General features: G+C 54.1%; 3 protein-coding genes, 1 long non-coding RNA gene and 1 other non-coding gene across 19 annotated transcripts; 4 read left to right on the top strand and 1 right to left on the bottom strand.

Moving 5' to 3' along the window:
• Positions 1-9,677: 9,677 nt before the first annotated feature.
• On the top strand, positions 9,678-13,875 carry LGALS1 (galectin 1). The gene is given in 4 exon segments (NM_001132838.1): positions 9,678-9,754; positions 11,028-11,107; positions 12,540-12,711; positions 13,676-13,875. Coding segments are annotated over 4 exon segments (408 nt in total). The 5' UTR covers positions 9,678-9,745; the 3' UTR covers positions 13,823-13,875.
• Positions 13,876-19,746: 5,871 nt separating this feature from the next.
• Positions 19,747-27,571, top strand: NOL12 (nucleolar protein 12). Of its 2 annotated transcripts, XR_002912820.3 has the most exons (7): positions 19,747-20,567; positions 21,999-22,104; positions 22,401-22,449; positions 22,939-23,081; positions 24,779-24,876; positions 25,262-25,513; positions 27,429-27,568. XR_002912820.3 is itself a non-coding variant. In NM_001131659.1 (6 exon segments), coding segments are annotated over 6 exon segments (642 nt in total). In that variant the 5' UTR covers positions 20,438-20,484; the 3' UTR covers positions 25,425-27,571.
• A 3,487-nt stretch (positions 27,572-31,058) lies between these two features.
• On the top strand, positions 31,059-108,029 carry TRIOBP (TRIO and F-actin binding protein). Of its 14 annotated transcripts, none has more exons than XM_054543403.2 (24): positions 31,069-31,170; positions 31,688-31,796; positions 35,384-35,557; positions 45,096-45,235; positions 47,843-48,044; positions 50,396-50,564; positions 57,862-60,577; positions 67,373-67,487; positions 68,474-69,517; positions 72,726-72,803; positions 74,983-75,120; positions 85,808-85,864; positions 88,876-88,983; positions 89,100-89,189; positions 89,547-89,656; positions 91,615-92,140; positions 93,166-93,276; positions 99,637-99,784; positions 101,861-102,047; positions 102,890-103,049; positions 103,124-103,237; positions 105,191-105,277; positions 106,143-106,306; positions 107,310-108,029. In XM_054543403.2, the coding sequence occupies exons 3-23, from the start codon at positions 35,444-35,446 to the stop codon at positions 106,302-106,304; spliced, it is 6,576 nt and encodes a 2,191-aa protein (XP_054399378.2). In that variant the 5' UTR covers positions 31,069-31,170; positions 31,688-31,796; positions 35,384-35,443; the 3' UTR covers positions 106,305-106,306; positions 107,310-108,029. The 14 variants fall into 14 exon arrangements, with proteins under 14 accessions (XP_063579121.1, XP_054399387.2, XP_054399386.2 ...); XM_024239710.3 differs by having other exon boundaries at positions 101,945-102,047; XM_054543404.2 differs by having other exon boundaries at positions 88,915-88,983.
• Positions 70,684-80,079, bottom strand: LOC103888968 (uncharacterized). The gene is made up of 3 exons (XR_010139526.1): positions 79,689-80,079; positions 74,701-74,847; positions 70,684-73,790 (listed from the first exon to the last, which is right to left on the bottom strand). It is a non-coding gene; the product is annotated as an uncharacterized LOC103888968 (long non-coding RNA).
• Positions 108,030-119,047: 11,018 nt separating the features above from the next.
• LOC112130710 (small nucleolar RNA U13) lies at positions 119,048-119,155 on the top strand. The gene has a single exon (XR_002912940.1). It is a non-coding gene; the product is annotated as a small nucleolar RNA U13 (small nucleolar RNA).
• Positions 119,156-120,221: the final 1,066 nt, after the last annotated feature.

Consider the following 120,221-nt stretch of genomic DNA (forward strand, 5'->3'; position numbering starts at 1 on the left):
AAAAACAAAACAAACAAAAAACAGGCCAGGCACAGTGGCTCACGCCTGTAATCCCAACACTTCGGGAGCCCAAGGCAGGTGGATCACGAGTTCAGGAGTTCAAGACCAGCCTGGCCAACATGGTGAAACTCCATCTCTACTGAAAATACAAAAATTAGGCCAGGTGCAGTGGCTCACACCTGTAATCCCAACACTTTGGGAGGCCGAGGCGGGCGGATCACAAGATCAGGAGATTGAGACCATCCTGGCTAACACGGTGAAACCCCGTCTCTACTAAAAACACAAAAAAATTAGCCAAGCGTGGTGGTGGGCCTCTGTAGTCCCAGCTACTCGAGAGGCTGAGGCAGGAGAATGGCGTGAACCCGGGAAGCAGAGCTTGCAGTGAGCCGAGATCACGCCACTGCACTCCAGCCTGGGTGACAGAGTAAGACAATGTCTCGGGAAGAAAAAAAATCAGCCAGGCATGGTGCGGTGTGCCTATAGTCCCAGCTACTTGGGAGGCAGGAGAATCGCTTGAAGTTGCAGTGAGCTAAGATCATGCCACTGTACTCCATGCTGGGCAGCAAAGCAAGACTCCCTCTCAAAAAAAAAAAAAAAAAAAAAAACACACAGCTCAACGTGGCTAAGGCTTAGGAGGTTTTGGTCTGCTCCCTGAGGTGGTCTAGCACCCTCCAGGTGTATCCTTCTCAGTTCTGAATCCCCAACCAACATCCTAGGGCAGATTCTCATTGGCCTGGCTTGGGTCATAGCCCATCTGGATGGGACACAGCTATTGGGCCATGTGACCCTACCCCCCTTTCCCTTACCCTGCCACCAGTAAGGAAATGGTTGCCTCCACGCAGTCTTGCCTCAGCCTCCCAAAGTGCTGGGATTACAGGCGTGAGCCACCACACCCAGCCTAAGCACAGAATTTTTTTTTTTTTTAAGATAGTTTCTCCCTCCATCACCCAGGCTAGAGTGCAGTGGCGCGATCTTGGCTCACTGCAACCTTCACCTCCCAAGTTCAAGTGATTCTCCTGCCTCGGGCTCCCAAGTAGCTGGGATGACAGACGCCTGCCACCACGCATGTCTAATTTTTGTATTTTGAGTAGAGGTGGGGTTTCACCATGTTGGTCAGGCTGGTCTCGAATTCCTGACCTCAAGTGTTCCCCAACTTGGCCTCCCAAAGTGCTGGGATTACAGGCGTGAGCCATCTTGCCCCATCTCTAAGCACTGAGTCTTAATGAGTTTAAAGCTTGAGTGTAAACCAATCACAGTAATTTGATTCCTCCGGGTCAGTGATTGGCTAATCTTCTGACCAATGAAACATGAAGAGAGGTCTGGAATGTTTGCCTCACTTTTTTTTTTCTTTTCTTTTTTTTCTTCTTTTTTTTTTTTCTGTTTTGAGACGGAGTTTCTCTCTGTCACCCAGGCTGGAGTGCAGTGGTGCGATCTTGGCTCACTGCAGCCTCCGCCTCCTGGGTTCAAGTGATTCTCCTGTCTCAGCCTCCTGAGTAGCTGGGGCTACAGGCACACGCTGCCACGCCCAGCTAATTTTTTTGCATTTTAGTGGTTTCACCGTGTTGCCCAGGCTGGTCTCGAACTCCTGAGCTCAGGCAATCCACCGGCCTCGGCCTCCCAAAGTGCTGGGATTACAGGCGTGAGCCACCGCACCCGGCTGTTTGCCTCACTTTTAAAGGACATAGAGGAGGGAGTCACTTTTCCTGGCTTGGGTGTGGTGCTGGGAGCCGTTGCAGCCATTCTGTGATCAGGAGGTATGGCTGAGCATTTAACTCAGGTGGCCCTGCTGCAGGTAGCAGAGCAGAAAGATGGCAAGAACTTATTGGGTTTGTTTTTCCTCAACTTGTAATTTAGAAAAGTTTCAAATTAATAGAAAAGGTGCAAGGATAACACAATGAATACCACTACATCCTTCACCTAGATTTAGCAGTTGTTAATATTTGCCCAGTTTGCTTAACTACTCTTTATATATGTTTACTTTTTGTTACTGTTTTAGAGATGGTCTCACTCTGTTGCCGAGTCTAGACTGTAGTGGCGCAGTCACAGCTCATTGCAGCCTCTAACTGCTGGGTTCACGTGATCCTCCTGCCTCAGCCTCCTGAGTAGCTAGGAGCACAGGCATATGCCACCACACCCAGCTAATTTTTAAAAAAATTTTGGCCAGGCGCGGTGGCTCATGCCTGTAATCCCAGCACTTTGGGAGGCTGAGGTGGGTGGATCACGAGGTCAGGAGATCGACAGCATCCTGGCTAACACGGTGAAATCCCGTCTCTACTAAAAATACAAAAAAAAAAAATTAGCTGGGTGTGGTGGTGGGTGCCTGTAATCCCAGCTACTCGGGAGGCTGAGGCAGGAGAATGGCGTGTACCCGGGAGGCAGAGCTTGCAGTGAGCCGAGAACACGCCACTGCACTCCAGCCTGGGCAACAGAGTGAGACTCCGTCTCAAAAAAAAAAAAAGATTTGCAGAGACGGGGTTTCCCTTTTGTTTTGTTTTGTTTTGTTTTAGAGACAGGGTCTCACTATGTTGCCCAGGCTGGAGTGCAGTGGCTATTCACAGGCAGGATCCCACTGCTGATCATCGTGGGAGTTTTGACCTGCTCTGTTTCCGACCTGGACCAGTTCACTCCTCCTTAGGCAAACTTGTGGTTGCCTCTCCCAGGAGGTCACCATATTGATGCCAGCCTTAGCGGACTACAGCCCATGATTCCTGGGCTCAGGCGATCTTCCTGCATCAGCCTTCCAAAACGCTGAGATTACAGGCATGAACCACTGTGCCCAGCTTGTTTACATTTTTTAACTGAACCATTTGAGAGTATGTTACAGATGCTAACACAGTTCACTGAAAATTCTTCAGCTTGTATGACCTAAGAGCAAGGACAGCCTGCACAGCCACCATCCAGGATTACATGAGAACCTAGATATTTGATGATTTTATTGAGTCACTGAATTAATCTGCTATGGAAACTCCCAACTGCAGAATTTTTTTTTTTTTTTTTTTTTTTTTTTTTTTTTTTTTTTGAGGCAGAGTCTTGCTCTGTCGCCTAGGCTGGAGTGCAGTGGCACGATCTCGGCTCACTGCAAGCTCCACCTCCCGGGTTCACGCCATTCTCCTGCCTCAGCCTCCCGAGTAGCTGGGACTACAGGTGCCCACCACCACACCCAGCTAATTTTTTGTATTTTTTAGTAGAGACAGGGTTTCACCATGTTAGCCAGGATGGTCTCGATCTGGCCTCGTGATCCACCCGCCTCAGCCTCCCAAGGTGCTGGGATTACAGGCATTAGCCACCGTGCCCAGCCTTTTTGTTTCGTTTTTAAGACAGGGTCTTGCACTGTCGCCCAAGCTGGAGTGCAGTGGTGCGATCACAGCTCACTGCAACCTGTGCGTCCCAGGCTCAAGTGATCCTCCCACCTCAGCACCCAAGCAGCTGGGACTACAGGCATGCACCACGATGTCCAGCTGATTTTTGTATTTTTAGTAGAGATGGGGTTTCACCACATTGCCGAGGCTGGTCTCAAACTCCTGAGCTTAAGCAATCAGCCCACCTCAGCCTCCCAAAATTCTGGGATTACAGGCATGAGCTGCTGCGCCCAGCCTAGACTTCTTATGAAAAAGTTTTCTTTAATTTTAAAGTGATTTCCATGGACTTTTCTGTTACTTGCAGCCAAACACCTTCCTGATACACAGGCCTCAGGCACATCATTAGAAAACATTCAAATCCACTCATATCCCACATTCAATATATATTTTTTGAAGTATGTTTATACTTTTATTTGAGGGATTATTTGGAAACCAGGACCTAATTTAGGACAGACTAACCTCTAAATACTTGGAAATGTTTTTGAAGTAAGAAGACCCAAGCTACAAAGTTGTTTTCAAGTGTGATGACATTTTTCTTACTACCCAAGTTAATATAAAGTTTGAGCACAATAAACATTTATTAATTTCAGCTTTGCAGTTTTAGTATTTTGGAGCCAATACATTTTTTCCTTCAGATCTCAAATATTTTCTAAGCTTTTCATTTTTTTTTTGTTTTTGAGACAGAGTCTTACTCTGTCACCCAGGCTGGAGTGCAGTGGCACCATCTCAGCTCACTGCAACCTCCACCTCCCGGGTTCAAGCAATTCTCCCACCTCAGCCTCCTGAGTAGCTGGGATTACAGGCACGCCCACCACGCCCAGCTAATTTTTTTTGTATTTTTAGTAGAGATGGGGGTTTCACCATGATGACCAGGCTGGTCTCGAACTCCTGGCCTCAAGTGATCCACCTCGGCCTCCCAAAGTGCTGAGATTACAGGCGTGAGCCACCATGCCTGGCCAGATATTTTCTAAACTCTTTTTTTTTTTTTGAGACAGAGTCTCGCTCTGTCACCAGGCTGGAGTGCAGTGGCGCGACCTTGGCAACCTCCGCCTCCCTGGTTCAAGCAATTCTCCTGCCTCAGCCTCCCAAGTAGCTGGGACTACAGGCGCACGCCACCATGCCCAGCTAATTTTTGTATTTTTAGTAGAGACAGGGTTTCACCATGTTGGCCAGGATGGTCTCGATCTCTTGACCTCATGATCCACCCGTTTCAGCCTCCCAAAGTGCTGGGATTACAGGTGTAAGCCACCGCACCCGGCCTCTAAACTCTTAAAAAGCTTTTAGATTTCCTTTGTGTCTATAATTATTTTCAAAATCAAATGCTCACTGGACACAGTGGTTCACACCGGTAATCCCAGCACTTTGGGAAGCCAAGATGGGAGGATCGCTCAAGGCTAGGAGTTAGAGACCAGCCTGGGCAACATAACGAGATCCTGTGTCTCCAAAAATAAAAATAAATTAGCCAAGCGCAGTTGTGTGCACCTGTAGTCAGTCCAAGCTCCTCAGGAGGCTGAGTCAGGAGGATTGGTCGAGCCCAGGAGTTTGAGGTTACAGTGAGCTATAATCCACTCCAGCCTGGGTGACAGAGTGCGAGCCTGTCTCAAAAGTAAAATAATAAAATATAAAATAAAATAAGTATAAAATAAAATGCTAAAAGCATTGTAAAGCCTCAGGCCTGAGTCTGGGGAGGGCTGTGAATGAAAGGGTGTGGGCCCCCACCCAGACCTTACCTGAGAGGAGAGGCGGAGCCCTAACCAAGGGCTGAGGCCTGCAGTCCGAAGAGATACAGACAAGAAGCCGGAAGGCCAAAGGCAGGTGTGGAGGGGGCTGTCTGGACAAAGGCTGGGAGGTGAGAATGGATGAGCAGGGTTGGGGGGCGGGCTGCGGTGCCACCTGGCTGGAAAAGGGCCTAGGTTGCCAGGGGCATCCCCCACCTTCATAGAGTAGGAGGGAAAAGATAGCTTTTCAAGCCCAGGTATCTTTAGTTCAGCAGATGAAAGCGGGTCGGCCCTAGCTACCTGTGTGACCTTGGTTAAGTGGCCACCCTCTCTGGGTGATTTCCCCGACCTTAAACTGCATCATTAAATGGGGGAGCAGGTCAGGCATGGTGTCTCAGGGTTCCTCCCTGCTCTGACTTCTAGGACTCAGAAGCTGGCTCTGACCTCCCCTACCTTCTGCCTGGAGCAGCCAGGTTGGCTGTGGGTGTGGATGGCGCCACTGTGGGCCGCCCTCCTCAGCATCGCCAGCTGAAGGAGGTACAGCTTCCCTTTCCCCACCTCTGCCCCCTGTCCCTGGCAGGGCGGGAATGACCAAGCTGGCCTGGATGACTTGTCTAGACCAAGCTGAGCCCCATTTCTCACGGCAGCAGCCAAGATCCAGCCTAGGATGAAGGAATTCCAGAGAGCTCACTGCCTCTATTTCAGGACAGTTATAACGTGGGGAGGAGAATCCCTGGAGTGGTGGCCTTAGCCTGGGGGACGCAGGAGGGAGCACTAACATCAAGCCCCTCCTTAGACATCACTCCTATCATCCTCCAAGTAGCGACCTTATTCCCACCTTCCAGGCCTGGAAACGGGTTCAGAGAAGCCAAGGACCTCAGCTACAGCTGCAGCCACTCAGCCCCCAAACCAGAACTCACCTCTCGTCTCATCTCCTGATTCTTTTTTTTTTTTTTTTGCGATGGAGTCTTACTCTGTCACCCAGGCTGGAGTACAGTGGCACTATCTCAGCTCACTGCAACCTCCATCTCCTGTGTTCAAGCAATTCTCCCTGCCTCAGCCTCCTGAGTAGCTGGGGTTGCAGGCATCCGCCATCACACTCAGCTAATTTTTGTATTTTTAGTAGAGATGGGGTTTTGCCATGTTAGCCAGGCTGGTCTCGAACTCCTGTCCTCAGGTGATCCACCCACCTCAGCCTCCCAAAGTGCTGGGATTACAGGCATGAGCCACCGTGCCCGGCCTCTTCTCCTGATTCTAACTGCAGCTTCATTTCCCTGTGCAGAAATCCAACCAAGTTGGCAGACACAAAGTAGGGGCGAGGGGAAGATGAGAGGGGAGATAATGAAAGCAAGGCGCCGGGCACAGGGCCTGGCAAGATAAGTGGGCGCTGCCACTAGGAGGCCCTGAGGACTAGGGGGAGGAGGCCCATGATGCACCTGTGTCCCTGCCTTCCCTCCCCGCCGGGAAAACCGCAGCTCCTGTCACAGGGGACACTGGAATCTGGAGATACTTCTTGCCCCAACCTCGGCAAGAGCAGACTGTTGGGGACCGGTTGGGGATGACATGTAGACCTCCCAGAGGTGCTGCAAAGACCCGGGGAAGGTAACAGCCTGGGAAGAGACAAGAAGGAAGTGAAAACCTTCTGAGCCTCCATGAAAAAACGAATCATCTGTTTAGTACAACAGACCTCAGTTCCACCCTGTATTCACCTCGTGCAAGGAAAGCAGGATTTCATCTCCCCAGTTTACAGATAGGGAGACTGAGGCAAGTGGGAGAAGCAGCTTGCCAGGAGGCTCTGAGGGGACATAGCAAGCAGGGCCAGCACCTGCGTGTCTAGACTCCCAAATAGGCCTTTCTGGGGACCTCTTCACCATGCCACCCTGCCTCCCCGCCAGCCCCACTCATGCCAGATGCTGCAGAGGAGTAAACTGTCCCTCCATCCAACAGCAAACACTCCCTGGTGCTGGGCCCTTTTTCCAGGGTGGAGGAAGATGCAGGAGCAGCTCCTGAGGCCACAAGAACCCAACTACAGGGCTGGGCTGGGCTGGGAAAGTGGCCACACCCACCCGCCCTCAGCCCTGCGAGGACCACACCTGAAGCGTCTGACCCTCGGTCTAGGACTCCACCTGAGATGCCCCATTCCTTGATCTGGCAGAGAGGGGAGGCATGGGGGAGGGGCAGTGGAACTAGTCTGGGCCCCATCCAGCCCTTCCTATGGTTGAGGTTTTGGGGAGGCCCGGAGGAAAAAATGAAGCTGCTGTGGTTGGTTTCCAAGCAGCCACTTGGTCTGGAAGGAGGGGTAAGGCACTCACAGGGGTGCAACCCCATCCCCTCTCTGGGTCCGCCTTGCAGCCCTACACACTCCCCTCTCATCCTGTACCAGAGTGGGCTTTGGGCATCTGGAGGAAGGTGCCCCTGGGGGACAGGGTGGGTGTGTTGGCCTGGCCTCCAGATGTGAGTCACTCCTGGTCTGCCAGCAGTTTCAGAAGGGGGATGGCCAGGTGGAGAAGGAGGTCCCCATGACAACCCCCCAGCATGCCCCTCATTTCGCCCAGTGGTCCCCACGCCCCTTCCTCCACCAGGTTCCTGAGTGTAAGGTGAGCACCGCTCCCACCCATCCTCAATTCTCTGGCACAGTGATCTTCCCTACAACCCAAATCTGGCCTCAGTACTCACCCTCCCTCTAGCCCTGGCTCCCCAGCCTCCTCCCGTACAACAATGTCCAAGCCCTGTGCCCAGCCCATGAGGCCCTCGATGATCCAGGTCCTGTTGGCTTCCCAGCCTCATCCCCGTTTTTCCCCCACATGCCCGGAACACTGTTCCCCAGCCCTGGCCTTATTCTGGAGCTCCTGCCCATGCTGGAAAGCCAGGCACTTCTCCGCCTACCCTTCACGACCCACCTCCTTTACTCATGCAGCCGCCAGCCCACCATAGCACTTTCTCATGGCTTCCCTTAGAGCCATCATCATCTACTTTTTTTTTTTTTTTTTTTTTTTAATTGAGACTGAGTTTCGCTCTTGTTGCCCAGGCTGGAGTGCAATAGCCTGATCTCAGATCACTGCGACCTCTGCCTCCTGGGTTCAAGTGATTCTCCTGCCTCAGCCTCAGGAGTAGCAGAGATTACAGGCATATGCCACCATGCCCAGCTAATTTTGTATTTTTAGTAGAGATGGGGTTTCTCTGTGTTGGTCAGCCTGGTCTCGAACTCCCAACCTTAGGTGATCTGCCTGCCTTGGCCTCCCAAAGAGCTGGGATTACAAGTATGAGCCACTGTGCCCAGCCCATCACCTACTTCTTAACGTGGTTGTGGTCAGATTCCACCCCAACTATACGCTCCTTGAGAGTGGGGACTGGGAGGGGTTCAGCTTTGAATCCTCAGAGCCCAGGGCCAGGTACATAGTAGGTGCTCAGTAAAATACCTGCTGAACACTCAGGGAAAGGAGGGTTGTGCCGGGCCTCAGAGGAGATGTGAAGAGAGATGACAGGGTGGCCAGGCATGGTGACTCACACCTGTAATCCCAGAAATTTGGGAGGCCGAGGCGGGTGGATCAACTGAGGTCAGGAGTTCGAGACCAGCCTGGCCAACATGGTGACACCCCGTCTCTACTAAAAATACAAAAATTAGCTGGGTGTGGTGTTGGGGGCCTGTAGTCCCAGCTACTCGGGAGGCTGAGGCAGGAGAATCAGTTGAACCTGGGAGGCAGAGGTTGCAGTGAGCTGAGATCACACCACTGCACTCCAGCCTAGGCGACAGAGCGAGACTCCATCTCAAAAATAAATATATAAATAAATAAAAATAAAAAAAGAGAGAGGACAGGGTGCACAGAGCCAGGACCCCACCCCCTCCTGGCCTGGACCACCCTGGGCCATCTCCCAGGCTTGACACTCTCAGGCCTGAGGCTGTCAGGCCAGGGCGCTTTGACTATCCCCTGCCTGCCCCTGAAAGGGGCCAAGCCCAAGGCCTTAGCCAAGCCCTGCAGCCTCAGGCTTGGCGCCCGGCCCAGCCTTTCTTTAGCCTTCGCGAGGAGCGAGAGAGCTCTGCAGCAGCCGCAGTCCTTGCTTCCGGGGAAGGCCCGGGTGGGGCCAGGGCCTGTGGTTAAGTCAGTGGCCCTCTGCAGACGCGCACGCAGCAGGAGCCACGCCCTGGTCCCTGCCTGGGAGTGGCCTGGTCTCCCCCAGCTCTGATTCCCTGAAGGACCCTGCACCTCCTCAGCCATCTTCTCTGGGCACCCCCTGAGCCCAGCCTGCTGGCCACAGGCCCCTTCCCGCCAACTCGTGGGCCTAGCTCATCATCAAACTATTTTCCACTGGCTTCCCCCAATCTCTGCCACAGCACAATTTTGGTGGGGGGTGGGGGGAGGTGGAGAGGGATGAAGGAGAATAGGAGGTGGAGCTTGGACTCTGGCCGGGGGCGGGGGGGTGGGGGGCGGCAGCTCGCCCCTCTGATTGGTCACCTCTGCTCCAAAACTGGCTTCAAAATTCCACGGACTCCGCCCCCAGTGGCCCCCAGCCCTGTCCTGACTTGCAATTGGCTGAACTTTCAGGGGGCGGGGCTCACCCGGTCCGGTCCAGTTAAAAGGGTGGGAGCGTCCGGGGGCCCATCTCTCTCGGGTGGAGTCTTCTGACAGCTGGTGCGCCTGTCCCGGGAACATCCTCCTGGCCTCAATCATGGCTTGTGTGAGTGTGGGGACCCCACCCCAAGGTCCAGGGGATAGGGCAGGAGCTGATGGCCGGAGAAGAGCTGGGCAGATCGGGAGCAGGTTCTAGCCCCAGCTGTGTGGCCTGGAACCAGTGCCTTCTCTTTTCTGGACCTCAGTGGCCACATCTGTAAAATGGGGGTGGGCGCCATGGTCCCTCAAGGCCTTCTCTGCATTGATAATTGTCTGGATTCCTCCAGGGTCTGAAAGCACAGTTATTTCTGCCCAGGGTTGACATTCTGCAGCTCTCTGAGAAGTGAGCGTGGGAAGGGTGTGGCCAACTGGGGGACACCCAGGCCACTATCCCTTTCCCCCTCCTCCACCCCAAAGAGCCTCCTGTCCCCTCCCCCCTGCAGCTGTCCCAGTCACCAGGCCAGGGCAGAGTCACCCTCTGCTCCAGAGAACGCTGAAAAGTCGCCAGGACCCGAGACAGGCTGCCCAGGATGGGCCCTTCTAGGTCGGGGGTGGAGGGTGGTTGTGTCCAGGCTGGTGGCAGGGGGGCGGGAGAAATTCCCTTCCACCACCCCCAAGCTGGGAGGTTGGGGTGGCAGGGAGGTGAGAATCTTCCTCGGGCCCTAGGGAAAGGGTTCAAGTTTCTGGCAGAAGAAACCACTCAAACCAGTTAACTCTTGCCCACCCACTCGGGGTGCCAGGGAACAGCAGTGCCCAGCAGTTTGCTCAATCTTGTTAACCCTGAGCCAGCCCAGCCACAGCCCGACTGCAGGGCTATTCTCCCTAATGCAGAGAGGCCGTGTTCTTCAGGGTCTCCTCTCTAGCCCCTGGGCCTCTTTGCAGAGAGGGGCTTGAAGGAGAATAGTGGGGTCGACCGCCCCTAGCCACTTCCTCTCCAGCAGAGGGGCCGACCCCTCCATTCAGTGTGACGGTGGGCCAAGTGTCGGCCCCTCCCCAGCCTGATCCTCTCCATCTGCGATGGGACAGAGCACCCCATCTCCCAAGTCACTCTTGAGTCCAAAATTCCCAAGCCTATCTGCAAAATCTTCTAGAGCCTGTCTTCTAGAACCTTCACGTTACAGACTGAAGCCAACCCCGGTGGGAATAGGGACTTTCCCAGGACCACATAGAAAATCAGAGGCTGGAAATCACAGCTCAATCCTTTCCCCAGGCTTCCCCTTGGCTTGGTCAGAGGATGCCGGGCGGGAACAACCCCACTCCCACCCCCAGCCACCCCCGGACACTTCGGGCAGTGGAGGCCTTGTCCTCTAACCCGGCTGGGCCGGGGCTTGTCTGTGCAGGGTCTGGTCGCCAGCAACCTGAATCTCAAACCTGGAGAGTGCCTTCGAGTGCGAGGCGAGGTGACCCCTGACGCCAAGAGGTGAGAGGTGAAGTCGGGGTGGTGGCCGCAGGGACAGGGGCTTGGTCCAGCAGGGAGGGCGTGGCCGGCCAAGCCCACGTCTCCTCCCTGGCCGGGAGCGGGTTAACGGCCAGCCGCCGATGCTGCGTTTTCTGGGTGACTCACTTCCCCCGCAGGGTCTGGGCGCCCCCACCGTTGCCGCCCCCTCCCCCGCTCCCTCCCTGCTGTAGCCTCTTAAACTAAACCAGCTGCAGCCTCGTCATCTATAATACCTTGACTCCCCCGCCCCCACCCCTTTCCGGTCTGGGCGGGACCTGTCGCTGGGGAGGGCGGGGAGAGGAGTGAGGCGGGCGTCACCGCCGCCTTCCCCCTGAGTCCCTCCTTCCTGCGTCTGGTCATTCATTCACTGGCTCAGTCCGGTCCTTCTTCCTTCACTTCTTATTCACTCAGCCGGCTGCCTTATTTTCTCGGCAGTTAGGTGACCTTGGACCAGTCAACCAACCTCACCTAGCCTCAGTTTGTTAGAAAAACAAGGGGGGAGGTGGTTGTGTGGAGGAAGTGAGATGCGGATGGCGCAGTGACAATGAGGAGGATGAGGATCAGCTGATATTGTTAAGGGCGCATACTTCTCATGCACTAATTTCATTTCAACCAAACCCTCAGAGGCAGGTATTGCTATTATCACCACTCAACAAATGTATTTATTATTTTATTTATTTATTATTTTATTATTTTATTTATTTATTTTTTGAGACGCAGTCTCACCCTGTCGCCCAGGCTGGAGTGCAATGGCGTGATCTCGGCTCACCACAACCTCCGACTCCCGGGTTCAAACGATTCTCTGGCCTCAGCCTCCTGAGTAGCTGGGATTACAGGCGCCCACCACAACGCCCAGCTAATTTATGTACTTTTAGTAGAGACGGGGTGTCACCATGTTGGCCAGGCTGGTCTCGAACTCCTGACCTCATGATCCACCCGCTCGCCTCAGCCTCCCAAAGTGCTGGGGTTACAGGCGTGAGCCACCGTGCCCGGGAGTATTATTATTATTATTTGTTAATTTGCCCCATAATTACTAAGCATCTCCTTCTGGTGTACCCCACTTGTGCTGGGCACCGGGAATACAGAGATGTACGAGACAGGACGGGAGGTCACCATCTGGAGGGAGTCTCTGACCTTGACCAAAAGGGCTACGACGCTAAAGACTTCAAGAATCAAGCAAGCCCTCCTGTGCCGTCCCCATTGTACAGATGAGCAAATGGGGGAAGAGGAGCAGGGACTAACTCACGCTCACACAGTAAGCAGGTGGCAGGGCCAGAGCTATAATCCAGGTTTCTTGTCTCCGTTAGTGAGTTCTTCCAGCAAGGTGCGTTCATGGGATACTGAGTGACAGATTAGTCAGTCAGTGGGGCTGGAGCTGGCTGAGGTGGCCTCATGCCCACTCGTTACCCCCCAGCTTCGTGCTGAACCTGGGCAAAGACAGCAACAACCTGTGCCTGCACTTCAACCCTCGCTTCAACGCCCACGGCGACGCCAACACCATCGTGTGCAACAGCAAGGACGGCGGGGCCTGGGGGACCGAGCAGCGGGAGGCTGTCTTTCCCTTCCAGCCTGGAAGTGTCGCAGAGGTGGGCTGCAGACCGGAACCGGGGACCAGGGACAGGGGCTGGGTGGGCTGGGGCGGGGCTGGGTTAGTGACTAGAGACCTTGGCCCTGCCTGCTGTTTCCCCTCCCCTTCCCTCCCTTCCTGTGTAATGGCCAGTGTCTGCCCCTCTTTGAACCTCAGTGGTTGATTAGAATAAAACAAAGGGGAAAAAAAAAAAAGGCTGGGCTCGGTGGCTCATGCCTGTAATCCCAGCACTTTGGGAGGCCGAGGCAGGCAGATCACCTGAGGTCGGGAGTTCGAGACCAGCCTGACCAACATGGAGAAACCCCGTCTACTAAAAATACAAAAAATTAGCTAGGCGTGATGGCGCATGCCTGTAATCCCAGCTACTTGGGAGGCTGAGGCAGGAGAATTGGTTGAACCCTGGAGGTGGAGGTTGCAGTGAGCCAAGATTGCACCACTGCACTCCAGCCTGGCCAACAAGAGCAAAACTCTGTCTCAAAAAAAAAAAAAAAAAAAAAAAATTAGCCAGCGTGGTGGCTCATGCCTGTAATCCCAGCACTTTGGGAGGCCAAAGTGGGTGGATCACCTGAGGTCAGGAGTTCGAGACCAGCCTGACCAACATGGTGAAACCCCGTCTCTATACAAATACAAAAATTAACTGGGCGTAGTGGCACACAACTGTAGTCCCAGCTACTCAGGAGGCTGAGACAGGAGAATCGCTTGAACCTGGGAGGCGGAGGTTGCAGTGAGCCGAGATTACGCCACTGTACTCCAGCCTGGGCAACAGAGGAGACTCCATCTCACAAAAAAAAAAAAAAAAAAAATCTGTCATGGGATTAGAGTAAAAAGAAAGAAAAAAATATTATAAATGCACCTCCGCAGGCTCAGCCACAAACTGGGGCTGTGTTAGGGCCACATGAGGAACGGGTTCTGGAAGGGCCCATGGCCTGTGGGCCCAGCTCACTGCTTTCCTCTACCCCCAGGTGTGCATCACCTTCGACCAGACCAACCTGACCATCAAGCTGCCAGATGGATACGAATTCAAGTTCCCCAACCGCCTCAACCTGGAGGCCATCAACTACATGGCAGCTGACGGTGACTTCAAGATCAAGTGTGTGGCCTTTGACTGAAATTAGCCAGCCCATGGCCCCCAATAAAGGCAGCTGCCTCTGCTCCCTCTGAACCAGCCTCGTGTGTGTATGTGTGTGTGCATGTGTGAGAGGGGTCCCCACCTCCAGGCCTGTCCCCTTCCTTCACTTCCATTCGCTTTGTCCACGGGTAACTCCTCAGTTCCAATGACGTCTTCTGCTGGGTCCCCCACACAAAGCACAGAGAGTTTGGCACACAGTAGGAGGGTCAGTGACCACTGAATAAAAGTCAGTCCCTGCCCTGAAACTGCTTTTAGCCTAGTGGGCCCTAGCACACAGCAGATGCTCAAAGGATGTTGCATAAATGACATCAAGGGGGAAAGAGGCAAGGACAGACCAATTCGTGTGTGGTGACGGGGCAGAAGACAGGGAGGTGGAGGGAAGAATACGAGACCCCTCTCATTTGCCTTCATGAGCTAGAAAGAGATTTGGAGTCAGACAACAACGGGCTGCCAGCTAAGTGGCCTTGTGCATGTTAACTGACCTCTCTGAGCCTCAGCTTATTCCTTTATAACAAGGGGGATAACGCAAACAGCCTATCAAAGAGTTGTTCCACAGCCCAGTCGCTTCTTGGCCTTCTGGCTGAGATCAAGTGGAGATTAAATGAGGTGTCGCATGAAAGAAGCCAAGTTCAATACCTGGCATATGGTAAATGCTCAGTGGATAGTGGTTTCCCATACCTCGTGCACGGCTTTTTTTTTTTTTTTTTTTTTTTTTTTAAGAGATGGGGTTTTGCTATGTTGCCCAGGCTGGAGTGCAGTGGTTGTTCACAGGCATGATCATGGCATACTGCAGCCTCAAAGTCCTGAGCTCAGGCAATACTCCTGCCTCAGCCTTCTGAGTAGCTGGGACCACAGGTATGTGTCACTGCACCCAGATCCCTGCACCACTTTTGAGGTGCTATTACCCCAATTGAAGGGGAAGAAATGGGCTCTGATTGATGAAATGACTCCCGGATCTGTACCAGGCCCAGCTGAGCCTGTGGGGCTCCCCAGGGATCCTGGCTTTGTGGGCTCAGGCCATGCACCCCACTTTGCTAGATTGTATGGGCAACCAAAGGACTAGTCTGGAAGCTGCCGGCTCTCATTCCTGGGCAGATGCCCCCACCCCAACAGTGGGTTTGGGTGATTACCCTGGCCCCTGTTTCTGTGGTAGGAGGAGCTGGGGTTAGGGGCTACGTCAGCCCCTGCAGAGAACCAAGAGGTAAAAGCCAGCCGACATGAGGCCCAGCCTCCAGACTCCCGCAGCCTCCTCCTTGGGGTAGAGAGGAGGGGTGACTCACTCAACCGCAGCCTCCTCCTTGGGGTACAGAGTAGGGGTGACTCACTCAACCTGAGACAAGGTCTCCATGAGCCTGTTCTCTCCTGGTTTCCAAAGACGGTGTCTCCTCCAAGACCAGCCCAGGCCGTTACCCTGGAGGGTAATGCTTAACCCAACCCCATCAAACCTACCCACCACAACTGCTGGGGCCTGAGTGGACGGCTGGGGTGCCCTGTAGACTGACTACTTCCCTGCACCTTTTCCTTCCTGCTTGCTGTTGCAGTCAGATCTTCCCAGGGCCCCTACCGCCCCGGGAACCAGCTGCAGGAACTGAGCCAAAGTTCAGAAGGTTAGAATCAGAACATCATTAGGCTCCCCCATAACCCCAAGGCACAGTCTCCTGAGGCATGGTGCGTGGGTGGGGGGGTCTTGGCAAATCTCACTTTCTAGGGCAACTGGCACCAGCTGTGAGTAGGTCTCTTATACACCCAGCCTCAGTTTCCTCATCCATAAAATGAGACCCATTTTGGGTGGATGATTTCCATCTCAGTGGGTGCCCTGGGACCTGGGTGGGAGCGGGGGGCATGTATCTCTCTATGAAGTCAAAGAGGATGGAACACACATGCTGAGAACTCCCATGAGCCACACCCAATCTCCAGGCTCTCCTGGGGCTCCCAGGTGGCCACCCAGAAACAGCTTCAGAAGCCTGGCTGCAGATGGAGTGCCCTCTGCTGGACATTGGAGAACACGTCCCCCAGGCTGCCCTGCCTGGTCCTCAGTTCACCCACATTGATTCTCCCCTACGCTGGCTGACACTCACAAAACACTAGGACTGGGGCCACAACCGGGCAGAGGAAAGTCCTGGGGCAGGTAAGAGAGGCCACTGGGTGTGGAGGAAGGAAGCCCGGCTCAGCATCAGACAGACCTGTGTTTAAACCCCAGCTCTGTGGCTGTGTGCCCTTGGACCAGTTATTCAACGTCTCTGAACCTCAGTTTCCTCAACTGGCAAACTTTGTTAAGACTGCACTAGTTGGCCAGGCACACTGGCTCACGCCTGTAATCCCAGCACTTTGGGAGGCCGAGGTGGGTGGATGACCTAAGGTCAGGAGTTCGAGACCAGCCCGGGCAACATGGCGAAACTCCGTCTCTACTAAAAATACAAAAATGAGGCCGGGCATGGTGGCTCACGTCTGTAATCCCAGCACTTTGGGAGGCCAAGGCGGGTGGATCACCTGAGGTCGGGAGTTCGAGACCAGCCTGACTAACATGGAGAAACTCCGTCTCTACTAAAAATACAAAAAATTAGCCGGGCATGGTGGTGCACGCCTGTAATCCCAGCTACTTGGGAGGCTGAGGCAGGAGGCAGGAGAATCGCGTGAACCTGGGAGGCGGAGGCTGCAGTGATCATGCCATTGCACTTCAACCTGGGCAACAAGAGCAAAAATCCATTAAAAAAAAAAAATTAGCTGGGCGCAGTGGCGCGTGCCTGTAATCCCAGCTACTCGGGAGGCTGAGGCAGGAGAATCGCTTGAGCCCAGGAGGCAGAGGTTGCAGCGAGCCGATATTGCGCCATTGCACTCCAGCCTGGGTGACAGAGCGAGACTCCATCTCAAAAAAAAAAAAAAAAAAAAAAAAAAGACTGCACTAGTATTGGCTGGGTGATTACAGGTGGCTCACACCTGTAATCCCAGCACTTTGGGAGGCTGAGGCAGGAGGTTCATTTGAGGTCAGGAGTTTGACACCAGCCTGGCCAACAAGTGAAACCCTGTCTTTACTAAAAATACAAAAAGTACCCGGGCATGGTGGTGCATGCCTGTAGTCCCAGCTACTGGGGAGGCTGAGGCAGGAAAATCACTTTATCCTGGGAAGAGGAGGTTGCAGTGAACCGAGATCATGCCACTGCATTCCAGCCTGGGCGACACAGCAAGACTCGGCCTCAAAAAAAAAAAAAAAAAAATAGATCAGCTGAGGTGATGTATAGAAACGCATGGTGCCTGGCATGCAACAGGGGCTCGGTGAGTGTTGGTTCCCTTCACCCCTTTTAAGGCTTGGTGTGTCCCAAGGGCCTAGGAAACTAGGTCCAGATAAGTTAAGTCAATCTCTGTCCTTAGGCCACCTGCGCCCCACCCTCAGCACCTGTTCTTGCCTGTGTGACCTCAGACAAGTGACTGCACCTCTCTGAGCCTCAGTTTCCTCCTCAGTAAAATGTGGATTGTACCTCAAAAGAGATCATCATAAGCCAGGCACAGTGGTGGGCACCTGTGGTTCCAGCTACTCCTGAAGCTCAATGGGGAAGATGGCTTGATCCCAGGAGTTTGAGACCAGCTTGGGCAACATAGTGAGACCCTCATCTCTATAAATAAATAAATAATAAAATAAATAATCTAAAGAGAGTAAAGAGTTAAATAAATGTCAGCTGTTCTTGTTACTCTTTTTCCTCATTAAGTTTATCATCACTTCTTTTCTTATTGTTTTTGTTTTTTGTTTTGAGACAGAGTTTTGCTCTTTTGACCAGGCTAGAGTGAAGTGGCGGGATCTCGGCTCACTGCAACCTCTGTCTCCTCGGTTCAAGTGATTCTCCTGCCTCAGCCTCTCGAGTAGCTGGGATTACAAGCATGCACCACCACGACTGGCTAATTGTCATATTTTTAGTAGAGATGGGGTTTCGTTGTGTTGGTCAGGCTGGTCTGGAACTCCGAACCTCAATTGATCCACCCACCTCGGCCTCCCAAAATGCTAGGATTACAGGCATGAGCCACTGCACCTGGCCTGTTTTTTTTTTTTTTTTTTTCTTTTTTTCTTTTTTTTCTCAGAGATGGGGTCCTACTCTGTCACCCAGGCTGGAATGCAGTGGCATGATCACAGCTCAATGCAGCCTCAAATTTCTGGGCTTGAGTGATCCTCCCACCTCAGCCTCCCAAGTCGCTGGACTATAGGAGTATGTCACCACGCCTGGCTAATTTTTAATTTTTTGTAGAGACAGGGTCTTACTATGTTGCCCTACTGTCTGTCGCCAGGCTGGAGTGCAGCGGTGCAATCTCGGCTCACTGCAACCCTCCCGGGTTCAAGTGATTCTTCTGCCTCAGCCTCCCAAGTAGCTGGGACTACAGGCATGCGCCACCACGCCCAGCTAATTTTTGTATTTTTAGTAGACACGGGGTTTCACCATGTTGACCAGGATGGTCTCGATCTCTTGACCTCGTGATCCACCCGCCTCAGCCTTCCAAAGTGCTGGGATTACAGGCGTTAGTCACTGCGCCCGGCCTGAGTCTTCACTTTTCATCTCCAATCACTCCGGGTGGGAGTGGAGCCCTGGCAAACCAAGCAGGTCGAAGCCTGGGACTGGGAGGAGACAGACCAGCTGCAGAAGGTGACTCTCTGGGCACCTTCAGCCAGGGTGATGCCTCTACCCAGGAGGGTGTCAAGGGTGGCTTTAAGGCACTGCCACTAAGGGGCAGAAGCAGCTGGTCAGAGGTGCAGTCCAGCACCCTAAGGGAGCCCCCTGCGTTGCTCTGGGTCACAGAACTGAAAGGCCAGGCCTGCAGTTTAAGGGTAACTTCCAGCCGGGCGCGGTGGCTCACACCTGTAATCCCAGCACTTTGGGAGGCCGAGGTGGGCGGATCACCTGAGGTCAGGAGTTTGAGACCAGCCTGACCAACATGGAGAAACCCCGTCTCTACTAAAAATACAAAATTAGCCGGGCATGGTGGCACTTGCCTATAATCCCAGCTACTAGGGAGGCTGAGGTAGGAGAATCGCTTGAACCTGGGAGGCGGAGGTTGCAGTGAGCCGAGATCATGCCATTGCACTCCAGCCTGGGCAACAAGTGTGAAACTCCGTCTCAAAAAAAAAAAAAAAAGGTAACTTCCTCTCAGGATCCCACATAGATTTCCCAAGCAGAGGAGCTGTATGGAATGAATTCAGCATTCTGGAGTGCTGCACTTACTGCCTGCCTCCTTCCAAAACTCACAGTCAGGATACAAAGATTAGCTGGCCGTGGTGGCAGGTGCTAGTAATCCTAGCTACTCAGGAGGCTGAGGCAGGAGAATCGCTTGAACCTGGGAGGCGGAGACTGCAGTGAGCCGAGATCACAACACTGCACTCCAGCCTGGGTGACAAAAGCGAAACTCTGTCTCAGAAAAAAAAAAAAAAAAAAAAGCGGATGAAGGATTCTGGCATACAATCCAAGTGACTAAAAATTCCCTTCAGGCATTGTTTCACTGCAATCTTTCACAACCATGCCCTCATTCTCCGTCAAGGATGTTATTACACACTCATTCCACCTTTGGGCAAAGTGAGGCACAAAGAGGGAAGATGGCTTGTGCAGAAAACACGTGTATGCGTGCCTTATGTTATACAAACTTTACATAACTCACTTCCTCACAATCACAGCTGTCAAAGTTTAGTCCACGGACCAGCAGCATTAGCATCACCTGAGAACTTGCTAGAAACGGAAATCCACTCAGGAACCTCTACCGCATCAGAAACTCCTGGGTGGGGCCCAGCAATCCAGGTTTTAGCAAGCCCTCTAGGGGATTCTGATGTATGCCAAAGTTCGAGAACCAGTGTCTACAACAACCCTACGAAGCTACTATACTTTCCCTTATTTTATAAATAGGGTGAGGCACCGCGAAGACCGCTGGTCTTGGACCACACAGCTGTAGGTGGGGTGCCAGTATACAAATCCAGGCAGTTTGGCTCCCTCTTGGAGACTACCAACGAGTTGACATCATAATCTAAAGTAGGGGCCGGCACGGTGGCTCACGCCTGTAATCCCAGCACTCCGGGAGGCCGAGATGGGAGGACCACTTGCGGTCAGGAGTTCAAGCAGCCTGGTCAACATGGTGAAAACTTGTCTCTACTAAAAATGCAAAAAATTAGGCGGTATGGTGGCGCACACCTGTAATCCCAGTTACTCAGGAGGCTGAGGCGGAGGATTGCTTGAACCTGGGAGGCAGGGGTTGCAATGAACCGACATCCGCCACTGCACTCCAGCCTGGACGACAGAGCGAGACTCCATCTCAAAAGTAATAATAATAAATTAAAGAAAAAAAATCCAAAGTAGGGTTAGTACGGGAAATTTTGGCCATTCACGAGTGACTCCATATTGAATGTGTGCCAGGCACAGTCCTAGGCAATGGGGTCCAGGGGACCTCGCTCTCACTGAAGCGAGTCTGGGGAGGGGCTGGAGCTGGGAGTCACAGAGAGATCAGGGACTCGCGCGTCATGCATGGGAAGAGGGAAGAAAAGGAGCTGGAGGTCCCTTTAAAAGGCTGGGCCTGGTGGACGGAACTGCGTTGCGACGCTGAAGCGTGCGCCCGGGAGGATGAGTACGCTACACCCGGAAGCCTCTCCAGGGAGAGGAAGCCGGCGGCCTCACTGCTATGGGCCGCAACAAGAAGAAGCAGCGAGATGGCGACGACCGGCGGCCCAGGCTCGTTCTTAGCTTCGACGAGGAGAAGAGGCGGTGAGTGGCAAAGCCGGACCGGACTCCCCTCGAGCTGTTCTTCGCGGCCAAGGCCAGGTCTGGGGCCGAGCACGCGCCCGCTGAGGGCTCTTCCTGTCCCGCCCCTGGCGTGGCTAGAGAACCCCTCTCGGCCTCCCAGCCCGCGTTCCCGCTTCTCTCTTCTCGGCCTCCCCGCTTCTCCCTTCTTGGCCCCCCCACCTCGCCTAGTGTCTCTGCGCCGCCAGACAGCCGGAAGCTCGGGTCTCAGAGCAGTGGCTTCGACCACCCTAGCCCAGTCCAGTCCATCGGTCCGGCACACAGCAGGCGCCCAGCCGTGGTTGATGAATAATGAGCCAATGAAATGAGAGTGGCTTAAGTTCATTCATTCGCTCTCTATATATTTATTGGGCTCGTTTGGTGTGCCAGGTCCCGTATCAGGAAGCGGAACCTCTGAGCCTCAGCGTCCGGCCAGACAAATAAATGGCACATGGTAGCGGGTCAGCGAAAAGCCCAGTCCCGGACTGTGGGACAAAATGGGAACAGAGCAGCTGGCACTGTGGAGATGAGAAGGGGCTGAGATCAGACCGAGGGAGGGAGGGAGGGAAATGCTGGGCATCATCGGGAAACTCCTGGCGTGCATCAACAGGCCCTACAGGCGAGTTTAGGGTCAGGTGTCCTGGGGACATGGGTGTTGGTCCAGTGCAGGGTTTCCGAAGGTCTGGATGATGATGGCCCTGAAAACCCTGTTGAGAGAGTAATGAGGTTTGCAGGTGTGGAAGGGGTTACCTCATGTACTGTGTGTGTCCCCCCCACCCCCCGACCTGGCCCTGTTGCCTGAACCTGAGATCCCTGGAGAGTATTGAGTGGAAAGAAGCAGTATCTCCCTTATTTTCCTAAATGTGTCTTTTCTCTAATCTTGGGCAAGTAACCTAGACTCTGTGCCTCAACGTTCCCATCTGTAAAATGGAGATTGATTCCCACTACACAGGTTGTTGTGAGGGTTTTTTGTTTGTTTGTTTTTGAGACGGAGTCTGTGTCGTCCAGGCTGGAGTGCACTGGCGTGATCACGGCTCACTACAACCTCCGCCTCCCAGGTTCAAGCAATTCTCCCCGCTCAGCCTCCCAAGTAGCTGGGACTACAGGCATGCACCACCAAGCCCAGCTAATTTTTGTGTTTTTAGTAGACACGGAGTTTCACCATGTTTGCCAGGCTGGTCTTGAACTCCTGGCCTCATGTGATCTGCCCACCTCGACCTTCCAAAGTACTGGGATTACAGGCGTGAGTCACTATGCCTGGCCATTGTTGCGAAGTTTAAGTGAGCTAATACTTATACATTTTTTGGAATGGTGTCTAGCACATAGCAAGCGCGGCATTAGCCATTTTTCTCCTAGAGCAAGCCCTTCTCTCCTTGTATAATGACTCTCCTGTCTCTGCTGGCTTCTTTCCTGTAGGGAGTACCTGACAGGCTTCCACAAGCGGAAGGTTGAGCGAAAGAAGGCAGCCATTGAGGAGATTAAGCAGCGGCTGAAAGAGGAGCAGAGGAAGCTCCGGGAGGAGGTGAGCAGGGGGAAGATGGGAGGGAGGTCTTTGATTCTTAGGGCACTTGCAGCCTTGGATTTCCCTAATAGAGGCAGCTGCTGGCATGGGGCGGTATGTGTGTGGGCAGGACTGGGGAACAGTTTATACAGGTGGAGACTCCATGGGCCCGGGTCTGGGAGTGATGGAAGATGGAGTCTCCTCCTGATCTTGCAGTATGGATCATGGTCTCCCTCACCCTGGGGGTGATTAATACCCCAGCCTGAGGTTGGACTAAGAGGCCATACTCACTGCGGTCCCTGCCCGTGTGGTTTCAGCGCCACCAGGAATACTTGAAGATGCTGGCAGAGAGAGAAGAGGCGCTGGGTAAGTGGTATGCTTGGCCTGACCTGGAGAACAGCTGACGGGCCTGGTTTATACCCTTGGTGGGTGGAAGGGATAGAAGCTGACCTCCTTGGCCCTAGGGATCTTGGGGGGTACCCTGGGGCCAGGGGTGGTCCTAAGCATCTGTAAGTGCAAGTGGAACAGAGACCAGGAGAAGGAGGCCCAAACCCCACGGTTAACCAAGCCTGAGCAGAGAGCCCAGTTTTTAAGGATGGAAAGGACTAGGGGTGGAAGGGCGGGACAGCAGTAGCTGTCACAGAGGGTTTGTCTGACATGGGGACCAGCTAGAGCATGAAGGAAACGGGATCATTCACAACATTCATCCACAGACCAGGCTCTACAGCCAGTGACCTTGTGGATGCACTCCACATCCACAGAGTAGAGGGGGCATTGCACTCCAGGGCGGGAGGGAGGCTGGAGCCTGCTCACTCGTTCCCATGGCTGAGGCCAGGTCTGTGTCCACCCCCACAGAGGAGGCAGATGAGCTGGACCGGTTGGTGACAGCAAAGACGGAGTCGGTGCAGTATGACCACCCCAACCACACAGTCACCGTGACCACCATCAGTGACCTGGACCTCTCGGGGGCCCGGCTGCTTGGGCTGACCCCACCTGAGGTGGGTCCCAGTCTCAGCCCTGGGAGGAAGGGGCGTGGGGGCAGACTGGCTTGTCAGGGTTGCTCAGTGCTGGCCCATGTCATGGGTATCCCACTGCCAGCCCTTGGAAGAAGGGGCGTGGGGGCAGACTGGCTTGTCGGGGTTGCTCAGTGCTGGCCCATGTTGTGGGTACCCCATTGCTGGGGCTCCTTCCCTTTGGACCCTTCATTCCCTGCTTCCGGGGTGCTGCACAGGCCAGCCCCACTGCTGAGCGGCTGAGGAGCTTGGGCAGGCTCCTTCACCTTGCCTGCTTCCCTTTCTCCATCAGTGAACTGGGGGTTGCTGATGGTGGCACCTGCCTTGTGGGATTGGTATGAGGGTGAAAGTGGTTAATCCATGTGAGTCACTTGGCACAGTGCCCAGCCCTGTTGTAAGTGCTTCACAAAAGGTAGCCATTTGTTGTGATCGTTCCCTTTGTGCGATTCACAGCCCTGGCGCGTCTGTGTGCACTAAGTGGGTTTTCAACCTGTGGGTTGTGAATCATGAGTAGGTTGCAACCAGCATAAAAAATATATATATAATTGAAAATATCCGAAAGTGTCATGTTAAATATTGTTTCATGAGACAGCTGTTTCCATTGGAGTTGTATCTGGGTGTGCCTAAGAATTTATGGACATATATGCACACAGTTACGATATAAAACACATTTCCTTGTGTGGGTTACTGTGTTCTTAAATCCTGGAGCCACTCCCCTATCACATCCATACTGATCTCAGGGCCGGGCATGGTAGCTCACGCCTGTAATCCCGGCATTTTGGGAGGCCAAGGCGGGCATATCACCTGGGATCAGGAGTTTGAGACCAGCCTAGCCAACATGGTGAAACCCCGTCTCTACTAAAAGTACAAAAATTAGCCAGGGGGCCAGGCGCAGTGGCTCATGCCTGTAATCCCAGCACTTTGGGAGGCCGAGGCGGGCGGATCACCTGAGGTCGGGAGTTCGAGACCAGCCTGACCAACATGGAGAAACCCTGTCTCTACTAAAAATACAAAATTAGCTGGGTGTGGTGGCACATGCCTGTAATCCCAGCTACTCTGGAGGCTGAAGCAGGAGAATAGCTTGAACGCGGAGGTTGTGGTGAGCCGAGATGGTGCCATTGCACTCCAGCCTGGGCAAAAAGAGCAAAACTCCATCTCAAAAACTTAGCCAGGCGTGGTGGCATGCGCCTGTAATCCCAGCTACTCGGGAGGCTGAGGCAGGAGAATTGCTTGAACTCAGGAGGCGCAGGTTGCAGTGAGCCAAGATTGCACCACTGCACTCCAGCCTGGGTGACAGAGCGAGACTCCATCTCAAAAAACAAAACAAAACAAAACCATACTGATCTCACACCAGTCTTTCATTTTATGCTCATTATTCTGCAAGTTCTGATACAAAGACAAGTCTTGTCCCCATTTTGCTAGGATTTTCATTCCTGAATGTTTAAGTATGTACTGGAAGCTTCTAGGGGCAGGAAAGGGTTTGGAAACAGGCCTTCCCCTGTGTAATCCTTGCTTTAGGGCAGATAGACTGTTTTTCCATCTGAGGCCTTCTCTAGTCCCATCCCAGGCCTGTGATGCAGCAGGGCGCGCCACCACTTGCCAGAGCCATGATGGCTCGGGGTGCCCAGCCCAGGTCCCCCCAGCTACTGCTCCATGTAAGGCATTGTCTTGTGCCTCTTTAGGGAGGGGCTGGAGACGAGTCTGAGGGGGAGGCATCATCCACAGAGAAACCAACCAAAGCCTTGCCCAGGAAGTCCAGAGACCCCCTGCTCTCTCAGCGGTGAGTCTTGGCCTACTGCCTCCCTGGTCCCACCCCTCCTGGCTGGCAGTGGTGACCTGGCCCTTAGGGGTGGTGTGGAGCAGGTGTAGGGCCCGGAGCAGCCCTCTGCTTTGCCTGTCCAGTGATCCTCTGCCTCTCCTCATTGCCCCGTCCTGTCCCACCCACCCCTGATAGTGTCTGACCTCTGGTGCCTTTCGTGCCTGGGTGAAGGGCCTGTGTCTCTGAGCTGAGTTGCTGGCAGGCACTCTGGAGGTAGAGCAGGCCAACTCTGGCGTGAACTTGGTGGTCCTGGCATTTGCAACCTGTCCTGACATCCCCTCCATGAGCCAGGTGGTAAGTCACCCCACAACGCAATCTTAAACTGAGGCTTTCTGCCCTCCCCTAGGATCTCCTCCCTCACAGCATCACTGCATGCACACAGCCGCAAAAAGGTCAAGAGGAAACATCCCCGACAGGCCCAGGACTCCAAGAAGCCCCCAAGGGCCACTCGTACCAGCAAGGCCCAGCGCCGCCGTCTCACAGGCAAAGCGCAGCACAGCAGGGAGTGAGACCGAGAACCAAGCGGTGCCCCAACCTAGGCTGCGGGGGACCTGTCCTTGCTCAGCTTGGCTGTCCCTGTAGCCCAGCCTGCACCTAGGTAATGAGTGCACAGCTCAAGGTTGGGAAGCCAGGACCTCTCTGGCCTCGGGCCAGCTGCCTTTGCCTGGGGTTTGAATTCCAGAAGGAGCAGGCAGCTGAGAGCAGGCCTCCCCCAGGAAGAGCCTTCAGAGCCATGTTGGGGCATCTTCCCAGATGTACACGCCACCTGGCACTCATCAGATTTGTGGAACTCATCAGAGATTTGTGCGCTTGTGATTTGTTTGTCCTTGATACCACGCACAAGGGCAGGTTTCTGGGGTGGTGGAAATGGTCAGGGCCCATGGGTCTGTTGCCAGCAGTTTGCCTTGTGGCTACAATAAAGTACAGTTCTCCCTGTGTTAAGATCCTAACCAGGGTTAAGGATTAGTGTGTCCGTTGCTAGAATCCAGAGCCCACCTGCTGCTCTGAAAAGCAGGCTGCTGAGGCCAGTGAGGGAGCAGTGCCCCCCATGCCCTTCACCAAGGAGCCTCTGTGCCTGTCCCTTGTCCTGGGCCCCAGGAGTCTCCCCAGCTGACACTGAAGTGGTGGAAGCAGTTGAGTCCCAGGTCATCCCCCATCACCACACTGGGGCAGCGTCCCCAGGCTTCCAGCAGCTCCCAGGTGGGGCCCAACACGGAAGGATTAATTAATTCTTTCTAAAGCAATTGCAGCCGGGCTTGGTGGCTCACGCCTGTAATCCCAACACTTTGGGAGGCCGAGGCGGTCAGATCACTTACGGTCAGGAGTTCGAGACCAGCCTGGCCAACATGGTGAAACGCTGTCTCTACTAAAAATGCAAGAATTAGCCAGGCATGGTGGCGCATGCGTGTAATCCCAGCTACTTGGGAGGCTGAGGTGGAAGAATCACTTGAACCCTGGAGGCGGAGGCTGCAGTGAGCCAAGATCATACCATTGCACTCCAGCCTGGGCAACAGTGTGACCCTGTCTCAAAAAAAACTAAAAAATAAAGCAGCTGCATCTTGACTCGCACAAAAGCAGCCCCCCTAGAGTAGACCCTGCGGGTGCCAGCTAGAACTCCACAAGGGGCCATGTCTTCACACTCCTTCCAGATGGATGAGTTGATGGAAACCCTGTCCCTTCCTTGTCCCAGCTTGTCAGTCCTGGGCAGGAGTGAAAGAATTTCAGGTTGTGCCTTGGTTAGAGGAGCTGTGTTGGGTCCTAAACACTAGGACCACAAAGGGGAGTGAGCTGTGTTCCCAGGGCTCGCTGACGCCCATGGACTATGGAGTCAGGATGACAGGACAGTGCGGTGAGGGGCATCTGCGACAGGACTGCGGGCTCTACCCGCCCTGATATGGGAGCTGCTGGAGCGGGGTGAGCGGTGAGCCCGGGTCTGCAGGGCCGTCCTCTCTCCACAGCCAGCAGCCAGGCCTTGCAGTGGGGCAGGCTGAGTGACTGTGGCTCAGATATGCTGTACCTGGGAGTGAGTGGGCAGGCCCTCTCCCATGTCACCATCAAAACCCACTGATGAACGCTGGTGGGAGTCTGAGGGCTGCACCCGGGTATGGTGAGTGCACCTCAGGGATTGTGCTGAGTGCCTTGGCCTGGCCTCTCAGCTCCGCCGACCTGCTCTCCCTGCCACCTTTTCATTGTCCTCTCCGGGTGGCATGTGCCACTTGGCTGCCTTGTGCCTGGGCAGAGTGGTGCCTATTATGGGCCCTCCAGGTGACTCTAGTGTGCAGCCTGCTGTGAGCAGGAACAGCTGAGTCCCAGGGGTTCTTGCACACAGCAGGGCTCGGGTTTGAATCCAGGCTCTGCTGCTTGGTCGCTGCATGAGCTTCTGCTGTGCTGACCTCTCTGGTTTGTTTCCTCATGTGTAAGATGACACAAGATACCTACCTCTTAGGGCTGCCCCGAGACTAAAATAAGACCACGTGCATGAACCACTTCCCAAAGCGCCTGTTGCTCTCCAGGTGTGCCTACTGCATGTCGCTGCTGCTGTTTCTGCTGGGACGTCTGACTCCAGTTCCTTCTCCCCTCTCCAGTGACAAGGTCATTTACAACTTACATTTACAATTTATAGTGTTTACCAGTATTAAATTCTCAGCCACTCCTTTCCGTGTGTGCCTTCATTTTTCTTCCAGCAGACCAGGGAAGTTGAGTCAGTGATTTGACCAATTCTAGGATCGGGGTGGTGGATTCAGAACCCTCTGGAGAACTTGTCTTTTCTCCAGGAGCCCCTCACTATGCTGTGGAGGCAGCTGGGCTCCTTCTTCCTGTCGCTTTCCAGAGTTGGGCCTCTGAGAGATTTATGAAGAAGAGTTAGGTTTAGCTGCATATGCTCTAAAACAAAATTGAAAAACAACTGGCTTGTGTAAAAGAGTTCCCAGGTTAACAAAGATGGGAGGTTCCCAGCCTGGAGCTGGGAAGGTTGGAGGCTGGGATGCCAGGCTTCTAACTCTGCTGTGTTCTATGCTATGTGCCATTTTCAACACATGGCCTCTGCCTCACGGCACAAGGTGGCTGCTTGAGCTGCAGCCATTATGTCTGCATTTCAGCCAGCAGGAAAGAAAAGGGGATGAAGAAGAACATGCCCCTCCTTTCGAAAACATTTAGGGCCAGGTGTGGTGGCTCACGCCTGTAATCCCAGCACTTTGGGAGGCCGAGGCGGGCGGATCACCTGTCGGGAGTTCGAGACCAGCCTGACCAACATGGAGAAACCCCTGTCTCTACTAAAAATACAAAATTAGCTGGGTGTGGTGGCGCATGCCTGTAATCCCAGCTACTCGCGAGGCTGAGCCAGGAGAATTACTTGAACCTGGGAGGTGGAGGTTGCGGTGAGCCGAGATCGTGCCATTGCACTCCAGCCTTGGCAACAAGAGTGAAACTCCGTCTCAAAAAAAAAGAAAAAAAAAATTGGCACTTGGCATGTGCTGTTGGCCAGGCAGGAGGCAAAGCATGAGGCAGAGGCAAGGAGCTCCTAGCTGCAAGACAGGCTAGGACCTCTTCTATTTATTTATTTTTTGAGATGTAGTTTTGCTCATCGTCCAGGCTAGAGTGCAATGGTGCAATCTCGGCTCACTGCAACCTCTGCTCCCCAGATTCAAGCAATTCTCCTGCCTCAGCCTCCCCATTAGCTGGGACTACAGGCACCTGCCACCACACCTGACTAATTTTTGTGTTTTTAGTAGAGATGGGATTTTGCCATGTTGGTCAGGCTGGTCTCAAACTCTTGACCTCAGGTGATCCGCCCGCCGTGGCCTCCCAAAGTGCTGGGATTACAGGCATGAGCCACCCCGCCCGGCCAGGAACTCTTCTATTCTGGGAAACCAAGTGCCCAGATGAAAATTGGGGATTGTGGTAGAAAGGAGAGAATGGGGCCAGGCACAGTGGTTCATGCCTGTAATCCCAGCACTTTGGGAGGCTGAGGTGGGCCGATGACCTGAGATCAGGTGTTTGAGACCAGCCTGGCCAACATGGCGAAACCCGATCTCTACTAAAAATATAAGAATTAGCCGGGTGTGATGGCAGGTGCCTGTAATCCCAGCTACTTGGGAGGCTGAGACAAGAGAATCACTTGAACTCGAGGGGTGGAGGTTGCAGTGGGCCAAGATCGTGCCACTGCACTCTGGCCTGGGTGACAACAGCAAGACTCCATCTCAAAAATGAGAGAATGAGGCCAGGCGCAGTGGCTCACGCCTGTAATCCCAGCACTTCGAGAGGCCAAGGTGGGCAGATCACTAGGTCAGGAGATTGAGACCGTCCTGGCTAACACGGTGAAACCCCGTCTCTACTAAAAATACAAAAAATTAGCCGGGCGTGGTGGCGGGCGCCTGTAGTTCCAGCTACTTGGGAGGCTGAGGCAGGAGAATGGCATGAACCCGGGAGGCGGAGCTTGCAGTGAGCCGAGATCGCGCCATTGCACTCCAGCCTGGGCAACTGAGCGAGACTCCGTCTCAAAAAAAAAAAAAAAAAAGAGAGAATGGGTGTTGGTGTATAATCAGCAGATTATTTCACAGAAGCCAAATATATAAAGGGCTGTCATGAGGGGATCCATCTGTGTGGAGCTAAAGTCACAGCAGACATTTATCCATCCTTGGTTTTCATACCAAGGTCAGGCCCTGTGCTAGTACATGATGAGCTGTGGCCATAGTTACCTGAAGCTGGGCTCAGCCCATTAAAATAAAACTTCTTTTGGTAGGATCTGTTTTGGGGTGGCCTGAGCTCTCCCCAGGGAGGTAAGGTGAGGAACTGTGGGGGCAGATGTTCCGGGGTCATGTAAGCCTCAGCGTCCATCCTTTCCAAAGTCCCAGTGGCGCTGACAACCTTGATGCCCCCAGGTTTGAGCCATTGACCTTCCTTTGGCTTGCAGGTGGCTCTGGTGAGGGGCTTCGTTTCCTCCTGAGCTTGGAGAGTTCACTGCCTGCTCCCTTGTGAGGACTGCTAGAAATGCCCGCCTTGTTCTGAGCTAGCATCGGCCTCCCCCAGACACCTTCAGAGGTTTGCAGGCTGTTCTCAGCCTTTCTCGCTCTCCTCACCTTTGAGTCACCTCCAAGGAGAAGCCTTCTCTGCCTTCCTCCTTTCTCCACCTGGCCTCCCATGATAGTAGGTGTTTCTTTCTTTTAAACACTGAACACAGTGGATCTTGGTTTGTCCCTCAAACCAGACCAGAGCTTTCTGAGTGAGAAGTTGTATCTTAGTCATTTCTGTTTCTGCTCTGGGCACAAGCTTGTGTCAATGTAGGTTCTCGGCCAGTCCTGTCTGAATCCAACCCCCAGGTGATCCCCAACAACTCTCAAAATAATCTAAGATTTCCATGACCCTAGTGCCAAGCTCACCTGCCTGCAAGTGTCTGAATCTAGTCTACCTTCCCTGTCTCATCGCTGCACCCATCTCTCTTGGACTCCTGCTGCAACCTTCCTCCCTGTCCAGTGAATTTCGCCCTCCTCCTCCCATCCCAGTCGCCACAATTGGCAAATATCAACCAAAAGGAAAAAAGATAGGAAACAACTTTTTTTTTTTTTAGGGCGGAGTCTCACTCTGTTGCCCAGGCTGGAGTGCAGTGGTGTGATCTCGGCTCACTGCAACCTCTGCCTCCTGGGTTCAAGTGATGCTCCTGCCTCAGCCTTCTGAGTAGCTGAGACTACAGGCGCACACCACCACGCCCGGCTATTTTTTTTTTTTTTTTCTTTTTTAGACGAGTTTTGCTCTGTCGCCCAGGCTGGAGTGCAATGGCGCCATCTCGGCTCACTGCAACCTCAGCCTACCCGGTAAGAAAACTGTCATGACAGAGAGGTTAAGACTCTAGTCCAAAGTCTGTGCTAAAGCCAGCCCAGTGGACTGTCGCCAGAATGAACCAACGGGAAAGAGGTCAGGAGCCAGATCCGCCAGTGCCAGCCCTCTCCAGGGCTCCCTGGGGACCCCCAGCGGGCAAGGGCTGCAGGCGGCCCAGGCTAAACGTGCAGCGAGTCCCGCTCTCAGAGGTATCAGTGCCCGGCCTGCCTCCGCCCCGCCTCTTGTTCTGGCTTGTCCAGTCCCACAGAGTCCAACAGTCTTCATGTAAATGAGGCACCCAGAGAGAGCCTATGCGAGCGTGGCAGGGGCGGGGCCTTCCTTCCACCTCCCGAGCATCGCTCTGATTCATCGTTAAAATAAAGAGGCCATGACCCTGGCACTCCCACCCCGGCAGACCCTGTGCGTGGAAACCCAGCCAAGGTTAGCACTGGGCCTCAGAAAAGAGGAGCTGGTAGAGGGGGGCCTACGGGAGGGGTAGGGGTCGAGGGATCCGGGGAGGAACTGGCTGAATGCCTGGATGGAGAGGGTCCCGGGTCCATTCTCTGGGTGGGGCATGTGTAGCTGCTTAAGGTTTTGATTATTATATCCACATCTCAAGTGCATTTTAGAGAAGGATTCTGCCTATTGGTTGTGGGTAGGGGAGGAAACGGGAGCAGCGAGGGGCACGTGGAGTAGAGCCCCCTACCCGCCCCCAGGAAAATGAGCGGCGTTCTCCTGCTAGGAGACGCTCCTTTATGTGGCCAGACCAGGAGAGAAACGCCCAGGACGGGCGGGGCCGATGCGCCCCTCTTCCACCACCAGGAGTCGGGAGGACGACCGCCCGGGCCACGGAGACCCTGGGGCCACGGATCAGAGACCCTGGGGCCACGGAAGGATCAGTGGGTGGCCCTCTCCCCACCGTGTCTTGCTGTCGCCCCCACCCCATTCCCTTCTCCAGGTCTGATGATGGAGGAGCCTTGGCCCTGGCTGTCCCAGGGGAAGAGGTGAAATTCCTCAGCTCTCCACCAAGATTGGCCACAAAAGCCTGATCCCCTGGAACACAGCAGGTGAGGATGGATGTGGGCAGGTGACCTGGGGGCACCAAAAGCTGCAGGTGTTTTGGGATGTTGGGTTCCTCCCACCCCCCACCCTCCCCCTGGGGCTCTGTGTGGGTGGGAAGGGCATCTTTAAGTGACTCTCCTGACCCAGCTCCACTCCAGGCATGGATGTTGGTGGCCTTAGGGGCACCCAGAAAGGAGAACCTTGCACAAGTTAAGACACCAGGGCAGGCGGGCGCGGTGGCTCACGCCTGTAATCCCAGCACTTTGGGAGGTCGAGGTGGGTGGCTCACAAGGTCAGGAGTTCAAGACCAGCCTGGCCAATATGGTGAAACCTCGTCTCTACTAAAAATACAAAAAAAATTATCTGGGCATGGTGGCACATGCCTGTAATCCCAGCTACTTGGGAGGCTGAGGTAGGAGAATTGCTTGAATCCAGGAGGCAGAGGTTGCAGTGAGCCAAGATCTCACCACTGCACTCGAGCCTGGGTGATAGAGCGGGATTCCGTCTCAAAAAAAAAAAAAAAAAAAAAGAGATACCAGGGTTTCAGAAGGGTGTGATGCTTCACACCTGTAATCCCAGCACTTTGAGGGGCTGAAGGAGGAGGATTACTTGAGGTCAGGAGTTAGGAGTTCAAAACCAGCCTGGGTAACACAGCAAGAGGCTTTTTTTTTTTTTTTGAGACACACTGTTGCCCAGGCTGGAGTGCAGCGGGGCGATCTTAGCTCCACTGCAACCTCCACCTCCTGGGTTCAAGCAATTCTCTTGCCCCGGCCTCTCGAGTAGCTGGGATTACAGGCATGCGCCACCACGCCCAACTAATTTTTATAGTTTTAGTAGAGACAGGGTTTCATCATGTTGGCCAGGCTGGTCTTGAATTCCTGGCCTCAAGTGATCTGCCTGCCTCAGCCTCCCAAAGTGCTGGGATTATAGGCGTGAGCCACCACACCGGGCCAAGAGCCCATTTATACAAAAGAAAAAATTAAAAAATTAACTGGGCATGGTGGCATACACCTGTAGTCCCAGTTACTGGGGAGACTGAGGCAGGAGAATCATTTGAGCCCGGGAGTTTGAGGTTGCAAGGAGCTATGATCGAGCCACTGCACTCCAGCCTGGGTGACAGAGCAAGACCCTGCCCCCACCTCCCCAAAAAAGACATTAGGGGCCAGGTGCAGTGGCTCACACCTGTAATCCCAGCATTTTGGGAGGCCGAAGGGGGCGGATCACCTGAGGTCAGGAGTTCACCTGGCCAACATGGCGAAACCCCGTTGCTACTAAAAATACAAAAATTAGCCAGGCGTGATGGTGCATGCCTGTGATCCCAGATACTACTGGGGAGGCTGAGGTAGAATTGCTTGAACCCAGGAGGCGGAGGTTGCAGTGAGCCGAGTGAGCCAAGATCACATCACGGCACTCCAGCCTGGGCGACAGAGAGAGACTTCGTCTCAAAAAAACAAAACAAAACAAAACAAAAACACATTAGGATTTCTTTTTGGCTAAGCTCTGCCACAAACTTGCTGTGTGACTTTAGGCTGTTCACATTTGTCAAAGACGTCATCCTCAACTCTGAAAAGACCTGGTCAGCTTTTTGCCTCCCTCCCTGTGCTTCCCAAGGGACCTGTGCGAGTTGGCAGTATGATCCAGTGCTCCTCACTTCCACCTCCGGGAGAGCAGGGACACACACAGCCCTGGATTTGAATCAGCCACTGCGACCTTCAGTGACCGAAGGAACCTTTCTGAGCCTTAGTTGCCTGATCTAAAATTGGCATTAATTTGATCTACAATGCAGAGTAGCTATAAGACAAGGACACTCAAACTTTGAGGTGTACTAGAATCACCTGGGGAATCACTTTTTTTTTTTTTTTTTTTTTTTAAAGGCAGAGTCTCACTCTTGTCACCCAGGCTGGAGTACAGTGGCACAATCTCGGCTCACTGCAACCTCCGCCTCCTGGGTTCAAGCGATTCTCCTGCCCCAGCCTCCCGAGTAACTGGGACTACAGGTGCATACCACCATGCCTGGCTAATTTTGTATTTTTAGTAGAGACAGGGTTTGGCTATGTTGGCCAGGCTGGTCTCGAACTCCTGACCTCAGGTGATCTGCCCGCCTCGGCCTCCCAAAGTGCTGGGATTATAGGCGTAAGCCACAGCGCCTGGCCAGGAATCACTTCATTTTCATTTTTATTTATTTATTTATTTTAAGATGGAGTCTCGCTTTGTTCTCAGGCTGGAGTGAAGTGGCACGCTTTCCACTCACTGCTACCTCTGCCTCCCAGGTTCAAGCGATTCTTGTGCCTCAGCCTCCCAAGTAGCTGGGACTACAGGTGCGCGCTACCATGCCCAGCTAATTTTTGTATTTAGTAGAGGCGGGGTTTCACCATGTTGGCCAGGCTGGTCTTGAACTCCTGGCCTCAAGTGATCTGCCCGCCTCAGCCTCCCAAAGTGCTGGGATTACAGGCGTGAACCACCACCCCTGGCTGGAATCACTTCTTTAACACGCACAGCCCCAGACCTCAGTCTCTTGGAGATTCTAACTGGGTGAATTGGGAGAGAGAAAGGGGAATCTAGATTTTTTTTTGAGATGGGGTCTTGCTATGTTGCCTAGGCTGGAGTGCTGTAACTATTCACAGGTGCAATTATAGCACACTACCACCTCAAACTCCTGGGCTCAAGAGATTCTCCCACCTCTGCCTCCCGAGTAGCTTGGACTGCAGGTGCACACCATCTTACCCAGCTGAAATCTGCTTTTTTTTTTCCTTCAGTGCAGTGGCACGGTCACAGCTCACTGCAGCCTCGACCTCCCAGACTCAGCTGATCCTCCCAACTTCAGCCTCCTGAGTAGCAGGGACCACAGGCCTGCACCACCCGGCCCAGCTAATTTTTGTATTTTCTGTAGAGACGGGGTTTCGCCAGTTGCTTAGGCTGGTCTTGAACTCTTGGGCTCAAATGATCCGCCCACGATGGGCCCAGCTGCAATCTGCTTTTTTTTGTTTTTTGTTTTGAGATGAAGTCTCACTCTGTCGCCCAGGCTGGAGTGCAATGGCGCGATCTCGGCTCACTGCAGCCTCCGCCTCCTGGGTTCAAGCCATTCTCCTGCCTCAGGCTCCCAAGTAGCTGGGATTACAGGCATGCACCATCACACTGGCTGATTTTTGTATTTTTAGTAGTGATGGGGTTTCACCATATTGGCCAGGCTGGTCTTGAATTCCTGACCTCAAGTGATCGGCCCACCTTGGCCTCCCAAAGTGCTGGGATTACAGGCATCAGCCACTGTGCCCGGCCTGGTATCTGCATTTTTATGAACAGCGTAGGAGGGTGTAATGCAGAGTCCTTGGTGTGCACTTTCAGCAACACTGCAGTAAGGACTAGAAATCACACATCAAATGCTGGCAGGATGCCTGGTGCTTAGTAGGTACTTAGTGAGTGTTTGTTGAGTGAATAAATGAACAGGAATGGATGGAGAACAGGAACACCCAAAGGAATGGATGAGTAACCTTATTTCCTTGGTCCTTGTCTGGAAACTGGGGCAACTGGGGCTGGGGTTCAGGTGAGTGGCCAGCCAGTCATCTGGTCTTTGCCTCCCCCTCATTTTTGCCAGGCCTCACCTAGAGGGTCAGCCATTGGATCATAGGAACTGCCCTGGCTTGACTCACCCAATATGGAGGAGGTGCCTGGGGATGCCCCGTGTGAACACTTTGAGGCCAACATGCTTACCCAGAACCGCTGTCAAAACTGCTTCCACCCTGAAGAGGCCCATGGAGCAAGATACCAGGTGGGCCAGTTTTCCACGTGGTTGGGGTGGTTTGGGATGGGGGCATGGGTGAAGGACTGGGCCTGTGGTGTCTGCTGACTTGCAGTTGAACCCAGATGCTGGCCTTCCTCCCAGGCAGAGCCTCAGTTTTCCCACATTGCCATGAAGTGGTTGCACCATGTGAATGTTTCACAATCTTCAGTCACTTTCCTCCTGCTTATATGATACGATTGTTACCGTAGCCTCATCTAATCTGTTACCTACTTTGTTATTCTTTAAATCAACATCTTTTTCCCCTTCTACTGAAACAAAACTTCACATCATCAACACAAGTAGAAAACTAGAATTATTTCCTGTTAAGAAGAAGAAGTTAAGAAGAAAGGTAGAGGCTGGGCGCAGTAGCTCACGCCTGTAATCCCAGCACTTTGGGAGGCCGAGGCGGGTGGATCACCCAAGGTCGGGAGTTTGAAACCAGCCTGGCCAACATGGTGAAAATTAGCTGGGCATGGTGGTGCATGCCTGTAATCCCAGCTACTTGGGAGGCTGAGGCAGGAGAATCACTTGAACCTGGGAGGCGGAGGTTGTGGTGAGCCGAGATCGCGCCATTGCACTCCAGCCTGGGCAACAGAGTGAAACTGTCTCAAAAAACAAAACAAAACAAAAGAGAAGAAAGGTATAAAAAGGAAAAACAAAACAGAAATGTCATTACACCCTAACTCAAGACTGTTTTCTTTTTCTTTTTTTTTTTTTTGAGACAGAGTCTCACTCTGTCGCCCGGGCTAGAGTGCAATGGCAATGGTGTGATCTCAGCTCACTGCAACCTCTGCCTCCTGGGTTCAAGCGATCCTCCTGCCTCAGCCTCCCAAGTAGTTGGGATTACAGGTGCCTGCCACCATGCCCAGCTAATTTTTGTATTTTTAGTAGAAACGGGGTTTCGCCATATTGGCCAGGCTGGTCTTAAACTCCTGACCTCAGGTGATCCACCCACCTCAGCCTCCCAAAGTGTTGGGATTACAGGTGTGAGCCACCGCGCCCGGCCTCGAGAGTGTTTTCTATGGAAGCCTCTGAGCTTGCATCCTGCTGTCTCTTTGTCAAAAAGGGAGATTAGCAGATGTTAGAGAGATGTTAAGAATATACCAGCATCATCTAGAGATTTTCTTTCTCTCTTTTTTTTTTTTTTGGAGATAGGGTCTTGCTCTGTAGCCCGGGCTGGAGTGCAGTGGTCCAACCTACAGTACATGGCTTACTGTAGCCTCGACCTCCCAGGCTCAAATGATCTTCCCATCTTGGCCTCCTGAGTAGCAGGGACTACAGGCACATGCCACCATGGCCAGCTAATTTTCTTGTAAAGATGGGATCTTACTATGTTGCCAGGGCTGGTCTCAAATTCCTGGGCTCAAGTGATCCTCCCGCCTCAACCTCCGTAACTGCAGGGATTACAGGTGTGAGACACTGCACCTGGTCTGAAGATTCTCTTCTTCAAGTTATTGAAGGATTGAAGAAGAGTCATTTTTTTTTTCTTTCTTTTTTTTTCATTTGAGATGGAGTCTCTCTCTGTCGCCAGGCTGGAGTTCAGTGGCTCAATCTCGGTTCACTGCAACCTCCGTCTCCCAGGTTCAAGTGATACTCCTGCCTCAGCCTCCTAAGTACCTGGGATTACAGGTGCCCACCACCACGCCCAGCTAATTTTTGTGTCTTTAGTAGAGACAGGGTTTCACCATGTTGGTCAGGCTGGTCTCGAACTCCTGACCTCGTGATCTGCCTGCCTCGGCTTCCCAAAGTGCTGGGATTACAGGCGTGAGCCACTGCGCCTGGCCGAGATTTTCTTCTTCAAGTTATTGAAGGAGTGAAGAAGAGTCCTTTTCTGACTTTGTGATTGACGTAGTCTGCTGCCAAGCCTCCATGCATGTAAACACAGAGCACCTGATACACACGCAATGAGAAACCTGGGACCCATGAACCTCCGAGGGCCCTTCCAACCTTGACCCCCCATGGCTTCGTCATTCGCATTGGGGTCTGAAGGTCCTCTTTTTTTTTTTTTTTTTTTTTGAGACGGAGTCTCACTCTGTTGCCCAGGCTGGAGTGCAGTGGCGCGATCTGGGCTCACTGCAAGCTCCGCCTCCCAGGTTCATGCCATTTTCCTGCCTCAGCCTCCTGAAAGTAGCTGGGACTACAGGCACCTGCCACCATGCCCAGCTAATTTTTTGTCTTTTTAGTAGAGACAGGGTTTCACCGTGTTAGCCAGGATGGCCTCGATCTTCCTGACCTCGTTATTCGCCCACCTCGACCTCCCAAAGTGCTGGGATTACAGGCATGAGCCACCGCGCCCAGCTTCTACCAGTCTTGATACCTCCAATAATAGCTCTCCTGTGCTCACCTGCAAGTTCAGGTTCAGGAAACAGATGCCTGGGAGTCCATCTTTCATGCAAATGACCTTCTCCCAGTGGTTGGGAAGATGGCAAGCATGGAACAGGAGAGCCCTGGATTCAGGCTGGTCTGAGTTCTAGTCTCAATCCTACCATTTCCCACCTGAGACCTTGGGTCAGCTCACAAATTCATACATACTGAATAGGTGCTTAAAATGTGCCAGGCATTATGCTAGATGATGGGGAAATCATGATAAATCAGAAAGGCACAGCCGGGCGCAGTGACTCACTCCTGTAATCCCAGCACTTTGGGAGGCCAAGGTGGGTGGATCACTTGGAGTTTGAGACAATCCTGGCAACATGGCAAAACCCCATCTCTACAAAAAATTTAAAAAATTAGCTGGGCATAGTGGGATGCGGCTATAGTCTCAGTTACTCAGGAGGCTGAGGTGGGAGGATCACCTGAGACTGGGAGGAGGAGGCTGCAGTGAGCCGTGATCGCATTACCGTATTTCAGCCTGGGTGACAGAGTTGGACCCTGTCTCAGAACAGAACACAGCAGTACAGAAAACAGGGAGGGGGAGGGGGAGGGGAAGGGGGACGGGAAGGGGGAGGGAGGGGGGAGAGGGAGGAGGAAAGGAGGAGAAAGGGACACATCCCTGGCTTGTCTTCATGGGGCTTACAGTCTAGCAAGAGAAATGCACATGATTATTTAATCTTGGTTGTAATAAATGTATAAAGGAACAGTAAGTGGCAGGAGGGTAAAGGATAGGGCATTGGGGAAAGTTTCTCCAAAAACAATGACATTTCAGCTGCTTGGTAAAGGCTATGCAGGCATTAGCATTAGTTAGTGAAACTGCAGGAAGAGGAGAGGAAGGAAGGAGAATGTGTAAAGGCCAGCCTGGCACGGCAGCTCACGCCTGTAATCCCAGCACTTTGGGAGGCTGAGGCAGGAAGATCACTTGAACTCAGGAGTTTGAGACCAGCCTGGGCAGCACAGTGAGACCCCATTTCTAAAAAAAAAAAAAAAAAAAAAAAAAATTAGCCAGGCAGAATGGTCCACACCTGTAGTCCCAGCTACTCAGAAGGCTGATGTGGGAGGATTACTGGAGCCCAGGAGTTCAAGGTTGCAGTGAGCCATGAGCATGCCAGTGCACTCCAGCCTGGGCAACAGAATGAGACCTTGTCTCAAAAACAAAACAAACAAACAGGTCGGGTGCAGTGGTTCATGCCTGTAATCTCCACACTTTAGGAGGCTGAGACGGGTGGATCACCTGAGGTCAGGAGTTCAAGACCACCCTGGCCAACATGGTGAAACCCCATCTCTATTAAAAATACACAAATTAGCCACGTGTGGTGGCGGGTGCCTATAATCCCAGGTACTTAGGAGGCTGAGGCAGGAGAATCTCTTGAACCCAGGAGGCGGAGGTTGCAGTGAGCCAAGATTGCACCACTGTACTCCAGCCTGGGCAACAGAGCGAGAATCCTCTCAAAACAAAACAAACAAACAAAGACTATGCAAAGGCCCTGAGGCAGAAAGGAGGCTGCACATTGGGCTGGAGAGGACAGCAAGAGGGGGGCACAGAGGAGCTATAGGACAAGGATGGAGAATGTGAGGAGGCCTGGTCTCACTGGCCTTGTGCGGCTTTGTGGACAAAGATTCTGAGGTTTTTTTCTATTTTGTTTTTGTTTTTTTTTTTGAGATGGAGTCTCGCTCTGTCACCCAGGCTGGAGTGCAGAGGCGTGATCTCCGCTCACTGCAACCTCCGCCTCCCAGGTTCAAGCAATTCTCCTGCCTCAGCCTCCCAAGTAGCTGAGACTACAGGCATGCGCTACCACACCCAGTTAATTTTTGTATTTTTAGTAGAGATGGGGTTTCACCATGCCGCTCAGGCTGGTCTTGAACTCCTGGCCTCAAGCAATCTGCCCTCCTTGGCCTCCCAAAGTGCTGAGATTACAGGTGTGAGCCACCTCGCCCGGCTAAGCCACAGAAGATTTCAAATAAGGGAGTGACATGCTTTGATTTGCATTTTTCACAGTCACTCTGATTGCTGGGCAGAGAGAACGGAGGGCAGGGTGGTGAGAGTGAATCAGGTGACCCGCCAGGAAAAGGTGCACGTACTCATCGGTGCCAGAGATGATTGGGGCTTTGAGATGGAGGCAAATGGACACATTTCCGAACTAATTGAGCAGGCACATCTACAGGATTTGGGGGTGAGGGAGGGGAGAAACCCATGGCTGACTCCTATCATTTCTCCAGGCAGGGTACTTGGGTTGGGAGGTCTGTTTGGAGTTGTCTGGGGCATGGTGTGGGGTGTCAGCAGGACACAGTGGAGATGAGGGGGTGGTTAGTGAATTGGGGGAGCTGGAGCTCAGAGCCAGACCATCACGGGAGATGGAGGCCTGCGAGTCTTCAGGATCTGTCACTGACCAAAGTCTTGCTCACGGATGAGCCTGTCGTCTGCGGAGGAAAGTGTGGAATGAGATGAGAACAAGCCTGGGTGGAGGCCAGGGAATCAGCAGAGACAGCCAATAAGGCCAGAGGCTAGGAGGCAAACCCCACAGTGTGCTCCTCCTCCCCAGGAGCCAAGACCAGAGATGGTTTCAAGAGAGGGGGCCAGGCACAATGGCTCCCGCCTGTGATCACAGCACTTTAGGAGGCCGAGGCTGAAGGATGGCTTGAAACCAGGAGTTCAAGACCAGCCTAGGTAACAAAGTGAGATCCCATCTCTACAAAACAAAAAATGAACTGGGTGTAGTGGTGCATGCCTGCAGTCCCAGCTACTTGGGAGGCTGAGGCAGGAGGATCGTTTGAGCCCAGGAGATCGAGGCTGCAGTGCACTGTGATCATGCCACTGCCAGAGCAAGACTCTATCTGGAAAAAAAAAAAAAAAAAAGATCAGAGAGGGACACGACATCAAATACTCCACTTTCTTGAGCTTCCAGTTGCTCTGATGATGATCAAGAGATCATCATGATCTCTTGATCAAGATGATACAAACTCTCCTTTGGCAAATGCATGAGGGGTGACTGTTGTGTCTCCGAGTCAGGCCCTGGGACCCACCTCTGGGCAGGAAGCAGCTCCCTGTGTACCAGATGTGATAGTAAAAAACTGACATTGGGCTGGGCGTGGTGGCTCATGCCTGTAATCCCAGCACTTTGGGAGGCCGAGGCGGGTGGATCACCTGAGGTCAGGAGTTTGAGACTAGCCTGACTAGCATGGTGAAATCCTGACTGTACTAAAAATACAAAAATACAAAAATTAACAGGTGGCGGATGCCTGTAATCCCAGCTACTCAGGAGGCTGAGGCAGGAGAATTGCTTGAATCCAGGAGGCAGAGGTTGCAGTGAGCCGAGATCTGGCCACTGCACTCCAGCCTGGGCAACAAGAACGAAAAACTCCATCTCAAAAAACAAAAACAAAAACAAAAAAACAACAAAAAAAAACCTCCTGGGCCCCAGAAGATGGCAACTGCCTCTTCCAGCCTCTTCCACCTGCCTGCCCGTGCACTCCTCTGCCACTTTGGACCTATTCCATGGTGCCACGTGGTCAGGCATTGAAGGAATGGGTGGGTTTTTTTTCCCGTCACCCTCAGATGCTGCTGCTGGGGTTGGGGCGGGTCTCCCCTGGCTGACTGTGTCTGCCTCACCCACTCTCTCCCCATCTCTCTGTCACCACAGGTCTCCAGGGACCAAATTTAGCCCATTTTTCCTCCAAGGATTCTGGACCCTTGGCCATGTTTGCCTCTAGCTTTAGGTCAAGAGATTTCCAACATGGAGTCAAAAAATCTGTATGTTTAAAAAAAAAATTGGCTGGGCGTGGTGGCTCACGCCTGTAATCTCAGCATTTTGGGAGGCTGAGGCAGGTGGATCACCTGAGGTCAGGAGTTCGAGACCACCCTGGCCAACATGGTGAAACCCCATCTCTACTAAAAATACAAAAATTAGCTGGGTGTGGTGGCGGGCCCCTGAAATCCCAGCTACTCAGGAGGCTGAGGCAAGAGAATCTCTTGAACTCAGGAGGCGGAGGTTGCAGTGAGCTGAGATCGTGCCATTGCACTCCAGCCTAGGTGACAGAGTAAGACTCTGTCCCAAAAAAAAAAAAAGACAGGGCGCGGTGGCTCACACCTGTAATCCCAGCACTTTGGGAGGCCGAGGCGGGCGGATCACGAGGTCAGGAGATCGAGACCATCTGGCTAACACGGTGAAACCCTGTCTCTACTAAAAATACAAAAAATTAGCCGGGCGTGGTGGCAGGCGTCTGTAGTTCCAGCTACTCGGGAGGCTGAGGCAGGAGAATGGCGTGAACCCGGGAGGCGGAGCTTGCAGTGAGCCGAGATCATGCCACTGCACTCTAGCCTGGGCAACAGAGTGAGACTCTGTCTCACCCACACAAAAAAAATTGAGGCCAGGCACGGTGGCTCGTGCCTGTAATCCCAGTGCTTTGAGAGACTGAGGCAGGATGACCAACTTGAGCTCAGGAGTTTGAGACCAGCCTGGGCAATGCGGTGAAACCCCATCTCTACTAAACATACAAAAATTAGCTGGGCATGGTGGAGGGCACCTGTAGTCCCAGCTACTCAGGAGGCTGAGGCAGAATGGCATGAACCCTGGAGGCAGAGCTTGCAGTGAGCCGAGATGGCGCCACTGCACCCCAGCCTGGGCGACAGAGCGAGACTCTGTCTCAAAAATAAATAAATAAATAAATAAATAATATATATATATAAATTACCCAGGCATGGTGGTGTGCACCTATAGTCCCAGCTACTCAGGAGGCTGAGGCATGAGAATCGCTTGAACCTGGGAGGTGGAGGTTGCAGTGAGCCAAGATCGCACCACTGCACTCCAGCCTGGGCAACAAAGTAAGACTCTGTCTCAAAAAAAAAAAAAAAAAAAAAAAATTGGCTCGGTACAGTGGCTCACATCCATAATCCCAGCACTTTGGGCATCCAAGGTGGGAGGATTGATTGAGCCCAGGAGTTTGTGACTAGCCTGGGCAACATGGCAAAACCTTGTCTATTTAATAAAATTTTTTTAGGGGCTGGGCACAGTGGCTCACGCCTATAATCCCAGCACTTTGGCCAAGGCAGGCAGATCACCTGCCATCAGGAGTTCGAGACCAGCCTGGCCAACATGGCAAACCCCTGTCTCTACTAAAAATAGAAAAATTAGCCAGGCGTGGTGTCGGGCACCTGTAATCACAGCTACTGGGGTGGCTGAGGCAGAAGAATTGCTTGAACCCAGGAGGTGAAGGTTGCAGTGAGCCAAGACTGCGCCATTGCACTCTAACCTGGGCTACAAGAGCGAGACTCTGTCTCAAAAAAAAAAAAAGCCCTTTACAAATATTAACTCATTTAATTCTCAGAACACCCTAGGAGGTGGGTCCCGCTATCCTGCCGGTTTTGTAGATGAGATAACTGAGGCACAGAGAGGATAAGTCACGTGGCCCAGGTCTTGGTCGCTTCTCAGCCTCCATTTCCAAGAGGAGAAAACAATGCTCCGAAAGAGGAAGTCATCGGCCTGAGGTCACCAGCCGGGAAGTGGAGGAGCCAGGATGGGGCCCGAGGTCCATCTGAGGCCAGAGCCAGTGCTGACCCGCCAGACAGGAAATCAGAGCTGGGGACTGACCGTGGGGCCCAATCAAGTGGGTGGTGTGGGGTGGTGACGGGGGCTGGAGTGAAAGCCAGGATGAGGTGTCACATCAGGCTAGGGCTCCTGCTGGGCCTGGCGGGGCAGAGACCCCTGGCTGATGCCTGGCAAGTCTCTCATTTCTGCTGTGCCGTCCCCTGGGTGGCCAAGGCGCCAGGCCCGGCTGTGGATCTGACACCTCCTGCTGCCGAGCTCTGATCAGAATCTGGCTGCAGGGCAGGGGGCGAAACTGAATCCCACCGGGCCTCCCTGGCCTGGATGTCACGGCAGACATCCCAACCCAACTTCTTGGCACTGCCTGACCCCAGCAGTGGCCTTCTTGGAACCTGGAGAGCCTGTGCCCACCCTGTGGTGCCAACCAGGCTGCTGCCTTGGCCCTGGGCTGTGGGCTCCAGGGTCCCCAGGGATCCCAGGCCCAGGCTCCTGCCCCTCCCGGCTCTCAGGTGAGCTGCTGGGATCGGGTTCCTGCGGTTTCATGTCCTTCATTGTTCTTGGCTGGGGCCTGGCTTATGAAACAGTAATGAGGGGCCCCTGCTCCCGAAGCCGGCCCCTCTAAGGTTTCCACTGCCTCGGCTGCTGCTGCCACCACAGCCCGGAGTCGGGGCCTGGGAGGGCAGCAGCGTGGGGGCCTGAGCCGGAGCCCCCCGGGGACGAGGGTGCTGACAGCCGACAGCCGCCACCACCGCCAGAGCCCGCAGCCCAGGTAATCTGAGAGGAGGCGGGGCGCAGGGTGCCATGGCCGCTGTCTCCCACCACCAGGGGAGGGAACTGCCGCCCTCCAGAGGTAGGGAGGAATTGTGGGGGGGCTCTGGAGGTGAGCAGCCGTTCCCCCCTGTTGAGCCCAGCACCAGACCAGCCTTCACAGGTGTGGCCTTGCCAAGGGCAGAGGGAGAGAGGAGTGGGCAGCTGGCTCTAGCCCGCGCCCTTTTCCTGGGGCCTTGACCCTCCAGCCCTGGAGCCCCTGCCTCTCCTTTAGTGGGGCAAATCTCTTCTGTCCTCCCAGACCTTGTTTTCCCACCTCCTCTACCATCAAACTGCCCCTTCCTCCCTCAGACCTCTCCCTTCTCTCAGCCAGCCTAATCCTTCCTCCTCGCCCTTGTCTTTTGGCCGCAAAAGACCCTGGTGGATCCTTCTATCCACCTCGTTCTGGGGCGCACACACATACATGCATGTATACATGAACTTGCACTGATGCAAACATACAGATCGGTGTACCCGCGGGACCTGCGTAGACACGCATGCGCAAAAGCTCGCTCCACCTATGTGCACACATTTGCCCCCAATACCAGGCCTTTATCCACACACATACCTGCTCCAAGGCCCATATGTGTACACGCACGTGTGCAGGCACACACCAGGTACCTCAGCCAGCCCTCGGCTTGAGTCCCAAGGGGCGCTTCCAGCCTGATGGGCAGCTCCTTGAGAAGTGCAAGATCCCCGGAGGAGATGCCTGGAGACTCCCACGCCACCGGGAGGGGCTGTGCAGGGGGACGGGAGCCCCCACGTGGGCGCTGAGCTGTCTCCTCTCTCCAACCCTGGCCCAGGAGCTCAGGAGCCCTTCAGGTGCTGAGGTGCCCTACTGCGACCTGCCTCGATGCCCGCCTGCCCCTGAGGACCCACTCAGCGCCTCAACCTCCGGCTGCCAGTCTGTGGCGGACCCGGGCCTCAGGCCAGAGCCCAAGAGGTGGGTAGAGTCCCAGGGCCCGCGAAGGGCTTCATGGGGTGGAATGCCCTTGCCCTTCCCATTTGCACTCCTTCCCCAAGGCAGCGCCTGTCTCTAATGGCTGCTGGCATGGGTCATGTGGTCAGTCCTCCAAACCTAGGCACAGGTGGGTGGTGGGCATGCTCCTTGGGCCCACAGGAAGAACTCAGATCACACCACCCTGTTTGCACTTGGGTGGCTGAGCCTCCCCTCCCCAATCCTGGCTGTCTCTCCCAGGGGCCCTGCCCACCCCATAACCTCCTAAGACCGAGCTCAACTTTGCCCCAGGGGTGTGGCTGCTGTGCACCCACCTTGCTGTGGGCATGGCCACAGCCTACTCACATTTCCTCGTTCCCTTTGCACAGCTTTAAAAGATTAAATAGTCCCTGCACCCAGGGGCACCTGCTGTCACCCACCTACCTGGGTGTGCACTGCTCCAGGCTCTGGGGTTCCTTCCACCCTCAGGCCTGAGTGGCAGTCCCCCTTTAAGGTCATGGTACCTTGGGAGGCCATGGTCTGAGAGTCTAGAAACCTGGGTCCCAGCTTCAGATCCATCCCTGATGGGTATTGAGCAAGTTACTCTGTCTTTCTGTGTCTCAGTTTCCCTGTCTATAAAATAAGAGGGATTGAATCAAATCAGCATTGTGCTCGGATCATTCATGTGCTCCTCACAGGTAGGCATATTAAAACAAACAAACAAACAAAGAAACAAAAAAACAGGCTGGGTGCAGTGGCTCATGCCTGTAATCCCAGCACTTTGGGAGGCCAAGGTGGGCGGATCACTTGAGGTCAGGATGTCGAGACCAGCCTGACCAACATGGCGAAACTCTGTCTCTACTAAATATACAAAAATTAGCCAGGCATGGTGGCAGGTGCCTATAATCCCAGCTGCTCAGGAGGCTGAGGCAGGAGAACCACTTGAACCCGGGAGGCAGAGGTTGCAGTGAGTTGAGATCGTGCCATTACACTCCAGCCTGGGTGACACAGTGAGACTCCGTCTCAAAAAACGAAAAACAAACAAAAAAAAAACACACAAAAAAACGAAAAAAAACAAAGACAGCTTTGTTATCAAGTATGTTTCAGAAAGTCTGGGATAAATGAAGTTGAATAGCTTTCCTGCAGGACTTGTCAGAGCTTTTAGCTTGCCTGTGTGCATCGTGGCTTTTGGGTAAGGGAAGTAGGGAAGTATGTCATTTGACTACAGAGCTCTTTTTTATGGCCATCACTTATTATCATCGTGTAGGCCAGTCTGTGGGTCACTCTTTGGGGATACTGCCAGCACTAAGCCTTCTTGAGCCTGTGACTTCTTTTAAAGCAGAGCCTTCTCTGCAGCTCCCTCCCTCAGCATCTGGGCTGGTGAACCTGTCAATGCCTGTGGAGCCGTGCTGCCTCTCACATCCTCATTAGCCAAGCATGAGTCTGTCTTCTTAGACTTACTGAACTTGGGGTCAGTAGACTAAGACTAAGACTCAAAGTTGGGGCTGGGGCAATAGTTTTGGTTCATAACACAGCTCTGCCCTTTCCTATCTCGGTGACCTTGGCCAGTCTCTGGACCTCTCTGAGCCTCAGTGTCTTCCTCTGTGAAATGGGAATTATTATTATTATTATTATTTTGAGATGGAATCTTGCTCTATCACCCAGGCTGGAGTGCAATGGCACGATGTTGGCTCACTGCAACCTCAGCCTCCCGAGTAGCTGGGATTCCAGGCATACGCCACCACACCTGACTAAGTTTTGTATTTGTATTTATTTATTTTTGAGATAGAGTCTCGCACTGTCACCCAGGCCAGAGTGCAATGGCACGATCTTGGCTCACTGCAACCTCCGCCTCCTGGCTTCAAGCGATTATCTTGCCTCAGCCTCCTGAGTAGCTGGGATTACAGGCGTGTGCCACCACCATGCCCATCTAATTTTTGTATTTTTAGTAGAGACGGGGTTTCACCATGTTGGACAGGCTAGTCTCGGACTACTGACCTCAGGTGATCCGCCTGCCTTGACCTCCCAAAGTGCTAGGATTTCAGGTGTGAGCCACTGCGCCCGGCCTAAAATGGGAATTATTATACTTACTTTAAAGGGTGCTGTTGCTGGGCGCGGTGGCTCACGCCTGTAATCCCAGCACTTTGGGAGTCCAAGGCGGGCGGATCACGAGGTCAGGAAATTGAGACCATCCTGGCTAACATGGTGAAACCCCATCTCTACTAAAAAATACAAAAAATTAGCCGGGCGTGGTGGCGGGCGCCTGTAGTCCCACCTACTGGGGAGGCTGAGGCAGGAGAATGGCGTGAACCCGGGAGGCAGAGATTGCAGTGAGCCAAGATGGCGCCACTGCACTCCAGCCTGGGTGACAGAGCAAGACACTGTCTCAAAATAAATAAATAATAAGATTACAAAAAAAAAGGGATGCTGTTTTAGCTCAATGAGGCAACCCATATAAAAACCCTGACACAGAGGCAGCCCTCACCATTGGCTCCCTTTCCCACACCAGCATGTGGGCCCCAGGCTCCCTGTGTGAGTGAGTACGTATGCCTGGGTGGGGTGGGGGATACTCCTAACCACCCCCTTACTTTTTGGGTCTGTCTCCTCTCCCAGGGGCCCATCCCCCTCAGCAGGGCTCCCGGAAGAGGGTCCCACAGCTGCCCCCAGAAGCAGGAGCCGGGAGCTTGAGGCAGTGCCCTATCTGGAGGGCCTGACCACTTCCCTGTGTGGCAGCTGCAACAAGAACCCTGGCTCTGACCCCACCTCCAGCCCTGACTCCGCCACCCCTGATGATACCAGCAACTCGTCCTCTGTGGTGAGCCAGGAGTGGGAGATGGGGGGACAAGAGTGGCTCACACCTCCATCTGCAGCCCTGGGTCCTGCCTAAACCTCCTGGCCAGGGCTGAGCCTCACACCAGGGAATCCAGCGAGGTCCTCTGGACCATTAGCTGGCAGCTCGGGCCACCCTGGCGAACTCCTGGAGGGTGGGGATTTCTGCACAGGCTGGCCCAGGGCGGCTGGGGTCTGGCTGTGAAAAGACGGGGAAAGGAGTTTCAGCCGACAGGAGCTCTGGGTGAATCACCAGCAGGCTCGGGCTGCCACACACTCTCAGATCCCAGAGGGCTGGGGTGTTGGGTGTGGTGTCTAGAGCAAGAGTGGCACAGAGCCCCAGGGCCCTGCCCTCGCCACACAGTGCTGAGCCCCACGGCCAGCCCTGGAATAGATTTCCAAGAGACAGAGGAAAGGGAGCAGGCTGCAGGGGTCATTTAACCACGAAAAGAGAAGAGCCAGCAGTCTTTCCTTCAGCATTTGCATTTTGAGGGGCTGCCGCAGAGCAGGAGAGACAGGCTTGTGCCAGGAAACCCCCCAAAAGGAAAATGACGGGGGGGGGTGGTGATAAGACTCAGAATAAAACAACCCAGCCTCGCACACTTCATGGCCAGCTCCATGCTAAGGGCTTGGCGGGTGTGGGCTCAGGGGAGACTCACCACACCCTCGGAGGTGGAGATTTCAATCGCCCCATATGGGGCTGAGGCTCAGAGGGGGGAGCAACTTAGTGGAGGCCACACATCTGGGAAGTAGTGGGGCTAGGATTTGAACTCACTTCTCTCTGGCCCCTGGGGGTATCTCACACAGTCCCAGATGCGGCACTCTGGGACTCTGGGCAAAGCTCTTGGCTTCAATGGACATACATGCCTCCTAGGTCCATTGAAGATGAGCGACTTAGCACTTAGCACCTGATAGAGCCCAGCACAGTGCCAGGCAAACAGCACGTGCTTTTAATTTAATTGATTGATTGAAGACTGGGTGCGGTGGGTCACGCCTGTAATCCCAGCACTTTGGGAGGCCAAGGTGGGCGGATCACCTGAAATCAGGAGTTTGAGACCAGCCTGGCCAACATGGTGAAACTCGTCTCTACTAAAAATACAAAAATTAGCAGGGTGTGGTGGTGGACACCTGTAATCCCAGCTACTTGGGAGGCTGAGACAGGAGAATCGCTTGAACCTGGGAGGTTGCGGTGAGCTTAGATTGCACCATTGCACTCCAGCCTGGGCAACAAGAGCAAAACTCCGTCTTAAATAGAAAAAAAAAAAACTTGATTGATTGAGACAGGGTCTTGCTCCGTCGCCCAGACTGGAGTGCAATGACGAGAACATGGCTCACTACAGCCTTGACTTCCTGGGCTCAAGTGATCCCCCCACCTCAGCCTCCTGAGTAGCTGGGACTATAGGTATGCACAACCATGCCTAGTTATTATTATTATTTTTTTAAATTTTGTAGAGACAGGGTCTCACTGTGTTGCCCAGGCTGGAAGTGCTTTTTACTGAGTCCATGGAGCGCAGTCTACACCACAGAAGGTGTGGCACCACTCACTGTCACCTCTCAGGGACAGAACTTGACAGTTTAGGAAGTGCTTTTCATTTTTTATTTAATTTTATTTATTTTTGAGATGGAGTCTTGCTCTGTCACCTGGGCTGGAGTGCAGTGCCACGATCTCAGCTCACTGCAACCTGTCTCCCAGGTTCAAGCGATTCGCCTGCCTCAGCCTCTCAAGTATCTGGGATTACAGGCGCCCACCACCATGCCTGGCTAGTTTTTGTATTTTTAATAGAGATGGGATTTCACCATGTTGGCCAGGCTGGTTTCGAACTCCTGACCTCAGGTGATCCACCTGCCTCGGCCTCCCAAAGTGTTAGGATTACAGGCGTGAGCCACCGCGCCCGGCAGGGAAGTGCTTTGTTTTTGTTTTTGTTTTTGTTTTTTGAGATGGAGTCTCGCTCTGTCACCCAGGCTGGAGTGCAGTGGCATGATCTCCACTCACTGCAAGCTCCACCTCCCAGGTTCACACCATTCTCCTGCCTCAGCTTCCCAAGTAGCTGGGACTACAGGTGCCCGCCACCACACCCAGTTAATTTTTTGTATTTTTTAGTAGAGATGGGATTTCACCGTGTTTGCCAGGATGGTCTCCATCTCCTGACCTCATGATCCACCCGCCTCGGCCTCCCAAAGTGCTGGGATTGCAGGCGTGAGCCACTGCGCCCGGCCAGGGAAGTGCTTTTTAATGTTAATTCCCTTCCCTTCCTTCTCCCCTTCTCATTTGGGGAGTATATGTCCTGCAGCCTTTCTTCTCCCACAAACATACTTTGTCCTCCCCTTCTCTGGCAGGACTGGGACACTGTTGAGAGGCAGGAGGAGGCCCCCAGCTGGGACGAGCTCGCAGTGATGATCCTGAGGAGGCCTCGGGAGAGGCCAAGAGCTGACAGCTCCCAAAGGGCTCCGTCTCTCCTCACCAGGTCCCCTGTGGGAGGAGATGCTGCAGGCCAGAAAAAGGAGGGTGAGTCCTTCTGCCAGGTTGGTTCCCATGGTGATGGCCTGGGGCCCCCCAGATAGCCATCTCACTGGCCATTTTGGACTCTGGGCACGGCTTACTTTGGTGGCCTGAGTTGTTAATAATAGTAACAGTTTGCATGTCATGATGGAGCAGCCACAATGAGTCATGCTACCCACTTTATTATTATTATTATTATTTGGGATGGAGTCTTGCTCTGTTGCCCAGGCTAGAGTGCAGTGGCGTGATCCCGGCTCCCTGCAACCTTTGTCTCCTCAGTTCAAGTGGTTCTCCTGCCCCAGCCTCCCAAGTAGCTGAGATTACAGGCTCCTGCCACCATGCCCAGCTAATTTTTGTATTTTTAGTAGACATGGGGTTTCACCATGTTGGCCCAGCTGATCTCAAACTCCCAAACTTCAGTGATCTGCCCATCTCGCCCTCCTAAAGTGCTGGATTACAGGCGTGATTACAGGCACGCCTGACCTATTATTATTATTTTGAGATAGAGTCTCACACTGTTTCCCAGGCTGGAGGGCAGTGGTACCATCTTGGCTCACTGCAACCTCCACCTCCTGGGTTCAAGCGATTCTCCTGCCTCAGCCTCCCTAGTAGCTGGGATTACAGGCATGCAACACCACGCCTGGCTAATTTTTGTATTTTTAGTAGAGATGGGGTTTCACCATGTTGGCCGGGCTTGTCTCAAATTCCTGGCTGGGGATTACAGGAGTGAGCCACTATGCCTGACCTTAGCCAAGGAGTTTGGACTTTCTTCTCTAAATAGTAGGGAGCCACCGAAGGTTTTTGAGGAGGAAAGTCATGTAATTAAACCTGTGCCTCAGGAAGTTCCCTAGGTCAAAGGTGCAAAGATGAATTGGAGCAGGGAGGGGCTGAAGGATGAGAAACCGTTAAGAGACTGTTGCAGGCACTGCAGCAATAACTGGTTCTGGCATGAATCACTGGCGGATGCAAAATCCCTAGGGTGATAAGTTGTCAGGAAACAGGATAGTCATGGTCTCAAAGTATCGTGTCCGGAATTGGTGGGTTCTTGGTCTCACTGACTTCAAGAATGAAGCCGCGGACCCTCGCGGTGTTACAGTTCTTAAAGGCGGCATGTCTGGAGTTTGTTCCTTCTGAAGTTCGGATGTGTTTGGATGGAGTTTCTTCCTTCTGGTGGGTTCGTGATCTCGTTGGCTCAGGAGTGACGCTGCAGACCTTCGCAGTGATTGTTACAGCTCTTAAGGCAGTGCCTCTGGAGTTGCTCATTCCTCCCGGTGGGTTCATGGTCTCGACCGCTTGAGGAGTGAAGCTGCAGACCTTCGCCGTGAGTGTTAGAGCTCACAAAGGCAGTGTGGACCCAAAGAGTGAGCAGCAGCAAGATTTATTGCAAACAGCCAAAGAACAAAGCTTCCACAGTGTGGAAGGGGACCCCAGCGGGTTGCCACTGCTGGTTCGGGCAGCCTGCTTTTATTCTCTTATCTGGCCCCACCCACATCCTGCTGATTGGTCCATTTTACAGAGAGTGAGTGGTGTATTTTTACAGGGTGCTGATTGGTGCATTTACAATCCCTGAGCCAGACACAAAGGTTCTCCACGTCCCCACTAGATTAGCTAGATACAGAGTGTCCACACAAAGGTTCTCCAAGTCCCTACCAGAGTAGCTAGATACAGAGTGTCGGTTGGTGCATTCACAAACCCTGAGCTAGACACAGGGTGCTGATTGGCGTGTTTACAAACCTTGAGCTACAGACAGAGTGCTGATTGGTGTATTTACAATCCCTTAGCTAGACATAAATGTTCTCCAAGTTCCCACTAGACTCAGGAGCCCAGCTGGCTTCACCCAGTGGATCTCGCTCTGGGGCTGCAGGTGGAGCTGCCTGCCAGTCCCGCCCCGTGCGCCCACACTCCTCAGGCCTTGGGTAGTCGATGGGACTGGGCGCCGTGGAGCAGGGGCAGCGCTCGTCGGGGAGGCTCGGGCTGCACAGGAGCCCACGGAGGAGGGGGGAGGCTCAGGCATGGCGGGCTGCAGATCCTGAGCCCTGCCCCGCGGGAAGGCAGCTAAGGCCCGGCGAGAAATCCAGCGCAGCACCGGTGGGCCCGCCAAGCCCACGCCCACCCGGAACTCCAGCTGGCTCGCAAGCGCCGTGTGCAGCCCTGGTTCCCGCTCGCGCCTCTCCCTCCACACCTCCCCGCAAGCTGAGGGAGCCAGCTCCGGCCTCGGACAGCCCAGGAAGGGGCTCCCACAGTGCAGCGGCGGGCTGAAGGGCTCCTCAAGTGCCGCCAAAGTGGGAGCCCAGGCAGAGGAGGCACCGAGAGCGAGCGAGGGCTGTGAGGCCAGCACGCTGTCACCTCTCAGTATCACCCCTCAGATTCTGCATCGATTACTGAGAGATAAGGCACCCTTAGGCTGGGGAGAGCGGGAAGATACCACCTTCACCAAGTGGCTGCTCAGCATCCCCAGAGTGGGGCAAACCAACATCAGATGCCCCCTGATATGATGCATGGGGTCGGAGGAGGGGATGCTGGGGTGAGCACAGAATCCCTTCCCTTCTAAATCGTCCTGCTGAAAATGCATTGCCTACACCTAACCCCAGTGAAACATCAGACAAACCCGAACTGAAAGACATTCTGCAAAATGACTGGGCTCCTCATAGGACAAAAAGCGGCTAGGGGACTGTCCTTGATTAAAAGGGACTAACAGGACGAGGACGTGAAATGCCATGTGTGAGCCCATTGGGATCTGGGACAGGAGGAGACAGAGCTGTGACAGGCATTACTGGGACAACTGGGGCATTTTTTTTTTTTTTTTGAGATGGAGTCTTGCTCTGTCCCCCAGGCTGGAGTGCAGTGGTGCGATCTTGGCTCATTGCAACCTCCGCCTCCTGGGTTCAAGCGATTCTCCTGCCTCAGCCTCCTGAGTAGCTGGGATTACAGGTGCCTGCCACCACGCCCAGCTGACTTTTTGTATTTTTAGTAGAGACAGAGTTTCACCATGTTGAGCTTGATGGGATCCGGGACGCGCCTGTAGTCCCAGTTACTCGGGATGCTGAGGCAGGAGGATCGCTTGAACTTGGGAGGCGGAGGTTGCAGTGAGCTGAGATCACCCCACTGCACTCCGGCCTGGGCAACAGAATAAGACTCCATCTTAAATTAATAAATAAATAAATAAATAAATAAGGGCCATGGTTGTGGGGTGAGGAGGGGACAGAGAAGGAGAGAGGTTTAGGAAGCAGACTTCATGGTACTCAGGACAGGAGGATACGCAGTCACAGCTTCTGGCCTGGGTGTCTGCATAGATTGTGTGCCCTTTGCTGACAGCAGGTGGCTGGGGAGCGGATGCGCCCAGCGCTGGCTGTGCTGTGTGGGATTTGCGAGCCCTGAGGAAGAGGTTTTGAGGATTCAGATGATCAGGGAAGCAGGGGATGGAGATGTGGCATCTTCAACTGAGGGGCAATGTTCACTCAGGCACTCAGCAGACGTTTACTTACTGCCCACAAGTCAATCATGGCTGAATAGATGAGGCAGCAATGAGAACAGCAGTAGCATTACAGCAGTGACCCTCTTTTCTGATGTTCCAGGCCTCGTGCTAAATAAATGTCTTGCACAGAATCACTTTGGGCTCCCCGACCCCTCACTCCTGGTCTACCTCCTTCCTCACTGGACACTCCACCTCGCTCTCCTTTGCTGAGGCCGCCTCCTCTGCTTCACTTTTAAATATCGGATGCCCCAGATCCCAGTCCTGGGCCCCTTCTGTCCTCTCCCTGCACACTTAGCTGCTTGGCTTTCAGTACTGTCTGGGAAAAACCATGACTCCGGAGTCCACAGCTTGGGCCTTGATTTCTCCCCTGAACCTGCCAATTTATACAACCCAGCCATCCACTGCGTTTATCACACCTCAGGCCCCACACTGCACTCATTGTTTCACTAATTTCTTTTTTTTTTTCCTTTTTTTTTTTTTTTTTTTTTGAGATGGACTTTCACTCTTGTTCCCCAGGCTGGAGTACAATGGCACAGTATTGACTCACTGCAACCTCCGCCTCCCAGGTTCAAGCCATTCTCCTGCCTCAGGCTCCCAAGTAGCTGGGATTACAGGCATGTGCCACCACGCCTGGCTAATTTTGTATTTTTAGTAGAGACGGGGTTTCTCCATGTTGGTCAGGCGGGTCTCGAACTCCCGATCTCAGGTGATCCGCCTGCCTCGGCCTCCCAAAGTGCTGGGATTATAGGCGTGAGCAACCGCGCCCGTCCCACTGCTACAATAACACTAACTAAGCTACAGACTTGATGGGATTCACCAGTTTTTCTACTAATGTCCTTTTTCTGTTCCTGGATCCATTCCAGGATCCCACATTGCCTTTAGTCCCCCTCCTCATCTCCTCCGTCTCCTCCAATCTGTGACAGCTTTCCCATCTCTTCCAGTTTCCCCTGAAGGCTGGGGGCACAGCGATCTGCTCATCTTTGACTTTAGAAAAAGTCTCCCTGGATGAATGATGACATTGGCCCGAGAGTGCACAGGCTTGGGGGCTACTGCAACCATCCAGGAGAGAACTAATGGTGGCTTGGAGTAGGAAGTGGGTGTAGATGAGAGAATCAGGTAAATATGGAGTGTATTTATTTTATTTTTCGTAGAGATGGGGGCTCACTATGTTGCCCAGGCTGGTCTCCAACTCCTGGGCTCAAGCAATCCTCCTGCCTCAGCCTCCCGAAATGTTGGAATTACAGGTGTGAGCCACTACCAGGCATGAAACGTATTTTAGAATGGCCGTGGGACATCAGCCACCAGCAAATTTTTTGTTTTTTGTTTTTTGTTTTTTGTTTTCTGAGACAGAGTCTCGCGCTGTCACCCAGGCTGGAGTGCAGTGGCCAGATCTCGGTTCACTGCAACCTCCACCTTCCGGGTTCAAGCAATTCTCCAGCCTCAGCCTCCCTAGTAGCCAGGATTACAGGCATGCACTACTGCATCCGGCTAATTTTTTTTTTTTTTTGAGACAGAGTCTCACTCTGTTGCCCAGGCTGGAGTGCAGTGGCGCGATCTCAGCTCACTGCAAGCTCTGCCCTCCAGGTTCACGCCATTCTCCTGACTCAGCCTCCCGAGTAGCTGGGACTACAGGTGCCCGCCACCACGCCCGGCTATTTTTTTTTTTTTTGTATTTTTAGTAGAGACGGGGTTTCACCGTGTTAGCCGGGCTGGTCTCGATCTCCTGACCTTGTGATCCGCCCGCCTCGGCCTCCCAAAGTGCTGGGATTACAGGCGTGAGCCACTGCTCCCGGCCGCATTCAGCTAATTTTTGTATTTTTAGTAGAGACCAGTTTCACCATGTTGGCCAGGCTGGTCTCAAACTCCTGACCTCAGATGATCCACCCGCCTCGGCCTCCCAAAGTGTTAGCATTACAGGTGTGAGCCACCGTGCCTGGCAACCTTGCAAATTTTGAATTCTCTGCTAGGTGCTGGGAACTCAGACTTCACCAACACCAGCCCAGAGAGGCTGGACGGGGCAGTGGCTGCAAAGGGAGAGGACAGGGGATCTTAAGAAGGCATGAAGAGAGGGGATCTGCATGAAGGCGACTGTGGTTACTTTTTTGTTTCGTTTGTTGTTTTAAGACAATGTCTTGCTCTGTTGCCCATGCTGGAGGGCAATGGCACAATCTTGACTCACTGCAACTTCCGCCTCCTGGGCTCAGGCAATCCTCCGGCCTCAGCCTCCTAGGTAGCTGAGACTACAGGCACGTACCACCAGGCCCTGCTAAGTTTTAAAAAACTTGTAGTAGAGACAGGGTCTCGCCATGTTGCCTTGGCTGGTCTAGAACTCCTGAGCTCAAGTGATCCTCCCACCTTGGCCTCCCAAAGTGCTGGGATTACAGGTGTGAGCCACCACACCCACAGTTGTGGCTTCTTTAAGATGAGGCCATGATACCCTTTACTCTTCACCTAAAGCAGTAGCCAAGGGACGTGTACATAGGGGTGCTCAACACCTGCTCACTGACTGAGGGATTGAGCAGAGTGGAGGGTGACACACCAAGGTCATGGCAACTCTGTCATGAGGCTAGGAGTTGCAAAGAGGGTCACTACTGAGGACAGTTACATTAATCCTTTAGGCCAGCACTTCTGAAACTATAAGGTGTACAAATCACCAGACAGTTTTGTTAAATGCAGATTCAGAAGCAGTGCATCTGGGCTGGGACCTGAGATTCTGCATTTCTGGCAAACTCCCAGCTACCAGTTTATAAAAGGTTGTCCATCCCTGCACCTTTCCCATCCTCATGGCAGCCCTGGGAGAAGCCTCAGGGTAGGAACATTTGGATACGAAAAACAGGGGCTTTCTAGAGCTGTCGCACATGAAACAGGCTCATTAGAACCTGTCTCTGCTAAAAATACAAAAATGAGCTGGGCATGGTGGTGCATGCCTGTAATCCCAGCTACTTGGGAGGCTGAGGCAAGAGAATCATTTGAACCCAGGAGGCATAGATTGCAGTGAGCCGAGATTGCGTCATTGCACTCTAGCCTGGGTGACAGAACGAGACTCTGTCTCAAAAAAAAAAAGGCCAGGCACGGTGGCTCACGCCTGTAATCCCAGCACTTTGGGAGGCCAAGGTGAGCAGATCACCTGAGGTCAGGAATTCGAGACCAGCCTGGCCAACATGGTGAAATGCCGTCTCTACTAAAAATACAAAAATTAGCCGGGCATGGTGGCGCGTACCTATAATCCCAGCTACTCAGTAGGCTGAGGCAGGAGAATGGCTTGAACCTGGGAGGCGGAGGTTGCCATGAGCCGAGATGGTGCCACTGCATTCCAGCCTGGGCGACAGAGAGAGACTCTGACTCAAAAACAAAACAAAACAAAACAAACAAACAAACAAAAAACCAAGAAAGGGGGGGAATTCCTTGGATTCTGATTGAAGGAAATAGAACTGGGAAGGGCAGATTGTCAGGCGGCTGCCGCTGGGCCCACCTCTCCCTCCCTGGGGTCACACAGGCTATTGTCAACACTTCTCTCCACAAATTTGCTTCTTCTCTATCTTGTCTGTGGATCCCCAGACCCTGTGGCCTTCCAGTTCTTGAACCCATCTCTTGACTGAGTCAGGGTCTCAATTTCAAATTCTTGACCTCAGCTTGAGAGGGGCATCCAAGCGCTTGTCTAATCAGCCTTGGTCAGAGAGGTGGAGTCACTTGGTACAGACAGTGAGACCTGTAAGAGGAGGGTGTGGGGTCTGCCCTAATCACTGGTCCTAAGGGACAAAGAAAGGTAGAATATTAGAGCTGCCTGGACCTCTCCCCTTACCTTGAGCCCCTCTCTTCTCTCTCCAGACACCGGTGGTGGGGGCTGGAGCGCAGGACAGCACTGGGCAAGGCTCCGGGGAGAAAGCAAGTTCTCCCTGGAGCGGCACCGGTCAACACTGACCCAGGCTTCCTCCATGACACCACACAGCGGACCTCGAAGCACCACGTTTCAGGCTTCTCCTGCCCAAAGGGACACTGCTCAGGCTGCCTCTACACGTGAAACCCCCAGAGCCTCCTCTCCCCACCGAATCACCCAAAGGGACACCTCCAGGGCCTCATCCACCCAAGAGGACACCCCCAGGGCCTCATCTACACAGTGGAACACCCCCAGAGCTTCCTCTCCCTCACGAAGCACCCAACAGGATAACCCCAGAACCTCTTCTACCCAGCAGGACAACCCCCAAACTTCTTTTCCTACTTGTACTCCCCAACGGGAAAACCCCAGGACACCCTGTGTCCAGCAGGACGATCCCAGAGCCTCCTCTCCCAACAGAACCACTCAACGAGAGAATTCCAGACCATCCTGTGCCCAGCGGGACAATCCCAGAGCCTCCAGAACCTCCTCTCCCAATAGAGCCACACAAGACAGCCCCAGAACATCCTGTGCCCAGCAGGACAATCCCAGAGCCTCCTCTCCTAACAGAACCACCCAACAAGAGAACCCCAGAACATCCTGTGCCCGACGGGACAATCCCAGAGCCTCCTCTCCCAACAGAACCACCCAACAAGACAGCCCCAGAACATCCTATGCCCGACGGGACAATCCCAGAGCCTCCTCTCCCAACAGAACCACCCAACGAGGCAGCCCCAGAACATCCTGTGCCCGATGGGACAATCCCAGAGCCTCCTCTCCCAACAGAGCCACCCAACAGGACAACCCCAGAACATCCTGTGCCCGACGGGACAATCCCAGAGCCTCCTCTCCCAACAGAACCATCCAACAGGACAACCCCAGAACATCCTGTGCCCGACGGGACAATCCCAGAGCCTCCTCTCCCAACAGAACCACTCAACGAGACAGCCCCAGAACATCCTGTGCCAGACGGGACAATCCCAGAGCCTCCTCTCCTAACAGAACCACCCAACAAGAGAACCCCAGAACATCCTGTGCCCGACGGGACAATCCCAAAGCCTCCTCTCCCATCAGAGCCACCCAACAGGACAACCCCAGAACATCCTGTGCCCAGCGGGACAATCCCAGAGCCTCCTCTCCCATCAGAGCCACCCAACAGGACAACCCCAGAACTTGTATTCAACAGAACATCCCCAGATCATCTTCTACCCAACAAGACAACCCTAAAATCTCTTGTACCAAACGGGATAACCTCAGACGCACTAGTACACAGCGGGACCGCACACAGTCCTTTTCCTTTCAACGAGACAACCCTGGAACCTCCTCATCTCAATGCTGCACCCAAAAGGAGAATCTGAGACCATCATCTCCCCACCGCTCCACTCAATGGAACAATCCCAGGAATTCATCTCCCCATCGTACTAACAAAGACATCCCCTGGGCCTCGTTTCCCCTCCGGCCAACTCAGAGTGATGGTCCCCGAACCTCTTCCCCATCTCGCTCCAAGCAAAGTGAGGTTCCCTGGGCATCCATTGCCCTCCGGCCAACCCAAGGTGACAGGCCTCAGACATCCTCTCCCAGCAGGCCAGCCCAGCATGACCCACCCCAGTCCTCCTTTGGCCCCACCCAGTACAACTTGCCATCCCGGGCCACCTCTTCCCCCCATAACCCAGGCCACCAGAGCACCTCCCGGACTTCCTCACCTGTGTACCCCGCTGCCTATGGGGCTCCCCTGACCTCTCCTGAGCCCTCCCAGCCTCCATGTGCTGTGTGCATTGGGCACCGGGATGCCCCTCGAGCCTCTTCGCCCCCTCGCTATTTGCAGCACGACCCCTTCCCCTTCTTCCCAGAGCCCCGCGCCCCTGAGAGAGAATTGCCCCAGCACGAGCCTCCCTATATACCACCTGCTGTGTGCATTGGACACCGAGATGCCCCCCGGGCGTCCTCGCCCCCCCGCCACACCCAATTTGACCCCTTCCCCTTCCTCCCAGACACATCAGATGCCGAGCATCAGTGTCAGTCCCCCCAACACGAGCCCCTTCATCTCCCTGCACCTGTGTGTATTGGGTACCGAGACGCACCCCGGGCCTCCTCCCCACCACGCCAGGCCCCAGAGCCTTCCCTCTTATTCCAGGACCTCCCCAGGGCCAGCACAGAGAGCCTTGTCCCTTCCATGGACTCTCTGCACGAGTGCCCCCACATCCCCACCCCTGTGTGCATTGGGCACCGGGATGCACCCTCCTTCTCATCCCCACCACGCCAGGCTCCTGAGCCATCCCTCTTCTTCCAGGACCCCCCTGGAACTAGTATGGAGAGCCTGGCCCCCTCCACTGACTCTCTGCATGGCTCCCCATTGCTGATCCCCCAAGTGTGCATCGGGCACCGGGATGCACCCCGAGCCTCCTCCCCACCCCGCCACCCACCCAGTGACCTAGCGTTTCTGGCACCCTCACCTTCGCCGGGCAGCTCCGGGGGCTCCCGGGGCTCAGCGCCTCCCGGGGAGACCAGGCACAACTTGGAGCGGGAGGAGTACACTGTGCTGGCTGACCTGCCCCCACCCAGGAGGCTGGCCCAGAGACAGCCAGGGCCCCAGGCGCAGTGCAGCAGCGGGGGCCGCACCCGCAGCCCTGGCCGCGCAGAGGTGGAGCGCCTCTTCGGGCAAGAGCGCAGGTGAGCCCGGGGTGGGGGGTCAGCCAGGTGGGCTGGGGAGGAGGCTCGGCAGCAGGACAGGTGAAGGGTTAGGGTGCCAAAAGAAAGTGTTCAAATCCCTCTGGCTTGCCATTTACCGGCTGTGCGACCTTGGGCAAATCGCTCGGTTTCTCTGTTTCCGCATATTAGGAGTTTTCTGTTTTGTGTGTGTGTGTGGTTAAGTGACGTCATGCACAGCCCAGTGGTTAACAGCAAAGACTGTAGTCAGGAGGGCTGAGTCCAAATCTTGGGTCAAAGCCACATGTCAACTCGTGTGACCTGATATAGTGAGTTAACCTACCTGAGCCTCAGTTTCCTCATCTGTAATGGAGGGGAACGTGAGCACATTCATTCAAATAAGGGTGAACTGTCTTTTTATTTTTTCTTTTTCGGTTTTTTTTTTTTTTTTTTTGAGGCGGAGTTTTGCTCTTGTTGCCCAGGCTGGAGCTCAATGGTGCGATCTCGGCTCACTGCAACCTCCACCTCCCGAGTTCAAGCAATTGTCCTGCCTCAGCCTCCCGAGTAGCTGGGATTACAGAGGCCCACCACCACACCCGGCTAATTTTTTTGTATTTTTAGTAGAGACGGGGTTTCGCCATATTGGCCAGGCTGGTCTCGAACTCCTGACCTCAAGTGATCCACCCATCTCGGCCTCGCAAAGTGCTAGGATTACAGGAGTGAGCCATCGCGCCCAGCCAAAATGAGAGTGAACTCTCAAACCCTTTGATCCAGACTCACGGGTTTTTTTTTTTTTCTTCCGTGCATGAAGGAGAAGAAGAAAGTACCCATGATTTTTTCCTGCCTTGGCAAAGAAAACTCATGGGTCCCTATGCATTTCAGAAAACAGTTATGTCAATTTAAAATGTATGGCCAGGGCCGGGCACGGTGGCTCATGCCTGTAATCCCAGCACTTGGGGAGGCCGAGGCAGGCGGATCACGAGGTCAGGAGATCGACAGCAGCCTGGCTAACACGGTGAAACCCCGTCTCTACTAAAAATACAAAAAATTAGCTGGGCGTGGTGGCGGGCACCTGTAGTCCCAGCAACTCGGGAGGCTGAGGCAGGAGAATTGCTTGAACCCGGGAGGCGGGGCTTGCAGTGAGCCGAGATCATACCACTGCACTCCAGCCTGGGCGACAGAGCGAGACTCCATCTAAAAATAAAACAAAATAAAAATGTATGGCCAGAGCTACCTATTTTAAGAAAGAAAGCTCACAGAATTACGGATTTTTAGCAGTCAAACATCCTAGGACACCTGAAGTCCAGGTGTCTTTTGAGTCTCCTTGGTCAGCAGCACTGGCCCCCTGGAAGGGGAGCATTTCCTCCTGATCCCGCTGAGGTTTCTTTCCCCAAAAGTTCCAGCCCTCGAGTTTTCAAGAATCAGAGCTAGAATTCCATTAGTTAGGTTCAGGAGAACAACAGTAACAAAAAGCAGTCTGGAAGTCTCAAAACTTTCCGTGTATATAATTCAACGAATTTTTAGTATATTTACCAAGTTGTCCAACCATTGCCACAATCTAACTTTAGAACATTTTCATCACCCTAAAGGGTATGGAATATTTTGTATCTAAAATTCCTCTTTGCTGCTCCTTGGGAAAGTTTTCTCCTGGATTTGAATCTGCATGAGAAACCTTATCAATCTTGGCTGGGGGCAGTGGCTCCCTCCTGTAATCCCAGCACCGGAGCTTGCAGTGAGCCGAGATCGTGCCACTGCACTCCAGCCTGGGCGACAGAGCGAGACTCCGTCTCAAAAAAAAAAAAAAAAAAAAATTAGCCGGGCATAGTGGCACACGCCTGTAGTCCCAGCTACTCAGGAGGCTGAGGCAGCAGTATCGCCTGAATTTGGGAGGTGGAGTTTGCAGTGAGCTGAGATTGCGTCATTGCGCTCCAGCCTGGGCAACAAGAGTGAAACTCCATCTCAAAAAAAGAAAAAAAAGAAACTTTATCTCTTGTTCTTCAAATTTCCTTTTCCAGTAAGCTTGATCATTTAATATCCAGATGACAACCGTGTGGTCTCCAGCATTAGTATAATTATTTCTTTGGCCTTAAAAACAAAAACAAAAACCCAGAGCAGTTTTAGGTTCACAGCAAAATTGAGCAGAAAGTGCAGAGTTCCATGCACAGCCTCTCCCACTACCAATATCCTGTACTAGACAGGTATGCTTGTTTCCAGCTCCTGGCCTCAAGGGATCCTCCTTTCTTGGCCTCTCAAAGTGCTGGTGAGCCACTGTACTGGGCAGTAGGGTGATACATTTGTTACAATCCATGAACCTACACTGACAAATCACCCAAAGTTTAGGGTTCACTCTTGGTGATGTACAGCCTATAGGCTTGAATGAATGTATAATGACAAGTATCCACCACTGTAACATCATGGAGTAGTTTCACCCTGAAAGTCTTCAGTGTCTTTAACTTTTTTTTTGTTTGTTTGGAGATGGAGTCTTGCTCTGTCGCCCAGGCTGGAGTACAGTGGTGCAATCTTGGCTCACTGCAACCTCTGCCTTCCGGGTTCAAGCAGTTCTTCTGCCTCAGCCTGCTGAGTAGCTGGGACTACAGGAGCACACCGCCACATCCGGCTAATTTTTTTGTATTTTTAGTAGCGACAGGGTTTCACCCTGTTGCCCAGGCTGGTCTTGAACTCCTGAGCTCAGGCAATCTGCCCACCTCGGCCTCCCAAAGTGCTGGGATTACAGGCGTGAGCCACCGTGCCTGGCCTGACCTTTTTTTTTTTGAAACAGGGTCTTGCTCTGTCACCCAGCAGGAGTGCAGTGGCATGATCATGGCTCACTGCGGCCTCAAACTGCCAGGCTCAAGCGATTCTCTCACCTCAGCCTCCTCAGTAGCTGGGACTACAGTCGTGTACCACTATGCCCAGCTAATTTTTCTATTTTTTGTAGAGATGGAGTCTCACTTTGTTGCCCAGATTGGTCTCAAACTCCTAGCCTCGAGCAATGATCCCACCTTGGCCTCCCGAAGTTCTTTGACCTTTTTATGATGACTATTTCTGGTCTAACGTCAATTTTCCGAACTTTGTCTTAACTAATAACTCAGCAGGGACATTAAGGTCTTTAAGCCAAAGTTAATTAATTTTCTTTCCTTTTTTCCAGGATAATTTCAGAGAGATAAGGTGTTTATATTGGTAGAAATGAGAAATATGTTTACACTTTTATTAACCATTTGTTTTTACATGATCACTCCTATATATTTAATTCTACTCTCTTTGAAATAGCTTATTTAGGGAAGTTTTCATAATTTTACTGAATAATTAAATTTTTTCCTCTTATCTGGCACCTTTTCCAAGTAGAAAACCATTCATCCTCTGAATATGGAAAATTTTAAAACTATGTAGTGTGTGTGTAAGGGACAGACTGGAGCTTATGAGCGGGTGGCTGTAGGAGTGCGCTTTTATTTTCTCCTATTTCCTCCTCGATATGTATTTATTGAGCATCTACTCTGTCCAAGCATTGTCCCGAGTCTGGAAAATTTTTCTTACAGGGTTATCACATCAAAGCATTGGGAGTTTTGGCTTGATCTTAATTTTTTTTTCCTTAGATGCCTTTAGCATCTCTTAGAGTCATGTAGGATTCTGTGGTCATTTGAATTCAAAACCCCGCCTTCACTGGATTTGCTAGACTTGATGGCTTTGCTCCTTTAATTCTCTCTGGAGGTCGAAGAGCCCATCTAAGCTTCCGAAGGAAACATGTTTCCTTTGTCATGCTTGGTGCGGCCACACCAACCCTTGGGAACAGGTGGCCCCAAGGAGACGCTGTTGCTTCAGCATCGGACAAGCCAGGTCTCTGTTGGGGTTTCAGAATCTTCTTGAGTCCCTCGCTCTTTTCTCTCAATTCTACACGGGGGAAAAAAGGAAGGCGAGTTCTCAGGAGGAATGCTCATCAAGCAAGCTGGAGTTCATATGGAAAATGCATCCATCCGGAAGAGAACACACAAGTGCCTTGCTTCCCTGCACCGGATGTTTCCACTATTGTCCTCCCCGTTAGGGAGGAACAGCCCACTGGGTCATGTTTGGGCTCTTGCTTCATCGACGCTCCTATACCCCAGTTCGGGGGAAAATTCACTCTAAGGCCTTCAGCTCTCACAGAGTAAGGAAACGCACTCACCTCAAATTCGATTACAAATTGGCTGGGTGCAGTGGCTCACGCCTCTAATGCCAAGACTTTGGGAGGTCGAGGCAGGTGGATCACCTGAGGTCAGGAGTTCGAAATGAGACCAGCCTGGCCAACATGGTGAAACCCCGTCTCTACTAAAAATATAAAAATTAGCTGGGCATGGTGGTGGACACCTGTAATCCCAGCTGCTCAGGAGGCTGAGGCAGGAAAATCGCTTGAAACCAGAAGGCAGAGGTTGCAGTGAGCTAAGATTGCACCACTGCACTCCAGCCTGGGTGACAGAGCGAGACTCCATCTCAAAAAAAAAAAAAAAAAAAAAAAGGGGTTACAAACAGCCTGCCCAGGGAGCGAGCCCTCAAGCTCAGAAACACTTCCTCCAGGGAACTTTGGTTCCTCTCTGAACCAGCTGCCAATAACTGCTAACAAGTAAAATTACTGTGCTTTATGGCTCTGATTCTAATGACCTTGGCAAAAGACATGAAACAACAAAAAACTCCAACCCCATACTTTTTTGTTGAGACAGGATCTTGCTCTTTCACCCAGGCTGGAATGCAGTGGCGTGATCATGGCTCACTGCAGCCTCAACCTCCCAGGCTGAAGCGATCCTCCCACCTCAGCCTCCCAAGTAGCTGGGACTACAGCCATGTACCACCATGCCCGGCTCATTTAAAAATTTTTTTTTCCTAGAACAAGGTCTCATTCTGTTGCCAGGGCTGTCTCAAACTCCTCGACTCAAGTGATCCTCCGACCCCAGCCTCCCCAAGTGCTGGAATTACAGGTGTAAAGACACTGTACCTGGCCTCCCAACCCCATATATATATATTTTTTTTTGAGACAGGGTCTCACTATGTCGCCCAGGCTGCACTGCAGTGGCGCGATCTCGGCTCACTGCAACCTCCACCTCCTGGGGTCAAGCGATCCTCCTGCCTCAGCCTCCTGAGTGGCTGGGATTACAGGCACGTGCCACCACGCCTGGCTAAGTTTTCTATTTTTAGTAGAGATTGGGTTTCACTATGTTGACCAGGCTGGTCTCAAACTCCTGACCTCAAGTGATCCACCCACCTCAGCCTCCCAAAGTGCTGGGATTAGAGGCATGAGCCACCGTGCCTGGGCTAATTTTTGTATTTTTAGAGACTGGGTTTCACTATGTTGTCCAGGCTGGTCTTGAACTCCTGAGCTCAAGCCATCCGCCTGCCTCAGCCTCTCAAAGTTCTGGGATTACAGGCGTGACCCACTGCGTCCTGCCCAATCCCATACTTTTGAAGGTGTCGTTCCAGCATGGTTCCTTAGGCACAGGCCCACCACAGACAGCAGGGCCTATGGAGGCCTGAGCAGAGTTTCCTCATACTTCCCTTTTTGCTGCCTCACTCTGGGTCCACCACAGGGTGGCCTTTTTCAGGCTTCTCTTCCTGGTTCAGTTCATCCACCAAAGACACGGCTCCATTTGCTAACTGAGACCCAACCAAAATAAACATTCATGGAGCGGTTGGGTCTTTTGTTGTGACCCCTTAGGTAGAGGAAGGGAGAGATATGCGCAGGTTCTGTTTGGTGTTTCTACCTGTCCGTAGAGATACCACGTTAAACATTAACAGGCATGCCTCCCAGTTAGTAAGCGAGACAACTAACTGGAACTAGACTTTTTACACAAGTTAGAGATGATCTTCATTGGATGCGTCAACAACGCCTGAAGCCCAGTGTCTTAGAAATGACATTTGCCCAGGGCCAGGCGTGGTGGCTCATGCCTGTAATCCCAGCTACTTGGGAGGTTAAGGCAGAGAATCACTTGAACCCGGGAGACGGAAGTTGCAGTGAGCTGAGATTGCGCCACTGCACTCCAGCCTGGGTGACAGAGCGAGACTCCATTTCAAAAAAAAAAAAAAAAGACATTTGCTTGGACAGTTTATGTTGGCCTCTCTGGAGTTGTCAGGGAGAATGTTTCTTTCTTCTGATCTTGCTCAGAGCTCTTTTGCCAACAGCTAGGATGGCCTGGAGTTTTCAAGGCTAAGCGCTGGGATTCTGTTGGTTAACAGTGATGGGAGGGAAAAAGGAAAAGAAATCCAAAATTTACAGTATGGACAGGAAAAGGCAGAAAGAATGGAACACGGGGGCACAGAGCAGTCTGGCTCTGTCGTCCCACCTCGTGGGCTGTGATCATGATGCAAGTGCTTGGCCCCTGGAACATAAGAAGCGCTCCATAAATGCTTTGTCATTATGATTATGTGTGCCCGGTGCCTGGTACACAGTAGGTACTCAATAAATCTTAATTCCCGCAAAGACCAATCTAACCTTTGTCTGGGGGTGGCTGGGTGGGCTGCTGGTGGGGTGGTGGTTGGTCATAGGAAGTGCTGGATGAGACAGGAGAGGGCCATGGCCAGGGCCAGATCCCCCTCCCCACCCAACCGCCTCTACTCCCCACTTTTCTCGTCACATTCACAAGAGCCTCATGAGGCAGAATAGAGCAGTGTTAACCATCCCCATTTTTCAGAAGGGGAAACTGAGGCCCTGAGAGTCATCCTCACTTAGGGCCCTTCAACCAGCTTGCAGTGGGTCCCTGGCTGTCCCATATCTCCTCCTGTTGGAGGTGGGAGCAGAGGGGCTGGGGTGCTGGGAGTGGGACAGTCCCTCAGAGGAGTGGCTGCATTTGCTCATAGGAAGTCCGAGGCAGCGGGGGCCTTCCAGGCCCAGGACGAGGGACGGTCACAGCAGCCCAGCCAAGGCCAGAGCCAACTTCTCCGAAGACAGTCCAGCCCTGCCCCCAGCAGGCAGGTGAGCACTGCCAGCTGTCTGGGGCCCCGCACCCCAAGGGGCGGCCACTGCCTCTTCCCTCCCGCTAGAAGCCAGGCAGGGGGCTTGGACAGGAAGGTCCTCTATGAAAGGGTCGGAGTCCAATCATGGGGATCCAGCTCTCCCCTCTCCCCAAGGGCCAGCAGTTCTTGGCAAAATGCATAAGACCCCACATTAATCCTTTGAAGATAGCCCCTGTCCCATGCTATCCCCTTCCTTTACTAAGCACTGCTCTCTTTTTTTTTTTTTTTTTTTTTGAGATGGAGTCTTGCTCTGTCTCCCAGGCTGGAGTGCAGTGGGGCAATATTGGCTCACTGCAACCTCTGCCTCCCAGGTTCAAGAGATTCTCCTACCGCAGCCTCCCAAATAGCTGGGATTACAGGCGTGTGCCACCACACCCAGCTAATTTTTGTACTTTTAGTAGAGACAGGGTTTCACCATGTTGGCCAGGCTGATCACTCCTGACCTCAGGTGATCCGCCCACCTTGGCCTCCCAAGGTGCTGGGATTACAGGCATGAGCCACGGCATGTGGCCAATACTGCTGTCTTGAGCAGATTTCAGGGAAAGCCTTGAAGCAAGAATCTGGCTCTAAGGGCCCTCTCTTTCAGGGTGATTTGTATCTTTAACCAAACCCAGAGGGCTAGGCCCACCTCAGTGGAATGCGGTATTGGTGATGGAGGTTCTGGCACCTGATACCCCAAGTTGGAATCAGTATCTTTTGAGAGGGGTGAGAAGTCAAGAACAGGAGCAGGTCTTTGCAGATCTTTTTCTGGAACTGAGGAAAGCGGGTGAAAGGGAGGAGCTGACCCCCGAAGGGTAGGGCAGGGACCCTGTGTGCTTTTTGGCCTGCTTTGATTCAGGCTGCTGTGTGGACACAGCCTTGACTCTCTGGGGGCCTAAGAAAGGCAGAGCCGGCAGCCAGGTCCCCAGAGAGAGAGCCTCACCCACCCCCTCACCTCATCCCCAGGTGACCAAGCTCCCTGCCAAACAGGCAGAACTGACCCGGCGGAGCCAAGCAGAGCCCCCTCACCCTCCGAGTCCTGAGAAGAGACCTGAGGGAGACCGGCGGCTCCAGGGGTCCCCGCCACCCCCCAGGACATCAGCCAGGACCCCTGAGAGGGAGCTGGGGACACAGGGACCTCTGGAGAGTGGCCGAGCAGGCCCAAGACAGCCTCTGGGGGCGTGGCAGAGCCAGGAGGAACCGCCAGGGTCCCAGGGCCCTCATAGACACCTGGAGAGGAGCTGGAGCAGCCAGGAGGGAGGCCTGGGCCCTGGGGACTGGCGGGGATGTGGAGAGCCCAGCCTGGGGGCAGCCAAAGCCCCGGAAGGAGCATGGGAGGGCACTCCCAGCGAGTACAGGGAGAGCTGGGGGCAGCCGGAGGCCTGGGAGGAGAAGCCCACTCATGAGCTCCCCAGAGAACTAGGGAAGAGTAGCCCACTCACGAGCCCCCCTGAGAACTGGGGAGGCCCCGCAGAGTCCTCACAATCCTGGCACCCTGAGACACCCACTGCTGTGGGCTGGGGGGCAGAGGGAGCGTGTCCATACCCGCATGGCTCTGAGAGGCGACCCGAGCTTGACTGGAGGGATCTGCTTGGCCTTCTCCGGGCACCAGGAGAGGGGGCCTGGGCCCGTCTCCCCAGCCTGGACTGGGAGGGCCTCTTGGAGCTCCTGCAGGCCAGGCTGCCCCGCAAGGACCCAGCTGGACACAGGGATGACCCGGCCAGGGCTTTAGGGCCAGAGCTGGGTCCCCCAGGCACAAAGGATGTCCCTGAGCAGGAGTCACACAGCCAGCCAGAAGGCTGGGCCGAGGCCTCCCCAGTCAATGGCCAGAGCCCTGCACTGCAGTCCCAGAGCCCGGTCCAGCTGCCCAGCCCTGCCTGCACCTCCACCCAGTGGCCAAAGATCAAAGTGACAAGAGGACCAGCGACTGCAACTCTAGCAGGCCTGGAGCAGATGGGCCCCCTGGGGAGCAGGAGCGCTGCGGAGGGCCCCAGCTTGCCAGAGCTGCAGGTAAGGAGGTTTCCACCCTCCCAAGGGTAGCCAGAAAGTCAGCCCCACCCAGCCAAGTCTCCTTGGAAAAGCCTCCCCTTTGAGTAGCCTAAGCTCCTGCATCCCCCTCCAGGCTCAGACCTCAGCCTCCCTGCTGACCACAACCCATCCCAATCACCAAACTGGCCCAACAATGATGATGAGCAACACAGTTTTAAGCGTTTATGGGCCAAGCCCTGATCTGAATGTTTGATGTGTGCTTTTCCCATTTAGTCTCCTTAGCAACCAGGTGAAAAATACACTATTTATTTACAGATAAGGAAACTGATGCGCAGAGTGAAGCCACTTGCTGGTGGGGCACGGGCGAAACCCAGGTCTGCTCAGTGCAGACCACACAGAGGCCTCAAGCAAGATGCTCTGGCCAGGGCCTGCTCCCCTCCTGGCTCCACCATACCTGGTTTATGTTGTGTCTGGTGGCACACACCTGACCCCACCTGGGACTGTAGCCAGTGTGGTCATGCCCCTTCCCCTGGTGTACTCAGGTTCCTGAGTCCAGGACAGCCTCGCTTACCCTCTCTGGCCCCTACAGCTCCTCTCAGACACAGAGAAGAGGGTGCATGAATGCTCACTGGGTTCAGCTAGCTGCCAAGACAGGCTGCTTAAATGAGGGCTGTGTGCAAAGTGGGCCCAGCGCCGGGCACACAGTAGGTGCTCACCCTTCCCCTGCTTCACTGGTACTTTGGTGCTGCCTTGAAGCCCAGAACATTCTTCATCTGAAGATGGTGGGCAGGGAGGGTCCTGGAGGCCAGAATCCTGCACCCTGGAGATAGCTCATCGGGAGGACGGCATGTGGTTTTGAACACAGCCTCTCTCCCTCTGTAAGATGGACCAACCACTTCTCTGACGGGCAGCACTGGGATGCCATGGGGGTTCCTGCTTGTTTCTCCAAAGCCTCCTCATCTCCTAGATGCAAAGTCCGACGCCACCTGCCCCAGGATGAGCAGGGCTTCCAGGCATCAGGGTGCACCCCGTGCTGGGCCCAGGGCCTTGCCATATGTGCCTCAAGTGGATAGGAGGCAGCTGCCACTTGACAGATGGAGAAACTGAGGCTCAGACTCCTTAGGCATTTGCTGGGGGTCACACATGTATAGGTTGTGAGAAACGAGATCAAAGCATCCACTCCAAAGTTTGTGCTTTTATTTTTATTTATTTATTTATTTATTTTTTGAGACGGAGTTTCGCTCTTGTTGCCCAGGCTGGAGTGCAATCGCGCAATCTCGGCTCACTGCAACCTCCGCCCCCCGGGTTCAAGCTATTCTCCTGCCTCAGCCTCCCGAGTAGCTGGGATTACAGGCATGTGCCACCATGCCCGGCTAATTTTGTGTTTTTAGTAGAGATGGGGTTTCTCCATGTTGGTCAAGCTGGTCTTGAACTCCTGACTTCAGGTGATGTGTCCACCTTGGCCTCCCAAAGTGCTGGGATTACAGGTGCGAGCCACCATGCCCGGCCTAAGTTTGTGCTTTTAACCACCACGTCACAAAGCTCCTGAGCCCATGGGAGGACTGGAGAACCCTCTCCCCTGTATTTCCCTGTGGCTTTGATGAGTTGACCCTCCGATCAACTCAGTGCGTGGACATCAGAGAAGTAGGGATAAGTCAGCTCGTCCTGCACTCAGGTTGCTGTCAGGCTTGTTGGGAAGGCACACAGACAGCTCAAGGAGGACACAGTGCTGTGTCCCAGGGCATGCTGGGTGCTGCAGACCGGCCAGGTCAAGACGGAAGTTAGAAAGATTCTTCAGTTTCACGGTGAAGCTCAGGGTTCTCAGGAGGCTGGGAGATGGTGGCTGGGAAGGGATGGGAGCACCATGTGCTGAAAGGCATTTCAGATGACAAAACGAGGAACCACCAGGTCCTGCTGGGGCTCCAGCTGCTCCTATGAAAATCCTTGGCTTGGCATGGCTGGGTGCGGTGGATCACACCTATAATCCCAGCACTTTGGGAGGCTGAGGCGGGCAAATCACGAGGTCAGGAGATCGACACCAGCCTGGCTAACACAGTGGAACCCCATCTCTACTAAAAATACAAAAAATTACCAGGCGTGGTGGCGGGCGCCTGTAGTCCTAGCTACTTGGGAGGCTAAGACAGGAGAATGGTGTGAACCCGGGAGGTGGAGGTTGCAGTGAGTCGAGATCGCGCCACTGCACTCCAGCCTGGGTGACAGAGCGAGACTCCATCTCAAAAAAAAAAAAAAAGTCCTTGGCATGGCACTCAAGGCCGGCTTCCCTTCCTTCCACTCCCGATTTGCCTCATTGGTGCTGAGCTGGCTGCAGGGCCTGTGAGCACATATCCCTGCCTTTGCACATGCTCTTCCCTTCCCTGTTCAGCCACCAAACGCCTGTTCATTGTCGAAGTCTTAGGTCAGGCTCCCTGTCCTGAAAAGCCTTCCCTGAACAGTCACTCCTAGTAATGGTCCCCTTCTGGGCTTGGCAGTTTTGCTTCCATTTGTCCATGCAACATCCATCTAATGGGGTTGTCATTTCCCCATAAGCTCCACAGAGGCAGGATCTCTACCTGCTTTATCTCTGTAACTCTAGCTCTGGCCCAGGGACTGACATAAAGGAGGGGACAGCTCAGTGGATGCATGCAAGATGGAGGACACAGGGGTCAGTGGGTGGACAATAGATGAATGGAGGGTGAATGTGTGAACCGGTGATGGATCAATGATGCATGTTGAATGAATAATAGACACCTTTTGGATGGATGACAGATGGGTGATGACGGATGGATAGCTGGGTGATGAATATATGGTGGTGGTGGATATATGATGGATGTTGCTTAGGTGATGGATGGATGAACGTTGGGTGGAATATGGATGAATAGATGTGGCATGGATGGATGAATGTCGGATGACAGATAGTGGACAGATGTTGGAGATATGGGTAGATGGATGATGGATGGAGAGAAGGATATATAGGTATTGGGTAAATGGATACGTGATGGATCAATGGAGGGTAGATACATGAATGGGTGATAGACAATGGTTGATGGATACATGAGAGGGTGAGTCATGTGATAGACACTGGATGGTTGGATGGATACATGGATCTACTGATGCTGGACGTTAGATGGGTGTTGCATGGACAGATGATAGAATGGATGGATGAGGTGGACAGATGCATACACCCTGGAGAATAAGTTGGGCTAAGCTGTGTTCTTTTTTTAATCTCCAGTTCCAACCAGAGGAGCCTGAGGAGTCAGAACCAAGCAGAGGCCAAGACCCCCTGACTGACCAGAAGCAGGCAGACTCGGTAGTTGGGTCATGGGTGTGGGTACACACGGTGGGGATGGGAGGGTGAAGCAGGTTGCAGATGGGCTTCGTTCCTCAGAAGAGCCCTAGAATCATCCAGACCAAAGTTGGCATTGCCATGGGGTCATCTGTGTGCATGGTGGGGCCTTAAGAAGAGGGGCTCTGCAGGAGCCACCTTCTGGCTTGGGGACCTGGGTAGGTGGGCGATCCTGGGGTCAGAACCCTCGGCCATGCTTCTCATTTGCTGGGACTGAAAAGGTCAATGTCTTTCCCTGGGCAAATGATGGTTTGGCCCCAGTGATCTCTGTGGGAAGAGATCCTTCCGGTTTGAAAGGGCCAGGCCAGGCTGAAAGAGCAGGGCTTCCAGGAGCAGGAGTCAGACAGCTGAGGATATGTCCAGTCAGCCAGGCCTGGAGGGTCTCCAGGGTCCTGGAGGCGGGAGAGATATGTGCGGGGGTGGGACCTACGGATGCTGCTCTGAGGCCTGGCTGCAGCTGGTGAGCACAGCTCTGCCTGCCTCTCCCCGTGACCTGCCAAACAGACTGTTCTCGTCACCCTCAGCCTCCGGAGAGGTGAGATCAGAGTTGAGGGCCGTGGGGCAGTGGGAGGTGGGGGACGAGGAGACAGACTGTTTGGGGCTGTGTTTTCCCATCCTGCTCTTCCCCCTGCTGCCTCCTGAAGAGCCAGGGGTGGCAGGGAGCATCCACTGGGCAGCATGGAGCCCCCAAGTAGGGCCCTGCCATGAGTCAAAGCTGGGGGAATTCTGCCCAAACCCTCACTGTGCAGATGAGGAAATGGAGGCAGGGGAGTCGTCCCAGGTTACACAGTCAGTGGCTAGCTGGACTGGGACTAGAACCCAGGGCCCAGGAACCACCCAGTGCTCTCTCTGCACCTCCACCCGGCACCCATGCTGCCCCCGTCCCTGCCCCGATTTCTTGCGTGGCTTCGAACGGCAGTGCTGTAACTTCGAGCGGTCCAGTCTTCCCATCTGTGGAATGGGAGGGGACAGGAGATACTGGTCGCTAAAGGCGCCGCCAGCCCTCCCAGGGGCTCCGACAACTTTGCTCTTCCTCTTTCTGGGTTATTTCTTCATATCCTGGAGCCAGAGTAGTGAACGGGGCGGAAACAGCAATGCAGGGGTGCCCCTCTAGTCTCCATGAAACGGGCCCGGCCCATCAACGTGGAAAATATCTCAACCTACCCCCACCCCTAGGCAGCCTTGACTGGTCACAACTGATAACCACCTCATTCATGCATTCATTCACACACACTTAGTGAGCGCCTTCTGTATACCCAGGTGCGGGTCACAGGTGAGTTGCAGCGCCGTCAAAGAGTTCAGTCTAGTGAGGTAGTTGCATGCCTGTGGTCAGGACTGTGATGGGGAATGTGGTAGCAGGGTCGGGGGCACCCCTACCCCCAAAGCCCTCCTGGACCTGTGCTTTGATGCTTCAAGTTCCGCTTCCAAAGAGTCTGCAGATTCCAGAGCGAGGACCCTGGGCTCTCTCCTACCTTCCCAGTAACCTATGTGTGACTTTGGACAAGTGCCTCTGCTTCACGGGGGCCTTGGTTTCCCCAACCAGGACGACTCCAAAGAGGGAGCATTTGGGGGCTCTGGTAGGAGTGTCTGTGGAAGTCCACAACTCATTCCCTTCGCTTAAGCTGGGGTCACAAACCTAACGCCCTGTAGGCCAGGCAGGTAACAATGGTGAGAAGGTGGGGGGGGCACCAAGGGCACTTGTGTGACTCCTCAGTTCCAGATAGCTGTTGCCATGGGGAAGACAGGCCCAGAGTTTCCACATCTTTCGATATTTCAAGAAACACTGGAGATATGTATTTATATGTGAAATCTCTAACTTAATGTGAAATACTCTGAAAACACTATATGGGCGGAAACATACCTGTGGTCTGCACCCCCTCCAGCTGGCGCCCGTGGTTTGACTTTAGGGTGATGACGTGCACACCTTCAAAGGTGCTGAGCCCTGGGAGCCTTGTCAGTCAAACACGATGTAGTGTGAGCAAGTTCACCAGCTCTTGTCTCGGCAGTTCTGGGAGGAGAGAAAGATGGGAACCCTGGGGCTCCATGGCCGGGGACACGACAGAATGGGCAGGGGAGGCTGTAGCCAGGGGTGCCCCCATCCTGCCAAAGGGACCTGGGGCCAACACTGGACCCTGTTTGACAGGCAGACAAGAGGCCAGCAGAGGGCAAGGCTGGGAGCCCGCTCAAGGGCCGACTGGTGACCTCATGGCGGATGCCCGGGGACCGGCTCACGCTGTTCAATCCGTTCCTGCTGTCTCTGGGGGTCCTCAGGTGGCGAAGGGTAGGCTGGCTCCAGTGGGGACTGGAGGGGTGAGGGTGGATAGAGACGGGGATGGGAGGGAGGAGGGGGTTGTTAAGCAAAGGAGAGAGAGTGGGGGCTGAGGAGGAGGCACCTGGGGCCGTCGCATGACGGGAGAGGTGGGAGCAGAGCTCTTAAGCTCATCCTGGTCTCAGCAAGCGAGTGGGTTTCCCACTTCCGGGGCAGGCTTGGGGGCTGCTTTCAGCTTTTGGAGTGAGGGGTGATGGAATAATCTACACAGCTGAAAGCTTCCAATCAGCAGCCTCTCGCCAGCGCTGGGCCAACGGGGAGCCAGGTATGGGGGAAGGGAAGGCGAGCTTATAAGTGGCTTTGGGATTGCAAAGTGTGTCTCAGACCTGGGCCTGAGCCAGTTTCACAAACATCTGGCGTTACGTAACCCATCCCCTGCCCAGAGAGGCCTGGAAACACTCAAGCCTCTGGCTGGGTTTTCCACAAGGGCAGGCAGCTGAGACCCACTCCCTCCCACCCCCTTCACAGCAGGACAGAAGGGGCCTGGCCATCTCCAGCAGCCACAGGCTGGCTCATGGGGTCTCTTCTCTCGGTGAGAGGCTGACTCTCTCACTCACGGCTGTTGGCTTTGAGTCCAGCACTAGGCTGGACACCTCAGAGACAGTGTGCCCATTTTACAGATGAAGGAACTGAGGCCCAGGGAGGTGAGCTGACTTGCCTGAGGTCGCACAGCTTGGGGTATAAAGGAGCTGATTTTCCTCATTCTCAGATGAGAGAAGGGTTGCAGCCAAACTTACTGAGCCTCGGTTGCCACATCCGTCTATTAGGAAAAAGTCTGTGGAGACTCAGGGCTGCAGAGAGGGCTCAGCGAGATCAGGATGCATGGAAGTTGCGGGGCTGTTGTTGAAACACTAACTTTCCCATCCACTTCAGAATTTCCTTTTTTTAAAAAATTAAAACGGAGTCTCGCTCTATTGCCCAGGCTGGAGTGCAGTGGCACCATCTCTACTCACTGCAACCTCTGCCTCCCGGGTCTAAGTGATTCTCCTGCCTCAGCCTCCAGAGTGGCTGGAATTATAGGCGTGTGCCACTGCACCCGGCTAATTTTTTGTATTTTTAGTACAGACGGGGTTTCACCGTGTTGGCCAGGATGGTCTTGAACCCCCGACCTCAGGTAATCCACCCACCTCGACCTCCCAAAGTGCTAGGATTATTGGTGTGAGCCACCACGCCAGGCATTTTTTTTTGTTTTTGTTTTTTAAATTAAGATGGAGTCTCGTTCTATCCCCCAGACTGGAGTGCAGTGGCACCATCTCGGCTCACTGCAACCTCTGCCTCCCAGGTTCAAGCGATTCTCCCATCTCAGCCTCCCAAGTATGTGGTACTACAGGCGTGTGCCACCACACCTGGCTAATTTTTATATTTTTAGTAGAGACGGGGTTTCACCACGTTGGCCAGGCTGGTTTCCAGCTCCTGACTTCAAGTGATCCGCCCGCCCTGGCCTCCCGAAGTGCTGGGATTACAGGCGTGAGTCACCCAGCCGAGCCCAGAATTTCCTTTCGCTGCTCTTTGTGGTTAAGGCACCGAGGGTGAGCAGGCAAGCATGGTTATCTGAGTAGTGTGGTACCTTTAAGCCATGGGCAGGAATTACGTTGTCTAACTAAAGGTCACCAACACACAGCACGTCTGGCAGGAGGGGGCAGGTAAGTCCTTGGTAGGGCGAAGGAGGAGTGAAGCAGGGAAAGCACTCTGGGGTAACGATGCTGGTGATGCTAACCAGCACTTATTGTGCGCCTACTACATGCCCAGTTCTGTGTTCACTGCGTGACGCCACCTAATTGCATTTGATCCACACTCCCAGGTGCAGTTAGACTCCTAATGTCCATTTTACAGATGATGAAGTGAAGCTCAGAGAGGGAGGGTCACTTGCTCCAGGTCACACAGGGAGCAAGGGGCAGAACTGAGATTCAAACCCTGCTCTGGCTGACCTCAGAGCCCAGTGCTTCCAACACGCCCCCTACACCACTGCCTTCACGTCCTGATCTCTCTGAGCCCTCCTGAAGCTCTGGGAGTCCCCACAGATTTTCCCCATTAGAAAGATGCGGCAACCGAGGCTTGGTGAGGTTGGCTACAGTGGTTCTCTCATGTGAGAGTGAGGGAAATGAAGAGCTAGGGATGGAACTGCCAGCAGGGCCTCCCAGTTACACAGAGCAGATTTAAACTTCTCTTGGGCTGAAGCAGTGAAATTAGCCCAAGGCCAAGAGCCAGAAAGCCTGGCGTCGAGTTCTGGCTTGGCACCTAACTTGTGTGCCCTTCTCTGAGCCTCACCTTATTATTCTCAGTAGAGTAACGGTTTGAGACTGGATAATCTCAAAGTTTGGTAGCTCTGGTCTTTGCCGGTTTAATAACTCACCCCTGGGTCCCTGAGGCTGTGCCATCTCTGACCTGCCAGGATGAGTTGTGGTTCCTTTATCGGTGCATTCATTCATTCAACCTGTGCTTATGGAGGATGTACTATGGGCCTAGGCCCTAGGCTGGCTTCCAAGATATAGACAAAAAACATTCCAGCCCTGGCCACTGGAGCACAGTTAGGTGAGGACACTGACATGTAACTGATGAGAACAGTGTGGTCACCACTTTAGCGGGGAAATGTACAGATGTAGGGAGCACTGGGCCAGCAGTTCCTAAGTCTGCTGGGGACACTTTGGCTTCCTTTGACCTGAGACTTGAAGGAAGAAAGTTTCCAGGCCAACAAGCATTGGGAGGGGGAAGGAGGGAAGGGGAAGGGGAGAAAGAGAGAGAGGATCAGTGTGTGTGTGTGCTGTGTGTGTGTGTGTGTGTGTGTGCGCACGCGCGTGCTGGGGTATAGAAGACAGGAAGAGAAGTGTTCCAGGCACAGCAGAGAACAGTCAGGGGGTAGAAGGACCTGTCTTATCCTGGGAATTCCTAGTAGTCTAGTGTTGTGTATCTTTTTTTTTTTTCTGAGATGGAGTCTCGCTCTGTCGCCCAGGCTGGAGTGGAGTGCAGTGGCGTGATCTTCACTCACCGCAACCTCCGCCTCCCAGGTTCCAGCGATTCTCCTGCCTCAGCCTCCCAAGTAGCTGGGATCACAGCAAAGTGACACCATGCCCGGCTAATTTTTTGTATTTTTACCAGAGACAGGGTTTCACCATGTTGGCCAGCCTGGTCTCGAACTCCTGACCTCAGGTGATCCACCCGCCTCGGCCTCCTAAAGTGCTGAGATTACAGGCATAAGCCACCACGCCCGGCCTCCAGTGTTGTGTATCTCTTTATTTACTTATTGTATTTTGCAAAATTGACCAAAGTATGTGTCTCTCCAGCCTGTCAAATGTGAATCTGGAAGGCCAGGATGACAGGCAGGAGCCAGGTTGTGATGGTTCCTGACTGCCTAGAACAGGAATGTAGCACTGATCTGTCAGCATTGGTGATGTGTGGAAGAACTTTGAGCAGAGAAGTGGTCTGGTCACTGTGTTGAGGGTACTAGGAGGAGTCGCAGGGGCCAGAAAAGCCTGGAGGAGGCTGGTGCTGTTAGGTGCCCAGGGCACTGGGCCAGGACCCTGGTGGTAGGTGAGGTCTCCTGCGTGTTCATTCACTCTCCCAAGGACTGACTGCCGGAGTGAGGTGCAAGGGTAGGGTGGGAAAACTCAGCCCGGGGTGCCAGAAGGCCAGTTTCTAGAGTTAGATGGACTTAACCTTAGCCTCATTCCTCATGGTGGAGAGACTCCCGGCAGCAAATGCTGGGAAAGAACTTCAGCTCCCTGGGCCTCCATTTCTTTATCTGCAAAATGGGAGCAGTAATTATAAAAGCAATAATTATTTTTTTTGAGAGGGACTCTCGCTCTGTCTCCCAAGGTGGAGTGCAGTGGCACGATCTCTGCTTACTGTAACCTCTGCCTCCCGGGTTCAAGCGATTCTCCTGCCTCAGCCTCTCACATAGCTGGATTACAGGCGCCTGACACCACGCCCGGCTAATTTTTGTATTTTTAGTAGAGACGGGGTTTCACCATGTTGGCCAGTCTGCTCTTGAACTCCTGATCTCAATGATCCACCCACCTCAGCCTCCCAAAGTGTTGGGATTACAGGCGTGAACCACCGCGCCCGGCAAGAGCAGTAATTTTTGAACCTCAAATCAAGATGGCAGAATAACTGAAATGCCAATTATTCCAAGCTTCCCTGCCTCCTTGCCTAAGGATAGCTAATGAGGGATAAAGAGGTTGTCCTAGGTGCCTTACTTGAATTAACACTCAATCCTTCCAGCAACCTCATGAGATAACAGCATTACCCCATCTTACAGAGAGTGAAATTGAACACCGAGAAGTACCTTGCTTAAGGTAACACTAGGCTGGAATCCCCGTGCCACACGAACTTCCTAGTGCATTTAGCAACCAATTCCACCACCGTCCCTCCTCACCTGCGGGAAAAGAGCATCTAACAAACGGCCCAGGGTTCTGGGAACCTGAGCAACGGGTGCACGCCCACACCTGAAAAACCCCAAACCAAAAAAGACCCATTTGTGAGGAGTGGGCATTTGGGAAAGACCCCGCCATCCAATAACTCACTTTGTGTCCAGCTTACTCGCTAGGAATTCCGCCTCTTCCTGTGTGACCTCGGGCAAATCGGCTCACCCCTCTGAGCCTCCGTTTTCTCATTAGCAAAATGATGCCTCCCTCCCAAGTCTGTGGTGAGGATGAAAATCGACTCTTGGCGAGTGGGACTCGCTGAGTCCTTAGTACTGGGTGCTTTGCCCCGGTCCCCGCCAAATCAGGGCGCCGAGCCCTAGCGGACCCATCGCTCCGGGGCCGGGTCGGGAAGCGGAGCCTGGGCGAGTCGTGCCACGCCCGGCCGCCCGCATCCTCCGCCCCCGCGCCATTGCCGGAGTCACCTGCACCCTGGGCCTTTCCTTCCTCCCAGCGCGCCCGCGGCCCGGGCCCGCCCGCCCTCCAGCCGCCACCGCCCTCCCCTCCCTGCGGCCCCATCCGCCCGCCCCGCCGTCCCGCTGCCCTGCCGCCCTCGCGCGCCCGTCCCGTCGCGGCAGGTCCCGCCCCCGGCCCGTCCCGCGCTCCCATTGGCCCGCTGCGGCCCCCGCCGCTGTTTGTCTTGGCTTCCCCGCCACCCATTGGCCCGCTCGGGTCCTCCCAGGAAGTTTGAAAAAAAAAAAAAAAAGTTTTATGGGCGGATGGAAGGGGCCGGGGCAGCGTCGGGGAAGGGAAGGGCCGGAGGCGCGGCAGCGGGCGGCAGAGAGGGGCGGCGGCGGCGGCGTCCCCGCGCCGCGGAGCCCGGCCCGAGAGCCGCGTCCACCTTCCTGCCTCCTGCTCCCGCCGCCCTGGGGCGCCGCCATGACGGTGAGTGCCCCCGTCAGCCGCCCGCGCCCCAGGCCGGGAGGAGGGCGACGACCCGAGGCAGAGCCCAGCCTCTCCCCTCCGGGGCAGCCCCCTCCTCATTTCCCGAAGGCGAGAGGAGGGCTGGGCCGGAAGACGGGGCCACCTCCGAAGCGCTTTCGGCCAGACCGGCCTCACCCTTCCCGCAGGCTCCTCCTCGCCTTCCGTCGCCCACTCGCCCCCGGGAGCCCAGGCGACCCCGAGGGGACTGAACGACCCGTCCCGGGCGCCCCCTCCTCACACTTGTGGCACCAGTCACGGGTGGATTCGGGGCGACCCTTTCCCACCTCCCCTCCAACCCCCTAGGCGAAGACCCGATTCCCCAAGGCGGCCAGGGGCCCCAGGGAGGAGCGGAGGTGGGCCTGGGCTGGGGAGGGGCGCTCCTGGGCGCCGATGGGTCGCGCTGACCCGGGCCTGGGTAGGCCGGCCCTCCGTATGGCCGCTGGCCCAAGGTCGGGTGGGCGAGAAGTGGCCGGGCCGCCCCACCCACAGCCCGGGAGCCAGTCCCGGGACGTCTGAAGCAGCGGGATACCACGTCCTCCTGGGCTTGCACTTTGCAGCGGTCCTGGGGCCTTGGGACAAGCCTGCGAGTCTGGGTAGGGGGCACGATGGCAGGGGTTTGCCTTTCTCATGGGGGTGAGCTGTACCCAAGCCCCATCAATTACCTGTGCCATAGTTAGCATATTGAGCCTCACAGCTGGGTTCGCTGGACTCCCCACTTCACAGCCGGATAAACTGAGGCTTGGGGAGGGGCGCTGGTGAGTTGCCCGAGGTCACCCCAAGTATAAGGGAAGGAGTAGCTCCTTTCCTGGTCCTTCTGGCCCACTGACCGTGATGTTCGGGAAGGGAGGGGTGGGGCTGCTTTTGGTTTCTGGCTAGTGCTTCAGGGAGGCTCTGACAGCCCAGTGGCTCTCCTGGGGGAGGATGAGCAGGGTGTGTGTGTGCACAGGCGCCAGTAGTCCTCTTTCAGGGGAGTGGAGACCCTGCGGAGGAGTGGGCTGGGCTGCTGGGGGGCGTGGCACGCGTAGCCCCTGCCCTGTGAGTGTGATAGCCAGACCGCCTTGCCTGCACTTCCTCGGCCTCCTCCTGGACATCCTGCCACCTCCCCGCTGGCCCTTCCTGTCGTCAGCAGCCTCCCCTTCCCTGTCAGGAGCAGAAGGGATGTGGGGGGGAGGAGCTGAGTCAGTGTCCTGGAGCCAGGAGGAGAGAGGTTGCCTTGCCCACCGAGTGCCTGCCCGGCCCTCAGCCGGGTGCTTTCACGTTACCAGATTTGATCCTTGAAGGTTGGTAGTAACATCTTAATCAAACAGATGAGGAAACCAAGATATGGTGAGGTGAAGTGTCATGCCCCAGGTAACTCTGAGTCCCAGGCCAAGCCAGAATTTGTATCCAGGTCCATTCCAGCTTTCTTGCACAGTTGCCTGTCCTGGGGGCAGCGCGTGCTGAGCAAGGGTAAGGCTGCCGGAAGCAGCGTGTGGGGTGCTTGGAAGAGGGACAGCACATCCCTGCTGGTGGCAGGAGCCTTCCCGAGGGAGGTGTCCTCCTGTGATTATAGGGCCTCGTCAGGCAGAGATGGACTAGCGAGGAGACAGCAGTGTGGACAGAAGCGGGTGGTCGTGTTTGAGAAGTAACAAGAGCATAGGGAAGGGGTCTGGGGAGGAGGGCCTCACTGCTAGGGCTTTGTCAGGGGCAATAGGGAGCCATGAAAGGTTTTAGAGCAGAGAGGAGGCTATGATCACCATTAATAGTGTTCATTGAGTTCATCCTGGCTGCCATGCAGACCTCAGCCTGCTCTCAGCTGGTGCTCCTCCTCTACCCGCCTCACACCCTCCTCCCCTGGCCCCCTGCCCTGAATCAGGGATCCCTACAGAGCAAGTGGCACAGGTGTGTGAGTGTGTGAAGCTCTGGGGCTTCAGGGAGTTGGGATTCTCTTCCACCCCTTTTGCCTTTGCCTGGGTGCAGCTTTGCTCCTGGAGCAGCCTTCCCCCTCGCCTGATGGGCATCAAATTATATTTGGTCCCTTGTTTACTGTCTCTTTCCTACAGTCCACCAGAGCAGGGGCCACAGCTCTTGGTCACAGCTAATTTCCTGGCCTAGAACAGTGCCTGATGCTTAAAAAAAAAAAAAGAAATTTCTGCAAACACTCCCTGAGCCCCCATCTGTGCTGGGTCCTGGCAGGTAAACAGTGTGTGCCCCTGACTGTGAGTTGCATCTAGTCTAGCCTGTGAAGGATAAGTAAAGGGCCTCAAGATAGTCATGGATGCAACAGAGGCCTCTGAGAGGGGCCGTGGGAGGGCAGGACAGGGGCGGCTGGTGGTTCGGTGAGTGGCATGGACTGTGAAGGGACCCCAGAGGTGGCCATTAAGCTGAGTCTTAAGGCCTGAGTAGGGGCTCGCCTGGTCACCAGAGGAGGAGGAAGCCTAGTATTTCAGGCCAAGGACACGGCACATATGAAGGGCCCGGAGTCCTGGTGTGTTGTGATCTGCAAGGAACATGCAGTGGTATAAACACGGGCCCCTCAGGAAGGGAAGGCCAGGCTGGAAGAGTGTGATGAGGCTTCCCTGCCATCCTGAGGCAGCTGGACTTTGTTTTAAAGCCACCTGGAGACCGGGTGTGGTGGCTTATGTGTGCCTGTAATCCCAGCATTTTGGGAGGCTGAGGTGGATGGATCACTTGAGGTCAGGAGTTCGACACCAGCTGGCCAGCATGGTGAAACCCCGTCTCTACTAAAAATACAAAAATTTGCTGGACATGGTGGCGGCCGCTTGTAATCTCAGGTATTTGGGAGGCTGAGGCAGGAGAAACTCTTGAACCCGGGAGGTGGAGGTTGCAGTAAGCCGAGATGGCGCCATTGCACTCCAGCCTGGGCAGCAGAGACTCTATCTCAAAAATAAATAAATAAAGCCACCTGGAGCCGTCCCTGGAACTGTTAAGCAAGCCTGGGATACCAAGCCTTTTTGAGTGAGTCCCGCCAGCCCGAGGGTGCGTAGAGGGGCTGTGTCCCTGGCCAGGTAGGAGGCGGGGCTGTGAGAACCTGCCAGTACTCCTGAAAGGCCGAAGGAGAAACTGAGCTTCTAGCAGGTGAAGAAGAGGTAGCTGGGCCTGAAGAGCCCTGTACGAAGGGGCATCGTGGGAGATTTAGATGATCAGACCTTTTGACCCTGGGGACAGGTTTCCCTGCCAGTTTAAAAACTCACATTGGTTGGCCGGGCACATTGGCTCACACCTGTAATCCCAGCACTTTTGGAGGCCAAGGTGGGCGGATCACTTGAGCTCAGGAATTTGAGACCAACCTGGGAAACATAGGGAGACCCCATCTCTACAAAAAAAAAAAAAAAAAAAAAAAATTAGCTGAGCATGGTGGAGTGCTTATGTCGTCCCAGCTACTTGGAAGCATCGCTTGAGCCCGGGAGGTTGAGTCAGCAGTGAGCTGTGATCACACCACCACACTCCAGTCTGGGCAGCAGAGCAGGGCCCTGTCTCAACAAAACAAAACTGAAATTGGTGACCTTCTATCCCCAAGGTCACTGTGTCATGGCGTGTCTGACATGGTATGTGATGTATCTGTACTGGGCTCTGGAGGATCACCAGGCTTCTCCTTGTACAGACACGTTCAGTCCTGTCGGAAGCTGCAGGAGGGGAGGACCGCCCCGTCATTTGCCACATCAGGCAGCCAGGAGTCAGAGAGGGGATGTGACTTAGGAAGGTCACAGTGACTCCACTTCCCAGGCAGCCCTAGAGGTTCCAGCCTGACAGCCTGTCATTCCTGCCCCAATCTCCCAGCCCTGGCCCAGGGACTTTCGCCTGGGACTGCCCAGTGGTGCCAGCTCTATGGGCCCAGGAAGCCTGGCTCCTCTGGGCTAGGTGGGGGTTGGGGAGATGGCCCAAAAAGCACAGAAATTTAGACCAGGGGGTAGATATTTCCTCAGCAAGTTTTTCCTGAGTCTTGCTGTGGTCAAGCCCCCTGCAAGGCGCTGGGGCCACAGGAGGTCCCAGACTGAGGGGAAGTGGAGCCAGCTGTGGTCACCAATCTTCATTCTTAGCTTGGGATCGCCCTGGGCAGCCTCCGTCTCAGGTGGAAGACGGGGTGGGCAGAATACAGAGCAGCGGGACAAATGCAGCCCCAGGGGTTCTCGGCCCTGAGCAGAACCTGTGTCTCTCCCTTACACAGGTATGCAGGGAGGGGCTGGGATGCCAACCTACTGGGTCCCCCAACTGTGGCTATGGGGGGTTCTGGATCTTCAGCTGCCCCAAGCCCCCCTTGGTCCACTTCCTATACCTGAGAAGGGGCTCCGTGGGTGGAGGGTGGGTCGGAAGAGGTGGCCAGGCAAGGTGGCTCTGGTTTCCAGCTGCCACTGTCACCGCCCACCCCACTGAGCCATGCCACCCGCTCTCTGCCCGCAACCAGACACCTTGGCCTGGTGAGGCCTCGATGTAGGGGCTGATAGGTAGGCTCAGAGCCATGGCAACAGGTGGCCACCTCCTCCCCGCCAGTGGCAGGAGCGGAGACTGCAGAGGGACCGGGACTTAGATGAGAGAGATCTCCCTAGCAGGAAGGGAGGGTCTGGTGGTTGGCACCCACTAGATGAGCATGGTCAGAAAAATGCCGGGATGAGCAACTTCTTTATTTAGGCCTGGGTGGGGGTGCCTGGCACAGGTCTCCATGGGACATGCTGCAGCTGGTAGCCCCCAGACCCCGGGGCTGTGCCCCCCTGGGCGGCACCCGGAAGGTAGGGCTTGCCAGGACTGACCCTTCCCAAAGAGATCTAGGCGGGGACCAGAGGGTTTCTGACCCCAGCCTGTGACTGGCTCCACCTCCCATAGTCTCCTGGAGCCGAGGAAAGGGCAGGACTGGCGGGCCCATGGGAGGGTCCGTGGGGCACTTGGTCCTCGTCAGAGGGAGGAACTGGACAGTTCGCGCAGTGCTGCTGGTCTGGACTGCCCTCTGAGCTCTCAGGGGTCTCTATACAGGCAGAGTCCTCCCAGCCCCTCTTTCCCACTCTTGGGTGAGGGGTCGGCTGGAGAGAGGCCCCTGGGACATCTGGGTGTGTGTGCCAGCCACCCAGCCCAACTTCTCGACTCTCTGAGTGCCACTATCAGGAAAGGGGCCAGGGCTGCCTCAGTGGCTAGGAGGCCTGCTTGGACTTGGGGGTTACCTAGGGCCTTAGCCCTCTTGGCTGGCTTCCCAGGAGCTCGGTCCCACAGGACTTGGGGACAGGGTGGGTGCAGCACGCCCCCCTCCCCAGCCCCCGTTGGCTTCCTGCTGGACCCAGCTCACCTCTCTCCTCATCTTCCCACAGCCCGATCTGCTCAACTTCAAGAAGGGATGGATGTCGATCTTGGACGAGCCTGGAGAGGTAAGAGGACTGAGGCGGGAGGGGAGGAAGCTGGCTTGTGCTGCTGCTGGGCCCTTGGGCAGCCCAGGAGTGGGGGTGGGGCTGGGGCTGGTGTGAGAACCCTGGGGGAGGGACTGGGAGGGGCGGAGGCTGCCCATCAGGCTTCTGCCTCCTGGAGCAGTCTGCAGTGTGTAAAAGGGATCACAGCAAGGGGCCGTCTAGCCCCTCACACCCAGTGCCCCATCCCTTGATCTCATCAAGAGTCTCTTGGCCCTGCCACCTCAGTAGGAGCCTGGGTGGGAGTTGAGGGTCTTGGGTGGAAGGTCTCATAGAAGCTGTCTGGTCCGAGACACAGATTCCTAAAGCCTGGCCTGAGGGGGTGGGGCTCAGGGCGCAGGTGCTGGGGTTTCACCCACCTGGAGCCCCACTGGTTGAGTCAAAGCCTCCTCTAGGCCTCAGTGGCCACATCTGTGACATGGGCATAATGGATAATGGCGATTCTTTCCAGAGTGGATAACAAGGTCAGAGATCAAGCACATACAGGTGCCACACAGCTCCTGGCACTTACTGTGGGCTCAGCTAAAGATCCTTCCCTTCCTCTGGCATATGTGTCCTTGGACCCAGCAGGGACAGTGGCCGTTTCCCTAGCTCTGTTCTTTCGGCTGCCAGGCTGGCTCCCTGCCCACACTGCCTGGGCAGGAGCGTCTCCCCACCCCTGCCCTGCATGTGCCTGCTGTTCTGGTCTGCGTGCAGCCTGCATGCCGGAGAGGGCTTTGAGCCAGAGGGGATTTCATTGTGTTTCCGGCCCACATGTTTTATTCCCTCCAGCTCACAGCCTTCCCTACCCACTGCCTGCCCGCCGTCCCTGGCGGCTGCTCTCTAGGCTCACACAAAGCCCGGCACCCCGCCAGTGACCCCTTCCTGCCTCCCCACCCAGGGTCCCCGGAGGGCAGAGGGATTACAGGCCCCACCCAGAGCTGGCCATTACTCATCCTCTATCACAGGGTTCTGGAATGTCCGAACTGGAAGGGCCCTGGGAGTTCAGCCAGCCCAACCCCTTGGTGCACAGACAGGAGACGGGCCCATGAGGGTGTTGGTCTCTTCCAGGCCTAGGAGCACCTGGGCAGACCCAGGCTCAGAACTCAGCACACCTGAGGCCCATGGAGCTCCACCCAGCTTCCATCTCAGACAGTCATAGGCTAGGCCTGGAAGAGCTAAAGAAACCTCTTGGCATAGAACCCCTGTCCTACTTTACAGAGAGGCAATTGAGGTCTGCAGCAGCAACTACGTTTACTTAGTGAGAGCAAAATGCTTCTAAGAGGCCTGGCCTCCCAGAACAAACCCAACGACCTGGTGTCCATCCCTATGCCAAGGGACATGACAGCCATACACACAAGAGAGGGTTAGGCACTGCTCTCCTCACCAGAAGGTGTAGAGACTTCTTTTTTTTTTTTTTGAGGCGGAGTTTCACTCTTGTTGCCCAGGCTGCAGTGCAATGGCGCAATCTCGGCTCACTGCGATCTCCGTCTCCCAGGTTCAAGCGATTCTCCTGCCTCAGCCTCCCGAGTAGCTGGGATTACAGGCATGTGCCACCATGCCTGGCTAATTTTTTTTTTGTATTTTTAGTAGAGACAGGGTTTCTCCATGTTGGTCAGGCTGGTCTCGAACTCCTGACCTCAGATGATCCACCCACCTCAGCCTCCCAAAGTGCTGGGATTATAGGCACGAGCCACTGTGCCCGGCTCTAGGGACTTCTTAGTAGCCCTACTTTACAGTTCAGAAGACTGAAGCTCAGAGAAGTGGAGACACTTGCCTAAAGGCACACAGCGAAAAACGGAACTCTTGGGTACAAGACTCTTTTTCTCAGGGAGGCAATGTGGAAAGAAGCAGAAGGTATCATCGTTGCATGCCCCTTGAAAACTTACCGTCTTCTTGAGGAGAGAATACTAAGTACTTGAAACATCCAACAGCACAGACAGGGCTTGGTGATGTGAGGGAACCCCAGGAGGGCTGGGGACCAGGTGACATGCACTGACCCTGGCAGTGGGCAGGCCGCGACTGGCATTCCAGTGGAGTGACCAGAAGCCCAGAGGTGGGCTGGGCTTGGCATAATATCGGGCTGTTCTGGTGCCCCCACGCCTTTCCTACGTGTCCTGCCAATCTAACCCCAGCTGGAGCAGAGACAGGCACTGCAGGAAGGCACCCAATCACAAATCCTAAACTTACAGGTTAGTGCGCTCTCACGCGCTGCGGATACGGGTAGCCAGCCTATAGTTCAGGATGCAGACCATGAGGCTGGGCGCGGTGGCTCACGCCTGTAATCCCAGCACTTTGAGAGGCCAAGGCAGGTAGATCACCTGAGGCCAGGAGTTCGAGACCAGCCTGGCTGACATGGTGAAACCCCATCTCTACTAAAAATACAAGAAATTAGCTGGGCATGATGGCGGGCACCTGTAATCCCAGCTACTCAGGAGGCTAAGACAGGAGAATCACTTGAACCCAGGAGGGGGAAGTTGCAGTGAGTGGAGATTGCACCATTGCACTCCAGCCTGGGCAATGAGAGCAAGCCTCCTCCGTCTCTCAAAAAAAGAAAGCAGCAGATCATGCCTGGCACTCACTCCTACTCCAGGGCTCCATCCAGTCCTACTTCCCAGGGGACCATTGTCCCTGACCATGGTGATGATTTGGGGGAACACGGAAAAAGACGTGATATCCTGGCCCCGCTAAGTCCCTGACTGGTTTACACAGGTCATCACCCCTCCCTGTCTGCACTGGGTCCAGGGTGCCTGAGGAGCCTTGGCAATCTTAAAAGGAGCTCCAAGAAGGAAAGGGAGGGTGTGGTTACGGAGGGGAAGCCAACCCATTTCACAGATGCTACCCCTGAGGCTCAGAGAGGAAATGTGGGGGCCAGGTCTCAAATTGGCATTTTCTGCCTCCCCACCCCTCCTGTGTGCAGAATAGTCAGTTTGGCAGCCACACAGGACACCTGTACAATCACACACACTGGCTCTTTCATTCCATCCTCCTTGCAGCCTCCCTCCCCCTCGCTCACCACCACCTCTACTTCGCAGTGGAAGAAACATTGGTTTGTGCTGACAGATTCAAGTCTCAAATATTACAGAGACTCCACTGCTGAGGAGGTGAGGCCATGGGTGTACTGATGAACCCCCGGAAGGGCCTGGGGTGGCCTGGCTGGGGTCACTGGGGTGGGTCACACCAGGGCCCACACGGACCATAGTGGGCCCTCTTTCTCCAGGCAGATGAGCTGGATGGTGAGATCGACCTGCGTTCCTGCACGGATGTCACTGAGTACGCGGTGCAGCGCAACTATGGCTTCCAGATCCACGTGAGGCTGCGTGCAGCTTGGGGGCTGGTGGTGGGCAGCGTGGCTGGAGGCCCCTGGGGAAGGTTTTGGTGTTGAACATGGCTCACCATGGAGACTGGATCCTTTCACTCATTTACCCAGAGGCTCTGTCTTCAGAGCCGGAGCTGTGATGCCAACACTTAGCATATCTGGGGGAGATGCTGGAGCCAGCAGGGCTCTTCCCAGGCCAATGGAAGGGAGGTTCCCTTCCCTGCCCACCCCAGACTGAAGACCTTAGATGCATCCTGGGAAGGAAGGGCCACCCTCCCTGGGGTCCATAGTGGGGAAGGAGTCATGGGGCTGGCCGTGTGGCAACCTACCCGTGCGGTGGACTTGCAGACCAAGGATGCTGTCTATACCTTGTCGGCCATGACCTCGGGCATCCGGCGGAACTGGATTGAGGCTCTGAGAAAGACCGTGCGTCCAACTTTAGCCCCAGATGTCACCAAGTATGTACTAAGCTGGACTGGGGCCTTGAGGGAGGCACTTACCCTTGCGTCCCTGAGTGGGTTTCTAGGCACTCACTTGAGGGCTGCACATTCTGGGCCCTCGTTTCTCTGTCAACAACATGGGAAGAGAGTAGTGAGCATTCTCGGTATCATCCAGAAGTACACTGAAGGTTTGAGGTTTGATCTGCCTCCCCAAATGTGATGAGGCCTCTTCTCTTTGGAGGAGATGCCTGTGAGTCAACAGCCCCTGCCAGGTGGCTGTTGTGTCTCTGTGCCTGTGCCGTGGGGGCCGTGTCTAAGCCTGTGTTGGGAAGGGGTGGTTAGGTAGTTTGACCTTGGTGGCCACGCCTCCCAGGAATGGGAGCTCACTCCCTCTGTAGGCTGCCATGGGTACTGGGGCAGGAGGGCTGAGTTACCCAGTGGCAGAGCCCCGCACAGTATAAACCCCAGATGTCCATGGCGGGCTGGGACTTGGAGCTGCTGGGCAGTGGGAACAGAGTGTGGTATTAAAGGGGGCTGGGCTAGGTGTAGTGGCTCACACCTGTAATTCCAGTGCTTTGGGAGGCTGAGACGGGAGGATCACTTGAGCTCAGGAGTTCAAGACCAGCCTGGGCAATATAGTGAGACCTCGTCCCTACAAAAAATTTAAAAATTAGCTGGCCATGGTGGGGTGTGTCTGTCAGCTGAGGTGGGAGGATCACCTGAGCCCGGAGGCTGAGTCCCCCAGCCTGGCCACACCGCAGCTATTCAGCCTTAGGCCAGAGGCTTTCCCGTCTAGGTTTCAGAGTCCCCATCTGTCACGTTAGCATGTCATGTCTGTACATGTGCGAGGATGTGCCCAGAGCACTTTGTGAACTCTGAAGCACTGTGCAGTTGGACTGTTACTTAGCGTATAGGCCCAGCTGCTTTAAGAAAGAAACCCCAGGCACAGTAGCTTCATCAAGATAGATGTTCATGTCTCCCTTCAGAACAGCCCTGAGGTATGCAGTCCTGGCCTGGTGAGGCTCGCTCTGCCCTTTCAGGGGAGCCACCTGCCACACCCACTCAGCAGCCTATAGTCACATGGCTACAAGTAGCTATGGGAATACTGCAAGTGTAGTTTTTGGCAGGGTGACCACGTACCCAGCTATGACAAGACTGTGGATAAAGAGAATTGCCATAGTTGTTCAGAGTCTCCACAACTTGTGTTCTGTGCACCCCGAGGTCCCGCCTTCACCCCATCAGCAGCGACTGTGGGCATCCCCCTTGCCACTGTGAGCCTCGGGAACCCAGGACATTGGTCTCCTACATCAACTCATTGATCACCATTTGCAAAAAGCCCCCTGCCTGCTTTCCACATTCGCCCACCCCGTCCTCACATCCATCCTGTGAGAGGCGTCGCTGTCCCACATTACAGATGAGGTCACTGAAGCTCAAAGAGGGCGAAGGGACCAGTGTGGTGGTTCACGCCTGTAATCCCAGAGCTTTGGGAGGCTGAGGTGGGAGGATCGCGTGAGCCCAGGAGTTCGAGACCAACCTGGGCAATATATTGAGACCCCACCTCTATCAAAAATTTAAAAAATTAGCTGGGCGTGGTGGTGCATGTCTATAGTCCCAGCTACTCCAGAGGCCGAGGCAGGAGGATCACTTGAGTTAAGGAGTTTAAGGCTGCAGTGAACTATGATCACACCACTCTACTTCAGCCTGGGCAGCAGAGTGAGACCCTGTCCCTTGAAAAGCAAAAACAAGAGGGGGCGAGGGAAGCCAGGCATCCTGGTGGGTCCCTGGGCTGTCAAGAGGTGGAGCTGGGATGTTCCCGGGGTCTGTTAACTAGGAAGCTCAGGTCGGGCTGCTTCCTTCCCTGGGGTCTGTCTCCAGCCCCTGGCGCAGGGCCTAGCACACAGGTGTCGCTCCAAAAGTGCTCATTGTGGGACTGAGGGGGTGAGGACCCACCTGACGTGGCTCTGCTGGTGCCCTAGGCTCTCGGACTCTAATAAGGAGAACGCGCTACACAGCTACAGCACCCAGAAGGGCCCCCTGAAGGCAGGGGAGCAGCGGGCGGGCTCTGAGGTCATCAGCCGGGGTGGCCCTCGGAAGGCGGATGGGCAGCGTCAGGCCTTGGACTACGTGGAGCTCTCCCCGCTGACCCAGGCTTCCCCGCAGCGGGCCCGCACCCCGGCCCGCACTCCTGACCGCCTGGCCAAGCAGGAGGAGCTGGAGCGGGACCTGGCCCAGCGCTCCGAGGAGCGGCGCAAGTGGTTTGAGGCCACAGACAGCAGGACCCCAGAGGTGCCAGCTGGTGAGGGGCCGCGCCGGGGCCTGGGTGCCCCCCTGACTGAGGACCAGCAAAACCGGCTCAGTGAGGAGATTGAGAAGAAGTGGCAAGAGCTGGAGAAGCTGCCCCTGCGGGAGAATAAGCGGGTACCCCTCACTGCCCTGCTCAACCAAAGCCGCGGAGAGCGCCGAGGGCCCCCAGGTGACGGCCACGAGGCACTGGAGAAGGAGGTAGGCACCACGGCTGGCTCTCTAGGAGGCCCCTTGCCCCAGCGCCCCTCCAGTCCCTGCATTCATGCCCTGGCATTTGTCTTGCACTCCTACAGTGATGGGGAGCTCACCCCTGATCTGCTGTGAGTGTGCACCCCACACTCCTGCGAACTAGAATCTTCTTCCTTAGACCTTAGTAGTTTGGTTTTTTTTTTTTTTTTTTTTTTTTCCCTGGTTCTGCCGTTAGCAGCCATAGAGAAAAGAAGTGGCAAGAGAAGGGAGAGGCCTGCCAGGCTCACACCTGTAATCCTAACACTTTGGGAGGCCAAGGTGGGAGGGTCCTTTGAAGCCAAGAGTTTGAGACCAGTCTGTGCGACATGGCGAAACCCCATGTCTACAAAAAAATACAAAATTTAGCTGGGCGTGCTGGTGCGTACCTGTAGTCCCAGCTACTTGGGAGGCTGAGGTGGGAGGATGGCTGGAGCCCAGGAGGCAGAGGGTGCAGTGAGCCAAGATCAAGCCACTGCACTCCAGCAGTCTGGCAATAGAGCCAGACTTTGTCTCAAATTTAAAAAAAAAAAAAAGAAGAAGAAGAAGAAGGGAGAGACCGTTTATTGTACATCTTCTGCACGTGGCCTCCCTGCGTGCACTGACTCATGGAATCCTCACAGCGGCCTCTACCCCTAGGATGGACCTCAGCAGTTTTACTGACGGGAAAACTGAGGCTCAAAGATGTTTCCTCTGTCACCTCCATGATGCGTAAACATCTGTGACCACAGTTTCCTGTTCCTAACCCTGTCTAGCCTTCTCTGGGCCAAGGATCTCCCAGGTCATTGACCTGGCCATCCAGGAAACAGCCCAGTGTGTCCCCTGGCCACGTCTCACTCCAGGGCTGCTTGCCCTTCTCAAACCCTGAGCCATTTCTAAGCCTTCCAGGGATGCTGGGCTTGTATCCATGTGGAGCTGGAAGCCTGGGGGCTCCTCACTGCCTTCCACCAGCCCTGCCCCAGCTTCCAGGCCCCACTGACCACCCTTCTTCCTCGTAGGTTCAGGCTCTTCGGGCCCAGCTGGAGGCGTGGCGTCTCCAAGGGGAGGCTCCTCAGAGCACACTGAGATCCCAGGAGGATGGCCACATCCCCCCGGGCTACATCTCACAGGTAAGGCTGGGGGGCTGTTTTTCAGGGGGAGGAGGCAGGTTTCTGGTTGCCGTGTTATCAGGAAACAGCCGAGATTTTGGGAGCCCTTCCTGTGTGTGCTGGAACCTGTGTGGGGCATTTGACATGCGTCATCTCATTTACTCTCCCCACAGCTGGTGGGCGTGATCACTGTGCCCGTTTTACAGACAAGGCCACTGAGCTCTGAGAGGTTATGTGACTTGCCCGAGGTCACCCCGCCTGCAGGTCTCAAAGGTGGGATTTGAGCGAGGGTCCGGCTGACTGCAGAGCCTGTGTGTGAGTCCCCGTGTGACACTCTGCACTCGGACCCTTGCCCCGGGGAAGTGGGGGGCTAGTGGCCCCGAGAGTCACTCCCTGAACACAGGGAAATCCTGCCAAGGCCCACTAGGCCGAGGCCCCACACAAGGAGGTCTGCAGGACAGGGGAGCCTCCAGTAGCCCTCAGAGAATGCACCGTCCGCCTAGGACAGTGGTTCTCAACGGGGTCCATTTTGTCCCCCTTGGGGACATTTGGCTGTGTCTGGGAATACTTTTGGTTGTCACAACTAGGACAAACTAACACTCTAGAAAAAACGTGTGTGTGTACACATATATAAGTTTATTATAAATTTTACCCATAAAAACAATACTTAGTACACAATTTACAAATAAAAAATATATAATTTTATTGTGAATTCCGTATAGCAAATGGATTTTTCTCAGAATGTTTTCAGTGATTTTTTCCATACTCTTGTATCCACAACTAATTAACAAACGGGGGTTGTTTTAACATGTATACTGGTTGACACTTTTGTTTGTGGTAATGAGTAAGATGAGAAGACATTTGTTGAAACTTTACTGGTCCACGTTGTCAGCTACTTCTTTGCTAAATCGGATAGTAGTTTTCTGTTGAGAATATTTGAGAATATTCTATTAAGTATATTTTTGCAACTTTTTGTTCTATTTACAATGTAATGGTTATAGATGTGACATAGTTTTAAGTTTAATCTGCATTATGAGCATTTTCTTATCACTTGCTTAAGTCTAGACAATCAACAAAACAATAAATCAAGCCCTGATGTGTAATGTTTACCAATCCTGCAGTGTAAACCCTCCCACGGTGGCCGGTGCTGCCTCCCCAGCACAGAGTCCCTGCACACAGAGTTGGGAAGAGATGTCACACTGTTCACTGGGATTTCCACCATGCAGATACGGTAGATGCGATTGACCCTAAGAGCACGCATAATAAAACACAGTGAAATATTTAGGAAGTAATAAATTTGAGTATCTATTGCCTTGTCTTTAATGTAGTTAATTTAAAGTATATAAATTTCATTGTTAATGGCTGTGCTTAACAACTACATCACAGAATTACTAAAAATTTGACAATCAGCTGTCTGTAGTTATCACACCATTATCTAAAGTAGGAAAGCAGGGGCCAGGCGCAGTGGCTCACGCCTGTAATCCCAGCACTTTGGGGAGGCCGAAGTGGGCAGATCACGAGGTCAGGAGAACGAGACTAACCTGGCCAACATGGTGAAACTACGTCTCTAATAAAATACAAAAAATAGCTGGGTGTGGTGGTGCGCACCTGTAGTCCCAGCTACTTGGGAGGCTGAGGCAGGGGAATCACTGGAACCCAGGAGGCACAGGTTGCAGTGAGCCGAGATTGCGCCACGGCACTCCAGCCTGCTGACAGAGCAAGACTCCATCTCAAAAAAAAAGAAAGAAAAGAAAAGAAGGCTGAGATCCAGGCCCTAGGCAGCAGGAGCCTTCTAGAAGTTTCCAAGGGGAGGTCACGTCATGAGGGGGCTCTCAGGAAGGCATTGGCTGGGGCATGAGAAGGAAGGCTGGTTGGTGCCTCTTGTGGAGGCCTCCAGTGCTGAGCTAAAAGTTAGAAGCTCTGGCCTGGTACGGTGGCTAATGCCTGTATCTCAGCACTTTGGGAGGTGAGGTGGGAGGATCACTTGAGGTCAAATGTTCGAGACCAGTGTGGCCAGAGTGGTGAAACCCTGTCTCTACTAAAAAAAAAAAAAAAACAAAAATTAGCAGGGCATGGTGGTGGGCGCCTATAATCCCAGCTACTCCAGTGGCTGAGGCAGGAGAATCGCTTGAACCCGGGAGGCAGAGGTTGCAGTGAGCTGAGATCCTGCCACTGCAGCCTGGGTGACAGTGAGACTCTATCTAAAAACAGCAACAAAAAACAAAACAAACAAAAAAAGAGTTAGAAGCTCATTCCACAGACTTTCGGAGGTTTGGGGTCAGACAGTGATATCAGGAAAGTGATGTTGGAGTGGAGGGGGCTGGGGAGAGGGCCAGGTGTAAGGCGTTAGGAAATGGCTGAAGGAGGGTGAATGTCAGGAGTCTGGAGGGAGGAGAATTTAGGACTGGATGACCAGATCTACGGAAGGCAGAGGGGCCTTTGGGGGCCCTGAGGCTGGGGCTGTTGCTGCAGGGAAGCCCGGAGACCGTCCTGGGGCCGAGTAGTGGATGGAGGTTCCACTGATAGAGGAGCAGGCAGGGGAGTTGGGGTGGGACGCAGAGGGTGAGGCTGGGGGCTTACCTTGTCCTTGGGAGGGGCAGGGGAGGAGCCAGTGTTGTGCCCTGTAGCCTCCCACCCTGAGGCAGAGAAGGGAGCTGGGGGCCCAACACCCCAGCTGAGGCAGGTGGGAGGGCCTCCGAGGCCCCCAGCCAGGGGGCTTCTGCCTGCACTCTGCTCTAAGAAGCTCCAGGGGCTGCTTTCTGGGTGGATGGGGCTGGGACCCATTCGTACCCACCTATAATCAGAGCAGCTTCATCTTCCTCCATTTTATTTTATTTTATTTTAATTTTTTTAGAGATGAGGTCTTTCACTGTCACCCAGGCTACAGTGCAGTGGCACAGAGGCTCACTGCAGCCTCGAACTCTAGGGCTTAAGCAGTCTTCCCACCTCAGCCTCCTGAGTAGGAACCACAGGCTACACCACCATGCCTGGCTAATTAAAAAAAATTTTTTGTAGAGACAAGGTCTCACTATGTTCCCTGGGCTGGTCTTGAACTCCTGGGCTCAAGTGCTTCTCCCATGTTGGCCTCCCAAAGTGCTGGGAGTACAGGTGTGACCACTGCACTGGCCCGCCTTTGTCCATTTTACTCATAGAGCCAGCTTTAGATTTCCTTTAGATAAAGGCTCTGCCACTACAATGACGTTTAAAAGGCACTGCTTTGGCTTCTCAGCTTACAGGTGGCAAAACTGAGGCCCACAGAAGGGTGTGACCTTTGAGCTATAGGCAGACATGTGTCTGGAGTCCAGGCGTTCTGGTCCCCAGGTGCCCCATTGGGTGCACCAAAGTCTGTTAGTGTTTCGTCCCGTTAGGGTGGGATGGGCACGGGGAGCAGGTGGGAGGGGAGAAGGGAATAATTGGGAAACAGAGCTGAAGACCAGGCAGGTGGAGGAGTGACCCCAGATGCGGAGGGCAGCAGAGAAGAGGAGCTGAGTCATCTGTGTCGCCCTCAGGCACGGGAGGAGGCGGATGGAAACTCGGTGGACCTGGAGGAGTGACAGCTGGGAGGGATTCCCCAGCTGGTATCTCAGGCTGAGTGGGTGCCCTTCCTTCAGGGGTTGGGGGCTTGCTGCTGCAGGACAGCTGTCGGGTGGTCTGGGGCTTCACCCACTGGACGTCTGGTAAAGAGAACCCTTCCCCACTATTGCAGTGGGGGACAGAGGCATTTCTTTATCTATTTTGATGTCCATGTCAGAGGTGGCAGCCAGGATCAGGACACCTTGGGCCACTCAGGAAGGTAGGTGAGAGAGCCCCTAGGAGCCCCTCTTCATCAGCTGAGTCCCACCTCCTGATGTCAGCCCCTGCACCCCTGAGCTGCTGGGTCTGCCTGCCTGGTCTGGCCCTTTTCAGAAGAGCACTGCCCACCCCCACATTGCTGGGCTCCCCACTGGTGGGTGCTGGTGTACCATCTCCCTCTGTGCACAGGGTTCCCGTGCCCAGGGAGCCTCGGGGGCTGGTCCTGTGAGGCCTGCTTTACAGATGCCAAGACTGAAGCTCAGAGGGGGCGAGGGGTTTGTTCAGGTTCGCTCCAAGGCACAGCCAGGATGAAGACCCCCTCTGAGGTCCAAAGCCATGTTCTGTTGTCCTAAGCCAGGAGACATATAAAGAGAGCAGGAACAGAAGCCAGGGGACAGACACTCCTGTCGCCACGTGAAGCTCTTGGCCCTCACTCCTCCATCAAATCATCCCCAGGTGTGGCTTCTGGAGAGTTGGGGAGGTGGCCTTTGCGTGGGGGAGACACAGTCCCTCATCTGGCCCTCTATGCCTTAGTTTCTTCCCTGGCTCTTCTTCCCCTTCCCTTTTTAATGACCTTAAACATTTTTTAATTATATTAAAAGAAACGTTTACATTTTCAAAAATAATTTAAACAAATTGAAAGGCTGGAAATCAACACCCTCACACTCCTTCCGCTGCCAGCTGCCACCCCGGGGTCCTATCGGTGGCTACTGCCGCCTGCCTATCAGTTTCTGGTAACCTGTCACCACAGCTACCTAAATAATGCACATGTATTACCTCACGCTTCTGTAGGCGAGAAGTCTAACGCGGGTCTTGCCGCACTGCAGCCAAGGCATGGGCAGGACTGTGTTCCTCTGCAGGCACTCGTTGTATCCCTTGCCTTCTCCAGCTGGCCGCCCGCGTCCCTTGGCTCTCGGCCCCTTCCTTCATCTTCAAAGCCTGCAGAGGGGAAGTCGAGTCCTTCTCCTGCCACGTTACTCTGACCATCCCTTCCTGGTCACACCTCCCTTGAACTCTTCGCTTCTGCCCCCTTCGTCCACTTTTAAGGACCCTTGTGATTACACTGGGCTTGAGGGATAATCTGGGATAATCTCCCGATTTTAAGGTCAGCTGATTAACAACCTTGATTCCCTCTGCAGCCTGAATTCCTCTTTGCCACGTAACATGACGTAGTCACAGATCCTGGGAGTAGGATGTGGACGACTTTGGGGGGCTATCATTCTGCCCCCCACAATATCCTCCCTACCTTTTCTGTGTTTTCGCATCCATTCACTGGGATGGACAGGTCTGCACGTTTGTTCCCGTGAGTGAGATCGTACCACGTGTAGTGTCAAAAGCCAACTTTCACCACCTCATTTTGGGATCTTTTTCCACAGCATCCACACAAAAACTCTGTCTAGCAGCTGCCTGTGGCCCATTGTCAAGCTCCATCCCATCATTTATTCAAGAGTTCCCCTGATAGGGATTTAGATTGTTTCCAGTTTTCATCTGTTACCAACCTTGCTGTAGGGAATACCCTTGTTCCAAAAGTCTCTGTACACATACGACTTTCTGTGGGATCATTTCTAGGAGAGAACCTACTAGGGCAACCAGTGGGGTCGCAAAATGTGATGATGCCACCGGACCACCCCACACACACACCGTCATGGCGGACACTCCCAGCAGTGGATATTATTAGTCTTTGAGATACTTGCCCATCTTGTCTACTAAGCGTTATTTTGTATTACATCATCGGTTTCAGCTCATTACTGAGCACCTGCCACATGTCAGGCCCTGGCCTAGACCCTGGGGACTGCGCCAGTCAGATGTTCTCGGTCTTCAGGGAATTTATGGTTTGGCAGAGGTAGAACCTTTTGAGGCAGGGGAGAGGCTGCCCAGAGACAGAGCTAGGAGAGGGAGATAAAGTTGCCAAAAAAACATTCCAGGCCGGGCGCGGTGGCTCATGCCTGTAATCCCAGCACTTTGGGAGGCCAAGGCCGGCGGATCACAAGGTCAGAAGTTCAAGACCATCCTGGCTAACACGGTGAAACCCCATCTCTACTAAAAATACAAAAATTAGCTGGGCATGATGGTGGGCACCTGTAGTCCCAGCTACTCAGGAGGCTGAGGCAGAAGAATCACTTGAACCCAGAGGCGGAGGTTGCAGTGAGCTGAGATTGCTCCAGTGCACTCCAGCCTGGGTAACAGAGCAAGACTGTGTCTCAAAAAAAAAAAAAAAAACCACACACAAAATTCCAGGCAGTGGGAGTAGCTAAAGCTCAGAGGTGTGAACGTGCTGCAACCATAACTGTAAGATTGCTTGGCAGAGAAAGGCCAGGGATGAGACCGTAAAGGTCAGCCTTGGGAACAGGGACTTGACTCTGTAGGATGAGGAGTCCCTGGAGGGCTTGAGGCAGGAGTGACAAGGTGAGGTTTGTGAATGAGGAGCCGTGGGGTGGGGGTGGGAGCAGGAGCAGGTGCAGACTGGAGGTGCCGAGACCCAGGAGGAGGTGGTGTACCTGCCCCTGAGCCTTCTCCTCTGGAGGCTGGGGAAGGGCCTCTGTCCAGAGGAACCGGGCAGCCTGTGACACCCTGGCCTCCGGCCCACAGGAGGCATGTGAGCGCAGCCTGGCAGAGATGGAGTCCTCACACCAGCAGGTGATGGAGGAGCTGCAGCGGCACCACGAGCGGGAGCTGCAGCAGCTGCAGCAGGAGAAGGAGTGGCTCCTGGCTGAGGAGACGGCAGCCACAGCCTCAGGTATGGACCCTGGGTGGGGCACAGTTGGCTGGGCTCTGAGCCTCTGTGCTGAGGCTCCTACTAGCCAAACTGGGGAGGACTTTATCAAATAAGATGTAGGGGTCTCAGTGCCACATTTGGGGTAAAGGGTCAGCAGGGGTTGGAAGCTCCAAGAACTGGCCTGTAGCCCTACTTAAAAAGGGAAACTGAGGCAGTAAACGATACCCTCCCCGCCCCCAACACCACCACTACCATAGGTGGTGACTCCTCCTGCTCAGGGGCCTGCAGCCACCATAGAGTCTGCCTAAAGGCACACGCTACCCACATGCATGGGGGAGAGGCTGATCAGCTGCATCCCCTGTCCTCATAGGAGTGCCTTCTCCCTGGGCACATGGGCCAGACCCTGGGGAGAGCAGGGGAAGGTGTGAGCATTGTCCATGCCAGCTGTGTGCCAGGCACTGGGCCCCACATGTTTCCCACGGGAGCACCCTTCATCCTGGACAGTTCCCTCCCCTCCTGCCACCGCACACCTGCTGTGTGCCTGGCACATTCCTAGGCATCACTAGGGGTTTGCAGAACAATAGAAATGCTGGCCAATGTCACATGATCTGAAGCTTACAACCTGACAGTGCTGTGCCAAGTGCTCATGCACTCGAACCCAGCCTTGGGGCCAGTGTGCTCTGCATTTTAGGAAGATCGCCTTTGCAGCCGCATGTGTTAGAGACCCCTTCCCCCTCAGCAGAGTCTGGACTTCGCCCTGTAATCTGGCACTAAGGTTTCTGCTGTGAAATGGATAAAAATCACACTTAAGTGGAATAATAAAGACCATAAATAGCCTCATGTCCATTCAGGGTGGGGATTGCCACCAAAAGATTTACCAGAGGCCCGGTGCAGTGGCTCATGCCTGTAATCCCAGCACTTTGGGAGGCTGAGGCGGGCAGATCACCTGAGGTCAGGAGTTCGAGACTAGCCTGGCCAACATAGTAAAATCCCATCTGTACTAAAAATACAAAAATTAGCTGGGTGTGTTGGTGGGCAACTGCAATCCCAGCTACTCAGGAGGCTAAGGCAGGAGAATCTCTTGAACCCAGGAGACGGAGGCTGCAGTGAGCTGAGATTGCACCACTGCACTCTAGCCTGGGTGACAGAGCGAGACTCCATCAAAAAAAAAAAAAAAAAAAGGGCCGGGCACTGTGGCTCATGCCTGTAATCCCAGCACTTTGGGAGGCTGAGGCGGGTGCATCACGAGGTCAGGAGTTCAAGGCCAGCCTGGCCAAGATGGTGAAACCCTGTCTCTACTAAGAATACAAAAATTAGCCATGCGCAGTGGCAGGCGCCTGTAATCCCAGCTACTCAGGAGGCTGAGGCAGGAGAATCGCTTGAAAGTGGGCGGCAAAGGTTGTAGTGAACCGAGATTGTGCCACTGCACTCCAGCCTGGGTGACAGAGTGAGACTCCGTCTCAAAAAAAAAAAAAAAAAAGAAGGGGAGAAAGTTTCAATGTTCAGAAGTTTTGGATTTTAGAATTGTGGGTAAAACCATGGGTGGCCCTGAGTGGGAAAAAAAAGCCTCGGTTTCAGTCCTTAGGAGCTCACAATCTGAGAATAAAGCCAGCAGGAGCTAATGTTGGGGCATTTACTCTGAGCCATGCTTTGTTCTAAATGCTTCACACACCTTCCAATAACCCCATGGAGGAAAGGTACTGTTGTAATCTATCCGTGTTTTCCAGATAAGGGATCTGAGGCACAAGGGGTTAAGTCACCTGTGCAAAGTCACATCTATTTATGCTGACTGTGGAGCCTGAGTTCTTGACCACTAGGCTGGTCAAAGCAGATAGGCCTTGTTTGAGAGCCCTCAGAGTCTGCAGAGGGGGTATACTAGGTGGAGTCCTACCTGGGAATCACAAGAACAGGAGGTACCAATGGTCAGACACTGAACTGTCTCCCCAGCAGGGTCCATCCAACAGGATTATCTTCCCTTAATAGATGGGCTCAGAGAGGTTGAGAGCTTACCCCAAGCCACTCAGTTTATGACACAGCCTGGGCTGCTCTGGACTCCCTGGTTCTTTGCATAGCACTCCTTGGTCCTGTCTCCACCAGTACATGTGGCGTCTCGGAGCTGGTGGCACTTGGTGCTGCTGACCCCCCTCCAGTCTCTCTTGTGCCTCTCTGCCCTGCTTCCAGCCATTGAAGCCATGAAGAAGGCCTACCAGGAAGAGCTGAGCCGAGAGCTGAGCAAAACACGGAGTCTCCAGCAGGGCCCAGATGGCCTCCGGAAGCAGCACCAGTAAGATGATGCCGGGGCCCAACTGCCCACCCTGATGGTTATGGGTTGAGAAACTTTGCTGAGGCCCCTTGGTAGCGGATACATCAGTTTGCCCCTAGCTGAGATTCCTGCTCCAGTCTCATGGATGCAAGAAACAGAAGTAGAAGGTCCTCAGGCAGACCCCATGCTAGTCCTCACAGATAGTCCTTCAGGCGCCTTCTTGTCTTGGCTGGTCCCAGCCTCCACCCACCTCTTCACCTCTTTAGTCTCCCCTAGAGCTGGGCTGCAGTGTCACTGTTGACCACTAGGCCTCTCCCTGCCCCAGAGCACAGTTTTGGAATTTGAGGCTTCAGGGGCTTTAAAGATGGGCCCCTCCAGCCAGGCACGGTGGCTCATGCCTGTAATCCCAGCACTTTGGGAGGCTGAGATCAGGAGCTCGAGACTAGCCTGGCCAACATGGTGAAACCCCATCTCTACTAAAAATACAGACTAGCTGAATGTGGTGGCGGGAGCCTGTAATTCTAGCTACTTGGGAGGCTGAGGCAGGAGAATCACTTGAACCCAGGAGGCAGAGGTTGCAGTGAGCCAAGATTGTGCCATTGCATTCCAGCCTGGGCAACAAGAGTGAGAGCAAGACTCCATCTAAAAAAAAAAAAGATGGGCTCCTCCAAGCCACCCTCACTTAGGGGAAACACTTGTAGCCCAGAGAAGCTGTCACTGGTTCACAGCTCCACAGCAGGCTAAAGGCAAACCTAGAGAGGGAACCCCAGAGTCCTGGGATGCTTTGAGTCTACCTTGACCGGACTCCAGGCTTGGCAGGGGCAAGATAACCTATGCTCTCCTCTGCTCTTCCTCTGGGGCAGGTCAGATGTGGAGGCACTGAAGCGGGAGCTGCAGGTGCTATCGGAGCAGTACTCGCAGAAGTGCCTGGAGATAGGGGCGCTCACGCGGCAGGCCGAGGAGCGCGAGCACACGCTGCGCCGCTGCCAGCAGGAGGGCCAGGAGCTGCTGCGCCACAACCAGGTGGGCCTGGCCCCAGGTTGGGGGGACACGGGTGGGTCCCAGCACCCCTCCCCTGACCACTGTGCCTCTCCCAGGAGCTGCATGGCCGCCTGTCAGAGGAGATAGACCAGCTGCGTGGCTTCATTGCCTCGCAGGGCATGGGCAACGGCTGCGGGCGCAGCAATGAGCGGAGTTCCTGCGAGCTGGAGGTGAGTGCCCTCACTAGCACCAGGCAGCCCAGTGGTTCTCAGGGCCCAGGGCTATGGGGCACCCCCGCCACAGGCTGGGTATCACCTGTGGCAGGAAAGCCAAGTCTCCCAGTGGCTGGGCCGGCCTGACTAGGCCAGAACACCTACTACGAATCCAGTAGCCAGAATTCTGCCCTCCCACCTGCGTTGTGTCACCTTTCTGCCATGTACCATAGCAAATCACTCCACTTTTCTGAGTCCCAGTAGCTCATCTGTAAAATGGCACCAGCACCTTCCTTACTGGGAAATACTGGGGTAAGAAAATATGTGTGTGTGTGATGCCAGGATCACTGTAGTATTTTCTTTCTTTCTTTCTTTCTTTTTTTTTTTTTTTGAGACAGAGTCTCGCTATGTCACCCAGGCTGGAGTGTAGTGACATGATCTCAGTTTACTGCAACCTCGGCCTCCGTGGTTCAAGTGATTCTCCTGCCTCAGCCTCCCAAGTAGCTAGGATTACAGGCCTGCACCACCACACGCAGCTAATTTTTTATATTTTTGGTAGAGACAGAGTTTCACTATGTTGGCCAGGCTGGTCTCGAACTCCGGACCTCAAGTGATCCACCCACCTTGGCCTCCCAAAGTGCTGGGATTACAGCATGAGCCACCATACCCAGCCTTAGTATTTATTTCTTTTCTTTCTTTTTTTTTTTTTTTTTGAGACAGAGTTTTGCTGTTGTTGCCCAGGCTACAGTGCAGGGTGCAATCTCGGCTCACCACAACCTCCACCTCCCAGGTTAAAGCAATTCTCCTGCCTCAGCCTCCCAAGTAGCTAGGATTACAGGCATGTGCCACCTCGCCTGGATAATTTTGTATTTTTAGTAGAGACAGAGTTTTTCCATGTTGGTCAGGCTGATCTCGAACTCCCAACCTCAGGTGATCCACCCACCTTGGCCTCCCAAAGTGTTGGGATTACAGGCATGAGCCACAGTGCCCAGCCGATATTTTATTTCTCTTTTTTTTTTTTTTGAGACAGAGTCTCACTCTGTCACCCAGGCTGGAGTGCAGTGGCACCGTCTCAGCTCACTGCAAGCTCCGCCTCCTGGGTTCACGCCATTCTCCTGCCTCAGCCTCCTGAGTAGCTGGGACTACAGGCACCCGCCACCACGCCTGGCTAATTTTTTGTATTTTTAGTAGAGACGGGGTTTCACCATGTTAGCCAGGATGGTCTCCATCTCCTGACCTCATGATCCGCCCGCCTGGGCCTCCCAAAGTGCTGGGATTACAGGCGTGAGTCACCGTGCCCGGCCCTGATATTTTGTTTCTTCAACAAACACTTAGGTGAGGCTCACTCTGTACCTAGAACTTCTGGAAGCCCTTTTTGTCTGTTAACTCATCTAATCTTCCTGACAGCTCCATACATTAGCTACTATGACTGTCCCCATTTACAGATGAGGAAACTGAGACACAGGAAGGTCAAGTACCTTACCAAAGCTTTTATAGCTGGACTGGGATTTGAACCAAGCAGTCTGGCTCCAGTCTGAGCTTTTAAGCCTCCCCAGTCCTGGCTGAACTTGTTTCTTCCTTGGTCAAGTCAGCAGCACCTAGCCTTCAGGGTTGGGGAGGGGTTAATGAGGTGCCTTGTGGAGTGGCTCAGCCTGCTCAGGTTTATGTAGGGTTTCTTTTCATCCATCTCACTCCCGAGGTGAGAGCCTCGTGCTGCATGAGGGCTGCAGCAGAGTTGACCGTGAGATATCCATTCACACGGGCTGGACAGGGGTGAGAGTAAGGGAAGGCAAAGCAGGGGAATTGGAGAGGGCTTCCTGGAGGAGTCCGCCTCCGGGATGTAGAGGGTTTTTGTGCATATGGGGGCTGCATTCTAGGGGCCTGAGGCAGAGAGAACCTGGGCTGCAGGGCACTGTGGCCAGCGTAGCTCTGGCTTCTGGCCCTGGGTCAGTCCAGCACCTATATCCCCAGGTGCTGCTTCGCGTAAAGGAGAATGAACTCCAGTACCTGAAGAAGGAGGTGCAGTGCCTCCGGGATGAGCTCCAGATGATGCAGAAGGTAGGTCCTGCCGCTGGGCTGGGGGCCGTGGGGGACTCTGGAGCCACCTGGATGCCATCCTGTGAGCATCTGCTCTGTGCCAAGCCCTCCGCTTGCTTCATCCTTCCTCAAGCTCTCCTGTGCTTCTCCCATGTAGGTGTCATCATCCCCATTCACTGACAGGGAAACTGAGACTAAGAAAGGGGAAGTGACTTCCCCAAGGCCGTGCTTGGCTTCTGTTTATTTAGCATTATTTAATTTATTGATTATTATTGAGCACCTACTATATCCTGGGCACTGTGCTAGGTCCTGAGAAGACAGATGTGAACAAAATAGCCCCAAATCTCTGCCATGGGGAGCTTGCACTCCAGTGAGAATAACCACGTTGCTAGGAGTTGGGTGGGTCGGGGTTCAGCCCAGGTCTGAGTCTGCAGCCCGCCTGGCCCACCCTTGGCTGCTATGTCACTGCCTGGTGCGCTCTGTCAGTTTGGGGCAGGAAGTGGACGTGTTGGTGGCTCTGTAAGTGCCCGTGAGCCAGACCGTGTTTACCGCACTTGAAGAACAGGTGGCGTGAACTCACGGGAAGGGCCCGAGCACCCAGCCAGGCTGACCTGGTTCTCATCCCAGCCACTCACTGCCCTGCGGTCTTGGGCAAAATCTCCTCCCCTAAAACAGGATGAGGATGACAATGACACCTGTGTCGCTGGGTGGTACCAGGGAGGTGGGAGGGGTAAGCCCAGGACCCACGGCCGTCTTGGGGAGCCACCTGGAGGGATGAAGCGAGGGAGCTGCGGGGAGGTCTGGCTGCTGGTGCTGCCCATGTGCCTGGTGGGCAGGGCTGGAGGGAGAGACTTCATGCCCTCATACCTGCCTCTTGCCACCCCAGGACAAGCGCTTCACCTCGGGAAAGTACCAGGACGTCTATGTGGAGCTGAGCCACATCAAGACACGGTCCGAGCGGGAGATCGAGCAGCTGAAGGAGCACCTGCGCCTTGCCATGGCCGCCCTCCAGGAGAAGGAGTCGATGCGCAACAGCCTGGCTGAGTAGAGGTGGGTGCCGAGGCGTGTGCCCTGCAGGGTGGGCAGGGGCTGAGGCTCTCCCACACCCGGGACTCCCTGGACCACCCCAGCCAGGCCACTTCCTTCTTCTGGCCTCCAATTCCCGTTCTGTAAAAAGGACGATGAAACCAGCAACACGGGGTTGTTGCAGAGATCCCATCAGACCTGGGCCACAGGCTGCTTCATCAGCTTAAGCCTGTTCCTCCAGAGCCGGGCGGCACAGTGCGGAGCCACAGCCTGCTCAGTGCACCCCCCTTCTTGGGGCTGGAGGCAAATGCAGCGTGCACATCCCTGACCCCCACAGTGAATCTCCACTGAGCTTCACACACAGACATCGCACGCTGAGGCCGGGCCTCTGTCCCAGTTAGTCTTACACTCGTTCTTGACTTAGCAGGGCTCAAAGGGGGTGGGTGGGTGGGTGGTTAGTTGGTTGGTTGGTTTTGGTTGCTTTGAGACAAGGTCTTACTCTGACACCCAGGCTGGAGTGCAGTGATGCAATCATGGCTCACTGCAGCCTCAACCTCCTAGGCTCAAGGGATCTTCCCACCTCAGCCTCCTGAGCAGCTGGGACCACAGGCCCGCACCACCATGCCCAGATAATTTTTGCACTTTTTGTATAGGCGGGGTTTCGCTGTGATTTCCCAGGCTGGTCTCGAACTCCTGGGCTCAAGCAATACACCTGCCTCAGCCTCCTAAAATTCTGAGATTACAGGCGTGAGCCGCTGCACCTGGCCAAAGTGTTCTTCTTTTTGCTTTTTCAACGCCACATCTACCTGGAGCATCCTCTTTCTGATAAGTAGTCATGGACTTGGCTAAGGCACACAGGAGAGGCCACCCTATGGCTGAGCTACTTGGGAAGGAGCCAGGGAGAGCGGATCTGGCTGTATCTGAGGGGCTGAGAGGTGGTAGACGCACTCAACACCCTTGCTTGGCCTTGGAGTGGCCTCACAGCCCCTCAGCCCAGGCCTCAGCCTTGCCGCACCTTGTCTTTCAGGTCCCGCCCAGCTGCAGACTCTCCAGGCTGGAGGACCAGCCGCCCTCCTTCCCTCCTGGATGGAAGTCAAAAGCCAAGCTTTCTCCCCACCCTCTGTGGGCCACATGTGCACCTGCACCCACCACACACACACACACAGATACAGACACATAGACACACACGTGCACACATGTACACACGGACACACACACACACACACACACACACACACACACACACACTGCGTATCTGAGCGCGCCCCTCGCACTGGGTCTTACCTTGCACCTTCTTCAGGATTTTATATGTGAAGAGATTTTTATATAGTTTTTTTCCTTTTTTTCCAAAACACTTTATACTTTAAAAAAAAAAAAAGCAATTCCTGGTGGCCGTGTGCCTCCAACCCTGGTCTCCCCTCTGTCTCCAGCCACCCTCTGCTTGGGCTTCTGAGCTGGTGGCCCTGGCCCAGGGGTCTGGCGGAGGCCCAGGCAGCGGCCATGGCGGGGTGTCTCTGCAGGGGAGAGGCAGGAGCCTGCCACCCTCTTCCTATCCTACCTCCTACTAACACTTCCTGCCCCATTTGGACCCGTACCATGGGGCTCAGGACAGAGGGAGCTAGCAGCTGGCCTCCATGGCCCCACAGCCTCCTTCGAGGCTGTGCTGGGTGCAGAACCGCCAGAGCCACCCAAAAGGTGTTTCTCTCTGCTCCCTGAACCTCTTAACTTAATAAAACGTTCCAGCAGCTCTGGTGTCCTAGATGGCTGGCAGAACAGGAATGGAGATTGGGGTTTCTTGAAGTGGCTTCCCCACTCACACCCTACCCGCACCCCACCCTTCCTAAAGCAGTGGCCTCTAGGCTTCTGAGGGTGGGGCTGAAAATCCAAGGTCTCCCTTAGTACAGACTGTGACACCCCCAGTGTGGCTTGCAGGCCAGTGGCAGCGGAAGCATGTGAGAAATAGCAAGTCCAGCCCCACCCCGACCTACTGAACCAGCGTCTGCATTTTAACAGGGTGCCCCAGTGATTCACGTGACCTTCAAAGTCTGAGGAGCCCTAGAGTAGGGCCCAGGGCCCAGGCCTGAGAGAGAGGCCTGGAGCTAAGACTGGCCCTGACCATGACCTTGGGCAAGTCACACCTCTCACTGATCCTCAGTTTGCTTCTCCATCAAATGGGTGTTTTTCTTTCAGTCCCAGTCCTCTCCTGAGGCTTTTCCCAGAGGTCATGCCCAGTCCTGGGCAGGGGTGAGGGCGGGGATGTGGCTGCCCCAGGCCCAGGTCCAGCGGGCTGGGAGTCCTCACCATGGCTGGCTGTGCTGTATGGTTGCATGGGGCTGGGAAGAGGTCCCATTTCTGAGCCACAGAAACAGGCCACATCCAGTAGGGGTCCCGGAAGGCTGTGAGAACCCAGAGGAGACCCCAACCCAGCCTGCAGGTAGAAGACTGCCTTTGGAGGCAGCTTTGAAAGATGACTCTTCCAGATGGAAGAATCAGGAAGGGCCTTCCACGCGGAGGCACCAGCAGGAGCAAACGTCCCTGGTGTGTTCAGGCAAAGAGCCACAGGAGAGTGACCTTGTGGAGTGGGGAGAGATTTTTTCCCAGTCCCTTGCCAGGGATTGGTTGAGGAATGGACAAGGGATGCAGTTCCAGCCAGTGAAATGCGAGGGGAAGTCTTGGGAGTGGGGTGGAGGAGGTCATCTGGGAAGGGTGTCCTTGGTCTTAAAAAGAGGCACAAGAGGCCAGGCGCGGTGGCTCATGCCTATTATTGTAGCACTTTGGGAGGCCAAGGCAGGGGGATCACCTGAGGTCAGGAGTTCGAGACCAGCCTGGCCAACACGGTGAAACCCCGTCTCTACTAAAAATACAAAAAATTAGCCAGACGTGGTGTCAAGCACCTGTAATCCCAGCTACTCAGGAGGCTGAGGCAGGAGAATCACTTGAACCCAGGAGGCAGAAGTTGCACTGAGCCAAGATCGCGCCACTGCACTCCAGCCTACGTGACAAGAGCGAAACTCCATCTCAAAAAAAAAGGGGGAAGGTGGTGCAAGGAGAGGACATCTCTCTCCTGGCCCTGTCACCATCTTCCCTCATCAATAGCTAAAAATGGCAGAGCAGAAAGAAGAAAGAGCCAGGACCCCGTGCCATCAAATCCTCCGGCCTTGGTGCTGCCCTGTCTCGGCACTGCTTGCCTTAGGAGATCAGGAGTGTTCCTAGCCACTGGGAGATGGGATGCCTGCCACTGGCAGCCCTGCCGTCCATCCTCACCATCCCACCGTCCCCCCAGGACAGCTCTCCATCCCATCCTCTACCTCCCTTCTAGCCTCAGCCTAACTCAGGGCTCCCCCGTCACACCTGCATTGCAGGAACATCCCCTTCACCAACCCCCCTCCCATCCCTCCTCAGGGCTGCCTAGGGGAGCTACAAACACCAGGCCAACCTCTGAAAGGTGCTCCACATCTCATGAAAAACCATGAAATTGCACTGCCCCACTATTAGAATAGCTCAGAGGAGAAGGCCTGCCAGTACCAAGTGCTGGTGGGGATACGGAGAACGGCAGCTCTCAGGTGCTGCTAGTGCAAATGTGCTTTGTTGCAACCACAGCAGGAAACTGACCAGCTTCTCATCAAGTTAAATACGCATCTACCCTATGGCCTAGCATTTCCACTCCTGCTTACACATCCAGGAGAAATGAGTGCTTACATGCACAAAAGGATGAGTACCATGATACTCACATCAGCAAATAAACAATACAGCCGTGTGTCGGTAGTAGAATGAATAAATTGTGGTCGATTCTTACGTTAGAATACTATACAGCAATTTTAAAAAAACTGCTACACACAAAAATGGTGAATCCTTCAGACACAATGTTGAGCAAAAATAGCCACAGAAGAGTGCAAGGCTGTACGATTTTATTTAGGTGAGGTTCAAGAACAGACAAAACATTATGGTGACAGTGGTCAGAACGGCGGGTACCTCTGAGCTGAGGGCATTGACCAGCAGTGGGCAAAAGGGAACATTCTGATCCCAGAAATGTTCTATATCATGGTCTGGGTTGTGGACACGTGGTTACATACAGATGTAAAAATTCACCATGCCAGCCAGGTATAATCCCAGCACTTTGGGAGGCCAAGGCAGGTGGATCACCTGAACTCAGGAGTTTGAGACCAGCCTGGCCAATGTGGCGAAACCCCGTCTCTACTAAAAATACAAAATAATTAGCCAGGCTTGCTGGTGCATGCCTGTAATCCCAGCTACACGGGAGACTGAGGCAGGAAAATCACTTGAACCTGGGAGGCGGAGGTTGTAGTGAGCCGAGATCACGCCATTGCACTCCAGCCTGGACAACACAGTGAGACTTTGTTTAAAAAAAAAAAAATTGGCCACACCTTGCACTTACGATTTGTTCATTTTTACTATGTGTGAGTCACGTCTCAATGGCGCAGGGGGTGGGAAGAAGCCTGCTTTACAAAAGAATAAGCCAGGGTTCCAGCAGGCTCCCAGGTGAGCCACCTGGGAAATGGCCCTGTCACCGCAGCCACAGGGAATTTGACCAAAACCATGTGGTTTGGCTGCGAGTTCTGGTCAACTGCTTCAGGCAGCCAGGCATGTGCTCTGGAAAGAAAACCAACCGGATTCAGATGAACCTGCCAGGTCAAACCCTACCTGCTGCCTCCAGCTGGCTAGGTGAGCCTTACTGAGTCACATCTCTCTCTGGGCTTTACTTCCTCATCTGATAAATGGGAACAATAACGTCTACCCCAGAGGACTGTGTAGGTGTTAAATTACCAACTGTTTCAGTTATCTATTGCTGCGTAGCCAATGACCACATATGTAAAGGCCTAGAATACCACTTTTTAAATAGTCATTCATGGTCCTGTGGGTTGACCTGGCTCAACCTGACAGTTCTCTTCGTATCTTTTTTTGAGACATAGTCCCTCTCTGTCGCCCAGGCTGGAGTGCAGTGGTGCGATCTCGGCTCACTGCAACCTCCGCCTCCTGGCTTCAAGTGATTTCCTGCCTCAGCCTCCCAAGTAGCTGGGATTACAGGTGCCCGCCACCACGTCCAGCTAATTATTTATATTTTTAGTAGAAATGGGGTTTCACCATGGTAGCCAGGCTGGTCTCAAACTCCTGACCTCAAGTAATCCACCCACCTAAGCCTCCCAAAGTGCTGGGATTACAGGCGTGAGCCACCGTGCCAGGCCTGGACATCTCTTTCTCCACATGGCCACTTCAGGGGGCTAGCTTGGGCTCCTTACAGCATAGTGGACTTGGGACCATCTATAGTCTGACTTCCTACATGGTGGTTGACCTCCCCCTAGAAAAGGAGTTCTGGCCAGGTGCAGTGGCTCACAACTGTAAATCCAGCACTTCAGGAGCCGGAGGCAGGAGGATCACTTGAGGCCAAGAGTTAGTTCGAGACTGGCCTGGGCAACACAGCAAAACCTTTTATCTACAAGAAATTAAAAAAAACAAAAACAACAATAGCCAAGCAGCCCGGGTGCGGTGGCTCACACCTATAATCCCAGCACTTTGGGAGGCCGAGGCAGGCAGATCACTTGAGGTCAGGAGTTCCAGACCAGCCTGACCAACATGGAGAAACCTGATCTCTACTAAAAATACAAAATTAACCGGACGTGGTGGCTCACGCCTGTAATCCTAGCTACTCAGGAGGCTGAGGCAGGGAAATCGCTTGAACCTGGGAGGTGGAGGTTGCAGTGAGCTGAGATTGTGCCACTGCACTCCAGCCTGGGCAACAGAGTGAGACTCCTTCTCAAAACAAAAGCCAGGCATGGTGGTGCACGTGCCTGGAGTCCCAGCTACTTGGGAGGCTGAGGCAGGATGATTGCTTGAGCCCACGAGTTGGAGGTTGCAGTGAACTATGATTGCTGCCACCGCACTCCAGCCTGGGCAACAGGGTGAGACCCATCTCTAAAAACATAAAAACAATAAAAAGTAAAGGGAGCCTCAACAGCCCCAAGTGGAACCTATGAGCTTCTTATGAGCTAGGCTTGGAGGTGCTGCAGCATCCCTTCCATCACTTTAGTCAAAAATGAGTCGCAGAGCCAGCCCAGGTCCAGTGGGAGAGGCGGCAGCAGGGCCTGAGCGCCGGAGGTGTGGTTCACTGGCAGCCATCTTTCTCCTCTGTTTCTGCTTCAGCTACGCCCCAGCTCCTCTTTAGTCCCCTTTGTGGAATTCTCATTTTCTTCCCAGCCCTCTGATGTGCTTCCCTGGAGTCTATCCTCAGCAATCCTCTGTTCTCTCGTGAAGACTTATTTATTTATTTATTTACTTACTTAGAGACGGAGTCTGACTCTGTCGCCCAGTCTGGAATGCAGTGGCACAATCTCGGCTCACTGCAACGTCCACCACCCAGGTTCAAGGGATTCTCCTGCCTCAGCCTCCTGGGTAGCTGGGACTACAGGCGCCCGCCACCATATCTGGCTAATTGTTGTATTTTTAGTAGAGACAGAGTTTTATCATGTTGGCCAGGCTGGTCTCGAACTCCTGACCTCAAGTGATCCCCCTGCCTTGGCCTCCCAAAATGCTGGGATTACAGGCGTGAGCCACCATGCCCGGCCTCTTGTGAAAACTTGATCTCTCATCCTCGGCTTTTGTTACTGTCTGTGCTAACCATCCACATCTGTCTCCAGCCCAGACCTTTTCCATGAACTCCTAAGACCTGGTCAGCCTCAGTCTCAAGGCTGCCATCAAGGCCCTGTCCTCCCTGCAGCCCGTTCCTGTTCAGTGTATTCTGCCTCATGAGTCAGCCTCTGGAGCAGGCCCTGGGGATGCAACATGGAACCAAGCATTCTCCCTTCAGGAGGGAGGTGAAATTGGAATCAGGTGATTAATTACAAGAAGCCACAGCACAGAGGGTGTAGCAGACCCAGCCTGGGAGGTCAGGGGAGGCTTCTTGGAAGAGGAGATGCTGGAACTGAGCAGGATTGAGCTAGGCTGGGAGGGGGAGAGAGTGCCAGGTCCAGTGAGCGTCAGAAGCTCAGCAGAGTTCAAAGGCTCTGAAATGGCTGCAGCTTGGTGTGCGTAGAGGGATCCGAGATGAGGCTGTGGGGACAGGCTGGAGCTGGAATCTGATTTTGCAAGGACAGTGGGGGTCACGTGTCCAAGCTCTAGCTTTGTGCTGAACCCAGTGGGAAGCTATTGGGGAGTTTTAGGTGAGCAGTGCCCTGGCTCAGGACAGCGATCTTGGTCATCCTCAGCACATGGGGGCTATGGAAGGCCCTGAGTTGACCTAGGGTTTGGTGCAGTGGGAGAGAAGAGCAGAGGATGAAACCCCGAGGAAGGGTAGAAGCCCATAAAGCAACTGAGAGGTTCCCAGCAGCCCAAGCGAGCGAATGTTTCAGAGTGATGGAGCGGGAAGCGCTTAGGCTCTGGTGTCAGATGCCCCTCTGTCCGTCCCCCTGCTCCCAGCTCTGCAACCCGGGGCAAGTTACATGAGCTCTTTGTGCCTCCGTTTCCTCATTTGTAAAACAGGGATAGTAGCACCTCCCTCCCAGAAGTATTATGAAGATGAGAAACGAGCTCCTGCGTATGAAGTGCTGAGAGGGTGCCTGGGACTGAGTTAACAAGGCACATATGAGCTGTTAAGACTATTGTGATGTGCTGCTGTTCAGGTGTTGTGAGGATTGGGTGAAAAGGTGCATGTTGCCAGGCGCGGTGGGTCAAGCCTGTAATCCCAGCACTCTGGGAGGCAGATGCAGGTGGACCACCTGAGGCCAGGAGTTCGAGACCAGCCTGGCCAACGTGGTGAAACCCCGTCTCTACTAAAAACACAAAACTTAGGCCAGGTGTGGTGGCGCACGCTTGTGATCCCAGCAACTCGGGAGGCTGAGGCAGGAGAATCCCTTGAACCCAGAAAGCGGAGGTTGCAGTGAGCCGAGATCACGCCACTGCACTCCAGCCTGGGTGGCACAGCAAGACTCTGGCCGGAATAAGGGAGGATTTGGAGCTGCTTTATTTATTTATTTATTTATTTATTTATTTATTTATTTTGAGACTGAGTCTCGCTCTGTCGCCCAGGCTAGAGTGCAGTGGCTCAGTCTCAGCTCACTGCAAGCTCCATCTCCTGGGTTCACGCCATTCTCCTGCCTCAGCCTCCCGACTAGCTGGGACTATAGGCGCCTGCCACCATGCCCGGCTAATTTTTTGTATTTTTTTGTAGAGACGGTGTTTCGCCGTGTTAGCCAGGATGGTCTCAATCTCCTGACCTCGTGATCCATCCACCTCAGCCTCCCAAAGTGCTGGGATTACAGGCGTGAGCCACCGTGCCCAGCCTGGAGCCGCTTTATTTTTATTTTATTTTAATTTTTTTTTTAGATGGAGTCTTGCTCTGTCGCCACACTGGAGTGCAGCGGCACAATCTCGGCTCACTGCAACCTCTGCCTCCTGGGTTCAAGCAATTCTCTTGCCTCAGCCTCCCAGTAGCTGGGATTACAGGCACGCACCACCACGCCCAGCTAATTTTTATATTTTTAGTAGAGATGGGGTTTCTCCATGTTGGCCAGGATGGTCTCAATCTCCTGACCTCGTGATCCGCCTGCCTTGGCCTCCCAAAGTGCTGGGATTACAGGCGTGAGCCACGGCGCCTGGTCTGGAGCTGCTTTAGTATTAGTTGGATGTTGCTGCCCTCACGGTCCCCAGGAGATCCGGCTCCACTTGGCCAAGCCCCAGTTCCATGGCCTGTGAGAATCCTGACCCGTCCCTCCTAGGTTGGCAGGTGCCCACAGGTCACTTTTCAGAGCTTCCTTTCTGTTGGGGTTGGGGAGGATGTGCTGCCAGGCACAAAGCCAGGCCCTCTGGTGGTTCCACAGTAGATCCGCTGGCAGAATTGTGCTAGGAAAGAGCTCTCAACATCTTGCCCCAGCTCCACCCAGACCCCCAGCAGGTCAGGGGAACCTGGCAGTCCAGGAGGGTTTCACCTGGCCATTGAGTCCTGCCCGACTTCCCCTACCCCTACCAAGCCCTGGCCGGTCCCCCTTCCCTCTCTTGGCCGCTGCTGCTCCTGGACCCCATACTCCTGCCCTGCTTGCCTCCTCCCTCATTCCTAGACGAGTTTTCCCTCCTGTCCAATCCATGCACCCACAGTGGGGGATTTCTAAAACTGGGAGCGACCATGTTGCTCCCCTCTGTGAATCTCTGCCCTGACTCCCTGTTCCCTTGGGATGGAGTTCTGGCACGCAAGCCCCTCTGTCTGCCGTGGTCTCCTTTCTGTACCCCTTTGGATCTGCTAGGCTCCAGGCTTCCACTGCACGGAGCAGTAGCACATTCTTCCATCCTCACTGCTGTCCCCCTGCATGTACTTTCCACTCCCACCCCCTCCCTGGCAGACCCCCTAAGACTCAGGACTCAGATCAGTCATCATCTGCCACCTCCAGGAAGCCCTCCCAGATCCCTTAAATGGGGATGGAAGCCTGCTCTGGATCCCACAGTACTTGGAACTTGACATGTTTTTTCCTTATGGCTCCCCCAGACTGTGAGCCCCCTGAGGCCAGGGACCAGCTCTGAATCGCTTCTGTGTCCCCATTGCCCAGTACAGAGCACTGGTGTCTGTCTCCGAGGGATGAGTGTTTGTTGATTGACGGACTGACTGACTGGAAATGAATGACCACTGAGTCAGTCACCCTTGAAGCAGGAAATAGCCACAGCCTCAGCTCCACACCAAATGGCAAGGGACTGGATGTCCCCATAAACCCACTGGGAAGCCCAGCAGCCATCCTGAAGGGCTGGAGGCTAATGGAGGTTTCCGGTACACGAAAGGGCCAGGATTTAACTGTGAGTTACCCCTGTCATCCCAGCGTCCCACAGTACTTTACAAGGGGACTTGACTTTGATGGAGCTTCCGCCATGAGCAAACATTATGAACGGCAAACCTTTTAATGCCCACAACAACGCCTTGAAGTACTTATTTATTGCTATCCGCTTGTTATAGGAGGAAACTGAGGTTCAGAGAAGGACATGACTTACCCAAGGGCAATAATTTAGTGACTCACATCCCAGCAGGTCTGACCCTAGAGCCCAAATCCCCTCCCTACCCAGGCTGCCTCCCTAAAAGTCACGAAGCCTTTTTTTTTGCTGAGCACTTACTGTGGGCTGGACCCTGGAACATTTTCATTCACGAGCTCCTTTAATTCCCAGAACAGCCTGATGAGGGAGGTAGCACAGTTGTCCCCGGTAGGGGGCTGGGACTCAGCAGCACAAAGAGGTGACGGCCAGGTCCGTTGGTCTCACAGCCCAGGTGGCCTCCTGAGCTGACCCAGGTCTTCTCATTGGAGACCGCCTGGGGACCGGGTGCCTTGGGTCCCCCTACTTGGGGTAGGCATTGGGGGAGGTCTGGGTGTACCTTGGTGAGGCTGACTTGAATGAGCCTCATGTGGAGGCCACATGAGGAGGCCTCAATGTGGAGCCACTTCCACACTGCTGCCTCAGTTTCCTAGTAAAGCAGGGCAACAGCTTATTCCCAAAGGGCCCAGAAAGGCTAGATCCCCCTGCAAAGGGCAGGAGGGGTTTTGGGGTGCCTGTGTGATTGGCTGGCCCTTGCCCTGTCACCACCCCGCAGCTCCACCTGCATCACCTGCGTCCCGGGGGCTGCCAACCGTGCCTTCTTTCCAGAGCCCCTGAGCTCTTGCACGGGCTGCTCCCTGCCTCGAACTCTCAGGCCAGCCCATCCCTAGCTTTGACCATCCTGGCCCCAGTAGGTCTCCCCCTCTATGAGCTCCCTTGCAGCTTCTCAAGGCCAAGACTCAACCAGGCCGGCAGAGTGGGAGGAGCCTGCGTCTTCAAGTTGGTCACCTGGCTTGGCCATCCACTGGCCCTGGGACCTCGACTGTGGCATCTCCAGAGCCACATCCCAGCTGCTCCCGTGTGGCTGTGTCCTCTCTCAGGGGTGGGGCAGCTGACTGCACTGGACAAGTGTGTCTGAAAGGTGACAGATGGTGGACTTGCCCCACCAGCAGTGTGATATGGATGCACTGATGCGGGAGTTGGGAGGCGCTACAGAGAGAACTTCACAGGGGCCTGGCTGGCCCTGACCCTTTGGACTCCAGCAGATTCTCACGATCTCCTGAGGAAGACAGGTTTATAGGTATCCCTGGCCCCACCCCAGGGTGTCCCCACAACCCAACTCCAATCTCACACAGTCTCTCCCCTCTTCACTCATTCAGTTGCTGAAAGTCTGTGTCATCTACTAGCTGTGACCTCAACTGTGGCATCTCCAGAGCCACATTCCAGCTGCTCCCACGTGGCTGTGTCCTCACTCAAGAGCAGGACAGCTGGCTGCACTGGCCAAGTGTGTCTGAAAGTTGACAGGAACATTCATTCCAGCATTAGAAGGAAGTGGGCTAGGCGCGGTGGTTCACACCTGTAATCCCAGCACTTTGGGAGGCCGAGACGGGGGATCACCTGAAGTCAGGAGTTTGAGATGAGCCTGGCCAACATGGTGAAACCCCGTCTCTACTAAAAATACAAAAATTAGCCAGGCATGGTAGCAAGTAGCGCCTGTAATCCCAGCGACTTGGGAGGCTGAGGCACGAAAATCGCTTGAACCCGGGAAGCAGAGGTTGCAGTGAGCCTAGATCGTGCCATTGAACTCCAGCCTGGGTGACAAGAGCAAAACTCTGTATCAAAAAAAAAAAAAAAAAAAGGAAACTGTGTCCTGTGCAGATTTGCATCTGTTTATTCATGCTTAAACCTCTCAAGAAGGATTTGCACACATGCGTTTGTGCACACACACCCCCAGGGTGAGGGAACCCAGTGTGAAGGGGCCCTGGACACACAAGACCCTGGGAACAGTGGTTGCCTCCTCGGGGAGGGAGCCAGAAGGCCAGGGGACAGGGGTGGTGGGACACATTTCAGTGTTAAATGCTTTCATATGTTCTGCACTATTTCCCATGCGCATGTGATATCTATTCCAAAATAAAGTTTTAAAAAATAATAAAATCGTCCTGAACGGAGCATGGTATGGGAGTGGCAGGGCTGGCACCAAACTCAGGGCTCACTGTCCAGCTCTGCCACACACTTGCTTCAATCAATGATTCTCCCTGGAAATTCACTTCCTCACCTGAGATGAGATGAAGAAATGGGATTAAGTGAGGCCCTGAGCGTGGCCAGGCCCACTGAGTCTGAGCAGCAGCTGTTATTCCTGTTAATATCCTGGTCAAGCCTGTTCCAGGCACCTGAGTGACACAGACATGAAGGGACACGCCCTGTCCCTGCACTCACCCTGCAAGGGCAAGGGGAGAGACAGCAACACCAGGGAGAGCTGATGCAACTGACCTGGTGCAACTAACTCGGCCAGAGGAGCCAGGGAAGGCTGCACAGGACAGGTGACGCCTGCGCCGAGTCTTCAAAGATAAACAGGTGTAATCAGGGGACCAAAGGAGAGAGGGTGCTCCAGGCTGGGGAAGCAGAGCCTGCCAAGACTCTGTAAAAAACTCATGCTGGGCACACCCACATCCACACCATGTAAACAGAGCCGTAGATGCACTCATGAACACCTGTGCTCACAGCTGCCCCATTCTATACACTCCTGCTCGCATACACAGCCCATGTGCATGCCTGTATATGCTCCCCACGTGCACAGCAGACAGCCTGCCGGCTACCTGTGTGACCCACTTACGTCTCTCAACCTCTCTGGGCCTCAGTTCGCTCACCTCTTACATGGGGAAAATGACAGGGACGTGGTGAGTGTTATATGAGACAGTACCTGTGGAGCACTAAGGGCAATGTCCAGTAAATGTGCGCTGTATGATCCTTTTGTCATTCATAAGCATGACGATTGGGCTTTCATGCTCATGCGTGAGATGGGCCTCTCTTCAGCCTTGTTACAGGCCGGCTCTGTGGCTCATGCCTGTAATCCCAGTACTTTGCGAGTCCAAGGTGGGAGGACTGCTTGAGGCCAGGAGTTCAAGACCGGCCTGGGCAACACAGTGAGATCTCATCTGTAGAAAATGTTTGTTGTTTGTTTCTTTGTTTGTTTTTAATTAGATGGGTGCAGCGGTGTAGCTGTGGTCTCAACTACTAGAAAGGCTGAGGTGAGGCCAGGCGCAGTGGCTCATGCCTGTAATCCCAGCACTTTGGGAGGCCAAGGCGGGCAAATCACGAGGTCAGGAGTTTGAGACCAGCCTGGCCAACATGGTGAAACCCCCACCTCTACTAAAAATACAAAAAATTAGCCATGCATGGTGGCGGGCACCTGTAATCCCAGCTACTTGGGAAGCTGAGGCAGGAGAATCACTTGAACTCAGGTATAGTGGCTTACACCTGTAATCTCAGCACTTTGGGATGCTGAGGTGGGCAGGTCGCTTGAGCCCAGGAGTTTGAGACCAGCCTGGGCAACATGGCAAAACCCAGTCTCTACAAACAAAAATTACAAAAATTAGCCAGGCATGGTGGCTTGTAGTCCCAGCTACTCAGGAGGCTGAGGTGGGAGGATCACCTGAATCAGGGGAGGTTGAGGCTGTGGCGAGCTATGACTGCACCACTGCACTCCAGCCTGGGAGACACAGTGAGACCCTGTCTCAAAAAAAGAAAAAAAGTTTTTGGCCTGCCGGGCGTGATGGCTCACACCTGTAATCCCAGCACTTTGGGAGGCTGAGGCGGGTGGATCACCTGAGATCAGGAGTTCAAGACCACTCTGGCCAACATAGTGAAACCCCGTCTCTACTAAAAATACAAAAAATTAGCTGGGCGTGGTGGCGGGCGCCTGTAGTCCCAGCTACTTGGGAGGCTGAGGGAGGAGAATCACTCGAACCTGGGAGGCAGAGGTTGCAGTGAGCCACGATCATGCCATTGCACTCCAGCCTGGGCAACAAGAGCGAAACGCTATCTCAAAAAAAAAAAAAAAAAAAAAAAAAAAGAGTTTTTGGTCTCTCAAACAAACTACATTAAGAAGAGATTCCTACATTTTAAAAACTTAGGGCTC

Source organism: Pongo abelii, chromosome 23 (genome assembly GCF_028885655.2).
Source record: "Pongo abelii isolate AG06213 chromosome 23, NHGRI_mPonAbe1-v2.0_pri, whole genome shotgun sequence".
In the NCBI taxonomy this organism is placed as follows: domain Eukaryota; kingdom Metazoa; phylum Chordata; class Mammalia; order Primates; family Hominidae; genus Pongo; species Pongo abelii.

Excerpts from the sequence above, each read along its gene's own strand:
- TRIOBP (XM_054543403.2), top strand. The coding sequence starts at position 35,444 with ATGGAGGAGGTGCCTGGGGATGCCCCGTGTGAACACTTTGAGGCCAAC. Across the intron at positions 45,236-47,842 it reads CTCAGGCCAGAGCCCAAGAG|GGGCCCATCCCCCTCAGCAG; the intron begins GTGGGTAGAGTC and ends CTCCTCTCCCAG. Across the intron at positions 69,518-72,725 it reads CCAGCTTGCCAGAGCTGCAG|TTCCAACCAGAGGAGCCTGA; the intron begins GTAAGGAGGTTT and ends TTTAATCTCCAG.